General features: G+C 48.4%; 2 protein-coding genes across 2 annotated transcripts; both read right to left on the bottom strand.

Annotated features, from left to right (window-relative positions):
- Positions 1 to 2176: 2176 nt before the first annotated feature.
- Positions 2177 to 66728, bottom strand: P3H2 (prolyl 3-hydroxylase 2). The gene is made up of 15 exons (XM_059855492.1): positions 66258 to 66728; positions 18772 to 18918; positions 17623 to 17812; positions 14725 to 14856; positions 13494 to 13636; positions 11973 to 12062; positions 11580 to 11620; positions 11010 to 11104; positions 8236 to 8363; positions 7628 to 7723; positions 7385 to 7535; positions 6765 to 6882; positions 6528 to 6603; positions 5470 to 5610; positions 2177 to 4415 (listed from the first exon to the last, which is right to left on the bottom strand). The coding sequence occupies exons 1-15, from the start codon at positions 66711 to 66713 to the stop codon at positions 4323 to 4325; spliced, it is 2097 nt and encodes a 698-aa protein (XP_059711475.1). The 5' UTR covers positions 66714 to 66728; the 3' UTR covers positions 2177 to 4322.
- Positions 66729 to 106018: 39290 nt separating this feature from the next.
- CLDN1 (claudin 1) lies at positions 106019 to 117411 on the bottom strand. The gene is made up of 4 exons (XM_059855491.1): positions 117111 to 117411; positions 108961 to 109125; positions 108444 to 108528; positions 106019 to 107959 (listed from the first exon to the last, which is right to left on the bottom strand). The coding sequence occupies exons 1-4, from the start codon at positions 117331 to 117333 to the stop codon at positions 107797 to 107799; spliced, it is 636 nt and encodes a 211-aa protein (XP_059711474.1). The 5' UTR covers positions 117334 to 117411; the 3' UTR covers positions 106019 to 107796.
- Positions 117412 to 121896: the final 4485 nt, after the last annotated feature.

The following is a 121896-nucleotide window of genomic DNA, read 5'->3' as shown; positions in this document are numbered from 1 at the left end:
CACAAGAACATTGGCAAGCTTCAGCTGCTTTAAATTTAAGCCTCAGAAAGTGTCTCAGGCTAATGCCTATGGAATGTCCAGGTTCCTTCAGACTGCAGCCATTAGACATAAAGAGCTTTAGGTATTTCAGCCTTGATTATAGATTCAGACATTTCTAAGTAGCCACAAGTTTTATTTTCAGGTGAGGTTTCAGGGGTGAGCTTTTGGCCAGAGAGAAGCTTTCAGCAGCCACTTGTAATAAGGCATTTACAGCCCAAGGGGGCTCAGCCTTAGGCTTTCTGCTGGCCTTTCTTGGAGGTTCTTTACTTACACAAGGTGTTTGCCATGCTCCTACCCTCTGCATGAGCCATCAGGCACCTTGCTGAGCTGTCATGACTCCTGTTAGCCACTGCTCCCCAAGCCTTGCTGCTTCTGCTGTGACTGGCTCTTCACACTCTGTTGCTGCATCCCTGACTGCAAAGTGCAATCTTGTCCTTAATGAAGGCATCATTTCATCTGTATTGTCCTGAAATATGATGGACTTCCCTTTGCTGGGACATGCCTGTGGCACAGAGCAGGCTCCCCCAGTGCCCCCACAACCTGCAGCAGCTTTGTGCAAGGGCTGAGTGAACTTGGCTTGGGCCCACTTGGACATGAAAGCAAAACAAATCTCCTTGGGAGTAAAGGTCCCCTGGCATGGATTAACAGCATGCAGGCTTCACTTTCAAAACCACAACCACACCCAAACACACACCCACACACACACACACACACACACACACACACACACACACACACAACCACCTCAGTTGTTGTTTTAAATACTTTTAAATTCCATTATGTTTCTTTTATGGGTAGGTTGTTTTTTATCTCAATGACTCTCATAAATCAACCCTGCTAATCCCACTCTACCTATATTATTATTATTATTATTATTATTATTATTATTATTATTAGGGAGGGCACAGCTAAGTGAACAAGGAACTAAGGCATGGTTCAACCACCTCCATCTCCCAAAGGCTCCTGTTGCTGGTGGTAGAACTGGGGAATGTACAACACATGGCCAACACCTAAATGGGTTGTGCTTCCCTTTGGTGGGCAAGCCTTGGAGCTGGCCTGGGAGACATGTGGTGTTCTCTTTAGTGCACATCAGCTTTGAGCTCAGTGCTGTGACTGCAGGCACTGCCTCCCTGGGGAGCTGCTTCATGATGGGGCTTTAGGAAGCAGCAATTACCAGACTGGCAGGTCAGGAGAGGAGTAGCAGCATGAACTCAAGTAGGAGGAAACAAAAATAGGAGTGCACTAGGTTGTCCCTGGGGCATATTTGACCAAGGAGGAGTGTATACATTCAGTATTGTTGTCAGCTTTCTTTTAGCAGGGATGCAGGTGCCCTGCAGGCACTCTGGATGTGACCTTGACAGCTCTGGCAGATGCCAGGCCCCTACCTCAAATCCAAAAGTTAAAACCACTTCTCAGTCCAAGCCATCTTGGTGGCAACCCATCCCACTTGGACACCACAGATGCAAAAACCTACCCTGTATTTTGATGCATACCCTAAAGAGCTCTGCAACTTGCTCCTATGAGGCTACAGAGTGCCACTGAACTTGGCACCCACCTCTGCTGTTGCAGCAGAATACAAATCCACTTCTGAGCTAGACTTTGCCAGAGCAGAGAGCTGGAAAAACAAACAAACAGGAAAAGTGCCTTTGACTCACTGCATTCCCGTTTCCTGGCTTCAGCATGGCCCAGGCTGCCAGCAGGTCTCATTGCCAGAGCAGCATGGTGAAAGGCATGGCCCAGGCAGCCCAGAGTCCTCTCCCTTCCTGGGGCATGTTTGCAGTGACTCCTGCAATGCTGCATCCCCCCGGGGCTGCTCCCTGGCCCTGAAGCAGAGCTGTTTCACCAAGGTGGCCGTGGCCCTGAACGCCCAGCAGGGCACAGGGACTGTCCCTCCTGCTCACCAAACTGCCTGGAGCATGTCCATGGCATGGGAGCTACTGCACAGCTGGATACATAGCAAGGCACAGGGACAGGCAGCCAAAAGCACATACACCCAGTCCACACTGCTCCAGCATGGAGAGGGGCTGTGCTCTCAGGTCTAAGGCAGGAAACCCCAAAACCACAGATACCATCATGAGACAGACCCCAAACTCCCCGGTCTCTCCTTCTAATGTTTGACTGAAGAAAGACAAAGACAGACCCAGATGTGTTTAGTTTATTTTCCCTGGATTTAGACACAGCTCTGGCTAACCAGCACATGAACAAACAAACCATGACCTGTGCCAGCCCCTGCAGCTCCTTGCAGCAGAAGCAGCTGGTGGCACCCCTGGGAGGGCTGGGGCTGCACCAAGGGGCAGCTCTGCAGGATGAACTTGGGCAATGGTTGTTGGGGGATGGCAGCACAGGCCCACATGGAAGGTGCAGCTTTCAGAGTCAAGCCTTGGATGCAGCAGCATGGTGCATGTGGAGGGACCATGAAATTAGAGTCAGCTCTCCAAAGTGAACAGCTGCCCTCCCCTTCTTCTCCCCAGCTTCTCCTCTGGCTGTTTTCAAAAGGGGGATGGAGTTAAGTAGTTACAGAAGAGGCACTTAAGCAGGGAAGGCTCTTCAAAGGCAGAAACCCGTGGGCAGTTCTTTGGGGAGCCAACTTGATGAATCTTTTCAACAATCTATGAGGGAAGGGAGATAACAAAGGAATAAGCAATGCCAGTGGCTTAAGAATGCCCAGAGCCTTTTCCTCTGCAGATACAGCATTGGAGGAGATGCAGCAAATAACTCTTCCAGCATTTTCTGGGTAGTAATAGTTCCCTCTTCACAGTCTGGGCATTTATTTTTCCAGATGCAGAGTTTCCCTCTATCTTGCCCAGGACCAGCTTTTGAGAAGGTCTCTACAGAAAGACAATCCTTGTCTACAGCCTTTGCAGCCAAAGACTGGATGGGAAGAGGGGGCTTCTGAGCCTGGGAGGTTTGAACAGACACAATCTACAGGAGCAAAGAGAAAAGACAATTCTCTATTGCAGATTTTAAATCCTGGGAATGCCAAAACTGCAGAGAAGAGCAGAAAACGGCTGAGGAAAGAGCCAATGCAGGGAGCTGAGCAAAGCAGCTCAAGGATGTGAGCTGCAGCAAAGGTCCCTGTAGTGTTTTCTGGATAGATTGCAGCCTTGCAGTAATTTCAAGTGAAGATTGCTGAAACTTGGCTTTTAGGAACTGCATTCCAGCAGTAGAAGCAGCTGTTGGGTCAAAATAAAAGCTGTCCTTATGTCTGGGGCAGAAATTCCGTGATCAGTGCCTGTTCTGACTGAGATAGGGGCTGCTCTGATCCCACACACAGGACTAAATTTAATGGTTTGGGAGCAATATTTACTGGCTTAGCAGCAGTTACTTGACTATTTGCTTTCACTGCAACATCCTCAGGCTGGGTCAGAACTCCTCCAAGCAAAGAGATACTACCACACCATGAACATCTGCTGCTTTCTGCACTGCCAGGATGGAAGGATGCAGCCAGGACATCCAGAGTGCAGAGCTACACCATGACCGTCCAACACCATGGCACTGTAACTTCCTAAGCTGCTTTCCAACAGGAACCCAGAAATTATGGCTACAAACTCTGGGTTCTACCAGCAGCAGACTGGGCTGGAAGCTCAAAGGATGCAGTGTGAAGCAGCATCCTTCATGTCCCCAGGCCATCAACAAGAGAAGGGACTGAACATGAGTGACAGACCCTGTTTCACCAGAGTCAGCTGCAAATCACATCCCTTCGTGCCTGTGCACAGCTCATGGCCCTGTGCAGCAGCTGATTTCCAGAAGCTCTGCTCAGAATTAATGCCCGAACACCAGCTTCACATGGCTACAGAGAAATCTCCATTTTGCTAGGACTTGGGTTTTCCTTTGTTTTTTCCCCTAAAAGGCATATTTCAAATGGTGAGAGACAGTCATAACTCCAGTTTTTGTGCTCCAGTTTCCCCCAGCAGGAAGACTGATGCATTAGGACACCTGAGAATTTTCTCCAGGAGATGCTAAAGAGAAGCAGCTACTTTTGGTTGAGGAAAAAAAAAAAAAAAAAAGGGTTCTCCAAGGGGGTAGAGTGGGCCTGAATGAGTCCTGAGAAGCACTAGAGAAAATCAGGTAATGCTGGAAGCAGAGGCAGCCCCACCAGGAGATGCTGGCAGAGGGATGAGGGTTCCAGCAAAAGCTGTGCTAAACACAGAAGAGGCATTCCTGAAACTCCACAATCATATTAACCTGTTAATTTATACAGCATCTCTGTACAAAAATAGAAGGGTTCTAATAAGATTAACAATATTAAATAAATATTTAATAGAAAAAGTCTTTGGCCTAGTTCATAGCTCATCCTTTGGGTTGATGTTCATTTCACTGGGTCCTAGATGCTCCTGGTCCAACATTGCAATCACTTCGTCTGCCTGGATTCGTTCCTGCAAGAGGGGAAGGGAAGAAATGGTAACAGCAGAGCTTCAGGGCCTGCTCCAGCTAATTCAGTGAGGCTCAGGCTGCTGGGAGGACACACAGCAAGGATTTTACCCCAGAACTAGCAGTGTATATGAGAGGATGGGGGAGAACCTGGGACTCAAGTGGGGATTTGCTGGGCAAAATTAATCAAATCCCTTTCCACCTCAATGCCTGATTCCCTCCTCCCTGCAGGGCTGCAGTGGTTGAGGCAGAGCTGATGTTCCCTTATCACACTCCACTAGCAGCCACTGTCACAGCACACCTTCCTCCTGCCCCCTCTGCTTGTTATTGATTTCCAGATCCCCAGGCAGGGCTGATCTCCCACCATACAGGCACCAAGCCTGGAGGAATTTCTGCTAGTGCAAAAAAACTGGGAGACACTGAAGTACATGTCTGAAAATAAGCTTTTCCCCAAACCTTGCAGCCCACCTCCATCACAAGGCAAAGGAATGAGGGTTTTGCATTTTCCCTACATTTAGTTTTGCTCGGTCTTGTATCTTTTATTTTCACAGAGCAGAATTGCTATCAAAGGGAGGCAGGGGCTGGTACAGCAGCCTTTTAAAACAGAATGTGGAGGGTGCCTGGTCAAAGGCATCGCAGCCCAGATCTTCCAAGGCATCTTGGGTGCCCAGAGCCATGGACTTCAAATTGCTAAAATGTCTGTGGGAGGACTTAGCAGCAGGACTCACAGAGCACTCTGAGCTGTGGATGGCTCTGCAGGAGTTCCCCATCCATCAGGCTGCTGCCACTAGGTGTCAGAAATGGCCAGCCCAGCCCTGCACGGAGCCCTTCCACACCCCAGTCAGCACCCCAGCCCAGCCCTGCACCCCACCGGCCAAGGGACCAGGACTGGCAGGAAAAACCTGCCCTGGGACCAGCTCCTATCATGGGAGTGCTGCTGTGGGGGCTGTAATGGGAGGAAAACAGATCTACTGGGAATAGAGAAAATAAGATGGTCCTGGCTCCTATGGGATGCTGGGTATGCCCCAACTGCCCTCACACCACGATGGAGGGACTCACCAGCTCTCTGTAGAGAGGGTCCAAGGTGAACCAGAGAGCCACAGCGCAGCGCTGGCCCTTGGTGACCGCCTTCACCCCGTGGGGGTTCTCGCCGCCCGACGAGAAGCTGATCATCCTCCCACACTTGGGCTTGATGGAGGCCTGCAGGGAAACAGCACAACGGGCTGGCAAGGGACTGCACATGCTGGCTTGGCTGGGCACACCATGCTCCAGGGCTTGGGACCTTACTGGGCATCCCTCTGCATCGCCCCAGGACCTGGTGAGCTGCTCAGGGGGACATGCAGAGCTCTGGGCATGGCTGGCAAAATGTGTGGGGTAAATAGGGAGGTGAGAAGCTTGCTCCTGCTGTGCAGATATCGTGCAGAAAGGACATAATGGCATGGAGTCTCTGCAAATCCTACAGGTGATTGCCTAGAGCAAAATGGGGCCATGGCATAACTCCAGGGAGATCCAGGGTAAGCCTGGCATGGCTGTCAAACACCTCTTTCTTTCTTCTCTTGGCAGAATCCACAAGAGTCCTGCAGGACCTCAGGAGCAGAATTGCCAACCAAACCAACCCTCAGGCACTTAAGTAGTCACAATCTACCCTCCACCTTCCCCAGAGACCCCAGCATGGTGCCCAGGCCTCTGCCCAATCCCAGAGTGGGTGCCCAGCTTCCTTAATGGCCCCAAACAGAGGTGAGGGCTCATGCCTGAGCCACATCCCTCTCAGGGTCCGATATCCACCACTGTGACCCACTCTGGAACAAGAGACCTGCATCTGTGTGGAGACACCAGTTCATGTTTGACCACGAGATGGGGTGGCAGCTCAGCAGTGCTCCAGGCCAGGGACAGCTACCAGCCATCCCTCTGTCTGCACTGGGGATGGGGAGAATCCCTAATCCACAGGTTTACTGCTTGGCACTGCCTCTAAGGAGGGAGCAGATGGTCTGTGCACCTCTGCAGCAGGATTTTGTATGGGCTGTTTGCAAGGTAGGAGCCACCGGCTGTCTGGGGAAGCCCAGAGCCCTGAGCATGGACTGCTGAGGAACAGCTTCTGGCCCACAGCACCAACTCACTGTCACAGTTTTGGCGTCCATCTCGGTGAAAATGAACTCGCCACCTTCAAAATCTGCGTTCATGTACAGGAGGGCACTGGGGAAGGAAGGGGGAAACCCCTGTTAGGGGAGAACTGGGGAGGTCTCAAGGCTGACCCCCACCTCCTGGACAGATCCCACATTGCTCCACTAAGACACAGGTGGGGGACAGCCAGAGGGAGAGAAGTCCTTGGGGAGATTCCTTTCCTTCCTTCCTACCTGTAATCCCGAAAGGTGTAGGCAGGAGGTTCCTTCCAGCACTCGTTGGCCTCAGGGTCCAAGAGGCAGTTGTCAGCATGGATGGGATGGCTCAGATCATTCCTGCGCTCCTGCTGGCCTAGGCAGGGCCATGTGGAGGAAGGGGGGAGGAGAAGGGATGGATGAGATGGGAATGTCATGCTCTGTGAGGTCCCATCACGGGGTGGGAGCCTACCCTGACCCCACTCCAGGTGGTGTTCACAGGTGAGAGGTGGAAAGGAATGGCTGGAGAGAAAAGACAACATCTGAATGGGTGGGGAGAAAGGGCAAGATCTGCAGAGCTCTGCCTTTTTCTGACTGAGTGAAATGGAGAGCTGGGGCTGGGGTGGAAAGGAGAAGAGACAGACAAGAGGAGGCAAGAGAAAAGGGAGAGGAAATTGGAAGAGTTGCAGGTATGAAAACCAAGAGACATCCCTGAAATTATTTTTTTTGGGGACAGCAGTGCCCACTTTTTGCTGCTGTGGGATGCTGACTTTGCCCAGCCTTGGCCACCAATTTAAGCACTAAGCAAAACAGAGCTGCTCTGAGCTCATGAACTCCCCGTGGAGGGCTGAACCCTTCCCAAGCTCCCTGCTCCTCACCGGAGAGGGCGGTGCGGCACACCAGGTGTGTGTAGGAGAAGTAGAGCGTGGAGTTGAGCTGGAAGTAGGACTGGACGATCCTGCGAGCCTTCTCACTGATGTCGTAGAACAGCCGGGCACTCTTCAGAGGGACACGGCCCTCGTAGCCATACTGGGCAAGGAGAGGGCCAAAGGGAGGTCAGTGTCATGTGCAGACTGGGAGGGAGGGCATGGGAGAGCAGGAAAAGGAGGAGGGAGCTGTACCTTGAGGGCTTTGAGGACAGTGGCTCCTTCAAATCTCTCATTCGGGGTGTGGGGGGAGGTTTTGCCTCTGTAACCATCTCCAGCCAACATGATCCCCTGGAAAATAGGAATACAGATGAGGGGTGAACTGGTGTGTCAGGAGAGAGGGATCTGCAATGGAAGTACATGGCATCCTCATACCAAATCCCCCAGGGCTGCATTTGCTGGGCCAGGTGAGCTGGGGTGGAAAGGAGCTGCAGCCCTCTGTGAGCACAGATGCAGGGTATCAACCACCCACCTCCTAACTGGGGATATTCGGCCACCCTCAGACCCTTGCCAAGCTCCGTTAATGGCAGATGAGAAGGCTCACCCAGACTTGTGGGTGAGCATCCTTTGGGTTGTTATAACATAGGGAAAGAGCTCTTTCTGCACAGGCTCTGTCCTGCAGCCCAGGATGGAGCAGCAGCTCCCGTGAGCAGCTATGGGTTGCCCTGGGGACAAGGATCCACCTGCTCTCCACAGGCACCCTGCCATCAGCTGTAACACTCAGCAAGGCATGAACCCATGGTCTCCTGGGGCTGATCACACATCCAGCTGTCACACTCAGCCCAGGAACACTGCCCACTCACGCTGGCCACCCTGTGCAGCTCCCGGCACTGCTCCTCCGAGATGACATTATCCAGCAGCACTCGCTGGGTGCCATTCAGCTGCTGAGAGTTGTAGACAAACTTCACATCGCTGTAGAGAAGAGGGCCCCCTGAGGAGAGACACAAAACCATCCTGCTGAACGTGCCCTGATCTTTTTTACATCTTGTACAGAGGCTGGAGGCCAGCTGAAGTCACCCAGGTGTGCTGACAGGCAAAGAGCTCCACAGCAGAGAGCAGTAACAAAAGAAACAGAAGCAATGGGAACACAAGGAGATTAAATCAATTTACTGCAGGAGCATCAGCATTTTCTACCTTCTCAACAGCTGCCTTGCAAATGCAGGGACCACAGCCTGGAAACACCAAACACCAGTGGGACACAGGGAGAGACAGGGACAGTGGCTAACTTGGTTCTCCAGCCCAGCTGTCAACACCAGTGCAGGTTCCCATTGCATTTGTGCTGTGTGGATGCTGCTGGCTTGGCATGCAAAGCCACCCTCTGCAACTGTCATCAGTGCTTCTGGTCTGTCATACACAGAGAAAACCTCACGTGGTGCTGAGCTTGCAGCAAGCATTGCTCTCCTCCAAGGAGGGCAGGGAGTGGGTGAGGCAGAGGACTCACAGGGTAAGTGAGGCAAAGGAGCTGCCATGGCTGTCTCTGCCATCCCTCACATCCTGCCTCTGAGCTGCCTCCCTCTGCCTGCAAGCTTTTCATGAGAGGTTTCAATCCATCCCCATCAAATCTGACTGATACAAAAACCAGAGCAAGGCCCCTAAACCACCATCTTTTGAAGCCTCTTCCATGCATCTTCTCAAAGAAAGAAAAGGAAAGAAATGGTAAGAATAAAAGCCTAAACAAGATGTCTCTCCAGGAAAAAAATGAAATACATCTAAACTGTGAAGAAAATTATTTGTTGTCACAGGCAAGCAACAAAATAGAGGAAACAGAGCTACAGAGTTCCTCCCCCCATGTGGCACAGGGAAACCTCTCTGTGACAATGATTTTGTAACTTTTACTTTTCCTGTCTATTGAGTCAAAACTGTTCTTGGCAGGTCTCCTTGGCCTACGGAGGACACGTAAACCCCACAAGCCCTGTCATTAGCTCACAGCTTTATTTCTGAAGAGTTAGGTTTCTTGGAAATGGAAAATATGGGATGTTTCTGGTGTTCATTGTGCTGATTTTGTTGCTTGATAACCACACTTATTGCAAATGCAGCTGGATCAGAATTCTCAAATCCAAACTCCTGGCATGCTCCAACACAGGGCTGAGTTTTCCAGCTCAGCTGTTCTTCCCCAGCCATCAGCACATGAGGGATGAACATGGAAGGCATTGCTCAACATTTCCAACATTTCTCCTTGTTCCTCCCAGGGAAAAAGTGGGGTAGCTCTGTGCCATGGACACTGAACCCTTGTCCCACACTGACAGTGTGCTCCCACCTGCTTTCCTTGCCTCTGCCTGCTCTAAGCACCAGCAGAGAGACAGACCTGTTTCCTGTGTCTGTGCTCTGTGAAAAACACCCCAGAGAAACTGAGGAATTCTTTGGGCTTTTGGGAGAGAAGGAATTGGCAGAAAGGAGGAAGGGGGGAAGGGTAGAAGTACAGGAGAGTACAAAATTAAAATAGACTTTTCTCGTTCAGCCTTTTCTTTTTCCAAGTAAAAAGACAGAAAGAAAAAAAGACAACAGAAAAAGGCAGCAGCTGGATGGACAAAAAACCCAGTTTCTTTTCGATGGATTCAGTTTTCTTTGTAAACAAAAACATTCTGCAAGTAAACCAGAATAAGAGCATAGAAAGAAATAAAAACAAAAAGAAGGACTCTGAAATTACGGGGTTATAAACAGCAAACAGGCCAACAAATATAATTCAATCAGCTCTTGGCTTAAGCAAGATCTTTGGTGTCTTCCTGCGGTATTTGTCTATTTTATGTACAGCTAGAGAAGGGATAACAACACTCTGAACACAACACTGAGCAACTGGACACAGTGTGGGCTGGGGAAAGCTGTGAAATTCCCCAAAAAGAGCTACCACCCATTGCATTACAGGGAGGTTTAATTGCCTGCTGCTGTGGAACTGGCTCACTAGAGACACAAAGACACCTCCTGGCTTTGAGATCCTGTTGTTTTGCAGCAAGGATTCTGTTTTGGTGCTTGGCTACAATATTGTTTTTCAAAATTGTTAAGGGGAAAAATCCTGTATTTAGTAGATGTTATAGTATTTTCTGTGGCTGCTGAAAATGTGTTGAAATCAGATGAAATGTCTGCTGACAGGCTTATAAACAAGTGATTTCATGTGATCTAAGACATGAAATCGTAAGCTTAGTCTGCAAAGAGAAGTGGTTGCTAGTTTGGTGTGATCCAGCACATTTAGCAAAGCTTCAGGACAGTCTGCTTCCAGCATCCATCCTTCTGCAGCCTGGACAACAGGGAACACACTGACCTTAAAAGCACCTGGACAGCAGACTGGTTTGCTTTCCCCACGGTGAGGAAGACCCAGCCCTGCAGCTCCACATCTCAGGGCTCTGTACTAGTAGCCCAGCAGGTGGGAAAAACAAGTCCAAGGGCACAGCAGCTCCTTGGGACCCACAGATCCAGAAATGCTGTGGCAGCACTGAAGACCTGTCTGTGTCTTAAACAAAATTTGAACTCCTTAAAATAGGAGTGGCCCTCATTGCTCAGTGGCCAGCCTTTGCAGTCTGTAGTCTCCAGCAACAGGAAAAAAAAAATCCCAATTTTTTTGAGACATGTTTATCAGCCTTACCCTCCTTCAGCTCTCGATCTGGCTTTGGCATGGGTTTCTTTGTCAGGGACAGCCGGGGCCCATCCTCAGGTTCACTGCTGATGCTTGATGGGACACTGAGGAGCAAAAGAGAAGAGAAACATCGTGACTTTGGCCACAAGTTCTTCAGCTTGCACTTTTGCTCCCTTTGGAAACTAACACACAAAAGCCCCAGGCAAATCAGTACTTTGTACAAATGTCACAGCCATACAAGTTGAAGCCCTTACTCTGTGCTGTAGCAAAAATTGCTTTTCTGGTAATGAGAGCAACAGTTTCCACCAACAAAGCACAGACACCAACAAATCTGACCAGCACCACTTGCCTCAGCAATCAAGTTCCCTCTAGACCATTGCTGGTTTTGAGGCACTCAGCTAAAATAAGGTTCTTGTGGGAATGATTGCAATGGCAAGGGGCAAAGGGCCCTAATTCAACCAGGACAGTGTGCTGGGTGGGTGGGCAGTACCCCTGAGTGGCAGCCTGGTACCCCACCATGAGCACATGCCCTTGATCCCACCATGGGGATTGCTGAAGCTGCAGTCAGCTGTGGCTCACCTGTGCTCGTCCTGGCGGGCGCCGTACCTGTTCCAGTAGTTCTGTGGGAAAGAGAGAACAGACTTCTTAATTTAAGGCTCCAGCCAAAGCCAGGGCATTACCTGCTCTGCCTGATTCCCAGGGACATCAACCAGCCTCTCTGGCTCCATCCCACATAACTTTGGGCAGTGGCCTGAGCTCACCAGATTGAAAATGTGGATGAGGCTGTATGTGCCTCTCCTTCACCCCAGGAATGCCTCCTTTGCTTTGCCATCCCTGTTTTCCTATAGGGAACAAACCAGGCCAAGACCCAGCTCCTGAGTCAGCGGCACAGGGCTGGATTTACAGGAGAGGGGCAGGGGGGAGCTGGTGCTAGAGCTGAGAAGGTGCTGGCCCAGCACACGCGGGCGTTACCGGCTCCGTGTAGGCGAATCCCAGGCCGGCCGCAGCCACCCGCAAGAGGTGAGACTCCAGCTTGTGGCGCCGCAGCAGCGTTCTGGCTTCCTGCAAAGAGAACAGCAGCAGCTGCACATGGCCAGCTTCTGCAAGACACTGGCAATGCACCTCTGCTTCAGAGGGGTTTGGTTTTCATGCAATGCTGCAGGTTTCTTTAGGTTGAGGGGTGCTTGGAGCAACCCCAGGCACAAGGCTGAGCCACTTAATACACAGCAGAACGTGTTCAGAAACTCATTTAGGAAGCCTGAATCCCCAAAACACATGTCCAAAGCTGGCAGAAATTCCTGCACACCTTGGAGAGCCTCAAAATATCTGGGCAAAAGGCTGGCCAGAGAAACCCCAGCTACAGAATGAGGGCAAGTTCAGGCTGGTGGGGCAGGAACCCTGGCTGGGCTGTGCCTCAGTTCCCCCCATGGAGCCCATGGCCTGGCCCTGGGATGCACTCAGAGTGCTTGGATGGGGGCCAAAGCTAGCCAGCTGGAAATTGTCCATCACAGGGCTTTATTTTGAATGAAAAATCTGCAAACAAAACACTGGTATTTCTCCTAGAAAACTATTGTGCAAAGCAAAAATAAATTCTTTTTTTTTTTACAGAAAACTTCAAAACCCTGTAAACAACTAAATGTTTTTGTCAATTTCAGGGTTTTTTTCCTAGATTCATTTTGTGAGGGAAAACAACTTTTTTTCTTGTTTTCCTTTTTATAATTTTGCTTTTATTTTTTTAGTACTTTATCAAATTCACCTTGATTTGCCTGGAAGTCAAGGAATTCCCAAAGGAATGGAAAAACCAGTTCCTGCCAACACTCTATTTATGGTGTGAGTGAAATGACATGATGGGATGGGATGGGATGGGATGGGATGGGATGGGATGGGATGAAGGAACTTATGTATGGTGAGGAAGGCAGCCCCAGGGCCACAAATAAGGGCTGCCCAGACTGGAGAGGAAGCCTGTCCTGCTGGGTGATGGAACACACACTGTTTGGTTATTTGACCCCAGCCTACCCCTGTGATAGCAGAGCTACTGTCTGCAGAACAGGCTGAGCCCTGAACTCCAAGCTAAGAGACTTGAAAGTAATGCTGAGATCCCAGTCTCCCTGGGACAGTATTTCTCAGCCCTGTCTGAAGAGATGCTGCCCTTTGCCCGATGTTTCACTGCATTCCTGCTCCGTGTGTCCCCCAGAGCACTGGGCAAAAGGAGGGTTTGCACTGTTGGTCACTGCCCTCCCTGCCCTTGCTCAGGCTTTACAGGCTGAAGTCCCCATTTAAAGCAGATCCTGTCCACCAGCTTCTCCCCCACACCAGTGACTCTGAACTTGCACCCTGGAAATCACCTCCTCAGCATCACCAATGAGCACAGCACTTCTGCCTCTGTTTTTAAAGTGGTCCCACTGGGGGAAAGCTGCCAGGCTTCTTTTATTTCCACCAGGTTGTTTTGTTAAAGCCTCCCACCAAGAGCTCTGAGGTGTCACTCACTCTCACCTTTCTGGGTTTGATGGTGGCTGGATCCACTGCACCTTCCAAGAGACCCTCGTAATAACCTGCATTCTCCAGGACATCTTCATCGTCCGGGTGGAAGAGCAGGTAGGACTTGGCACACTCCAGGGCTTTTACGTAGTCACCAACTGGGGGGAACACAGCAGTGGTCAGGGGGGCACAGGGGGCTCACACAGAGCCCAGGAGGGGACTCTGCAGGGAGGGAAGCACAGCCTGAGCTCCCCATCAGCTGAAACGACAGCCCAGGACTTCACGGGGCTCTTTTGATGCCTCTTTGTCTTAACCACTCCACCTCCCCAGCAAGGAAACTGAGGCACAGAAACAAGAGTTTGCTGCCATCATGCACAGACCAGATGGTATCCAAATTGCATCCAGATAGATGGGCAGGACATAGATATGGTCTGGCATCAAGCTGCTTCTCATCTGTGCAGCATCTCTCAGGGCCCAGGGGTTTTCACCCACCACAGCAAACCTCGAACTGGGCAGAGGAATGAAGAAGCCTGAAAACCATACATGAACTGACTCCTCCTGCTTTCTTCCCTTTGTGTTGATGAATGAAGAATCTTCATGTTTTAATAGAAATTTTGACACTTGCAGAGTATTTGCAAAAGCCTGAGAGAGCAGATTTCTATTTTCTTTTATGTAACAAAACATAATAAAATAGCACACAGATGTGTGCTACACAACTGGCATGATTTTTTAGCACTGCCAACCCCTGACATTTTGCCATGCTGCCAACTCCTGCAGCTTTACTGTGAAACCTAAAATATTTGGTAATGGGCAAAAACTGCCATCTTGGCATAAGCTTGAGCTAAGTCATCTGTCTGCTATAGATTAATTTAGAAAATGTATCAGTTCGTTTCAGAAAATGTGAAACATATGAACCCCAATGATTTTAATATTAAAAGGCAAATGAAAGGACCCTAAAAAAGCACGATTTATTTAAAGAATAGTAATGTTTAAGCTAAAGGTTTGGCTTTTAAAACCTGACTGATGATCTAAAACACCTTCATAAAACATACTTCATTGTATTTCAGTCATCCTGACTTTTGAAGAGATCATTTCCAACGTCCTTTGCTTCTCTTTCAGACCATGCCTCTGCATCAGTGTAGTGTGGGCATTGGGGGAAACAGCCTTACTGCCACATGGAACAACCTGAACTTGCACAAAATGAAGAGAAGGCAGCAGTGCTGTGAGGAACAGGACAGAGCTTTACCTCTGTAATAGGCAAACTGCAGGTAGTCGTAGTGGAGGGGAAGGAAGTTCTCGATGGGCGAGATGCGGCCCGAGCGCGTGGCCAGCTCCCGGACACAGTCGTGCTTGCAGGCCAGGACCTGCATGTAGTGATCTGCCAGGAAAAGAGGAGAGCTGGTCTGAGCTGAGGGGATGGTGATGGTGCCCAGACAAGGACAGACAGAGGTTCCAACTCGTGAGCTGAAGGACGTGCAACTCGCAATGCTTTAGCCTGGCAGGTGAGTGTGCATCGAGGGAAAGAGCTCAAGCTCCTCCCTGTGAGACCTCTTGAGTAGTCACATGCTGCTACACCTCCCCAAAGCCAATTTGACAGAATTGTAGTTACATTTTTTCCCCCTTTAAGAAACGCCTTCCTCCTTCTCTCAACTGTAGAGGGAGCTTGAGCATCTCTCTAGTGTGGCAGGAGCTGCTGCTTCTGCCCAGGGAAGCTGGTGGCGTGCAGGGACTGCAGGTGGCAGGTAGCGCTTCAACCCCAAGAGACAAGCCCACAAAGCAAGCAGAGAGATATAGACAAGGTGGCCACATGTGCTGCCACATGTAATCCAGCTCCAAACTCCCTTCCTGCAGCTCATCCATCTCCAGACTCCCTTCCTGCAGCTCATCTTTAATCCTCTCCTTTCCTGCAGCAAGAAAGCTCCACAGGAGGTTTAGCTAAGAGGGGCTGGTGCAGGTTCTCAGCTCGGCCAAGCAAGGCCAGTCTGAAAGGTCCGAGGTGCAAATCTGGGCAGCAGAAATGCCCATGTTTGCTGCTTCTCAAAGATGAGGCACCCTCAGAGAATCACAAGCACATGGTAGACGTTTGCCATTAACAAAGTTTCTTAATTAGTGGGACTCCACAGTATAGGCATTGTACCAGCTGTACAACTTCAAGCCAACACTGACATCTGATTCCATTTTGCAGCAATTGCTGCAATGTACTAAATCTAATTTGCTTGCTCTGTCTCTGCACACCATTAAAAACCTTAAGAAACAAACACAGGCTTGAAAACAATCATGTCCTCAGCTACCAAAGCATTTCTTAGAGCTGCCATAAAAACCACCTGAGGGATTTGCAATGAAACCAAGTGGAAACTCAGAACAGTGCCTATGTGCTCTTGGCTCTTGACAGGTAGTCTGAGTAGTTATCTGACTTACCATGCATAGCCAGGGTACTGCATTAGGAAAAGCAAGAAGGGAAAGGACATAAATAATATTGTTGTAATTTAAACCTGTTTAAGCATCCTAGATCTGAAATAATCAATCCATCACTGAGAAGCACTGCTTTTTCTTGGTACTGTAATCAATTCACTGAAATGTATCTGTCCTTGGGGGGAAAAGGTGAGAGTGTTTCAACCCCAAGCAGCAGCAGAGCAAATCAGTTTGGGATTAAAAAGAGAAATGAGTTTTGAAGAAACCTAAACTCTCTTTTCTTGGTATATTACCTGTTCCCACTCCCTGCTGAAATGTCTGGGCCTGAGTGCCTTGGACCAGGGGTGAACTTTGGATTATGCTGTCCTGGAAGGAGCCATCTAGTTTCCTACCAAAAAGCAGCTGCACCAAGGATTTAACTTCCCTCCCTCAACTCCACGTTCCTTTGGGTGCCTGAGTGGTCCTGGGGATTGGGGTAGTTATGGCCAGGCACACATGGCCAAGCCTCAGCACTTGCAGGGACCCTCTGGCTGTTGTCCCCTCCCAGGTGACATCCTGCTCTGAGCACCACCACAACATGAGCCTGTCAGTGCTCAGGAAGGGCCAGCACAGAAACACCTCAGCTCTCTGGGGCTGCACTCGACGTGCACAGCACAGAACAGTTTGTCCTGTCTGAAGAGCAGCAGCTTTCAGTGAGAAGGGTGCTGGGTTTGCCTTGCCACTGAAGGCTGCTCTCTTGATGGGTGTTGGGGTCAAGGCTCTAAAAGCAGACCTGATCAGCTGACAGCCACACTGGTACCAAGGCAGCCTTTCCAACACTTCTATTTTTTGCCTGGGTAAACAAACCCCACTGGGGCAGCTTCCCATCCGGTATGCTGGTGGTTTCTCCTCTTGGTTGTTTCAATTAGATTTCCTGTCTCGACACAAACAGAATTATGCAAACCCAAAAAACATTCTGCATCTGAGTGAAGTATTTTCCACATAAGAAGCAAGATTTCAGGGCTTGATACAACTCCAAGACCATAAGCAGATAAATAAGATTTCTGTCACCAAACAAACCTTAATTTATTGCTCTTCCTTCCCTTACAACTAATTAAATGTAATCTCATTTCCACTGAGAATGAACTGTTTTAATCCTCTCTGGCTCAGAGCCACACATGCAAATCTGAAGATTACACAGCAACGTTCAATTCTCTCCAGAGATTTCAGTCAAGATCATAATTAGGTGGACCTCCACTAATGACAAATCCATCCTTTTGGATGGGGAGAAAATCCAGTTACGAGCCTTTTTGGCAACTTTCCTGGCCACCTGGAGCATGGCCAAGAGAACTCTGCTGCTCTCTTCATTGCTCTCAGAAACAGAAAACATAAACAAAGGCCAGCAATGTCTAGATTCCAGGGAGGTGTGTGAGACTGTGTACAGGGGAAATGGAAGCAGTTTAGATAAAGCACCTCAACTTCCAGCTCTAACAGAAAGCTGCAAATGCTCCACGCATCTGGAAATGCAATTCTTCTAGCCCAGCTTTTGTTCAGGACCAAAATGAGATGTTCTAGCTCACTGTGCTCTGAGTTTGCACTTTCTGGGCTTCCAGGTGCCTCCTGCAGCGTTACTCACCAGCAGCAGAGGTGGGAGGGAAGACACTTCAACAAATCCAGCCAAAGGCCCAAACTCAATAATTATAAACATTTCATGACCAAGGGTGAGAACTCTGAAAATGCAAAAAGATCTCACCTGCAATAGCTTCGTAGAGACCAGCCTTGTAATCCAGGTGCTCGTGCTCCTCAAACCGCTGCGGTCCCTCGCACATGAGCTGGCAATCCTCATCCTCAGAGTAGTATCCTTGCAGGGCACGCTCCAGGAACTCAATGGCCAGCTCGTACTCCTCCCTGTCATAGTGCCTCACCCCAGCACTGTAGTCCTCCTGCAAAGCAGGCAGGCAGAACACAAACCATGAGCAGGCCATGCTGCGGGCAGCACAGCATCCTGCAGATCCTTCTCAAAGAAGGTACGAGGGGACTGGGACAGGGACAGGACCCTCTCCTCAGATACCTATCAGATATAACCACTTGTACCAAACCATGTTTAAGCCACTGATGGACTTTTGGAGCAGTGGAACCTAATAAACCTGCCTAACTGCTCTTCTGAACTCCTCCATACTTAAGGATTCCTCAGTGCCACTCTTAGATTATGCATTATATTTTAAAAAGTTTTTGTAGGTTGTTTTTTTTTGTTTGTTTTTTTTTTTTGTTTTGTTTTTACCCTCCCACCAAACAACAACACTGAATGCCAAGAGAACAGACTGCTCATTTCTTAGAATGGCCACTAATGAGCACCTCCATTAATTACACCAAACAGCCACTCCTTCTCCCCTGGTCTTGTGAAATTGGGAAGTTGGGGGTGGCCCTGGCATTTGACTTGGGCTTTTGTTTTGTGGAGCTAGAAGCAGCTGACACTCTCCTGCCTGCCACTCTGCACCCTCACCACCACAGCCACCCATGTGCATGTACCCTGCCCAGGTGGGAGAGCTCAGGTCAAAAGAAACACACAGGAGCCAAGATCTTTCATGGAGGAAACACACAGGAGCTGAGATGTCATGGAAGCTTCCATCGAAGCTGTCTGCTGGTGTGTCTTCACAGCCATGGATGACCCCAGAGTTCTCTGAATAGAGGGACCAGGCTGGGGATGTAGCAATCAAAGAGCAGAGTGCCTAGAGAAGGCAGAAGCAGGCTTGCCTTAAGGGAAAATGCTGAAAGGGAGAGTTTGTTTAGCTGTATTGGTAAGAATTTCCCCATTCATAGATTAATCTCTTTTGGCTTCCTAATCTCTTCTCTCCAGACTTCCTGATACTTAAGCTGGGCACCTCTTCAGCCTCAGACTCACCATATGCTGCCTGGCCTCCTGGTCAATCAAGCTGACCTTCCCTGACGTGGTCTTGTAGTTCTCCAGGTCCTGCTGTATCTCCATGTGCTCAGGGTTTGCCATGAAGAAGGTGTGAGCTGCGTTTGCTGCCTCCTCCAGCTTGTTCAGCTGTAACAAGGTGAGAAAGACCAAGTGAGGCTGGTGATGTTGAAGGTGAACACAGCAGTTTATGCTGCATCCTCTGACATCCTTTTGACACCTCTGGATTGGGAAATAATGGGATACCCAAGGAAAACCTGAATGCAGAGGCTAAAGAAAAAAGCTGAATTGAGAGGAAAGCCCCATATAAGTGAAATGGAAAGAGGTGGAGCTCCTGAGAGCCAGACAAGTCACTGCAACAGGGTCTGTTGGTGATGGGATCCAGCCTGTGTCCCAGCAGCACATCCTCTCAACTCAGCTACTCCAAACCCCTGCACGGTTCCAGGTGGAAAGATGTTCTCATGAGATCTGAGATGGAGAGAGGAGGGGAAAGCAGCTGCAAGGATTGCTCTCTCTACAAGCCTTGGAGGCTGAGCTATGTCCAGGCTGAGGGCTTCTGCTGGGAGACAGGGACTGAGGACCATTTATTAAGCTCAGCTGTGTATTGCTGCAGAAGGCCAGACTCTGCTGATGGTGGCAGAGGTATAAAGAAGATTTATTTTGATATACCAAATTATTTTGGGTTTAGAGATTCAGAACTGAGACCAGACATCAGTTTCACCCTGGAGAAAGCCTCATAAACAAACAGAACTGCTTGTGCCAAACACATCCATGGCAGCTGCTGGGAGTATCAGGAGCAGAACAGATGTTCAGGTGAGACCTCTGCACAAGCTAGCAAAAGAGAAGTCACTAAAACACTTGCTTCTGAAAGAAAGCCAACACCACTGGGTACCAGCAAGCTGCAGTCAGGTCCCTGGGATACATCAGCAGTCCAACCCAAACCTGTCAGCCAGGGCCAGGCTAATGCTAGCCCAGGCTAGGCTGTGTCCAAGTGTCCTTAACAGCAAAACCCACAGCAAGCCCTGTGCCACTGCTGCAAGGCTGCTCCTGAGGACCAGAGCCAGCAAGCTCAGGCACATCCATGGGACATGGTACAGCAGCTCACCTGCACAGCACCCAGCAGACAAACCCCACCAGCAGAATGGGAACAGAGACCTGCAGGGAAGCATGAGCTTCACACCCTGTCACATCCTGTCACATTCACACCCTGTCACCCTGCAGCAGGGCAGAGTGGCTCCAGGGCAGACCCAGCCCAGGAAGCACACAGGAATGTCCCCAAAAGGAAGGTGAGAGCCACGGCATCCCAGCCCACCCCCCTACACACCAAAGCACAGCTGTGCTGCAGTGCCCGCAGAAATGCAAAAAATGTGCCTTGTGTAAACTTCAGAAGTTTTTAAGTATTATCTCTGTACTGACAACATGTGCAGGGAAGCCAGATTTTACTGCAAAAACAACATCTATTCCAGTCCTTCATTTGGAGTTTTCCAAAGGACACCACTCTCCATAATAATCCCTTGGCTTTCCAGCAGGCATGAAAAATGACTATAAGAAATTTTTAACCAGGACAGCACATAAAACACCAAAACCCCTTCAGAATAGAAGTTTGGGGTTTTTTTTTTAAAAAAAAGAGACATTGCTATTCAGAAACATACATTCCATTTTGAAATAGATAATTTCAACATAATCCCACTCTGGAAAAATTCATTGCAGCTGGGCACCATCAGATGTGGGATAAAGGACTGACCAGAGCATCTCACAAAGAGAATTTTCAGGTCCTGCTGAGTGTCCGTGGGAATGTCACTGCAGCTGGTAATTAGAGACAGTGAGGATCAAACAAAAGGTTTGCTGCAGATGTGAGCTGCTGACCTGGTCCAGAGGACTGCTAAGAAGCCACTATTTGAGCTGCCTGGGGGAATTGCATCCTTCCACACCACAGATTGCTATTCACAAACAGCACCCTGCCTGTGCAGATTTAAAAGGGACTAAAGACTTCTCAGAAAGGGAAGTGGTCCCTCAAGACACAACCTGTAATAGTCTGCTGTGGGATGTTCTTTTTCCCCTTAGCTCTAGATCCTTTTCAGCAAACTGTCAAAAACTGTCAGAGATCCCAGGATGGGCTTAGTTCTGGATAACATCCTCCCCTGTGAAATAGGACAAGCTTGATTTCTAGACAACAGAAAATCCCTTTCAAACAAGGCTCACTCTATGTCTAGTCCTGCTGGCTCTACACAGCAGAGATGACCTTTGAAGTTTGCTAAGTGTACTCAAAGCAGAACACTTCAACTCAATGCTTTTCAATTTATCATGTTCCATATTTGCCTTAGAAACATACAAGTAACACCAAGAAGCCAACAGCTGGGGGGAGTTTGGGGGAGTGTGGGGGGAGATTTTAAGTCAGTGAGTGTGTATAAAAGCAAAATTCCTAACTGGTAAGACATGTTCAGTGTCTAGCTCTGACATTAGTTATGAAACACTCTGGGGAAGCTTTTGCCAAAACGCTCTGAATTCACAAGGAGCAGGATATTTTGGTGCTTAAAGGTCTGGGCTGGGACTCAGGACACCTGGACTCAGTTCCTGGCCCTGTCACAACCTCACTGTGCAGCCATTGGAAAAAAATAATTTTGTTTTCTTCGTGCCTGATTTTCCATTGTTTTTAACTAATAACAATAAAAATAACAGCTTTTCTCCCACAGAGTAGTAATTTTATTTATTTGGATGGCAAGCAACTTGGGGGCCATAAGCATGTGCAAGCACGTAACACAAGGAAATTTTGATCTTTGCACAACAACTGCTGAATGAAAATCAGCAAGGAAAGAATGACAAATGTGGACTCACAACCTCAGTATGTGCTCTAAGCCCTGCTTGCTCACCCCACTGGAATGACATTGCTGGACTGTTGCTGCAGCTTTGCACCAAACCCTCTGTATTTCAGCCAGAGAAGACACGAGAAATCAGAGCATCAGCACTGAGAGAGCCCTGGGAACACCCTGCCCTGTCCATTTTGATCTTAACATACCAACACCTAGAGCTGAGAAGGGGAAAACACAACACATAAGTGCTGCAGGGTTCTGATGCTGGAAGTTGTTTATTTTCCTCAACGAGATTTAGGAGTGGTTTATAAAAAAAATATTTTAAGCAGCAGAACCTCAGATGAAAGAATTTCAGCAAACTGCAAATGCTCAGTTTCACTCCCAGCTGGGACAGTGCTGGCCTGGGCTTCAGTGGGATTGTGGCTTCCAGCCTGCAGAGGTGGCTTGGACTAGGAAGGCTGCTGTACCTGGAGCATTGTGCAGGAACAAACACAGGCTGGAGACAGGACCTGGAGTGAGCATCTTGATCATCACTAGGCAACTGAACCCAATTCTCACTGATAACCATTGAGAAAATCCTTTATGGAGCCTCCATGGGCTGCATGGTGACACATAACACAACGCTAACAGACTCTTACTATTCATTGTCATTCTGGTACCTGTTAAGGGATGTTTAACTCCAGCAAAATCCATGCTGAGCAACCTGATTTGTACCTCTGATGCCACAGTCACCAACCTACTGGGCTTAAGAAGCAAGCTGTCTCACTGCAACATGTCTAACTTGCTGCTTGATCTTACCCCCACTTTGGCTGCTGGGCGCCCTAAAGTGAAACCTGGAGGATTCACCTCATCACTGACAGCTGCCCCAGACACCTCAGACTGGCTCAGCTCCACGTGCAGGCACATGTTCTGAATTCACACTTGCCTTCACCCCTTGCAGACAAATGAATTCTGACCAAAGCCCCTCTGGTGCCAGATGCTCAGCAGGCTGGCACAAACTCCTGTCCCCTTCCCGAGGGAAAAGGCCTCACAGCAGCACCATGGCTTCAGCTACAATGACCCAAAACTCACAGTCCTTTAAGTTTGCTCTCTGGAGCTTGGCAGTGGGGATAAGGAAGTGGAACAGGCAGGGTGCCAGGTCTGTGAGACAAGCACTGCACAGCTTTACAGTCAGCTCATGCAGCCAGGGCTGCTGTCCCACCGCCCCTCTGCTTGTGCTGAACACTGACACTCTGCAGCTCATGGGGGGAAGCAGCTGTAGTCAGAGCAACTACAGGTATTCAGCTGCTCCCAGCTCATCCTGAGCTTTTCAGGGCAAAAAACAAGGATAAAAGAGGTGCAAAAGTCAGAGGATTTTAGAGAGAAGGTAGCCAAAGCAATACAGATTCTGACTAATTGAGAAAAGAGGCCACAGGTATGATATAACCAAGACCTCAGACTGTTCTTCATACTGAATTCCCATTGCACTGAACTGAATATCAGATATTGGCAGCTGTCACACATTCTGTGTCTAACTGTCCTAACCCAATCTGCTTCTATATTAGGTTTCTTCATCACATAAAATATAGTTTCAATTAAAACTTTTTTTTTTTTTTGAGGGGAACAGAAGTAAGGTTTATATATTGGAAAACATGTCAGATCCCTGAGCATTTCTTGCCATTCCAGGAATGGACCTACCTGCACATAACCTCAGTTAATTGCAGAGTGTATGAACCTGGCATGGAGATTGTGATTAAAGATTTCAAACCATTCAGCTGGCCTAGAAACCAAAGTTTCCAACCTCGCAGACAATCCCTGGTTTGCTGAACAGATAATGTTTTTCTAAACTTTTCCACAGCTCCACTGCTGCTGTGTTGTATTGAAGGCTTAGTGCACTGGGCTCTGCAGAGGAAGGAGGCTCTGGAGCCTGCAGCAAACAAGGGAAATAAAAGGTTCAGTGCCATGAAGGATTAATCTGGTTGTGTCAGTGCAGAGCTTACTGCCCAGGAGAGAAGGAGCAAGGAGCGGTGAGATGGTTATAAATAGCATCTGACCTTATCTCAACTATTTTATTATTGCAAATAAGAAGAATGAAATTCTCCAGAGAAGTTAATCAGGAAATTTTCCTTCTGCTGAGGGGTCACACATTTGTAGAATGATGCTTGAAGTGTTTGCAGCCTACTATGGCACCAACTGGCCCCACAGAACGAGCAAAATCAGAGAGCAAGGCAAGCACACAGCAGGAAAGGACCTTAATCAAGTGCAGGGAAGAGGTACCAGGAGCCAAAGGTGCGAGGCCATCTCTAAGTTCAGTACCACACCATCCCCTGCTTGCCAAACCTTTTACCAGTTTCTTCTCTTCCAACTCAAGATAAACAGGGCTGCCTCCTATCCCTGCTACTGCTGTGATGGAGGGCAATAATGATGCATTCCTAGAGGCTCCACATGTATCTTTTCAGAGGTTTTTCATTTTCAAAATGAAGACAACCTCCAGCCTGCTTTGGACAGTTCCTCTTAGACCCCAGCATGTGTGCTGCTGCCTACCAATCACTCTGGTAGACCCAAATCCAAACCAGAACAAATTTGCAGAACTGGCACGGGGAAAATCTCTCATGAGAAAGGAAATTTAGAAATGGCTCGGGGGTTTTTGGTATTCCCACAAGCAATTTTCAGGACACAAACATGTGTGGATTGGTAGCTGCACGGTCAAATGAGCTAACTAGATGATGAATTAGTATTCAGAAAGTGGGAGATACTTGGAAATCTAAAAGCAAACACCACTTCAATATTCTTTATGGAAAAAAATTCTTTCAATTAATGAAGACAGAAATAATATTTCTTAATGAATCTCTCACTTGAGCCATGCTGGCATTATTTTATATGTGCATGAGTCCATGCTGAGCAGACTGACTGGATAACCCTGACTGAAAGGGCCATTTGGCATAAAAAAACTAATTAGATTGACCCTCACATTCTCCCTTTCTTCCCTCTCTGGCATGCTCTTCTTGAACTGTTCCCAGGCATGTAAGAATGAAGATTTCCACACGTTTCTGGCTGTGCATTACATGCTTCAGTGCACACTTGTGTAACAAATCCTGCACAAGGAGCAGGGCATTGACTCACAGCAAAACCACTTCCCAGCAGGAAGGACCCTTCCCATATAAATCTCCAACACACTGAAGCATTGCAGGATTCATCTGCAGAGCAAGCAGTGGGAAATGTGTTTGTGTTTACTGAACCTTCGATCTGACTGATTGTGAAACACACTCTGAGCCACACTTTGTCCTGTGTAGACACTCAGTTCTGCCTAACAAACTCTGAGAGCAGCTACATTGTGTGTGAAACAGTACTTTCAATGAGGAAAAGGTGGGATGTATTCAGCCCTCAGGAATCTGTGCAGATGGTTACCCATGAAGTTCCTACACCCCAGAGTTTTCCCTGGCCAGATAATTAACCAGTTCCCTTGGAGATGGGTAGCATGGGAGAAGCAATACACTCACACACTAATGGCAAGAAGCAGTGCTTGGTACTAAAAGGTGGACAGTGTAAAACAAGACAGGCTTTCCACAGCAGAATTTTTCCTTGCATGTCCTTCCTCCTGTTATAACATCCCTGTGGCAGCCAGAGCTAACCTGGTTGCCTGGTTCCAGGTTGCTCACCTGGAAAAGTATCAAAGATTAGCCCAGGCATTTTAAGCTAATGAAATCGAGCAGCTAGGAACAAGCAGGATGTGACTATCCCCTCCCCAGGGATCACCAGCACTCCTGTAGGCCACTGCCTGTTAGACAAATAATGAGCTTTCATCTGATATTATGACTGATAACTGAGAGGCAGGTGGTCCCCAGAGTCCTGGAAATACTTGGGAGAAGAAAGGTGAATCTTACTGAACACGCTGGCGAGGAGTGAGGGAAGACGTTGCTACCAAGGGAGGAGGGTGTCATGCTTTTAGGGGAAAACCAGAACAAAACAAACTTGGCAGGCAGTTAAAAGCAGCTTTGCAGTTTAGATGTGGATTTTCTCCAGCATCCTGCCTCCCTGGACACTGCAGCTAATCAAGCTGCACTGGCTGATAACTGGGTCAGACTCCTAACCCAGCTGTCTCCACACTGGTATCTCTATGGAAGTAATTACTAAAACACTTAAGAAAAACACAACAGAAAAATCTGAGACAAGCAGAAAAATTCCTACAGCAGAAACTTTCCTCCCTTTCTAAGGTTTAGCAATGGCTCAGCACCTCTTAGAAGAGTCAGACATGATGAGCTGTTGAATGCCCTTTGGGAGCCAAAGTTTCCTGTGCAGATGTATATGCTTGTCTGCTGCTACCTAACAACATCCAAACAGCTCTGTGTCCCCAGAACACGCCCTTCTCAGAACACACATGGTTTTCCACCTCCATCCCAGAGCCAGGAAGCCACAGCGACCTGGTGATAAATGATACTTGTTTTTTGCAGCCCTTTTATGCTGTAAATGGAATTTTGTCAACAGGCTTAAGGCCTGTGCCAGACTGAGGACTGCCTCCCTACCTTTCCCTTGAGCAACAGAAAGGTCTTCTCCTGGAGAAGGTGCTGACTGACTCAGTCACCATGGTCAGTTTATGGTACTAGCACCAGAGCTTTAGTTTGAAAAGCAGAGTGTAGAGCCCTGAGGGTGGGCTGCAAACAGGGCTGTGCTGTCTGAGGAAGAGGTTATCTGTCCCTGCCCTGATCTGTGATGGGGCAGCAAAGGGAAAAGCAAACAAACCATAAATTTCAATAAGAAAGCAGACTCACAGCATATCAGTGCAATGTTCCCTCACCCAAAGCCTTGACAGCCTTCAAGGAAGAGGTTTAATTCACATTTCTTCCAGACACAGTATTTCTTTAATACTGGGCTCAAGTCATAAACCAGCAAATAATGACTGACCACTGCTGAATTCATGGAAGCCATCATGATGGTGATGGACATTAGGGCACTGCAGATCTGATTAAATAAACCATCGGATTCCAGTGAAGCATTTTGCAAAGTAGAAGATCTGCAGACTGGGGGTGGGCTGTGCTCACCATGAGGGGAACTGACTGACACCAAGGGGGAAGCAAACTGAGCTTATGCCTCAGGTAGGTTTGAAGAAAACTGCCATATTTGAAAAGAGATTTCTGTGCTGATTCTCCACTTTTGGGCCAGCATGAAGGCACTGCACTGGAAACAAAGTTTGCAGATAAAGAGAGCAGGAAAATATATCCACAGTTCTGCAATTTAATCTTGGTTGGTCTGAAGGGCAAAGGAGAGGTCCTGCCAGGAACACTGCCTGCATGGGCTGCCAAGTCCAATCCAAAGGTTTGATTATCCCAGGAATCTTCCCCCAGCAGTGGCCAGGGGTGGACACTTGTGGGCAAGCCATAAATACATGGTGGGTACACAGTGACCCTCACACACAGGGCATTGTCAGCAATGCCTTACAGGCTTCCTGAAGCAGGATTTGCCTCTGGACCGCTGTGCTTAAAAGCCACTGATGGTCCTGTCCTGGGAGTTGTGTAATCCCTTCTGGAACTCATTTATACAGGCTGCAATAAATAAGGGATTTGGGAGATTTTAAGACATCAGTATATTATTTTCACCAGAGTACACGTGTGGTAGAGAAAGACCAACCACTAGGCTATGGTAGAGTTTTCAGAAAACATGGAACTGCAAAGTACAGGCTGACTCATCTGGGAGGCAAGAGGAATTGCAGCAGTGCTGCAAAACTCCTCAGTGCCTCCAATGCTCAGTGTTCATAAAACTCAAACCCATCTGAATACAACAGGGAGAGGGTTTCCCAAAAATGCATCTTCTGAAATGAAGGGACACAAAACAGGGCAGGGGAAGGGGTCCATAAGGCACCTTCTCATCCAGAACACTGAGAGCACATCAGGTCTCAAGAGTTGTTGACAGGATGAGTATGCTGGCATGGGATGGGTTGTGTTGACTTCAAGCAGAGCAACCTCCAGACATGTTTCCTGCAAAATCTGACCCTAAAATTTCAGGGGAGAAGTGCTCTTTCATAAGGGTTGACACACAGCACGCTGAAGAACCCACCTTGGTGCACTGAAACATTCAGTTTACCCAGCACCACTGATGAAAGGTGCATTTCATTTGGAGAGGATGTAACTCTACCCTTGCAAATGTGCTTCCTACCCTCCTCCAGCTCCCCCAGCTTTGATGAGCACTGTTGCTAATTTGAGAGAGGAATTGCTGGCTTTGAGAGCAGAGTGACACCAGCCTGGGTGAATGACACCTCTGACAGCCCAGGGGCACTGTAGATGTGTGCTCTGCTGCTCGGGCTCTTGGTGCAGCTCCAGAGGCTCCTGTGCACTTACACCAGGGCAGATTTGGCTTGGGCTGCAGCAAGCGAGGCCACGTACCACTGGGACAATTGTCTCCATATATGACACACAGCAAATCTCAGCTGGATTTGCTGCCTCTGAAATGAAAACACTTTGCTTGCTTTCCCCAGCCTTGGCTTGGTAATCATTACTAAACACTTATCAGCTAGACAGCCTTCATTTCCTGAGAGCCTGGACCTAATTACACCAGGAAACGTGCTGCCTTTCCTTCAGACACTGAGAAATGCTGGTTTCTGAGCCCTTCTACTACAAAGTTTAACTTTGTTCTGATTAGTAGAGGGTAGGGGAGGGCAGAAACACAGCCAGATCTCAAGAGGCAAATGCAGTGATCATTCACAGAGATGCCCTGGCTTCACTCCACATCATTAATAGTAACAACAAAATGCCACAGATATTTCATCTCCCCTCCCGCCCCTATTAATCTTAGCTGAACCCTGCGAGGCCCCTGCACTGAGGTATCATTTTCCCTGAATTGCAGGTAAGGAGTCTGATGTCTCACAGCAAATCAGAACCAGACCTCGGGGCTGCCTCCTAATGCCATTCCTCGAAGGAGTGAAACAAGCCCTGCAGCTCCATCCCCTTATCAGGACATTCCATCCCTGGTGGGATGAAGGAGCCTTTGCCAAAAGCAGTGCTTTCAAACCCCTCCTTTGTGCTACGGAGCCCCACTGGGATGCTGAGTTACAATTGCCCACTTGTAATAGAGCCCAGAGTATCGCCATCAAATCAAACTGTTGGTTAATTAGTGTATAAAAAATCCCCCTACAAATGCACAGTAATGGAGTTGTAGAGCCATTAGCACCAAATCACAAAATCTGCTGCTGCAGCAGCATCACTTTTACCCTGTGAGCTGCCCAGGAGCTGCTGCCCATCCTGGAGGGCTGCCAAACATCCACATCCAATGGGAGAAACCTATGCCAAACCTGCTTGGAGAACAAAGGCAAGGAGACTTGAGCTAAGGGGTTGACCTTCCACTGACTGAGGCTTACAGGCACTCTCATTAATTCTATTATCCTGGCTTGGTAAAGAACCTACAGAAATGCACTTCACTGGGTCCTCCCAGTGGTGCAGTTTTCCCTTCTCAAGAATTAGTAGAATGACATGGATGGGATGTGTCAGCTCCCAGTTTGACCAGTTCACATGTGGCCAAAGGAGTGAGTGACCCAAGGGGAAGTGGGCCCATGTCTGTCCCTGAGGGCAGCCAAGAGATGTGCCCTCTGCCAAGGGCTGATCCATGGCACATCCCACATTTCTGACTCTGGGTGCTCTCCTACAGGTGCATACCTTCACCCTTCTTCCTTGCAAGCTGGAAATAAGACACAGACCACTACCCTGGGCAAGAGCAGTGCACGGGCTGGGCACTTGGTCTGCACACATTCCTGTACTGGGGGCAGATGTGGGTAGAGCCAGGCGGGATGCCAGCCACAGCCTGGATGAAGTTAATGACAGTATAAAGCTTCATCTTCTGACACCCTTGTGGCCCGGCTCGCAGACACACCCTGTAAAGACACACCCCTCCACAACCTTCTTCACATCAAGGGCTGAAAAGCATCTGTGGTGATGGATGACCTTCCCTGGGCTCCTACCCAAGCACCGGCTCCTCAGTTCCTCAATTCTCAACTGGCACCAGGAAGCAACATCCTAAAGGATGCACGTGTCACTTGAGGCAGGACACAGGTGTTTATTCCATCTCTGCTTGCACTGCTCTGCCTGCCTGAGATGGAGAAAGCAGCTGCTTGGTGCAGCTCCAGGGAAGGATGGCTCCCTCTGCACAGGGAGCCCTGCCAGCCGCTGCAGGATGATCCAGAGCCTGTGGGGAGCTGCACAGGAATGCAGCAGGATACCCAGGGAGTGGTGGGTCCCACAGGGATGCTGTGGGGCCCCTCTGAGCACAGGCTGTGATCACTCACAGCACTGCAGCTCTGCGCCCCTGCTGCAGCCCCAGCACTGACACCACCCCGAGAGACAGGACCTGCTGTCTGGGGCAGAGCTGTGCTCCACTATGCAAAATATGAGGAGCTGTCTGCCCTTGCTGAGGACACAATAAGTCATGCTCCTGTGAGAAGGCAGTGTTTTCCAAGCACTGGGGTTCTGCTTTCAGTTGCTGGCTCTGTTCTGATTTACTGGGAATTCTTCTGCCAGGTACTAAGCACCCCCATGACTCAGTTTCCCTGTTACACAGGAGCACAAACCTTTTGGCCCTGACTGCTGGGAGCAGAATGACAGCATTTAAAAAACACAGATGACACGTCAGGGCTTAAGACATTGCAAGATTTTTCTGTTGATCTGAAAATTATGCAGTGGACTCCTGTAAGAGCTCACTCAGTCCTTATAAGTGGCTCTTTGTCACTGTTCCCATCCACACCCTGGTTCCTCTTTGAAAGGCAAATACCATAAAAAGCTGTTTATAGAGACTGAGATCTAGAAAAGAGAAGTCAAATAGGGTCAGGCTCTCGATGGCTTTGCTGCCCTGAGCTGTGGCCAGGGGCTGGCTTCCTGCTCCCACCCGTGATTGCAGGGAACACTGATCCATTTGTCTGAGGAGCCTCCGACATGGGTGGGTGGGTGGCTCCTGCCCCTCCGCAAAGAAACATTTCATCTCCACTGGAAACAGCTAAGACGGAAAACGCAGATGATGCCAAGATGAAGAAAGAGAATTAGGGAAACAGCAAGTGTCCCTAATCAATCATGCTTGGACAGTGAGGGTTTTATGTGCACAAAGACTTCACTTGAATTCTTTTTCGCATTTATCCACAAGAAAGAACAAAAAATATAGAGGCTGAGGAAGCCGCCAGATGTTGATTCACCCTTTTGCTTTCTGCAAATGTTTCCATTTTGTTGAAAACCTGATCAGCAAACTCAGGAAACCTTAAAAATTATTTATTTAGAAAATAAAACCTGCAAGCAGCTCCAATGGCAGCACATGACATGGATGAAGGCAGAGGAACTCTGCCATCTAGCCCACCTCATGCCACTGACTCTTTTCTGGCCTGGAGCAGCAGAATCGAACCAGCCTCTCTCTCACTGGTACCAAGTGTGGCTTTCCTTGGCACAGAAAAGATAAAGCTGAAAGAAACAGATATGTCAGAAGAAAAGAAAATACAGCTGAGTATTTTAACCAAACTTCTGGTAAGGATGCTAATGATCATCTGGCTCACAAAGATCCTTTAACTTGGTTAAACACAATCCAGGGTGACAACACAGACAGGCAGAGACAGAAAGTCACAGAAGGCAGCGAATGACATCGTATGGGACTCGCCCCAAACCCCTGAGGGGAAACTACAAAACCTGAGAAATCCCATCACAGCCAGTGAGAAGCATCTGCCACCACGCACCTCTAACAACAGCTCAGAGCATCCCAGGCTGGAGAGTGCAGGAACTGCAGCACTTGCCAACATTTCTGTTCTAAACAGAGCTTTACAGCCAACTATTGATGGATTAAATAGGATGAAGACTAAGTCACAAGTCTGTCTTTACATTTACTCAGCCTCTGGCATGTGCACCTAACCATAATACCACATCTAATTTTGGTTTTGTTTTTTAAGAGAATCAGTTTGGACTTTCCACAAAACTCTTCTGTTTGACTTAGTGAACAACAGCTGTTCATTTCAAGAAGCTCTTGGAGAAACATTCATCTGCTCCCAGATCAGGCTACCGTTAAAAATGCAGAGCATCCTTCTATCACTACAAAAAAAAAAAAATTAAAAAAAAAAAAAAAAAAATTTGTACTTTAAAAAGTACAAATATGAAGAACTTTTGAAAAATGTGTTTTGGTCATTTCTGAAGCTAATTCAAAACATAAATTCCTGCAGGTGTAACTTCATTGGAAACATGGAAACACGTGGCTTTCCATCCAAAATAAATCTGGGGCACAGGATAAAATCTGCATGACCTAAATGGTAACTTGGCAAACGGAGGCATGGGCAGACTTGCAGAGTTAGCATCAGTGCTGCATTCAGCTTTCTGGGTTATTATTTACAGATGCTGTCCATGACAGCAGCATCCCTCTCCTCTGGCTCTCCAGGAGCACTTCCCTGGAGCTCACGGTGCCGGGCTGTGGCACAGGCACTCACAGCAGAAACAATCCAGGAACGACGTAAATGTAAAAAAGAACACTGGTTCCCAGTGACAGCAGCAGAAACTTCTCTGACTGCCAGACCACAAACAAGCTGGAGGCGTTTTCCTCCCTCATCCTACTTGACAGGAGACCTGAGCCAAGCTCCTTCAGCAGCTCTCCGAAGGATTTGCCATGAGACCGCCCGTATGTCCGACTGCAGCTGCACAGAACTGCCCCTGTCCTGGTGAAGGGAAAAGGTTCTGCTGTGCAGGACAGCAGCAGCAGCAAAAGCTCTGTCTTGTGATGGGGCAGGAGAGACAACCACCTCCAATCTTCCATCAGTTCTGGTCTGGATTTTACGCCAGACCAACATCAACAGTAGCAGCTTTTGACTGCTGGAAAAAAGAGTTGCTGTGAGTGAAGCTCCAGGGAGGACCAAAGCCTCAGGAGCTGCACCCCTTGGTTTGCCCGGGACAGAGTGGGCTTCCACTGCAGCCAGAGATTCAAACTCCCCTTCAGGTATGGGCTGAGGGCTTCCCACCATGTCCAGATGCTCAAACCAGGGCTGCAAAGCAACTGATGTTTCCCAAGTACCATACTACACTTTTTTGTCTCATGCTCAACAGTTGGTCAGCTGGCCTGCTGGCATTTTTGATCCCAGGCTGTTCAGGCAAAGGGGTCAGACTTAGGTACCCATGAACTGCACAGAATGGTCCTCTTTGTCAGCAGATGAGAGCAGTCCAAAGAGATGGCTCAGAGCAGGGCCAGTGCAGCCCCAAACATGTATGAAAGGTGGGTAACTCCTTCTCTCACCTCACCCCAGAGAGCTCATGAGTGACATTCAGGAAAGGCACCAGAGGCCAAGTCTGGAAGAGGAGGACAATGAAAGCAAGAGAAATACAATAAAGTTTCTCTTTTGGAAAACAGATGGCACCAAACCATGCAAAAAGGCTTTATGATCCCTCAAGCAGGAAATAAGTGATGACATACTGTCATGTTGCTGTGTCAACAGCTGACACATCGCAGCAGGGTAATTTCACAGACTCCCATATTAGTTTAAAAGCTCTCTTTGAAACCACAGAGCTGGGGCAGAGGCACTTCAAGTCTTGCACAGCAATGGCTCTGCAGCAGACCTGCTGCTGCAGATTCAGTGCCTCAGGAGCCAGCCCTGCCATCCACTGAAATCATCTGTGGCTCACCACAGACGGCTGCTGATACGAGACCAAAGCACCAGCCTCCCTTCCCTTTCCCCCTCCAAGAAAACAGTACCCTGACCCAAAGTGTGTTCAAAGGGTTCATTGTTGTCTGGCCAACACACACGATGCTTGAAGCTGGCCTGCAAGTCCTCAAGGTTGTGGACAAAGTTCTGCACGTCTCAAGCAGGCTACAGCACTTCTGAGAGCCTCCTTTATCCCTAAGAGGGCTTTTGTTTGTTTTAGCATTATACACCAGAAACAAAATCTAGCTCCCTCCTTCCCTGTCTTTCTTATTAGAAGCAGGCACTAGCATTTTTACCAACGAAATTGCCAGGCAGTTTTTCTAAGGGTATGCATATTCACTTTCTCTGCTTTTTTTCAGCAGTGGGGTGCAAGAGATGAATCCTTGAGGACTGGCAAACATGATCCTGCCATTACAGACACCAGGAGGGATATCTCCAGGAAACTCTGTGTTTCACTGTGCTGCCAATGGGAACTGCTTCTCTTTTCCAGCAGTGGGTCCAGCACAAGTTACATAGTCAGATACCAGCAGAGAACAAAATCTGTGTTCCCTACAATCCTCATGGGAAGGTTATCCCTAGTCATCACAAATTCTGCAAAGCCCATTCAATCTCTAGGGAATATCTCCTTTTAGAATCCATTTTCATTTCCCAGCCCATGATATTAGAGACAGCTTGTGTGTAGATGCATCTCCCACTGGCTTTTTATTTTGAGAGTGATTTTGCCTTTAGGAGAAGTTTGCTGAAGTTACCAAGTAAGTGTACACAACCCTCTCCTTGGAAAGCAACACATTAGAAAACAGACTGGGCTCAGACTGTTTTCTAAGTGTTTCTGCTCATTAATCTGTGAATTACCCTCTCCCCTGCTCCAGGTGAGTGCCTCCATGGCCTGCAGCAAGCAGGCACACTGGAGCATCAGCAGCAGATCTGCTGCAGTGCTGCTGGCCAAAGCAGGAGGCAGGATCCTGGGCCATGGCTGTGACTCACACTCCTGACCTGCCAAATAAGTAGTTTGGAGCAAGGAAGTGACAGGCAGACTCAAACTAGAAAGCTGGTGAAACAAAATGGAAGAAAATCCTCCTCAGCTCTCTTTGCTTGCATCCAGTAGGGAAAGGTGTGCAAAGGATGAGAGGTGTCAGGGTACAGGGGAGACACATTGACACACAGATGGGCTCTGGCCCTTCTTCTACCAGAGGGAAATGCCCTTTCCAGCACTCCACCATCTGCTCTAGTGGAATGATGGCCATGTCCACATGTTTGGCACACAGCAGGCAGGCCAGTGCCCTGCTCAGGTGAGCACCATACTTCACAGGGTTCTGCCAGCCACACTGGTGCTGGGTGGGTCTCCCTGCCTACCCTCTGCTGTAGAACACCAGAAGAGGTAACACATGCCCCAAGGATTCCCCCAACTATTGCATATCATGCTGGGTGGTTCTGAGCTCACACACAGGTACAAGAAAACATCAAAACTTAGAGCCATGACAGTCAATGGCAAATCTCCTACTGCTAAGAGGAGTCCAAACTACAACCCCAGGTAAACTGGCCCAAAAAACAGATGCTCCAGGTTTGCCTGTTTGTAAACAACTTAATTCACAGCTTTCTTGGATGGTAATATCCAATCTGCAGATGGGGAGAGGGGCACTCGTGAAGTCTCCCAGGGAGAAATCCCTATTTCTATGACTGCACTTTGACCACTGTAATGGATGACCCTAACAAGACTCAATTATGTGTCCAGCTGGCAAGAAGGGGTTAGAGGCACAACAGATGAGCATGAACTACAGCCCACAAATACCAGTGAAAGAAATCTGAACCAGGATGAGTGCCCTGCCCATAAATCACACTGCTGTGAAGAAATCTGAAGGCATGATCATGATGACCCCTCTTATGTTCCTGACCCAAGTGGCTTCCTACAGGAAAGTACCCTATATCCTGTTCCACACACACACACTTTGCCCCAAAACATTCTTTGCCAAGTTTCAGCCCACGGCTGAGATTTGATAGTCAAGTTAATGACTTCAGTATGTGTCAGTGCAGAAGGAGAAGGATGACAAAGTCAGCCTGACTCTTTCCCACAGCCCTCTGTGCCTGGTAAATAGGAAAAACACCAAGAAAGGGAGGAGGATGCTGTGCCACAGCCCTTGGGAAATCCTGCTGCATGACTGGCTGGGCAGGGTGGATCAGCTCTCAGGCAGGCAGGGCAGATATTGTCAAGGAGAGAAAAGGGCTGATTAGGCTTTCTAGCACTAATAATATCAAAACAGAATATTGCTTTCATTGGCAGTGAAGCAGAAAATGAAATGGTGCAAAAAGGAGAAGCCTCAGGTGAAGTGGACTGGAATAATGTCAGGTCTGGAGCAACAACAGCCCTCAAGGGCCCTTTATACTTGAGTTTTTCTTGTGCACATCGGGAGGTCTGAGAGGTACAAGCCATCAACTCCTACTCACCACCCCATGGGAACCCTCCCACACTCCTGCCTTTGCACTGCTGGTAAACTGGCAAGTGTCTGCAGGCTAAAGCAAGCCCCTGGGAAACATGATCCAGATGGTCCCACTGCCCACTCTGATGGCTGGGGGAAGAACATCCTCGCTTGCTGGCTCTGAGAACAATTTAAGTTCACTTTCTTCAGCACAGAGGGGAGCAAAGATGCTTTTGCTGGCATTTAACTTCAATAAGGAATTTTGGTTCACGAGTCTGACCCATGGGCTCTCAGCTGTTAAATCAAAACCTGCAGAGGACACCTCCTTGCTGCTACACAGAAAGAGAGCTTAGACCTTGCCAGATTCTGGTGCCACGGCTCTTCCACGCTGGGTCCCTCACACTCCACCACCCCACAGCCCAGACAGAGTCAGAGCTCTCTGGGGCAGAGAGGCTTTGCTAACATGCCTGTACACTGATTAATAAACTAAAGCACTGATTTTTTGTGACTACCTACTGCTATAGCATTATAAACAAAGAAAGAAAATAAAAAGCAAGAGTACCAAAGAACAATTGGAGCAACTAACTGAAACTCTCTACAGAGTTCCTAAATATCTAATGAGCTTTTTTTTTTATTATTTTTCATGCAGATCCTGTGCAAAATCCAGAGCACATACCTAGCAGGTCCACCCCACAGTGGGGAATAAAGGCACTGTCAATCTTCAGGATGTTCCCAGGCCAAAGCTTCCTCAAGCATAACAGCTCTTATCATCTAAACACACAGGCATGCTCACACACAGCAGCAGCATGTTGTGACAGCATGCCAACTGTCTGCACACCTGCAGTATATATTATATTATATATTATAAGTTATTATATTATACTAAATATGAAATATGAAATTATGTATTATCTATTATATATTATCTCAAGGGCAAACTGTATGCCTGGAGTCAAAGCTAGGTGGAAAGGATCAGTTATCAGTTTAGAAGTGGTGTGAGATACCTCAGCTCCAGAATTCAAGCAGCTGGACAGAGTTCAAAGGTATTTTTCCTTTTTTATCTGTGTGCTGTCTTCTCCCCAACCACCCTTTGTTCAGGAGAAGCTGAATACAAATTGTTAATTGACAGAAATAACTGAACAAACTGGGCAGCAGCAGGGCTTAGCACACCTCCCAGCTCAGCTGTGCTTGGACCCAGAAGTGCCCAGCAGAGCTCCAGAGAATGCCTGCAGACACCAGGGTGTGAGGCTCCTACTGGCCCTGCAGCCCAGCACTGACTCAGAGCCACAGGAACCTGCCAACCTCTGCAGGAAGGGCCACAAAGGGTCCAAGGCAGGGACACTGGTGGCTGTGTGTGAGCAGGGCCATGGAGCTGCCAAACCTCTGTGCCCTCCCCTTCTCTGGGATGCTCAGACCCTGTGGCTTTTGCTGCTTTCAGTAGTCTGTGCAGAGAACAGATGCCTTTTCCACACACAAAATGAATTATTTCCATGCTCTCAAGGGGGAGATGCTTCCCTCCTACACATCCATCAGGTTAATGCACATTTACAGCTCCTCCAGGGGAGGGAAAGGCCGGGGTCCCCACTGCACCTCAGATGTTCAGCACTTTGCTCCCAATAAGCAAGAAACCCCTGTGCAGCTGGAGGGCAGCCTGGCAGAGCAGGGTCCCTGAGAGTGGGAGGGCACTGATGGGGGCCAGGATTTGGGTCTATCTGGCTGCTGGAAGCACTTCAGCTGGCTGTGCCAGAGAGAAAAAAATAAATTAAATCAGCAATAAAACTAGGAGGCTGGGGAGTTAATGTCATTAAATATCTGACAGCTGGAAAATGTGAGCAGCCATTGTCTGCAAGCCCCCACAACTCCTCCAGCCAAACCAGTTTGCTGAAAGCAGCAGCAATAAAGCATAAAAGCCAAGACTGGAAACACTGACCCTCCCTCCCTGCCCTGCTGCCCCCACTGAGGGAACAGGACAGCTCAGAGGTCACCCTGCCCCAGCTCCTGGGCCCTTGGCATCCCTGCACCCCTCCCCAATCCCGTCCCCCCATCCCCCCTGGCAGCTTTGAGGCAGCAGCTCTGGGGCTTGAGGAGGCCATGGCAGGAGCTCTGTCATCTGTCACCCACCCCACAGCCCTGCTGCCGTGCTGTCACTGTCACCACGAGGGGAGCAAGCTGCTTCAAGCACAGCCCCTGTCCCCACTCAGCTGCCATGGGGAGGGAAGGAGCAGGCCAGCTGCAGCCCAAAACCCCAAACCACCAAAACATTGCTCCTGCCACTTCTCCCAGTCCCACTGATGGGAGATGCTACACACCTCAGCACCTTGCAGCTGAAACAAAACTGGTCCTCTGCAGCCTGAGAGATCTTTGCACTGTTTCCTCAGTGTGCATGAATGTCTTAGCATTGTCGGCATGAAAAGAGAAAGAAATCCAGAGCTTCAGGCACATGCAGCATCTTCCACCAGCCAGCAGTGGCCAACAGCTCTAGGGTATCAACAGCTTAGCTATTCCTTAACCTTCAGGCTACCTTCCCTTCCAGCAGCTGAGCCTGAGCCAATGCCACCTTCCCCAGGCACAGGCTGGCCACTGGTCTGCTCCCAGCAGCACCCTGAGCCCCCTCCAGTGTCAAACTGATCTGGTGCCAGCATGAGAGGGAGCATTCTCAGAGCACTGCTGGGAGGAACCTTGTCGTGCAGATTTGATGGTAATTTGTAGATTTTTTCCCTTTAAAGCTCGCAGAGAAATTTAATCAAAAAATCTTCACAGTCTAGTTCTGAAAGTACTGAACTCGGGCACTGAAATTACACCCCACTTCACCTCCCAGAATAATGGGCAAACAAACCAAAGATTCAGCTCCAGGAGGTCCTTTTAAGCAATTCCAACTTATGGACAAATTAGTGGGACTCCTTTTGGTCAGTCCATGCAGCAAGCTTCAGGTTTTATCTGATCTCAGGCAGGCATTGAACTCTGCTGTCCCACCAGTCAAAGGTAATCTCCAGTGGTCCAGATCAATTGACTCCACACTTGAACAAGGAATGAAGAATTGCCTTCATTGCAGTGTGAGAAATAAATCTGACCTGAGCTCATACCCAGATGCTCCCTTTCACACACACACACTCTGAGGTCTCTCCTAAGTTACTCTGGTGCACCAAATCCTGTGAAGCACTGAAAGGCACCAATACCCCTTGGCCTGAAGAGCTCTTTTCTCAGCACCTCATCAGAGGACACATCTGCAACAGATCCACAGCAACAGCACAGCATGTTCACACTCCTACAGAGCAATAACCAAGGTCCCAAAGACATTCATTTCCTCACCACTTCCCCTGACGAGTCCCACGCACTTCTGCAACGAACAGGAGGATTCTAATCAAGGCAATTCACATGGGTGTAAGCCACGTTTCCCCTGGCATCTCCCTCACTGGATGCTCATGAACTCCAAAAACCACATAAGAGCACCTCACAGCAGCTTGTTCCAAAGTCTTTGTGCTCCCTTCCAGGCCATCTGCCTTCATCCAACTGGGAAACACACATTTAATTACATTCATTTATGTTCAAAAAGGCCTATTGAAAAGTAAGTGGATTAAAAACTGGTCTGGAAAAAAAATCAAACTCTATTGCAGCACAGCACAGCCTGTGTATTTGGGCTGTCATGTAATGCAATTCTCCTCTGCAAGAGGCATTGGGAATCTAATGTTGCAGCACAGCCAGTTGCAATGCACTTAGCAGATGTCCGAGACCTACAGCCTTATCCATCTACCTTTGATCTTATGTTCCACTCCTTCCTTCCAAGTCTGAACAGCCATTTAACCACGGCAGAGGCCCAGTGCACGCCTGCAGATGGATCTAAACCCCTCTCTGAACTCCAAGGGCAGGAGCTGCACATACTCATCTGCAGGCAGCAGCAGAACACCTACTCATTCATACCTTCAGCCATGCCACAGTCATACAACACCCACAGAGGGATATTCTGCTTGAATGTGGCCCTTCCATTGCAGCAGACAGTTAATGCTAAAACCAGGCTGGCTGGGAGCTGGTGACTGAGTCTGCACATCAGCACCTTCCTGTTGGCAATTCCCACCAGAAGGGCAGCCAGGCCAATGCTGCTCAGCCTCCAGCTCGCCAGGAGAGAACCCCTGCACAGGCAGTGAAGAGGAAGAGATTATGCAAGCCTTTCCTACCTCTGTAAGCCCACGTCCAGCAGTGCAAGATAGCAAAATACTAAAAATAAAAATAAAATTTAAAAAAATGTGACATTAGAGCTGAAGAGTGAGACGGGAAAAGCACCAGGCTTGTCCGTCCCTTGGGTGCAGAGAGCCCTGAGTGCACAGCAGTAATACAACCCTGTGCTCCCAGCCCCTTCTGGAAACTCTGCTGGGGCTGCACCGCTCCACACTGACTGCACTGCCACCGCAGATGTGGGCAACCACGGGACACCCACGCTCCACACACTCACAGCAAACATGGGGGTAGCAAAAACAAACCTCCAGGACACACCATTCACATTGGAGTTGGACTCAATGACCCCTGTGAGCCCCTTCCAACTCAGAATATTCTGTGATTCTGTGACTTGTTAAGCCTGACACCTTCCCTTCCAACCTATACCGTACCGAGCTGCTGCCTCTCAGACTTGGCTCCATGTGGGGAAGAAGGAACAAGAGAAAGAAAAATTTGTAACAGTTTTTTGCAGGCCAGAGAAAAAGTTCAGCAGTGTTTGGCAGATCATTAAGACCTGCACAAACTTACTGTGCTCCAGGCTTCCTCTGAGCTTCCCCCTCCCAGTTCTGCTTGCCTCCCTTCCCTGGCACAGCCAAGAGCAGAGCTGGCATGCTCCTACCGTTAATTAAGCAACAGCAATTAGGCAACACATTTTTAAGCGGTTCTCTCACAGCCGAGCTTGGGAAAGGGCTGGCTTCAGCATTAAACCGGCAGCTGAGTACAAAGAGCCAAATCAGTGCATCACAACGAGGGAACTTGATCTGTAAACAGCCTTGTCAGTAATTACCCCAATGCTTTCCAGTGAATTGCTGCAGCTCACTTCCCCAGAGCCCCGGCTTCCTCGGGGGCTGAGCGAGCACACAGGGTGCTGCAGCAAGCAGGGTCAGTCTGATGCTTAAAGGGTTTAGTCTGATGCTTAAACCAAAGCCCAGGACACTTGACGGGAACAACCTCGCTGAATAGTCGCTGTTGTACTGACAGAGCCATGGTGACCTGGAGTGGTCCCTCAGCACAGTCCTGGAGGGTTTATCCATCTGTCCCACGGGCTCTGGGCTGATGTTTATTACAGCAGACTGCACAGGAGAGAGGCTGGTTTTCCACAGCCCGTTGGGGCTGAATTCAGATATTGCTGCTCCCTTCTCTCCCTCTAGTAGATAATAGGGATGGGCAGGTTTCTGTCCCTGGGACAGGGAACTGGACCTGGCTTCATGTGATCCACGTGGCGCTGCCAACACGTTCCAAGATCCCTGAGAAAAAAAGCTGAACAGCTGCAGAGTGAGCAGAGCCAGGAATAAGGCTGGGATCCACTGGGAAGCACCACGGGACCAGCACTGCTCTGCTCTCTGCCTCCTCTCCATGCCTGCAGCATTCCCTGCGACTTAAGAGCACCACATCTGTGTGCTCAGGCAAGTCTCAAGCAAAATTTAAAAATATTTCCTGGGTTTTTTTTTTTTGTTAACTTGTTGGGTTTTTTTAAATTTAAAAAAGTGGCTAAATTTTTTAGCCATTATTTTTGATAATGGCTATTCCTGCTCTGCTCCAATAAACAGGCGAAGGCTGCCAAGCACACCCAGTAAATCACACACATGCTCCGCTCCTCTCAGCTGAATATTTACAAATTTCCCAAGTGCTGAACCTCTTCAAGCCATTCAGCTTCTGCTTTCATCTGAAATATCTCAGTGCTTCTGAGATTTTCCTGCAGTTATCCTAAATTAACAAGGATAGGAAACCAGGCTTCATCTGTAACCCTAAAGGTCAATCACATCATTTTGCTTCAACATGCCAAACAGACAAGACGAAAACAAACATATGAAGCTCCTCCAAGGAATATGAGTGAGAGAGTGAAGAGCCCTCTCCCAAAGGAAAGCAAAAGCCCTAAGTAAGAAGGATGAATTAAAGTAGTTATTTCTATCTGTCTAGATAGTTGTAACACATGCAATGCCTGGGGTTAAGACACCCCAAGCTATGTGGGTTTTCCTTCTATTTCCAAGAGATGATAAAAACATCCCTTGCTACTTTATGAGAATGACACCACAAAAATTCTGCATTCAAATTTAAGTGCAGTTTCACATATCTGAGGGGAGTTTAGCAGCCCCAGGTCAGGCACAAACAGTTTGTCCCTGCCCCAGCTCACAGCACCTGTGCTATGCTGCAAGTATGCAGGAATCCCATCCCAGAGAATAGGGAGATCCTTACAGCCTGAATCCCCTGGGACCAAATTGCAAGTTCCAGATTAAAAGCCATGGCACAGGACAGCCCTGATTTCACCAACAGGGGCACTGCATGTCCTGGGCTCCACGGGCTGCCCCATCTGCTACCACTCCTTGGGTTCAGCTCCCAAGGAGGCAATGGGCACTGGGATTATGGGGGACCTGTCTTAGCTCTGAGAAGATGGCTTGCAGACTCCCAGCTATCCAGGGATGGTGGGATGTGCCCCACAATCTGCATGTCAAGGATCCAGAACCAGAAAAGTGAAGGCAAAGCCACATCTCCAGCTGATGGGAGTGGCTGGTTCTGCCCCTGCTACTTGTGCTGCCCAACTGGCTTACACATTCCAAGGGAGCTGTCAAAAGGTCAGGTGAAGAGAATCATTAACAGTTCTGAGCTATAGGGCTGGAGGTCCAAGCATGTCAAAATGATTGACAGTGGTCTGAAGGGACTGCATCCAGCTAGAAATCTGAGTTTTCTTGCTCCTGCGAAGGCAGAAGAAAATCCAGCATCCCAAAGTAGCTTCCAAAATAGTTTCTTTCCCTAACAGCCCCATCTCCATCTACATGTGACTAGTGGGGAGAAGTGGCTGTGTCACCACTCATGGCCTTTTCCTGAGCTCCAGACCCTGTGCAGGGGTCCACAATTCCCACCAGCACTGCTCTGGCTCTCAGTGCAAGAGAGGAAATCATACTCCAGGTAAACATGGACTATGGATTTAAACTCCATGTTTGCAGGCTTTCTCAGCAGTTAAAAATAACCAAATATAAAGAAGTATCATGAAAGCTTTTCCAGGGACCTCCCTTTCTAGCCAGTATTCAACTCTCAAAGTAACACCCCTAATTCCTAATTAATGCTTCATTGCCTTTAATAGCACTTTACTCCAAATCTGTACTTTTTCTTCTGCCTAAAGCACTAATTTCCATTACCTCAAGAGGTATCAAATTCCAAATTTTTGTTGCAGCTTCAGGTTTTCACACTCAGGTTACAGACACCTCATTAGCCTCCCCACATCTGGTTCAGGCTACAAGGTGCTCGTTCTGTGACACGCCAGAATCAGTCAACACAACTGTCTGGTTACGTACAGGCTCCAAAATGTCTCATGTGAAAGAAAAAAAAAAAATTAAATTAAGCAGATGGCCCACAGAGCACAGAGATTTGCAATTTTATTCCTGGAAATCTTCTGGTAACCCCAGTTCCAAAAATAATACCGGGAATAGCCCTCCGTGTGGGAAGGAAGAATTTCTAAAAACCTTTGATCTCTGTGTTCCAGAGAAGGGAACTGACACATTAATCAGAATATATTGCTGAATGGGGTTACTCTCTCACACCACAGGGCAAAACCAAAGAGGGTATTTAAACAGTGGTGTCCAGCTCCTGAAAGAAATTTACTGTGTTGGGGTTTTTTTCTCCCTGGGATATTTTGTCAATTAACAAAGCAGAAATTTATCAGTTCAACTCTTCCAAAATCCCTACTATCATCTCTCCCCTAAATCACTGCTCATCTCCTACAAAACTTTCTTTCTAACAGTTCTCACCCAGAATTTTATGCAGGTTTGTATCTGGTCTTTTTTATTATGTAAGTATGATGAAAATTTCCAAATATAATGAATTTATTCATGGCTACAAGCCTCATTTCACAGGTGTGCACGTGGTGAGAACTTTGGTGGTTACACTGAAGCAACAAATCCAGGTAGTCAACACTCCAAAATAACCTTGGAGCACCCCAAAATTCTGCAGGATAAATGTCACGCACACACACCTCCCCTCCCACCTAGGTTTCATTGCAATCCAGAATCTACAGGAAAAACTCTTTCCAGATGGGACCCCCAGCACACACCCTCCTTTCCATAACTCATCACCACTCACAGGGGTCACCTAAGGAGAACACCCACACCTGTCCATCTCCTCCACCTGATCAGTGTGAGGGGCCCTTGTCATCTAACTACACCTTTCAAGGAGGCTTCCTCATTTTGGGAACAGCATCCTCCAGCTCCCACTGGCCCTTCTCCCCACCCTGCAGCAGCAGCAGAGTCCCTGGACACAGGAGAACAGTGCTGAGCTCACGTTCCCTTCCCAAATTGCCTCTGTCTGCAGAGGCCACAAGCTGACACCATTTGTTTGGATTCCATTCCTGGACAAGACCTTGCTTGAAGCATTTGATTTTCTCCACTTCTTCCACTTCCTTTCTGTAACATGAAGCAATACTTTTTCCCCTATAAAATCTGAAATTTGGAACATGCAACCTAAATTTCAAGGTATTTATAATTTTTGGTCCGTGCACTCTCAGCATTACCCTGCCAAGCACTACTTGCTGCTGGGAAGGCTGACAAAAAATGTGATCAGCCATAAACAAGAGAACTTTCACTTCACCAGAGGATGGAAAATGGAAAAGGGAAAAAGGAAAAAACAAATGGTATCAAACACTTGTCACTTTTGCAGTGGTGTGGGATGATAAGCCTGCTCTATGACAGCTCATCACAGACTGGTCTGCTATTGTCTATCAGCAGGTTAAGGCAAGTAAAAAGCCAGGAGGAAGGGAAGACAGGTTATCAGCTCTCTTTGGAGATAACAGAGTGAGGGAGAGGGGTGGAAAACACATCTCCAGCTTTCCAAAGACAACTTTAGCCCAAGGAGCACACATTCTGTGTGGCTTTATCCCCTGACATGATAGGAATAGACACACGTGTCGAGCTGCTTATTGGTGCTTACATCATATAGGATGTGAAGGGCTATAGGAAAGCAGAAAGTCTGCTCCCCAGTTTGGATAGCTGGGATTTGGCACAGCTGTCTGACCTACATTAACTTTCCATCCACTGGAGTACTACTTGGAGGAGATTCTTAACCACTGTTTTTGTATCCTGTGCTTCTAGTTTGTAAAACAAGTTAATTCACAAAGAATCTGAGTTACCTCAGAGGAAGAGAATTATAAGAGACTTCCTCTGTCTGGATCTGATAATTCATAATCCAGTGCAGGGGAATTTGCTTATAAGTAAAACACTAGGGAACTGTTGTCCTCACCAGTAGTTGCAGCTTCAGGGGCTATGGAGCTGCTGTGGAGCTGGCTCTGACCCCCTGCTATGACCTTATCCTGTTCACCAGCTCCCAGCAGGGCAGGAGGATCCCTGAATGCCAGCTGCTTCCAGAGCAATAGCCTGCAGTTCTGCCCCTGCCCTCCAGACCCCTCTCATGAATCTGGCAGTGTTTTCCAGCCTGACATGCAGCAGCACCCAGCATCTCCCACAGCTGCTGGTGTGGGGAGCACGTGTGGCCATTGCACTGCTCACCAATACACAAGGGCTCAGCACCATGAACTCTCCTGCCCTGGGAACTGCAGAATCCCACTGAACAACAGGAAGTATTAAATCAGCATCTCCTCTGGAAAAACACTGCAAGAAACCACCCACGGGACTCTTCTGCTCTTGCTCTTTTGGCCCTGGGACCACCTTCCTCAGCAAATGAACCTTCTCTGACAGGAAATGCTGCCTTTGTCCATCCCATTGTCTCCAAAACAGCTGCACATGCTGTCAGTGTGCTCGGGTGGGCACATCCCCCCAGCCTGTGCCTGTGCCAAGGAAGAGCCTCCCTCAGCAGGAAGGGCCCTTTCACAAACACTCTTCCCTTTAACTCAGCCTTGGACCTACAAACACCAAGGCCACACCTGCCCTGCCAGTGATCTGATTTCTGCAGAGATGTAAGGGCTAGAATAGCCTGAAGAATGTGGGCTGCCCGTGCAAACAGCCTATCTCACAGTAACATCAGTCCTGGCATTCCCACTGCAGGACACCAGCAGCTAGAAATGCCAAGTCTGTGCTTTGGGGAAAGTGGAACCAAGCTAAACACACATCCAGCAGAGGTGGGGCAGGGACAGGAGGCGAGAGAAAATTAGTCTGGAAGGTCTGGTCCAGGACTGAAAGCAGTTGGCTTTCTCAAGCTAGAATCTAAAACACAGAGGGGAGCTGAAAACACACTTCAGATGCAGGCTGACATAGAAAAAGAAAGGTGGTGAGGAACCAGAGTGTAGCCACTGGCTTAGTTTGTACCATGTAAAAATGTTTATCTAGGTATCAGGAAAAAGAATACCCAACTTCAAGGTCATTTTCCTTTGGGAATTCAGGATTCTCCTCAGGAGGATTTTAAAAACACATATAATAGTCTGGCATGTACCCATCTCAAGCAGATGGCTGAACTTCACACGAATCTGTTCTCTTTGAGAATTAATTACAATTCCTAAAAGATCTTGAGCACTTTGAATTCAGAAAATTTGCCAGGCCAGATCATTTGCCCCAGTTCTTAATGAACCACTGCAATTGCTAACTGCCTTGTATATTGAAAACAAGAATCCTGTTTGTGCTCTGAAGATGTTTTTCTGTCCTTCCTTGAGTGCCCAGTGCTGGCCACTCTTGGGGACCTTTATTGTAACTGGATACAGCTGCTCTCTCTGTCAGTTGCATAAAAATAAAAACCAAAAGCAAACCTCCTCCTCCCCCAATACCATTAATCATGTATTTTCTAGTGCACACAAATGTTACTAAGAGTAACAACAGCAATAACAAAAAGCCTGGGACAAACAGGTTTTCTCACTAGAAAATCCAAATGTAGTTTCTGCACTGCACTGCATGTCCATAGTCTGTGATGGCAAGGAGCTGCAAAGGAGCAGAAAGGCAGGCAATAGTTGGTGACACATCTGGTACTGGGCTCAAGTTTAGCTGGGAGGGATCTTAATTGAAACAGAAAATTCATAATTAAGATTGGAATCCCTAACAACCTTCCCAGCACCCAAACAGGAAATTCCAGGTAGGAAACTTTCTGATCCAACTCTGCCTCCTCCTGACCCCAGAAGTCAAAGGAGCCCAGTGTTGGCCAGGCATCTCTGATACTGTGCTGCCCCTTGGCACCCAGTCTAACCCAATGGTATAGACATGGGAAAAGAGACGAAAAAGAGCTGGGGGACTGATATTATGGACATCTTTGAAAACAGAGAAGAAAATCCATGTGTAGAGCAAGATCAGTGTGCCAGGGCCAGGCAGGCAGCCACTGGTGCATCACAGCCTCCATCAGCATTCTCCTCAGCTGGCACCTCCAGCTTCTGCCTGATCCACTGCTCCCACCCAGGGTACTCAGGAGCCTCTGACTGTTTCCTCCTGCTGGGAAAAATGCCTCCATTCAGCTGAGGCATCTATTGCTTGAGAAACATCAACAAGTCACTTGATGAAATGTACATAAGCACTTGACACCTTTTAGGATAAAAATAGCCAAAGGAAGCTGGGATTCATCCCAAAACACACTGGACAATCCACATTATTCAGATGGTGATATACCTGTCTCATTCCCAGTCCTTCATCTCCTCAAGCAAGATAAATGGCAAAGGAAACAAACCAACACCCTCAAAACTTTCCTCCCCCAAGGATCCAGTTTCCATGAGACTAGTCTGCCTTGGCTGTGAGCTGGAAAATAATAAACCAGAGTTCTGTTCTGTCTCAAGGGCCAAGATGAAGAGGCTGTGCACAACTGAGAATGAAAAAGCCCATGACTCTCTACATTTTCCAGGCTCTGCTCCAGGCTGGCTGCTTATCACTGAAGTTGTGAAAGAAGCACAGCAGCTCTCTTCTGTGACAGACTGGTCACATGTCACAACACAGGCATCTTCCAGCATCTTCCCCATCTGCCTTCCTGAATCAGCACCACAGCAAATTCCCAGCCCAGCAAGGTTTCCCATCTCTAAGTGCCACAGGAGCCAGCACACAGCCCAAAACGTGACAGTCAGAAAGTGTCCCGAGTCCCCAGGAAAGAAGCAGGAAGCCAATCATCTCTCCAGGAGCCAACACCAGTGTTTGCCTTTGGAACTTCAACTCCTGCATGGAAAAGACATGAAAATCCAGGTCATTCCTCTGCTTTTTTCCTGAAGGATAAATCAAGCCCCTCAATTCTATTTTTAGCTGAAACCACAATGGGAGGTCTGCAAGGGTGGAAAATCCAGGGAAGTCTGAGATGCAGCCTACATCATGTCTGGGCTGCATGGGCGTGACTCAGCAAGCTGGGAGGGGTAAGATCAGCATCTGGGCTAAACAAGAGCCTCCCCCTCTCCTTGCAAAAATGTGCAGTTGTGGCACAGCCAGACTCTGAGCAAGCAGAGTATTTGGAGGTGAAATAAAAATACTTTCCTTATCTAGCAGCTTACAGCAAGGCTTTCTCAGCAAGGAGGATGAAATGTCAGCTGCCTCAGGGAAGCAGCTCCAGCACCACAGCTTTTATGGTAAAATGGTTTCCTGCATATCAGCCAGAGAGGGACCCAGGGGCAATGCCAGCATCCATCCAACAACATGGCAAACCTCTGTCTTGGAAACATTAAAAAAAGACCAAGATTGTGTCTCTTGATGTCACCCATTCACAAGTGTGTATGCACCAAGAGCTGTTTCCCCTCACACCCCACTTGTGGGTTTGGTTAGGTCTAACCAGAATTACAGGGTGGCCAGGAATGGCTTTACTGATGAGCCTGACAGCATCTGGCATGGGGAGGACATGACTTGCAGGAGTTGATTCACAATAACAGTTTAGAGCAAACATTTACAGCTTGCTAATGAAGAGATAATTCTTGTCCTCCTGCCAACACACAGAGCTCAGCCCCCCTTGTGGTCTGGTGAAGCCTCTTTCCTTCTGCAGTTACTTGCAATGAAAATGTGCAGAGCAAACCCTCCCACCTGCACAGGAGTTTCAATAGCTACACCACTGAAATTAATTAACAAATCAAGAAAGGGATGGATTTCTGGAGAAGCTCATGCTCTCCAGAGCAGGGCAGAGAAGCCCTGTTGGTCCATTTCCCATTGCCACCCTTCTAGCATACATTGCATTTTTGGTTTCTTTTTCTTAACTTTTTCTGTGGAAGGCCACTTACTGGGCTCTTTCACTCTTCTAAACTGAATAATTCTAACAAGACATGGTGTGATCTGTGGCAAAGCACATGATCACACATTGGTGCTTTCATACCTTTTCATCTTACCTGGGTGGTGGGTGCCTGATGCCCAGCAAATTCTGACCATGGGCACAAAGAAAGAGCAGGAACTCTCCTTCCTGCTTTCCTTGCTGAATATGTACACTCTCAGGAATTCATTTACCACATCAGTGCAAACACTCCAGGCTCTATGAGATAAAGAACTCCAAAAGCTTGTACACCTGTTACTGGCTCTGAGCATCCCATCCTCCAGCACAGAGCAGAATCACACTGGCTCTGTGCAGATTACACAGGGAAAAATCATTAGTTAGAGGGAAAAAAAAAAAGAAAGCCATAACCACCATGAAAGAGGAAAGCTGTTAGATGGGGGTTTTGTGCTTATTCACTCAGCTAAGGTAAACTTCTTGCCTTGGATCTCCCAGAGCACAGCCAGAAGCAACAGCTTTTCGTTCTCAGGACTGAGAAGTTTTCTCATCTTCTTTCCTTGCTTCAACAACTTTGGATTTTATATGAGCAAATAACTTCAATCATTTCTGCCTGATTGCTACCTTGCTGCTTAAGCAACAAATAATGTGATTAATGAAATTTTGAGGGAGAAAACAAAGGCTTTACTAAAAACAAAACATCAGCTAAGCACTGTGAACTTTTCTGAAATTCCCTAGAAATGAAAAGCAGCTGCCTGGCACCAGTTCCCCCAGCAGCAGTAACTGCAGCATTTGGAGCAGCTCTGGGTGCTTCTGAAAATAGACAGGATCTTGTGCCAAACAAAATAATCCCTTAATTTTATAGGTGTCTGAATATTAAAAAAGGCTGAAAATTAGAGTGTCTGGGGAGGCACATATAATGCATTGCCTGGTGTCTGAAAAGGTCTTTCCTTTTCCTCTCCAAGCATCAGCAAGTGGAACTTGACTTGATTTAAACTGGTAGATGTGGGGTTCAAATAAAAAACCTTTTCACTTGATGTTCACTTTGCCATCAATTTAAGTTGTTTGGTCATAGGCCACTCAAAAAAAAAAAAAAAGGCAAAAATTAAAATCTTTCCCAAATTCTAGCAGTATTCCATGGCAAGGAAAAGTCCTCAGCAGCTCCATGTAGCGGCTGCTGGCAGAGGTTTTAACAATTTTTTAACAGGATATTTTAGCTTCTCTACATAGCAGTGGCATACACTGTGGTTGTCTCCTTGTGTGACACCAGATGAGATGAAAAATTGGCAAAAAAAAAAATTTTTTTATTCCTGGGTGATTCTTCTGATCTATGTTACAAATAGCAGGAGGAGTCAGGCTAGAAGCAACCTGGATGGGGCTCAGTAGTGAATGTGGGAAGGGGATATGTGTGCTGAGGAGGATTTGTACCATTCTGGGCAGGGCTGAAGCTCCTCTGCCAGGAATACTGCCCCTAAGAGAAGGAGCAATAGAGAAATCTTCTGAGTGCTCAGAACCACAATGCCCTGCTAAACCAATGGTGAATCACTGACTCACTACACAAGGCTCTGGAACAAATTTAGAGAGAAAGTAGGGTAAAGTCTCACCAGGGCACATCACAAAACTCTGGAGTTATTTAAAGCACAGAAAATACCAAGAATGGCCCATGAAACAGCAGCTGCTTGGGACTGGTCTGTTATAAGCTACTCTAAAGAAAGTACTGAATATCCTAATTATGTTGAAAATTATACAGGTCACTTTCCATATTTAGTACAGAGTGGCACAGAGATAGCCCAAGGACAGGACACATTCTTACTTCTTTAGCACAGTGCCACCCAGATCCGTATGCAGTCTTGGCCTTCTTCCCTGTTATTTAAACTACAATAAGCTGTGCTCTGCATTCAAGGAAAAAGGGGGTGAGGGAATGAATCCAGACCTTTGTGGGGAAGGTTTCAGTGAAAAGGCTGGCTGCTTTTCTGTGGTTACTGAGGTAATGAAACTTCAACAGGGGCTTACACAATGTCAGAGTGGAAGAAATTCAAAGCATCTACGAGAAGGGTTTCGAGTTACTCAAAAGCCTTACTGATAGGATTTCAGAGCCAGCTACTCTGTTTGGACACCAACGTGCAAGTGAACACATCTTTCCAAACCACACGCAGCCAGGCTGTTCATACTCCCAGTCTTGTCCCAGCCATTCATAAGCAGGAGTGTGAAGCAGCAGGGCAAATCAAATAAATGACTTCATTCCTCTGGAGATATGAGCAAATGAGAACAAAGAGAGCAGTTACAAATTCAGGGTGCCATAATTTTGGCAAGTTTTCTTCTACTGAGGAACTTGGAAAGATTCAAGGAATACAGCTGTTGTACTCGTTCCTAAAGCTCTGCACTCATGAGTGAACGAGTGTGTATGCACAAGCAAGCTCCCAGATCTCCCAAATTAAAAAACCTCCCTCCCCAGCCCTGAGGAAGAGATCACACAGCTGTTCAACACACTAACACTTGTGCAATTGGATACAAAGATGTGTGTCTGGGGTAAAGCAGGGTTTGGGGTACTGCATCCCATGCCAGGGAAGTGTATCCGTTTTGCTAAGGCAAAGGCCAAAAGCTCTTGGAAAGCCTCACTTGACAGTAGAAAAGGTGTTTATGGACAGGCTATGACACTCCCAGTTGCTAACCTGGGGCCCATCAAAACACCAATCATTGCGAATTTTCTTCTGCAGCAATCCATGTCTCTGCAGTTCAGAAAAGAAATGTGTCTATGCTTGTTGCTGAAGACATATTTACAATAGGACAGTGGCCTATTGTAAATATGAAATCTTCTACTATGAACTAGGAGAAAAAGTGATAACAATTTTTGGACATGTTTCAGCGATGTGAAAACCCAATGCACACTACCTGAGAATAACCCTGGTTAAACATCTCTGCCTTCCTGGCCTGGAGAATGAGTCCCTCCTGAGAAAGGACCAAATCCCCTGTGGAACAGTGCTGGCTCTTCCATACACCTGGCACAGAGGCTCTAGGAAGTGAAAGCAGAGCTACATGGCCTTCAAAACCTTCCAAAGTGACAAGCTGAGAGACATGAGCAGCAGCTGTGTGCTTTGTGCAGGGTTGAGACCCTGTGAGGTATGGCCACCAGCTCCCTCTCTCCCAGGCACAGTGAGCCTGCCTGGCTGCTTCAGCCCCAGCAGGAACTCTTGCTCTGGTTTTCTACAGGAGGAAGTTCAAATCCAACCTTTTAGCAAGTTCCTCCTTTCAAAACAAACAAAAAAAACAAACCCATCACTACCCATCCTCCTCAAACCTGGCACGGGCAAGTGCCCCTCAATAAAGCAGCATCCCCATGACCTCCTCCTCCAGGTAGGCACAGGAGTCTGCCAAACACATCTGATGCTGTGACTCCTTTCCCCAATTCCTTTGCCACTTCTCTTTCCTGCCCCACTTTTCTTGCTTACATTTCACTTTCAGCTCTCCCATGGGTGGAAGACAAAGTGAAACATGCTCCAGAGCTGAAATTTCAGTTCACCTCGTGAATTTGAAATCAAGCAGAGTATCAGCTTTCCAAAACAAATCTCAGTGGATGTTGAAATAATTATTTTTCCAGAATTTTTTTTTTGTTTGTTTAAAGTAAAGCAATATGAAAAATAGATAAAGCCTTGCTGGAAAGAGAGAATCCCTCTAAGCAACTCTCCTCAAGCAGTGCAGCTGAGACAGAATGAGCTGTCAGCCCTGCTCAGCCCCATGGCTGATGGGTCTGACTCTCCTTGCAGTAGCTCATGCTGATTGTAGGAGTCTTTCTGGTGAAGTTCACCAGAAAGAAGTAGGGATGTGTGTAGAAAAGATTCAGAAGGTAATTTATGGTGAGCTACAGAATGGGATTTATGGCCATAAACGGCCCATTGGGCCATAAAGTCGTGGGACAGAGGGATGGGATTGGGTTTAGGACATTAGGACATTTAGGACACTTCACCCTTCATGCTCAGCCAGATGAGTCCTGTGAAATGAAAGCTGCTGCCCCTGGACAAGGCAGCTGGCTTTCCACATTCAGTCCAGGTCCCAACCAGAAAATGTTTGTAAATCAGGAACCACTCCAAAGAAAACCCTTGAGTCACATTTTTTACCATGATCCTATCAGGCTTTGAAGGCCTAAAACAAGGACAACCATTATTCTGCGGCCTGATGATGATTTTGGACTCCCACTCATCTGAAATGCTCAATTTCCCCAGGTCCCAGGGATGTTATCAGGTTTTGAGGGCCCTTTAAACAGCAGCAGCAGCAGCTCAAGGAGAAACATCTGGAATAAACATACCAAAGGTACTGAAGTCAATGAGATCTCTGCAAAGGTAGTAAGGAACGCCTGGCTGCAAATGTCTGCTGTATGGAGCACAGACCCTGCTCTGCTGCCTGTGGAGCAGCTTTAACAAAGGGCTGGAAGCTGACCTGCCCTGGACCTGCATGGCTGACAGCCACACCTCCTCTTTCATGTGCAGGACAGTTGTGACAGTGCATTGTCACAGCTGGGTGACTGCTCTCCTCTGAGGGGACAGTTAGCTTGTGCCCTGTTAATAGGCCAGGCAGCACTACTGACTCTGAGCAAACTGCTCCATAATTGGCCTTTTGCAGAGCAGGACATCTTTAATTAATCTGCTACTGTTTGTGTGTTCTGTTCCTGCTGGAACTCCCTCAGAGAGCACGGACACCAAGCAGCGCATCTGACATTCCCCAAATTTGTGATGTCAGCCCTGCCTCACACACTGAGTGCCTGGTGTGCAATTACTGCACATCAAACTCATTCTACAGATGGGCACATCAGGGCTGGGAGTGCTGGGCTGGAGCAGACCCAGCCACTGCTGTCCTGCCCCCCGGACTGTGCTGGTGTCTGGGTCACAGGCTCCCAAATCAAGCACACTTGGGGCGATCAGGCGGCTGCTGCGCCTGAGCCCGAGGTCTGCCAGATCTCATCTGGGCTCTGTGCAGAACAAAAACCCAGCAGGCTGCATCCAACACACACACTTCAATGCACAGTGCAGCTGTGCCTTAGTAAGTCATCAGGCATTAACCTGAGTCATTAGAACAGATGTGAGTCCACAGCAAGTACAGGCACCACTTCAGCTCTTTTTCTTTCTGAATAAGCTGTGTCACACTCCCTTCTGTTTATCCTTACAACCTCCATCCCAGTGCTTTCACATGAAAGGACAGATACAGCATTAGACACTGTACACAGTTTTACTGCTAATATCAGCAGGTCTCAAATCCAGACACCTGTGAGGACTCTGCTAAATCCATCACCAACTTAAAGTGCAGTCCATCAGTCAGAGCAGTTGTCCTCAGCATGGACCAAGATCAAAGTGTGCAGCTCAGAAGGCTTCAAACCCTGCTATTTTCAGCAGCCTTTGGTACATATCTCTGCCTGAAATTTCCTAGCACTGACATCCTTCTGTTGTCACCCATCACTGGTTGGACAAAGTCTCTGATTGCACTCAGCAGCACCCTGGCTCTGAAACAAGAGATAGCTGAGTGTTGCTTTTTGGCTTATAATGCTAAGCAAAAGCAGATCTAGTGTTCCGTGCTCAGGACTGCTAAAGCACTAAGTGTAGATAACAGCAGAGAGCCAAGCTTGCTGGCACTTAAAAGGGACAATACAGCACAGCCAAAATTCTACTGCAGTTTTGCAATAGGGGAATCTACAAGGATAACCTCCAAAATGCCTGATGATCCTCCTGACAGAGAGGAAACACTATGAAAAGAAAAGCAGATTCTCCCTTCCTTGTCTTCCTACAATTTTTACAAACAGCAAAATTAAAACAGTTGAACTCTCAACTGTCTGGACTTAGGTCTCCTCCCTCAATAGCAGAGAATAACTTCCAAAGCTGCCATTAAGTGGCTTAAATAAGATGGACAGTAAAGTGGTTGACATAATGCACTACTGACCCAGCTGTGCCATTGACCAAGTGGCACTTAAAAGCACTGATAACATTCACTTGGCACAGTAAACCTGATCACTTCCCAAACCAGGCCTTTCTAGGCTTGAGTACATTCTTAGCCCAATGAAATAATCCCTCACTCAGGGGCTAAGCACTGCTGGCTCTTACACCTGAGCACTCCTTCCCATCTCAGGTAGACAAACACCTAGAGGGTTTTCCTGTCCATCTCCCCAGCTCCATGCACATCTGTGCACACACCTAGAGCATGCAAGAGCTCAGCTGGCAATCCTACTTAGCAGGACTTTGTTTTTCAGCACAGGCTGGCTGCAATACCAAAGCAACCCCAAAGAGCAGCACAGAAGGTCCCAAGGGACCTGGAACCCTTTCTGAGCAGGGCTCCACCACTTAGGAGCTGGGCTGTAACATCCACCATGTAAAACAGCAGCAGAGAGACAGGAATGTAAACAATAAGCCTGAAACATGCAAACCTTCACTATCTAATACTTCTCAAAAGCATCACGAAGGACACTATGGCTTCTACACTGTGCTTTTCAAGACAGCTGAGTGTATCAATTGCTGGCAACTCAGTGACAACTTTAAGAGCTCTAACTTTCAAAGAGAAAGTCCAGATGAATGGTTATCAGGTCTCTCTACCTGGTTTGGTTTGATTCAAAAAGGATTAGTGGCTAAAAATGGTTTATTTACAAGTCTGTCATCTAGCCAGACTTCCCAGCAAGGATCCACAAATATATTTGGAAAACAGAAGCACAGTGATTAAAGAAACAGTGATTTGGAGTTAAAAACATCACCGTGGGAAGCCTTGTGCTACAGTGCAAAAGTCATTTTCTAGGGACTGTTTTGCTGAACAACCCAAACAGTAATCAGGTTGGAATGAGTCCCCCAAGATGGGAAAATCTCTTTTGTTAAGCCCAGATCTCAGTTTGGCAACATTCAAAGAATCATAGCCTACTCCAACTCCCAGAGCTTCAACTATCACATGGAGGAGTCCAGCTGCCAAAACTGAAACTGCCCTGCACATCCCAGGCCATCAGGGAGCTACAAGCCTTGTCCTCTACAAAGCAGTGCCTTGCAGAGCTGCCTTCTCTCACACTGCTTGCACAAACAGGCACTGATGGCCCGTGCTGTGCTTTTGTTACACCCAAGTCACTGAGGCTACAGGAATGAGACCTGAGTCCAGCATAAAGCACTGAGTGTGGGTAGGATCTGCCCCCTTGAAGGGTGGTGAGTCTGGGCAAGGAGTGCTCAGGGTACAGTGAGAAAGATTCTGCAGTTTGGGTGGAGGAGAGCAAACTCCAGCAGCAGGAAGGGCAGCTGAGAGAGCACACAAAGGTCATGCTGATGGCAGAGAATGCAACAGCTTCTGCTCCCCCATGCAGGCAAAAGTGCTGCATGAAGCCAGTTTGAGCCTGGCTTCAGCTGGGACTCAGCTGGAGACACAGCCCAGACACGGACATGACCTGGGGAAACAGCTCTGGGGAAGCCTGGGGATGTCCTCTGCATCTTCACATACACACATGCCTGCAGTGAGCTGCCACAACCATGCAGCTCAGCCTAGGATGCTCAGAAGGGATGTGCAATTGACAGCTGAGTGGACAAGCTGCTTCCTAAAGTGGCACATCACTGTTTTAGTTGGTACTTGCCTGCCTTGTAGCAGGATCCAAGCTAAAACCAAGTTTTACTGAGCAGCACCCCAGTGAGCCAAGGAAGCTGGCTGCAGGAGTCTGTGACTGACCCTGGAGTGGCAACTCCAGAGAAGCAGCAGAGCCACCAGGGTGCAACACTTGTGTTAAAGAAAATGGAGTAGGGCTGCCAAGCAAAGAACCACCACCTGCCAAAAGACATTTAAAAGATCTTAAAAGATATTTAAAGCAAAGGGAACAGTGGTGACCAGCAGCCCACAATGGGATCTGCAGTTAGAGCAGCACCCTGCAGTGCCTACACACAGTGTGCTGAGTGCACCAGGGTAATTAAGAGCACAAGATGCACCAGCACCACTCACTCAGCAAACCCTGCCCCAACCACCTGCTCTCAGCAGCACAGATCAGGATCTGCATCACCATGCAATAAAAGCCTCTCCCAAAGCACCATGAGTTCCCTCTACAACAACAGCCTTTCCTCAGCCACCTCTGGAGCTCAGGGCACCTCACAACTCTTGGTTAACAGCCTGCAAACACATCCCCAGGATCAGTGCTGCCCACAGGTAAGAAAACTGCTGTCCATTCTCATTCCCTGCAACAGAGAGGCCAGCAGCTCCATAGATAGGAAAAATGCAGATAAGACACATTTTCCTCTCTTTCACTAAAATATTTCACTAAAATCTTCCTTTCAGACTATCTCAATGAAACTTTGCCGTTTCTCATCTGCTTCCAAAGACACAGAGTAACTCAGGTCACAGATGCCCCAGAATATATATAAACCTTAGAACAGGCAGTGCCTTGGCAAAAACCACTTTAAAAGCAGCTTTCTAAGCAAGGGAACCAACAGACTGTGCTTCAGTCCCTGGGCAGACACAGCAACACCTTCAGCAAATATTCTGAAGGATATTTTCCAAGCTCTTTCTCTCTGTACCCCACTGATCTTTCCTGGGAAGGAATATGGCTGGCTCCATCTTCAAAAGAAGCTGCACTCATAGCCCTGGGCAATGAACTTCAGCACATCTCCCCACTGCACCCTCGGGAGTCCAGCCCTGACCTCAAAGAGCTGTGGATGTAGGCAGTGCCCTGCTTGCAACACTTTGGGGCAGGATTTACCCACCCTTTTTTTTTCAGGCAGAAGGCACTGTGGATTCATGTGCTCCCACCTCTAACTTTGACAGGACACAGCACAGTCTCAGGCTCATCTTCCTGCAGGGATATGATGTGAGATCAAGGCCACCATTGCAGTTGCTTTAGAAAACCCATGGTGAAAAGCAGCATGTTGGTGTCTAACAAATATTTTTGGGATGTTTCTGATTTTTTTTTTAGTTTGGGTACACCAGGTACATTCTGCTGGTGCAGTCAATTTCTGACAATGAGTCTTCATTTTCCTCTTTTTCACAAATTTTCTGCGCCTTCCCAGATGTTCCCATGACCCTTAATAAAACCTTCAGTGCTGCAAAGACAGAATTTTCTCCTGTCTGTGACTAACCCATATGTAAAACCTGCTGACTGCTCTGCACCCCTGGTGCTGGTGACCTTCTCCTGAGCTGACTGCCTGCAAACTTTGCCTGACATGAGAAACAGCATTAGGGCAGGGAGCAGGGGACAGTGGCACTGCCACCAGGCCACCTCTCAATGGCTGCAAGGGGACACGTTCCCTGTCACACCAGCACAGTCAACGTGCTGTCCTACACCCTATCTGCTTCCCATCCCAGCACCAGCACAGACTCAGCCTTTCATCCAATACTGAAAGAACGTGTTTTTCTCCGCTTTTTTTTTTTTTTTTTTTTTTTTTTTAAGTGAACAAGAAGCTACAAGTGAATATTTGGCCTTCACAACTTATGGGCTGCAGCCAAACCCTGCCATATGTTCCAGCTAATACATGTGGGCTTTGCTTCTCATCCAAGAAAGAAAAAAAGGACATTTATGAGTTGGGATTCAGCAGGATCATGTGGGAAGGAAGGGGTGGGGAAGTGATGCTATTTTGGTTGCTGTAATTATTTGGTGGCCAAATCCCTGACCCTTGACGTCAGCCCTGGAGGGTCTGTTTAAGTGACCAGTTGTCATGGAAAGGAGAAGGACTGGTTGGGAGGTACAGGCTGATGAGGAACAGTTCTTTGCTGCCTGAACCCACCCACAGGCAGACCCCCTGCCTTCATTAGTCACCACCAGCTCATGGCCAAGAAATAAAAATGTCAATACCTTCTTGCTGATACATTGGCTGGAAACACAAGCATGCAGGGAAGTTCGTGCCCTCCTTCCTGCCATCCCTTACTGCTGAGACACACGGGCCAAGTCCTGAGCTCAGCTTCCCCAGTGCTACAGCACAGAAACTCCAGGGCCCTCAGCTGGGTCACCCCGGGTTCACATCCATTTATCCAAACTCAGCCTGGCCTCACTCCAGGCTACACACATGGAAATATGCCCTGTGCAGAGTACAGGGGTTCCTACTCCTTGGGAACAAACCCAATCACAATGACTAATTCATACCACCTCCAAAGGAAAAAAACTAAGATAAATAACCCCTCAATTCCTCGCTCCAGACGTCCAGCAGTGCTTTGAGCCCAGAATCCTGCTAGCAAGGATTCTGGGCTCAAAGCAGTGCTCAGGAGGTTGGCAAAAAAGCAACAGCTACTGCTGGTGCCATCCACGATGAAATCACCAGTTGTACAAGAAATTGGAATAATCCTTGCTGAAACCTCAGCCACAACTCAAGAGTGCTGGGCACAAGTTTGCTTAGCAGGGCTAAGCTGCATTGCTCATTCACATGCAGTCCATCATCAGCTGCCGTTTGTTATCCCTGTGGCCAAGGACAACAAAAGGGCTCTGCAGAAGCCAGAGCCGAGCTCTCAGACGTATGGATGAGATTTAACAGGCAGCTCACAGAGCCACTTAACAAATCCCAGCACACCACGGCACATGGACAGGGCAGTTCAGCAGCAGGGCTCTGGCAAGGAGCAGCCAGCAGGGGAAAGCGCAATAACCACAAGGAACTAAGGAGATGCAAGAGCAGGGAAGGGGCAGGTTCCTGGGTCCCATCCCAGCAGCAGGAGTCTGGGCTCTGTTGGTGCCCAGTTTTGTTCCACTTGGGATATTAACCTGCACTGGGAGGCCTTTAGATCAAGGTCCCAAAAAATCCACTCAAACCATGTGAGTCATACCTGCCTCATCCATCATCCAAGCCACATCACCAGAAATAAGGAGGAATTCAGGGTTACCTTGTCTTCTCCAAAACACTGCAAAATATTGCAGGCTGGGACCCACTGCACTGGGTCTATAATTAGTATGTTTTTCTATATGGTATATTTTGAAGCCCTGGCACGACTGCATAGCCATGAAATGAGAAAGAGGAATTGGGCAAGACAAAAGGAGCAGCCCTGGCTATTAAATGGATGATTACTAGGCTGTATGAAATGAGCTTAGTGGGTCTCAGACCAGTAGGTGTTTACTGGTTGTGTCCTGATTTGCTGGGCAGTGCTGAAAGAAAACAACCAAACCCAAACACTCAAAAAACAAAAGAAACCAGCAGAAAATCACTACAACCAGCTAGTCTAATTTTTAGTACATCACAAGCCCATACTCAAGTCCAAAAAGTCGAGACTGGGACTCCTGTGAAGACACTGAGACACCTTCATGACAAAGATGTACCTAGTCTGCATTTGCTGGCAGCAGAATTGAACCACTGGGTCACCTTCTTCCCTCTTTGACAACACTTTCAACTCTAAACACTTTAGAAGCATTTCATTTGAAATGGTCAGCAAGAACAGGAGCAGGGGCAGTTGGGTCAATGTCCCAGGCTTAGGGCAGGACTAAATATCCTACTCTAAACCCAGGACACTGACCCAACCATCCAGACTCAAAGTTTTCCATCCCCATAAACTGAGTTTATTTTTGTCCTAAATAATTTTAACTTTCTGAGCACTAACATTTACCCTCTGCTGAGGAGTAGGAATGCTTTCTCAGAAAATCTAAATAAAGAGACGTTCCAAGAGATTAAGTCTCAGATCTGTTTATTTATCCAGTATCTGAGTAATACCAATTCTCAAGATTGAAGATAAATAAACACCACTAATAGTAAAAATCCAAATAATAATGATTATCTGACAGTTTTACTATAGGTCTTCATCTGAGATGTCACATAAATCCTGCAAAAACAAGACCAACTGCACAGACAGACTTTGCAGGACAGGTGGTGCCTGTGGTGAGAAACAGCTGCTCCCCCAAAGACTTTAAAGTAAGAAGTTTTACACATTATTCTGTGTCACTGCCCACGAGATGCTGCGCATGAAACCACGTTTCCCCAAAGGCTGTGGCTCACCCCAGGACAGGACCCCATTATCTGCTTAGGTCCATGCAGCACTGTGGCTCAAAAGAAAACTGAGCAAAACATTAATGGAAAACTGCCGTCCTTGAGTGAAACAAACCAAATTCCCTAAGCAACTACATTGGTGTGAATGCAGAATTGCTCCACAGCCCCTAGGTAGGTGATCCACATATCCCTCACAGAGACAAAAATCTCTGGCCCTGTGAAACACACAGAGGTGGGCAGTGAGTAGTTACTGGAGGTGGGAAGGATTTGGTTGAAGTGTCTCAACCACTGTCCTGAGGGTTGGTACACTCAGACACCCAAAGGTGGCTGGTGGAGAGATCACATAAGCACTGGCAGAGGACAGAACCACCAGACTGGAGCGCTTAAAGGCCAAGGTTTACATACACAACTCCCCTCCCTTGGGTCTGGATTGTCATAATTACGGAGTTTTCAAAGGCAGAACTGGAGTCGGGCAATAATCTGTATCACAAGTGTTTCTAAAGTTTGGCCTCACACTTGTCCCTTTTGTTTCTCTCCTGTGGTCTTTTATCAAGTGATTATTGTGCCTGTTGCAGACATCTTGGTAGTGTGGGTGGGCAGGACAGCCCAGAGTGACCCAAGGACAAGCTCCCAGTGGTGCCTCCAGCACTGCCCCATCTGCTGCAGTGTGGAAAACCCAGCACTGAAGATAAAAGTGGGAGTTCTCCCCAAACAAGACCTTGTTTTTTTAAAAAAAGAAATAGCTTTAAAGAACAAATAAACAGTCTCTCCTACAACTCAGAAAACCTAAACATTATTGTTTTATGCTTGCAACACATGAAGTCATGATGGTAACAGAACTGAAAAACATCTCAGACATGGCAAGGGGGAGCTCAAGCCAAAGACAGGATAAGCCAGACATAGTCAGGCTCTTGCCCCTTTTGCTCCACCTACAATCTGGCATTACTAAGACAGAAGCAACGTCCAACATGCTGGAGAGTTGTTTTATTTATTGTTTTAAACCCAAGCACAGGCTAAAAGGCTTTTTCTCATCTAGATCCAAGGCTGGTGGTTACAGACTATGCACGTACAATTCCTGCCATGCTTCACCGATGTGCAACGGGGCATCCAGCAAAGTGGGGAGACAAGACCACTGCAATTCAGTATTTACAAACTGGGAGGAAGTGCTCAGCAACAGCACACCACTATCCACAGAAAATTAAAGCAGGCTATAGCCATCAACCCAGCAAGCAGGCCAGGGAATGCTGTGGCTGGTAACAGGATGAGACAAAGGAAACAGACCTCAAGGGGAGGGTCAGTAAGCAGAAGAGAAATAAGATTTGGTTTTGCAATTGACACAGTTATCAACTTTTCCAGGTTACTCCTTGTTTTTGGACCAAACTGACTTGTAGAAGTTAGACTAGGGACTGGAAGTAGTGCTCTGTCACAGGGTTCATGGCAGACCATCCAGAGCAAGCTCCAACACGGCTCCTGAGTCAGCAGCTCGCAGCAGCAAACACTGTCACAGCGCACATTGTGTACATTTCCTCCTCCTCTCACTCTCAGAGCTAGAAAAACTCCAAAAAGCAGGGTTAGGAACATCATGGCCTGCAGGCTAGGTTTTTACAGAAACAAGATGACTACAGCAGCAAAACAAGAAGGACATGACTAATAAAATATTTAAGAGGGCAAAGTGATGCTGCCACACCCACCTGCCAAGCCCAGAGGTTATTGCTTTGACAAAGACCAAGCAGACAGCACAGAACTGAGACTCACCAGCATTTGGCAAACTGTCCAGCCCATGGGACACGACAGCAGAAACCCACTGAAGAACCTTTTCACTGTGGCTGGAGAACCCACTACATGCATTGCATGTTTTCATCTCCTCTGTTTCCACTCCTTCTCAAACCCACCCCACCCTAACTGCCTCCAGCAGATGCACCTACTATTTCCAAATTACCTGAAAACACCAGCTATCCTAGGAAAAGGAGGAGTCTTCCTACTTAAATACATATTGAGAAGCCACAAAGTAGTCTTGCAAACACATGTGGATTTGGGCTGCTTGTTCAATGCAATCTGTCTACAGTCTGTAGAGTCTGCAGTCAACTTCAGCAGCCTGATCCCGAGCCCAAAGCTGACAGAGACCCTTAGCTGAATCCACAAACTGTCCCATTCCTGCAATGCACCACAGCCTCTCCCCACATCATGCCAGAGTCACCAGAAACACTCAGATCATGTCCGTGAAATAGAAAGGTGGTCTTCAGAAGACCACTGTTTCTTTTTCAGAAAAGTATGGATAAATTAGGAAATAATTGATAGGATGATGGGGATGATCACATCAAAGGCTGATAGAACATGTTTTTTTAGAGGGACAGAACTGGTATTTCACCTACACACATCAGCACCTCCCTGCCCCTTTACAATGCTCTATGCAGAAATATCTTCAGCATCTGCTCAGAAGCAGGAGCAATGCAGCCCAGTGCTGCTGCTGCTACTGTCGAGTTTAAAAATTCCCAAAAAACCGAAAGAAAAGGAGGAAAAGAAGTCCAAAACTTCCAAATCTAGCACCAGTTTTCCAGCAATTCACTGCAGAGTCTCATTCACATTCACATCATCACAACTGGGTCAGGCTGTGCTGGTGCTTGCTCTGCAATGAGAGACCAGAGGCAGTGGGACAACCCCACCTGTTCCCAGGCCACCAAAAGGCAGTGGGGAGCCCTGCCTGCTCCCAGGGCATCTGGGTGGCTCTGCTGCTCCCAAAACAGCAGAGGCACACACAGTGCTGGCCAATGTTAGGCTGTGCATCTGTCCAGCAGGACCGAAAGCCTTTGCTTTTCCTACCCCACAGGAGTGTTGCAAGGATTCGTTCATGTATATTCAGCACCGGCTCTCAAAGCGCTGCACAAGAGCCAAACCCTTCCATTTTTTTCATCTGTTCCTTGCTCTGTCACTCCCTCCTGACGGGATGTTTCTCCCCTCCTGAGAAACAAACAAGCACGAGGTCAGCAAGAGTGGGAGGTGGGAAGCACATTCCAGGCTGCTCCTCTTCTCTCAAACCACAAATGGCACCAAACTCTGCCATCCTCCCAGTGCTCAGCATCCTGGCCTCGTGATGCAGCCCAGGGAGGAGCTGGACAGGGTACACAGCAGGGTGTTTAACCTCATCTCATTTCCTCTTTGGTTTCAAGAAGCAAAACAGGAGGGTGGAGTGGCCACCCCCAGAGCTGTGCAGCCTGTCTGTGCACCCACAGCAAGGCAGGGGGCTCTGCACAAGCCCCACTTGGAAGCTCCCCTTTTCAGACAAAATGCTGAGCAGTTGCTGCAGCCAAAGTCAACCCAGAGGATGTGGAGCTGATGCATCCCAACCCCCAGGGAACATGCCAAAGCCTTGGCACTCAGCCTTGGCATGAGGGGATGGTTCACATCCAAGCGTACAACAGCAGACCTCGTGTTTGGTGCAAGTGCAGGCAAATCCCATCTGGGGTATTTTCTCCTGTGCACAGACTTGTTGAGCCAGAACAAAAGGGCAGTCCTGGGAGCAGAGCTCAGGTACAGGCAGCAGCCAGGTGAGGACGTGGACAAATCACTGCAGGGTGCTGTGAGGGACCAGGTTGGTCAGAGTGCTGCTTACAAAACCCAAGAGAATTGGAAAGGGTGAAAGAAAGAGGTATTAAAAACGTGAACAAATCTAATCAGAGAGTAGCATCCCTTGGCTCCAATGCCTGACACCCAGACAGCCAGGTAAATAACAAGAACATCTACTACTCCATCTGAGAACAGTGAAATCAGTGCTAGCATGAACATAAAATCCCCAGATGTTGCAAAAGCAAATTGAGTCACACATAAAATAAATTTTAAAAGGGCTGTTTTCAACACATTGCTTTGATAAGCTTAGAATGCCATTTTAAATGAGGAAAACAACCTCAGTCTCAGTAGAAGCATATATGCAAGAACAGCCCATACCCCAAAATTTTCTGGGGTTTTATATATCAATTTTACTGAAGTGGGAGACAAAACCCCTATTATTTAATTTAGAGGAAAGTTCTTCAGTGAGATTTGACATCAGGGAGTCTGAAAGAGGCTTTGAAATCAGATTAAGAAATCACTTAATTTTTTAGCATGACAAATTTTGCGTCACTTCCCACAGATGCTGACACTACATAGAATATCTTTTATAGTAAGGACCATCAGCTGCACTGGCACTGCACACAAGCCAAATTACAGTTCCAGTTCACCCCCAGGATTTCTTTCAGGAACTCTATGCATCACACGGCCACTAGAGTTTAAACCAATGCAGTTCTAGTCCCTGACTTGTAAAACTGACATTAAGGCAATGACAGAAAAGGAAGCATAGAAAAAGCAATGTTGCTGTGATTTTCCACTAGGTTTGAATGCTGATGGTTTGCCTCCTTGATGTTGCTGCACCACAGGCACCAGCACTGCCTAGGAAAGATGTTTGCTTCTCCACCTAGAAATGGATTTCAGCAGAATCACTCTCCCTGTGCACCACTAGGCAGGTCTTCACCTATTAAGTTGCCTAGAGCAACTTAAAAGTTATGAATGTAAAATAAAGCAGAAATCCACAGGGAGATGTTCCAGAAATGCTTTAAACATTCTGCTTGGCATGAAATGAAATTCCCAGAGTTTCTGTCCTTACTAGTCATGAACAGAAAGACTTACTACAGGTAGCTGGCTTGACAGAGCACAAGTCTCGAATGAATAAGAAAAATACCATTATCATGGTGTGGGCTGCTGGGAGGGAGTTGGGTTTTGGTTTTTTTCTCTGTGTTTTTTTCTTCTTTTTGGCAAGGAAGTTCAAAGAGTAACATCATTTTTCTCAGGGAAGGCACCAGTTATAAGGCAGAAGTTACTGGGATAAGAGGATGATACTCAGGATGTCAGCAGCTGCTAAATACTGACTGCACACCGTTACTTTGCAGAAATACTGCAAAGTATTTCACTTCACATCAGGACAATGACCATCAGGTCCCTGGAACACAGGTTATGTACCTTCCAGCTTCACCTACAGCCCAAGCTCCAGAAATAATGGAATCAGTTCAGGCTGTCCGAAAAGGAAACACCTCTGGCAGAGGGTGTTGGGGGGGTACTGAGGGGTTTCTGGGGGTTTTTCTCTGCAAACTGAAGGCAGACAATTTTCAGAATTACACTGTGTCACATTAAACCAAAAACATCCTTTCCCAAAAGCAAATAGAAAAAACACCCAAAACAAGTCAGGAAAAGCACAGGTGAACCAAAGCTGGAGGGAATCTACGTTGCCATCCAAGACTCTCTCTCTCTCTCTCTCGGGAACTGGCCATGACCACTGACCGCACACACCAGAGAGAACGTCGTGCGGATCACACCTGTACAGCTTGGGAGAGATGGCAGAGGGGGAACACCTGGGATGCTCGGGTGTATGGAAGCGCGGGTAACTCTTTGGAGAGGGCGGTGAGGAGGGCCGGGCGGTGCCTACCTGGATGTAAGCGCGCTGCAGGTAGCTGTAGGGCACCCTGCGCTGGAAGTCGGCGCGCACCTCCTCGGCGGCGCGGTGCCGGGACACGGCCCCCAGGCGCGGCTCCTCGCAGCGCCGCACGCACTCTGCGCGCCGCAGCACCGAGCCGAAGAACGGCAGATCCCCGCCGGCGCCCGGGCCCGGCTCGGCCAGCCGCACCTGCGCTCGGCACAGCCGCCGGCACCGCAGCCGCGCCGCCCGCAGCTCCCGCCGGCTGCGCAGCGCCCGCTCCAGGCACCGCGCCGCGCCCGCGAAGTCCCCGCCGTAGTACGCCTCCACCCCGCTGGCGTAGAGCGCATCGAAGGGCTCCAGCGGGCCGCCCTCCGCCGCGCACCCGCCGCCCGCCGCCGGCAGCAGCAGCAGCGGCAGCAGCAGCGGCAGCAGCCGGGCCCCCCCGCGCCGGCTCCCGGGGGCCATGCCCGCCGCGCCGCCGGGACGCGCCGTGGGCAGCGCGGTGCGGGCGCGCTCGGGGCGATGGAGCTCGGCGGCGGGATGCCGGAGGGTCCGGGGTACGCGGTCCGCCCGGCGGGCTCCGCGCAGGGTGCAGTGCGGTCCGTGCAGCGGCGCCGTGCAGCGGATTCCGGCGCGGTGGGATGCGGGGGTCCGCGCCGTGCAGTCCGCCCGGCGGGCTTCGGGGATCCGTGCGATGGATCTCGCTATAATGGGACGCGGGGGTCCGTCAGCGGGAGCGGGGCTCGGTGCGGCGGGCCGGGGCGCCGCGGGCCGGGCGCGGGGCTCGGCTGCGGTGGCGGCGGGGCCGCGGCTCCATGCACGCCCGGCCTGTGCCGCCTCCCGCGCCGCCGGCACCTCTTAAAGGGCCCTGCGCCGCCGGCCCGGCCCGCCCCGCCCGGCCCCGGCCCGGCCCCGGCCCCCCCGCAGCGAGCCGGGGGCGCGCAGGGGGCGCGGCGGCAGCCAGGGCTGCTCCGAGCATCCCCGTCCCCCGCGGCCGCAGGGGTTCGTGAGTGACGTCGGGAAATGTAAATCGTCCCGGGGAGATGTCAGTGGCCGCAGAGGCAGCAGACTTTCCTCCCGCTTCTCCCTGCCTTGCTCCGCACCTCCTCCTGCCGCTCCGCATCCCCGCGCTGGCGGCCTTATTCAAAGGATGCTTGGTTTTGTCTCCCTGCGAGGCTGCTGCTTGGAGCCGTTTTTCGCTGGGCTCTCCACCCCACTCGCCTTTCTTACCCCGGCACCCTCCTGCCTTCGGGAATTCTGCAAATAAATAATCTTGGATGGGCACAGTGAGTGGCTGGCGAAGCTTTTTCAGCTCCCAGCTGTGTGTTTGTCTCAATTCCTCCAAGATTTCTCTCTTCCAATGCTGCAATGCCCTGCCCTGCCAAAAATGTTACTTTTTTTTTTTTTTTTGCATGAATTTTAATGCTTTCTTGTGACGAGACACTTGGCAATGCAGACTGGTGACACATGAAAAAAATATCTTAGTTGGCATTTTAAATAATCTCGGTGTTGAACACCTGTCACCAAGAAGTTTTTCATATTAACACAGTTAATTTGGTTGAAATCAGCTGTTCCTGAGTGAGAGGGAATGACCAAACCCTGAATTTGATTAGGTGCTTTACTGTAAGATGTTCTGGGCTCTGCTACTCCAAAGTCTGTGCGAACAGCACTGTTCTCAGTAGGGTGTCTCACCACACAGGTATCGTGGCCTTATTTCTTTCAGACATTTCAGGAACATCTCTACAGATATTGCCTATCTTCTCATAGACTAAAACAGCTGAAAATGGGAAATGCTTGAAATCCACTTGGTCCAGACTTTGTTACTGCAATAAGCCAGATGTTCCTCTCGGTCATGCTGTGCATCCCCCTCTGCTGCTCCAGTGACTTTGATCAAATCATGCCTTGTTTATACTGCTGTGTCCCAGATCAGAAACAGGGCTCAACAGCCTCTTATTGGGCAAGTGATCAGATTATGGAGTCAGTTTACCACAGTTTCACATAAAGGAAGTTTTTTTCCACATGACTAGAGATTACTAGAGTTCTTGGTGAAGATCTTTCCCATCTGGCAAAGATTTCATAATAATTTTCCTTGTTGAGTTCTTGCAAATCGGCACAAAATGTTTTAAAGGTTTGGGTGTCCCTCCACCCTTCTGCCTGCCAGGTTGGCATGCAGGGGAGGGTATCACAACAGGAGAACCCAACCCTGAAAAGGTATCTGCAGTGGGAGGGGTACATGCTGTAACCATTTGCCTGTGCAAAACAAAGGTCTCAGGTCCAGAAAAAGCCTTTTGCAAAGAAAAGTTTATCAGCATTCCACTGGGAGCACAGGCAGCATTATGAGAGGGCTACTTAAACCTTCTCAAGGGTTCCAGAGGTGCCACTGATGACTGCAGAAAATTTAGAGCTGGAGAGAGCTCTGCCCCAAATCACAGGGATAAAGGCTCCCTGGGTAAATGTTCTGAACAGTACATCTCAGATAATCTGTTTGTAGAAGTGCTGTACCCAATTCCACATTGCTTCCAAGTCAGCAACATCTCTGCGCTTGCAGTGGTAACTGAGGCCCTGCATGGGAAGTAGTGCAGAAAGCACATGAGTGACTGGAAAGAGAAAGAAGTCAAACAAAATGTTTTGCTTCACACTGCTGCATGTTCTGGTCCAGATCTTTATTTTCATTAAAAGTCCTTTTTGAAACAGTGAAGAAAAAGTTGTTTGTTCTGACCCATTCTGCTGCCCTTCTTGCAAGGTTTTCTCTGTAGGCATCCACTTACTTTAGGACCAGACTGCCACCACCCCAGTCTCCCTGCCTGGAGTCACACTTTCTTTGTTCACAGACATTTGGCTTTCCCTCACTTTGGTGGTCTGTTGTTAGCTAATTGCAGCAAAGAGCTCAACAAGGCTTGGCACAAACAAGGCTCTTAATCCAGTGTATCTCTCCAACATTCAGTGCAGTTGCTTGAACAACCGCTTTCAGTTTTATGAGCCTGCTCACTGCCAGAGCAGCAAGCAGATGGAAAGAAGTTTGCTGGTCCCTTTATTGTCTTGTTCTTGCAGAAGATCTGCACCATAACATCCAGCAGTGCTGCTGCTACAGCCATCAGCATCATAGGCAAGGTAGGCTCTCCTGCATGGAGCTGGAAAGGAACAGGGTTTGGAAGCTTCGCTTCTAAAACAAACATAAAGAGAGGATTTCACCCAGCACAGCAATTACTGGTTTAGGATGTTACAACTCTGAATCAGGCCCTAAGATGCGTGAGATATCCCTCATGCCTTTAATGAAAGGAATAATTCTAAAAATGTAACAACTCAGCCCGTGTTCAGATGTTGATCCTGGCCCCTGTGCAGTTGTTTTGAAAAACCTTTCCTATGTAAATAGGTTCATCTGAAGCTTTTTTTTTTTTTTTGCTTGAAAGTTCTGATATATGAGTCAAACCACTGATGATTTGGCAAGAAGATAAGAGCAAAACTTAAAATGCCTTTCAAAATGGCTTTCCAACGTGCACTGCACAAGCAGACCTAGGTTTCAAGCCCTCTCTGTTTCATTTGTAGACTTGCTTTCATATTTAATCATGGACGAACTTTATAATTCCAAATCAAACACAGGTGACCCCTTCAGCCATGTACCTTAGTGGGACAGAGAGCTTTGAATCAGATGGAAAAGTACAACATGCCCTTAATTAGAGGGCGTTGGGTTTTGCCTCATGTACAAAAGTGCAAGTTAATTGAATATATCACATCCATTAGTTAAGTACTTCATGATTTAGACCCAAATCCATACTGGAATCCCATAGAATGCCTCCATCTACCCAAACACCCTTCCTATTCAAGAAGGTGTGAGAATGGTTGTGAATGTCAGTAAATGTCAGTAAATTAATACCAAATGAAAAGATGTGCTGCAATATTAATCATACACCATATTTTGAGACTCTCCTTCCAGGAAAAATCCATCAACAGAGTTGTATAAAATGAGTCTGGGTTTGGGCAGAGTGAAAAGATGAGTGACCAAGGAGGAATTGTCTCTGTAAATTTTTAATCTTGGTACAGCAAGATGTAGCACATTGCAACAGTGTAGAACATGGATGGAGAGAGCACAAGGTGCCTGCTGGGGATGCCTCTGCATCTGCTCCAGGTTTTACCTGTTGTTTCTCTTCTGGTGGCTTACAAATCTGCTTCCCCACAGGTGTCCCCCTGTATGTTTGGGCCTGTCTCTGATGCATTGCTCTGCATGGGTTGCTGATAACTTGAGGTCAGCACAGGTGAACAGGTCTTTAATTTTTCTTTCAAAGCATTTTAACTTTTACTTCCTTCTAGCAATATTTCTGTTGGCTCAAGACCTGGGAGCAGCTATCACTTTCTCCCAGACATCTGACCTGTGATCAAATGCCAGCTGTTGTTATTTCATGAACTACTACCTCAAGAACCTGGAATGTCCTCTGTCCTAGCAGCCCTCTCTCCTGACATTGCTCCAATGCATGTCCGCCTCATATCTTGCTGATGACAGCCTTGTTTTCCTTAATGACTTCCTCTTGACATTACCTCTGCAGAAGCACAGAATGATTGCCAGCAAAGCTTTGCTTGCAGTGTTGCTCTAAGTGCCTGACCTGCTCTTGTATCCTCACACAGACCTGTCAAGGCCATCTCATACCTTCCTTTGCAAGGCCATTTCATATCTTCCTTTGCAGCATCCAGCAAAGTTGCTTTGGCACAGGCTTGTCCACTTCTCTCTCTGCTGCATACCATTATTAATACCAGCCTTGACAGCTCTTTCTTTTCTTTGTCCTTGCCTGTCCTGTCTCTCTGCTTCATTTTATGGGATTTGCTGTACCTCTGCCTGTTTGGGACAGGGTCTTGTGTTCTAGAATTTGCCATTGCTTCTCCACTGCAGCACAAACCGAAACTAACTCCCCAAAGCCATCTCTGCAATCATCCCTCCACTGTGCCTCCTGAAGCTTTGGACATGTCTGCTTTAGTTTGCAAGTGCTATGTGATACACAGAAACCCCTGTGCTGCATCTGTTATAAAAACCTTAACACTAGAGCACAGACAAATACAACATAAGGCTTGCTGTTGGCACTCGGCAGAGAAATACAATCCTATAAATCACATAAGCAGAAGATCCTTGTGTCTTCCCATGTGTAGGCAATGGTATGAGCCTTATTGAATTCCAAGTGCCTTCACACTTTTCTTACTTGGAAACTCAAACTTGACTGCTGTTGTAAATTAAAAAACAATAAAAACAAGTTCAAGAAGTTTAAAATACAGAACCAAAGGCACACTGGTGTCTTGAAGGAGTTGGCTCCTTGCCTGTCACGTGCGAGCTTGGATTTAAAATACTTGTATGGCCTATATTATTTGGGATGACAACAATTAATAACACTAAAGAATTATTCTATTGTGCTCTACATACCACTTTTCCTCCACTGACAGACAAAAGATTTTACATAACTAGAGTTGCTGTTATGAACAGGAAGGTACCTATAAATGATATAAACTGGGAAAATTGAATCGGAGACTCATATGACACAGTTATTTTCAATGCATAGTCCGGAGTTAATGAGACGTGTGAATGGCTCCATTGTGTGACTGTCTGAACTTCAGCTGGGAGCTGTGGCAGTTTCAGAGTGTGAACAGGGTCCAATTCATGACTGCTGTAATGGGACCGAAGTGGGTGACATTGCCAAAATGATGGGTCAAGTGCAGAGCGTGCGCTCGCACAGCCGGAGCCTGGCTGAGCCCTAGGAGCTCACATGCCTGGGTGGCTGGGGGTGACACAGCCTGCCTGAGGTGGCCTTTCAGTGGGGTTTGAGGGACACAGAATGTACAGACACCGGTGGCACTTCTGCCTGATAAACTGCAGCCCTCTGTGGTGGTGTGTGAGTGGAGAAGAAAGACGGGATGGCAGCGAGGCCACACAGAGCAAACCTCCTCTTCGCCCAACATGAGGTTGATGGAGATGTGTGTGTGCAGATGGCCCAGGCTCCCGTGCAGCTGGTGTGGATGTTTGCAGACTCACCACTTCCCCAGGGAAGAGCTTCCCATGAAAATCCTGCCCTTGAAAGCCTTTGGGGTAAACATCAGGTGGATTTGATTCCCAGGTTTCCTTGTGCTGGCTGTAGTGGGGCTGCCCTGAGCTGCCTCACCTCAGCTGAGTGAGGACTTGAGTGACATGGAAGAATCAGAGTTTGTGAAAGTCAGATGTGGGCATTGAAGTGGGACAACAGGGAAACAGTCAAGGGCCTCTCAAAAGCTATCTGAGGCAGTCTGTGTCTTTTTAGTTGAAATGGTAAATAAGCCCTCATTAAAATCAATAGAACTACCCTTAATCCAGTATGGCCATATATTTCTTCTGTATGAACTCATGCTTAATTTTTGTATGCATTAATTTATATCTGAGCACTTTAATGCTTTTATTTTATTTTTATTTTATTTTTGTTTGTTTGTTTGTTTGGGGTTTTTTGGCTTGGCTTGGTTTGGTTTTGTCATTCCACTTATCAGTTCTTTTCTGGTTTCAAAATATCATTCAGGACTCAGAAGACATTTTAAAATAAGGTTATGCAGAAGCCATGGGGAAGCTGAGCCAGCTCAGGTAGATGCTGCATCCCATCCAAGGTTTTATCCAGAGACCTTTCTTCCTGCATTGCCCAGCTGTGAGAGACTGTGACTCCAAGAGTAAATATTTGTCTTCCCCACAGAGCCCTCCACATGAGCCAGACCCCAACTTTTTGAAGGAAGAAGGAAATGTCAGGCAGGGGGAAGAGGCCCACAAGGAGGGCAGCCCAACAGGAGAGAATGGAGAGCTGTCACGGGGGAAACTCAACATCCTGCCTGTGAAACCTGAGGGGTGAAGAGAGCAGCAGGGGAAGCCCAGAAGGCGAAGTCCACTGAGGAAATGAAAACACAATCTGGCAATGGCAGGACACGCTCAGCAGGTGTGTCCTGCCATTGCCAGATTGTGGCACAATCTGGCAATGGCAGGACATGCATACCACAGAGTTATCCCTCCTGGAGCTCCCTGGTGAAGCACCAGCAGGGATAACTGTGATCCATCCCCCTCTGGGGCCATGCCCCACCAGGCCCACAGCAAACACCAGCAGCTCTCACCAGCAGTGGCATGGCAGAGGTCTAGAGGGGACTCCTGTGTTGTCAGCCTTTCCCAATTTTAATTTTATGATTCAGTGAAAAAGGGGGGAGCTGAGAGACCATGAAAGACATTCAGCTGACTTCTTGCACGAGCACTGGGTTCCCTGTGGCTCTCTTTTCACAGTCCATCTTTCCTGTACATTAATGCAGTTCTGACTGAGCTGACCATGAGATGCAAATAACATCTACAGCCCTATCAGCTGCAGCACAAGGGAAAACAGAAGAAATTATGTACATTTAAGTATAAATTTGAATAGCTTTTGATCTCCTTAAAGACCTGCCCTGGTTAAAAATCAAAGACCTTCATGAGGGTGAAGTGCTGTTGGGGCAGATCACAGACACTGCATGCAGAGAGAGGCCCAGAGGTGATTAAAACTACACTCCAGAGCACATTTGGCTGAATCGTTTTTACTGCAAGGTGTTAGGTTTATATGGCCATAGTTTTCATCCTAGAGAATCCTAAAACGTTCTGCTAATGCTATACACATAAAACTCACTTCACTACAGCTGCTAGGCAGACAGATTGCTGGCACACTGCTTCCCACCCAGATGTGGGAAGGGAATAGCCAACCCAGGACATCTCAGCAAAATCCTGTCTTAAGGGAAATTACTCCTGGGAAAGGAAGCAGAACTGGAATTCTTAACATTTTGTGTAATGCAGAGTCCTCTGGGGGGTCTTGGTCAGTCTTTACAAATGTAATCCTGGAGTCAAAGTGCTGGAGCCAACTGTGTGGCCCTGGGGCAAATGAGAGCAAACACAAAGGTTTCAGAATTCTGCTGGGAGCCTGCAATGGACCATGCCCAGATTCCCCTGGCAGTGGGTCCATAACACCTGCACTGCCATGCCTGGCACCAGCCTGGCAACACAGAGCAGCAGGAGTACCCCCCCAATCCACGAGAAACCTCCTTTCACTCAGTCAGCTCCAGATGAAAGGAATGAGGCAGCTGAGGTTCTGTGGCCAGCTAAGGTGTGCAGGAGATTGCAGCATCATCCCATCCCTTGTACCTGTGCCAATTACTGGGGAGAGGTGGATGCTGCACAGATACTCTGTAGGCCATTGCTGCTGGAGAAAGGGCTGGAAGGGGTGAATGGAGGAAGGAGACTTGGAAGGAGTGGATTAATGTCATTATTTGTTGAACTACTGCAGGCCAGTGGAAAACATTCAGTTTGGAAAAGATTCTGCCAATCCAAGCAATGACATAGTCCCTCATTCTCTCTCTTTCCTCCTCTTCCCCCATGAATAACATTTAGGCTTCATTAAAGTTGAAGTAAAGCTGGACAAACTCCCTAGCAGCAGCAAACTCACTCTGGTTTCACAGTGGTGTAAATTACAGAAAGACTGGATATGGAAACCATGGGATGTGGTGGAGCAGCAGTGTAAGGATATGGACTGACTCCAGTTTGCTCAAGAACAGCACTGTGAGATCAGTGTCTGCCTCAAGCCCCCCTGTGCCACCCTCTCCTACCCTTCTAAGGGATGCCAGGCTCCAGGGCAAACAACTGCCCACCAGGCAGCAGTGAGGCACAGAGGGTGGCTGTAACATCAGCTGTGGGACTTATGGCAAGAGCAGCAAATCCAGATGGTGATAATGAAGTGGAGAGGAGCAAATACCCTGTCTTGTTGAAGTGTTCCTTGTAATTATAGAAGTGGCAGGGTAGAAACACTCTTGAAGAATGGGAAGGGAAATGGCCTCTGTGTTCCCTGTGGTGCAGCACTGTGTGAAAGCTGATGTTTCTCTGGTTAGTGGCTGCTTCTCTGAGGGGAGCAGCAGAAGGCTGTGGAGGGAGCAGATTCCCAGCACACCACATGTTGTGCACCCAGGCAGGGAAGCAAGCAGCCTGAAATCACCCAGGACAGAGGAACCAGCTCTCCTGACTCCTTGCAGGGGACACCCATTGCTGGTAGGTGAGCAGCCCAGCAGAGAGCACAGCCTGTTCAGTACAGCTTCAGCAGTTTCTCTGGGGCCTTTTTCTGGCTGAGGATGGACTGGGAGGAGGGAACGGATTTCAGCCTTACTGTAATCACTAAAAATAGAACCTGGTGTGCATTTGCTCCCTCTCTCCTACATTGCATTACCTCTGGGACTTGTCCAAAAAAAGATTCTAGAGGGTAGCCAAGAAGAGATGATATCTAAACACAGTAGCAAGGACTCAGTTTTCCTTAATTTTCTGGTTTGTGTTCCAGCTTTTAATGGAAAAGAAGTAAGTCACAGACAGTGCTGCTTTTGTATCAGCTCCTTGCATCGAAGGTCTCAGCTGTTAGAAATTAGACTGTGGTTACTTCTTTGACCCCTGTCATTTCTGCAGAGAGCAGTGATCTGGTCTCACAAGCATCCCCCTGGCCAAGCCTTCAGGACTAGGAGTGAAATTTGCTCTGTATGCCAGGTCAAGAGTGGTTTTTGAAGTATATGTCCAGAGAAGCTAAAAGCCTCAGCAACCTTTTGCTGCATTAATCCATCATACTTTGACAAGCTGATGGCTCAAATGAGCTGGATCCTTTATGGAAGGAGAAAAGATGTTTCTCATGAGAAGTGGGATTTTAATGGCAGAAGAGATATGGGAAAGCTTTAATCTTAGTACCAGGGTTTGTTTCTATTTAAGGAGATTCTGACCTTTTTTTGTCAGGAGGGATTGCTGTGAACCTGGCTTTGCAATGGGCCAGATTGAGTATTTATTTCTTTAAACAGCCTCCATTGTTGTAAGCCAGGAAGGTCACTCAGAGCAGCAGCTGCTGCAGGGGCTGGCGGGCACCCCAAAGCAAAGGTCGCCTTGCAGAGCACTTGCAGAGGATTAGCACTTGGCTGAGTGAAGATGCAGGCTTAAAAAGCATCTCAGAAGGTCCTTGGCCACAGCTGGGAGGCACTCTTGGGGGGGCTCGTGCCAGTAGGGATAATGCTGCTGTGATTGACTCCCAGCTTTTCACCAGCACATGCTTGGATTTGCTGGGCTGGCTGGGTTTAGAGCAGGGCATTCACTGGGCAGTGTGGGGAGTGTGCTCCTTGCTGGCTCCAGCTGCAATCTAGGGCAGTATTACTGCCCCAGAGTGAGTGTCCACCATCCTTTTTGCCATCCTGTGCTTCAGGGCCTCAGTTTGGTTGGCATCTCCAAAGGCAAAATTGAGCCTTTATTTATAGGTGGTGCCCTGCTGCACTACCAACAACAACACTTACAGCTTACAGTACAAATTGCTGCATAGAGGAAAACTCAAAGCTCAGTTTTGTTGTGGCATTTCCCACTGGAAGAACCAGCAGAAATCCTTTTCTGCTGAAGAGTAAAGTGCTGTGTGAGAATAAGAAGGGGGTTCTACACCACTTTGGGCTCAGACCTCTTCTTGCTACTTTAGTCACCACAGAGGTTGAAATCTCTCCTCTATGGCAGTCCCTGAACAGGCAGGCCAGAGCATCCTTGTGGCCAGGAGTTCTTTCAGATGGAGCTCAGGCAGGCTTTTGAAGCTCAAGACTCAAACTGAGGTAAGACACATGGCAAGACACTTCTGAGGGAACAGGGCTCTTCCCTGCTACAATCTCCATGGGATTCCAAAATTCTCCTTTGCCACTACAGAAGAAACAGGCAAAGCAACAAGAGCCCACCCTGAGGGCTCAGGGATGCTCTCAGCCCTTGAATATAGATGCCAGAGCTGTTCAGAGGGCAAAAGGTCAGCACAGCCTTCAGAATTTTCTGAATGCTGGTGTGGAAAATGCCCTTGAATGTCTGAGCCCTGCAGCAGAGTGGGTAAAGAGGCAATTCCTTACATCAGGGGGGGTTCTGCAGCATTCCACACAACCAGGCTGGGCTCAAAGGGTGACAGAGACCAGAGAGAAAAGAAAGAAGGGATTGGTGGGGTATGTGATCAAACCTGTGCCCCTTTGGAAGCCTTAGTGAGTAATCAGTCTGTTGTTTCAGACAGCAGCATGACTTGGGACAAATTCTGCTGATACATTATAGGATTTTCAAACACATCTTGTGTTGATTTTCCAAATTTCTGGGAAGAGGAGAGTGTATGGGGGATTTTGTACCCAGTTAATTTTATGGAGTGCATTGAGTAAGGGTGGATTTATTTTCTGAGCTAGACATGGTTTCAAACATGGCTTTGTGTTTCTTCATTGAGGAGGCAGGGTACTGTTTTACGGCCTTGTGTAAATTGCTTGTTGTTTTATTGAGGCATAAAAACACTTGGCAAGGCCACAGCGTCCCATTATCTTTCAATTGGGTGGGCAATAATTCCTTGAACAAACACAAGACCTTATTAAACCCTCAAATACCTAGAAATCAAAACAACATACGAACAGAGACACCCAATATGCTGCAGGTATCAAAGAAATAAATGTGCTTTTTAACTACTGAACACAATTAGATCTGGAAAACCTTGAAAGCTGAAATAAAAGCATGTCTGATGTTAGCACTGCCTGCACTGTTTCCTTGTGTTTCTTTCTGCTTCTGTGTCTGCCTCTAGGCCTGCTACACTGCTGGTTATGAGCACTGACCAAATCCCAAGGAACTGCTGATATTCTGCTTCCAGATGAGTTTGCAGATACTAATGCAGTAGGGAGAGGTGGCAAAGGAGAGGCTGGCAGAGATCCTTGTATTTGCTCAGCAGCTGGAGAGGGATGTGTGCCAGAACTGGACTCTGTACCAGGGCTGTTGTGGTGTCTCTTTGAACACACACAGGATGGAGATCAAGCCACCAGCTCACCCCCTTCTGCAGCAGTCCTGCTTCTGTGAGAGCTGACCTCATCTCAGAAAAACCTCTGCACATTCAGGAATTTGTGAGTCATCCCTGGGAAACTTTTCTCCCTCTGCACTAACATCTGAGCAGAATAGCTCACTCTGCACTGGCCAGAGCTTCCCTGCCTGGTAGGGCTTCAGGGGATTTCCCCAACTCCATGAAAGCAGCTTGCAATCAGGGTCCTGTGGTATATCAGTGGCACCTGGAGTGGCTGTGCCCACAGCTTTTTCCTTCAACTCCTCCCTCCACAAAGAGCAGCATCCTGGTGGAGAGGGAAGGGACAGCCCTGGGCTAGGGGGTGGCTCATGGACAGCACAGCAGCCAGAGACAGAACCTGAGGAGAGAAGACAGCAAAATCCAGCTGTGATGACAGCACTGAGGGTTAATATTGACATCAGGGCCAGCACAGGTAGCAGCAACCAAGGGCACCTGCCAGGGCTGTGGTTTTGGTGACCCACCCTCAAGCCCCAGCTGCTTTAACACTGTCATTCCTTTTGGCTCCTATCCTCAGCATGGCACAGCTCCAGCCAGGGGTCACCTGGGAGCAAAAGAGCCAGCTTCAAGCATTGCTCCCCAGACAGAGGGATCAGCAGGACCTGTTAGGAGCACTGTGCTCCAGTGGAAGTGAGATTTTCAAGCTCATGATGGTCAGGGTGACAGGAACACCAAAAGTCTGTGGCTTTCTTCCTCCCTCAGCAGTCATGGCAGGTCTCTGCAGGACATTAAACGTGGCTCTGCAGAGGCCCCAGAGGACCCTGCCCTCACACCTGAAGATGTAGGTGAAGGCTGGAGAAGGACACACCTAAAGCATTCTCCAGCTCTGGGAAAAAATAACAAGCAAGTAGAGAACCCAAAGTAAAACAACTCTGTCCTTTTTACACTGGGGAGGTACCAAACTGCCCATCAGCTGGTGCTGGATGTCCCCTAATTGATGCTGTATCCATCCCACACAGACTTTCCACAGGGGTAACAATGCTTGCAAAAGGAGCCCAAGGGAGGTATTTGGTTTTCCAGGGAGCTGGAGCCCAAGAGAGCTGTTTGGTTTTCCAGGGAGCTGGAGCCAGCATGTTTATGTTAAGGAAACCCCTCAATATCTGAAACCATTCCCATCTGCAGAGAGAGCCTGCTCAGTCAGATCTCTTCCCCAAATGTAGCATTTAGGAAAAAGGTGGCTAATTCCTGCTCTCCAGTGGGAGAATGGTGTGGAAGGAGCTCGGACAGCTGGAGGAAATGGCAGTAAAGGCATGAGGAATTCTCATAAATCATCTGTGACCATCTGGATGCTTCATTTTATGCTTATGCCAACATGCTCACTCTCTGGGCCAAACATCACTGATTTTGTTGGAGTTTCCCCAATGAGGCTTGGCTGGGATAAAATGGGACCTTTTTTCTTTAACTGTGTGTCCACTTTTTCATCACAAAACATCACAGGAACTCATTCTTTCCCATGCTGCACCCCCAGCTTTGCAAGCACACAAACATTCCTGTGCGAATAGAATGAGCTTCTGTGCTCAAAAAAGCAATATTTGAGGTTTTCCTGTGTCCAGCCCAAAAGCTATGTCAAGGCTGGATTTCTTCTGCCCTGAACAATGAGCAGGGTCAACACAGAAGTGGCCAGAGTTAGCCCCAAATACAAGAGAAAGCATCTGCCAGCTGATGCCAAAGCACTTCATCTCTGCAGTGGCTTGGCCATGGAGATTTCTTCTGCACCTAGCACAGAAAACCTGAAGTCTGGGACACTTAAGTGGCATTCAGCAATGTGACACCCAGACAATAAATTCTTGCATTTGTGAGCTGCCTCTCAGCATGTCAGGCAGAAAGAGCCAGGCAGGCACCCATGAATGCAGCCCAGCCTCTTCTCCCCCAAGCCTCTATCCATCCTGATTGTCTTATTTTTGTCTTAGCAATATTTTCACTCCTTTATCCAAACAGCTAGGAGAGAAAAGACCAAGCTATCCCTCCCTTAAACATGTTCTGAGCTGTATTTTTGTCATATATCAGTGCTATCCTTTTATTTCAAAAAGGTTCTGCTGATTTCCAGCACAGCCTGTAAGGTCAGCAAAACACAGATCCAGGATCAGCCCCCTTGAACAACTATTTCCTTCTCAAGGGCTGAGAAAATTAACACTGCTCTGCACCAAAATGATCCTCACAGTGACATGTGCATGTGAGAAAATCACACAGAAGTCTCTCCACACATGGAATATTTCAGTGGCTGTCAGGTTAAACTCTGCTACCACAGGGCAAGAAACAGGCAACTGTGTTGGTTCACACCAGTTATGGAGCTGGTCCAAGCAGTAGATGCAGGGTTAATTAGGCACCTCATCATGAGGCCAGGAAACAACATAACCTATTATATACACAAGAATTTTTACTTAATTTATCTGTTATGACAGCACTAAGGATTTGGGCAAAGTGCTGTAAAAATCCAGAATAATAAAACTTCAGTCCCCCTCTCTCAGGATCTCACAATATAAAACCAGAAAGCAGGTAGACACAGAGAAAAATTAATAAATGGAAACTTATGAGGCCTAATTTCATTACAAAAAAGAACCCTAGGGAAGCTCCCCCTTCCCTCATCCCATCCAGCCCCCAGTTCTAGAGAAGGGTCCCAGGCTCCTGCTGCCTTCCCTGCCCTCAGCCCCAGCCTGGCACCCTGCAGGTGGGAGAAGAAATGCACCCCCACTGTGAGTTACAGGGTTGGGTGGGTTTGACATTCATCCAGTAGTCCAGGAAGATGAAAAGACATCCATGTTGAGCCTGGCCAGGTTTCTGAAAGAGGCATAGGACCCAGAGATGCACAGGAGTGATGCACGCCCAGGAGAGGCTGAAGAGCCAGGGACACCGAAGGCAAACCACAAATAAATGGCTTTATCACGTCATGCAAGGAAGTTCTCTGTTCCTAAACTGGCCAAGGAAAATGAAGGATAATGTGAAGCTCTCTGAAATCAGAGGGTGTCAGAGCTGAGGGTGCTTTATTTTGCTTCCTTCTTTTCCTGTGAGCTGAGTGCTCTTCAGGAGATCTCCAGGGCATATTGTCCATTATTCACTCTTCCTTCCTCCTTCCCCCTCAGCATTGAGGTTTGCTCACACCACAGGGTAGATGTTCATGTCATATGAAACAATTTCATCCTTTGTTTTCTCCTCTTCAGCTCGTAGCTTCAGTGCAAGTGTTTAAATGCTGCTCTGAGGACACCACTTTCAGCTTTTCTCAGACTGTTTCCTGCTGTCTCTAAATGCTGGTCTGACATTCATGAATTTCTTTGTGCAAGAAATAAATACTATTATCTCAGTAACTGTATAAAATCAATCCACACAAAATGAAAATGAAATATACAACAAATTTTGGTGTGCCTACTGGGGCATGACTGTGCTGATTTTTCAGAGTATGGCATATTTGTTCTATCTAAGGCACAATTTAATATTAACATCAGCCGTATCAGTGAGCATCTACAAGCCCCATCACACTGAGCAAGTGCTACAAGAAATTTTTCAGACACCTGTGACTTGTCCAGTCTGGACAAAGTAGAAAACCTCCCACTCAAAGTGGGCACTCCCTGCCAAACCTCCAGGCTTGGGCAGCACTTTGTTTTCACAACAAACCAGAGGCAGGAATGCACAGAACTACATATCTGTCCCAAATCTTGGCCACAGAGAACAGGACAATTACAGCTGGCACATTCCAAACCCAGGGAAATGCCTGAGGTGGACAGAGCACAGGGGCACCTTTAGCTCACAGTGCTTCCCAGAGTGACAGGACAAGGTCTGGGAGCCACAAGTACAGGTGGGGCCCCAGCCCATGCTCAGTGCCTGTAGGGGCAGCTCTGCAGCAGCCACCAGGGCTCACCCTGCTGATGGACAGGGTCCTGCATGGTGGCCAAGCCCTGGCACCTTTCCCAAGCCAGATGTCCCTGTTCTGCTGGGACAGAGCCCTGAGGAGCATGGCCAGGCCTCATTAAAAGCAGCATGAGCAGGAGATGGAGGCTGGGTGCAGCCTCTGCAGTCTCCTCCTCTGAGGCTGAACAGAAGCCCAGATGGATTATTTTCAATATCAACAATTATTTACTGGTCTGGGAGGGACTCTGCAGGGTCGTGGCACAAGCTTTGCTGCCACAGCATCCAGCCCTTGCTCCAGTGAATAATTAGAGAGTAACTGCTGGAAATAGGGAGAAAACCATGCAGAGTGGCAGAAGGTGGTGAGCAGCACACTGAGCTGGGGCCAAGCTCCTGGCAGGGGCTGTGTGAGGGTGGCTCTGTGCCCAGACAGGGCTCGATAGGAGATGCACAAACAACTGAGCTGCTCTGAGGCCTTGGCATGGATGTAGAGGGACTGTAGGACTGGACATGCCGTTTTCCCCTGAACTGTAAAACCACTTCTGGCCACTCTCACTCATTTGAAATAGCAAGTGTTTGAGTGCTGGGCAAATTCCAGTGTGGATATCTTCATTATGCCTGGTTAAATGGTCATGGTGGGTTTTAATTAAGCTCATAATTCTTTTTGATTGCCTGCTCTAGGCATTTGTGCAACATCACCAGACACTAATAGACAAGTGTGAGATGGAATGTAGGGAGCTCTGAGCTCCCTATGGCCATGCTGTAATTGTCATTGTTACCTTTCACAGCCAGGTAAACTGTCACTAAATCACCTGCACAGCAGATGTTTGCTATTCTGACTGCAAGCAGGTGCATCTGCCAGGATGGCTGACCTTCTCCAAGGAAATCTGAAGGATGATGGCCCCAAAGCAAGCTGTTAGGAATCCTGCTTGGACTGTCCTTGCTCTGCCTCGAAGTAGGGAGAAAAGACAGCAAAAATTAAAGTATTGGGCAGGTCAGTGTTTGACCCTCAGGTCCTTTGGTGGCACTTGAGTCCAGCAAGACAGAGGTTCAGCAGTTTCCTGCACAGTCTGTGTCCTCCTTGCCCAGTGTCAGTGCTGAGCTGGGTGGGCTGATCTCCTGAGTCACTGGTTGGTTTTTCTGCTGGGACTGCCTGAACCAGCCAAGTTGGGCACTCCCTGGGCAGGGGGAGCTGCTGTGTGGCACCAGGCTCACTTTGCAGAGCAAGCACGACTCCTTCCTGATGGTCTTGGTTCCCATGGAGATCCTAAGGACATCAACACAACAAGGGCTTGAGATAACCCTTCCTCCTCCCCATCCTGTACAGATGACAAACAATACAAGTAATGCCCAGCCAGTGTGGGGGTCATAGCCCCACTTTCTAAGAGCAGCCTGTTTGTTGCATGGTACATTTGGGGTTGTGGAAAAATTTATGAAGTGTGCTTGTACTTGACAGCTTTTTCCAGGAGGGCTTTGAGTTGTTTTTCTTCCAAGAGTCTGCATCCAGTTACAGCCCGGAATATGTGATCTCACAGTGTTTGTATTTATGCCTCTCACAAAACCATTTTTACAGCACCAGTATCTATAGGTTACTGTGAGGCACCCAGTGAAGTCATTGCAGGGTCACCTCTGGGTCACCTGCCTCCTACGTGCAGCACATCAGTTTGGCTGCAGCACAGCTACAGCTGAAGCTGCTTTCTGTAGCTGGGAACTGAAGAAATACAAGCAGGGGATTTAAACTCATGAAATAACACAATGTGAAGGGAAAATACACTATAGGGAAAACACTCTCCTGGCTGGGATCAGTCATGAGCTTTTGATAATGGATGGGGGCTTTTCCATCACCTGTTTCCAAATTAGGAAAATGTGCAGTTCCCTGAGCAACAAGCTGTGTGAGTCTGGGGAGTGGGACTTGGACCTTGTTGTGTCATGGAATTGGGATAAACATGGGACTTGGACCTTGTTGTGTCATGGAAATGGGATAAACATGGGCCTTTTTGGGTAATTTGGTTCATTTGCCAGATAAGATCTTTGCTCAGAACAGAAATACCAGGCTGCATATTCCCACAATGAGCTGGGGTTAAGAAACACCTTCATTTTCAAGCTGATTCCTCTACTGAGATGGTTCCCAGTGCTCCAAATTCCCAGAGCTTTTAAGAAAAAAATGTTTCCTTTCTCCCTCATTCAGGACTTTGCTGCTGTTGTTGGGTTTGATCTGTTTTTATGAGAGACTTAAGTGATAACACAGCCATTTCCAGAGCTCACTGCTGCTGAATGTTTTATCCTGTGGAAAACCTAAGCCCTCCTCTACTCATTAAGGCAATCAAATTTATTCTGCCAAATAGCTCAGAGGCATTCCAGCACCCACTGGAAGTGGTGGTAGCTTTCCCTGACTTCAGTGTGCACAAAATATTCCCAAGACTGGAAATCCCAAATAACCTGCATCTGTTCTGCACATTTCTGAAGCCTTCCAGCCACTAACAAGACCGTCGTGTTGGAAGAAAAAGTACAGCAATATGAAACATTAGTGAGAATGTGTGTCTCAGTCTAAGTCCTGGTCTACTCCAGTTGATTGGAAAACTGCCATAAATAAATCAGGATTTGGTCTCCAAAGTGTGCTGGAAATCAAGGCCAGCTTCAGCATGCTGCATGTGCAAGGAGCAGCCCTTGGCTTGGGCTTCATGGGAGGGTTTTATTCAATGTTATGGTTTCTGTGGCTGCCCCAGGAGTTTGGATGTTTGTCCACAGCCCCTTGTCCTCATCTGCTTGGCTAGGATGAGTGCAGGGGGGAGAATGAGGATACAGTGCCCTGTAAACTGGACAGTGAGAGTGGTTTCCCTTATCTTCTTGGAATGGGAGGCAGGGCAAAAAGGAGAGCATGGGAGTGCTAAAGTACAGGACTGTACAGGCTGCATTTTGGGAGCTGGGGGTAGCCAGCAAGCAAGGGGTTTGTATTGCAGAAGTAGTTTGGGATGCAGTGAGATTCAGTGAGATTGTGGGGGGCATATGAGGAGAATGAACCACTGGAAAGAAGTTATTGCCACCCTGGTCTTTCTCTAACTCCTCCCCCAGCTCCTTGTCTCGTTCTGCTGCCCTCCTCCCAGCTCTTCCTTTGGGAATGCAGGGAGGATAGCTGAAAACTGAAGCAAGAGCAGAGAAGAGACAAAGATGGCCAAGAGGAAGGTCTGAGGGTCATGCTGGGTGCAGACAAGCCCGAGGAGACAGAAAACCTGCAGGAGACGACCACGAGGGAGTCCTCCCTGCTCCTGGGCATGGGGATGCTTGCCCTGGCTCCCATCCTGGAAGAGTTTATGCTCTAAAATATAAGATGGGAAAATATCAGCCCATGATGGAAGGTCCCTCTGTTTCCCTTCCCACACACTGCCCTGTCCCTCCAGAGGGCTGATAATCTGTCCAGGTGAGATGCTGCTCCCCCTCACATCCCCCTGCTCTCTGGTATCCCATCCACTCCCACCAAAACACAGCAGTGCCTCAGCCCTCAATTCATCCCCTCTTGGAGGAGTGAGTCCTTGCCACCTGAGAAGCAGCTCCCTTTACTAGGGAAAGGTAAAAAGGAATTTTCATTTGGCAGAAGTATAAGGATTGAGTTCACACAGTTCTTGCTAAGAGAGTGAAGATGTACAAGGCAAAGAAGAGAGAAGTGACAGAACAGGTGAGGCACAGAGCAGTTCTGCCATCCCATTTTGGTGTCTGGAGTTATGCCTGGCGGCCTCTTGAAAGGGACAGAGCATTTCAGGGACAAAGTCGCCTGGCTGTGCTGGGAAGGCAGAAAACAGCTTTGGGAACAAAGTCACACATTTTAGTGACAAGTGTGGGCTCGAGGAGATTAGCAGGGCATAACGCCTTCCTTCTGATCCACCCCTTGGCCCTTCATTCCCTGTGAGGGGGCAAGCAGCCACCCTTGCATTCCAGCGGGGAAGAAAGGGGCAATGGAAGGAAGGTGAGAACCAGGCGGCTCCTGGGCGAATTCCTGCCTCCATCCTGGGCGAGCTCCTTCCTCCATCCTGGGCGAATTCCTGCCTCCATCCTGAACGAGCTCCTTCCTCCATCCTGAGCAAGCTCCTTCCTCCATCCTCCGCGCCGTCCCTGGGCCGAGCCCGGCTAACAAAGGCCGCTATCCAGCCGCACAAATGAGCAGCACACGGGGGGCTGGGTGCGATGCGGTGCAGTTTCGGGGCGTTGGGCTCCCAGTAGCCGCAGGCACGGTGCCCTGCAGGGCAGGATTTGGGGGAATCCCGGGATCTCGGGATGGGATCCCGGCATCGCTCCGCTCCCGCAGCCCGCAGCGCGCCGGGCCCGCAGCGCCGCCTGCCGGCCGCTCCCCGCCACCGCCGCCTGGAGCGGCCGCGGCTCCGCGGGACCCCGGGCGTGCGGCTGAGCCCGCGCTGCCGGGCAGATCCGCAGGGATCCCCCACGCTTCGCCACCTTCCCTTGCTCTCTGCAACAGCTGCTTCCTCATTGCCCGCTCCTGATGCCTTAGGTTTTAGCTTTCGTGTTTTCCAGATCCTGTATTGCATTATTATTGGATTCTGTCTTGCGTTCTGTACTGCATTAGTATATGACTTTGAACTTCATATTAAGTGCTAGCACTTTATATGCTAACATATAAAGCATGTATGTTTTTATACATATAAAACATAGATGTATAAATATACATATATGTATATGTAAATATGTATATATGTACATATATGTGTCTCCTCACAGTTTGGTTAGACAAAACAATCCTTTCCCAGCCTGAGAACCAAGGACACTGTTGCAGCTTCAGGCTCAAAAGGTACAAACAACAGCAAATTGAGGAGAGCAAACTGGGAGGATGGGACTTCATAACCTGAAGCTGTAGTTGGACAATTAACCCCAATATGTAAATGGACCAGAACTTAGTGCAAAAACTCATGACTTGGAGTTCATCTTGGGTGGAGCCACAACTGGGCTCTTTACTGCCCAAGGTGTATCCTTTGAAGGCCTTTATCATAAATACCTGCTTTATTCCTTTAACTCTGCCTAGCCTCTGTTCTAGGCAGCTCCACAAGGCATGACTCCTACTTCTGAAATGCTCGAGGCAGGCTCTGCTCCTGACAGGGCTGCCAGGATTTACCATGTGAAAATGTGTAAGTGATGCTCTTTATGTGTTTCCTGCCAGCTTACTCAGGATGGAGAGCTTGCAAACCTGCAGGTGAAGCCAGTCCAACACCAGCCTGGCTGTGCCAAAAAAGGCACCAGACTTGGTCCAGGGACCTGAAATCCCAGGCGTTGGTCTCTGCATCAGACCAGTGAGCTGATGAAAGAAGTGCTCTTGCCTGCTAGAAAAATGAATGGGATCACAAGAGCTTATTTCTCACAGACTTGGCATGTCAGTCCTGACAAGGTCACATACACAAGAAGTTGCAAAAATGCTTCTATCAAATCTGCTCTCTAATGAGAGCAGTCTGCTTTAAATTCTCAGGTGAAGTGAACACTGCTTGCCTGTGTGAAAAGCAGTAATATAACCATCACACTTGAGATACCTACAGCATTTTGCAGGATTAACTAGTTAACCCCCGTAGCCAATCTAAGCAAGGCATCATTTTGCTAAGGCATCATTACCCCCCATTTTACATATCACAAGTAGTAGAATTTCTCCAAGCCCGAAATTCAGAGCCAGCAGTTCCCAGACTCTAGGCCAGTGGTCAACCTAACTGCCCTTGCTGCCATCTTCTCCAGACAGGTGGATGAGCAAGGCCCATGCACGTAGGCACAAGAGATAGGCTGCAAACTACTCATCTGGCTGACAGGAGGGACTCTGTTCATGATTTCTGAGGTTAAAGGAACAACACACATCCCATGAGCAGGCTGAACACTTTGCCTTAAACAGAGTTGGAAACCTGATGGACTGACCACCTCCAGCTCATTTTGTTTTCATGTATCAAGGAAAATTGCCAAGTTAAAAGCCTTGTAGGCTGGTGATGCTCTTTATTTTATCATCTTGTACAACAGCCTCCTGAAATCCTACTCGACAGTGAGTCAGCCCTGGGCAGAGGATCCTTTTTCTTCCTGGAAAGTAAACCCAAAGTCTGCTCCAATATCTCAACATTCCCACATGTGTAGAGTTTGCCAAGCTCTGCCCACAAACATCTCAGAGCAGGTCTTTCACAAAGCACAGCCAACAGGATATGGATTGCCTGTGTACACCCCACACTAGGTTTTGTAGGATTTATGCTATTAGTAATGTGAGACCAAAAGCCCCACCTCAGTCAGGACTGCTCCTGAGGTATCAGTTTGATCTGGAGATGTTTTTTGTGTTTAAGGCCTTCTCAGCCCTCATATCCTCTCCTAGTAGATCCTAACCTGACTGTCCACCACCTGGATTGATGCAGAAACTCTGTGACTGTGGTTTCAAAGCTGTGCCAGAGCCCCCATCACAAAAGCTGCAGCCAAAGGAGCAGCAAGAGGCTGCCCAAAGCTGTGACAGGCTGCCACAGTGCCCTGTGTGCCCTGAGGAGCCCTGAGTGAAGAGGGACACTGGGATGATGAAATGTTGTTACAGGCTCTGCTTTAACTGCAGCTGGACTTTGCACTGAGGCCAAACAGCCCTTCCTGCCTTGCCCAGGGACAGCTGCCTGTGACACAGGGGAACAGGGGCAGATGGGTACAGCAGCCTTGCACACTGCCTGGACCATCTTCCCAGGACTTGCTGCTGTGGCTTTGTGATCCTGTTCTCACGCAGCATGAGCAGAACAACTGCTGGACAGGTTGAAAATAGGGTTTTCAGCAAATGGGTCACATCACATCGGGAGCCAATGTCCCAGCAGGGATGGGAGATAAAGATTCCTCCCACACCCTTACTCTCCTCATAGCTAGACAATGAATTTCTCATCATTGTCCTAGAGAAATCATCTCAGGGAAGATCTGGAGGAGGATAAGAAGGATCTTACAGACTGGTTCAAGGAGTTTGGAGGCAATGCATGAGAACACACCACGTGGAGAGGCAGACAGTGGGGCAGCCAGCAGGAGTGGCACCCCGGTGTTGCAATGGAGGGCAGGAGCCCGATGGAAAGGGACAGACAGCAACAGACTGTGCAAGCCCAGCGTGAGCAAAGTAGTCTGGTTGGAAATCCAGGCTCTGGGGAGCGGCTCAGTGCAGGCACAGCCTGTGTGAGCACCTGCAGATGGAGCTGCAAGAGCAGGTCCCGAGGAGCAGCAGCAGCAGCATCCCCTGCCTGCAAAGCCCCGTGCATGGTGGGTGAGGCAGGCGGTCAGGCAGGGCTGGAGAGGGACACAGAGTCTCTCACCCGGTCAGACTTTGTCTCAGGAAGGTGGAGGCTCACCACGCTGAGAAATAATCGTGTTTAGAGGAATCTATGGTGCTCTGCAACTGGTTTCCTAACTAGGGTGAGAAATCTTAGAGATGGGGATTAGACAAAAGTGCCCTGCCAACAGCAGAAGCACCTAAACCTTGTCAGGGCATTTGGTGGGAAAATAAGTTGAAAATGGTGTTTAGCACAGTTTAAGACAGGGAGTGGGACTACCATACCACGAATCTGCAGAGCCAGCCTTCACCTTGCCAGGCTTTTCAATTAGCATAAATATTCAATACTCACTGACCCAGAAAGACTGACCCTGTCCCCAGGGCCTGACTATAGGAAATCCTGCTAGACCTTACTCAGATCTCTGCCTTTTCCTGCAAGAACTCCTCTCAGAGGAGAAGGCTACATGTCACCTATTGTCACTCAAAACACTCAATGACCTCCTCCACTTTTGTGGAAAACTCTTCCTACGAGCCCTCCTCACACACAGCCTCCCCTGGAGCAGTGGCCAGAACAATGTCCCCGTGTCCCCCAGCTGTATCTTGCCCAGGGGGGACCCGGGGCTCCCTGCACATCTCCCTTTGGTGCCCCAGGGCCGTTCCCTGTGCAAGGCAGCTGCTCCGGGCTCTGCTCTCAGTGCCTCTGCCAGGTGCCTCCCTGGCGCTGCAGTTCTCCGGCAGCTCGGCTGGCTGCACTCTCTGCTCCGCTTGGGAAGTGGCAGGGCTAAAAGGGAAACTCAGCTCAGAGCCATCCAGGAGCAGCAGGTTCCTGCATTCTTGGTAACAAAGGAAAAAAGCCCCAACAACGCAGCAAGTGAGCAGAGCTGGGGGAGTTCAGCTGTAGCTACGTTTGTGGTAGTCCACGGGGGGAGGAACATTGGGGTGCTACAACTCCTGGGGAATGCTCTGCTAGCTGGTAAAGCAAGTCTCTCTAAGCCATTGCACTTTGAAAAGAAACTCCATCCCAGTGCACCCCTCCTGGGTGAGGCATTGACCCCCTTTTACCCCTTTTATTTTTTTGCTGTTATTTGGTGTCAGGGCAGTCCGGAAGGGTGGGGATGTACAAAGAGATGGTCAGCTGGCAAAAGAGAAAATAAATGCTCAGCAATACAGAACAATGTCTGCAGCCCAGCTGATGTCTCTGCCGAGCTCCCCACAGCCCTCAGAGCCATCTCCTGGTGCCTGCAGCAGGATGCTGCTCCTGATGGGATGGAGCCCTACCCACAGCTTCATTTCCCAGGCTCAGCTGCTCCAAAGTGACCCCCCTCCCCTGGAAGGGGCTGCTCGATCCAACTATCTGGGAGGCCAAGCAAGGAAAGTCGTTCTTGGCAAGAGAGAAGGACCTGGGAGGCCCCCTCGGCTCAGGTGACCCCCTTGGCAAACGGCTATAAATCCTCCCACTTCCCTGTGCAGCATTCCCGGGCACTCCCCCTCTCACTGGAGCTGGGCCTGGCTCTGCAAAGCATGTCAGTGCTGGCCAGCCTTGGAAGGTAAATATGCAGCTGGCTGCCTGACTACTTATCAGAGGGTTTTTCTGGCTGAGAATGGAGCTGACTTTAACCAGTGCACGGCAGAGCTGGGCACAGGATGTCAGGTGGGCTTTGCCCAGCTCCCTGCAGGACCAGCTCTCCCAGATCCCTTAATCCAGCTTCATCAAAGGCTCAGTGTGGCCCTGCCAGCGAGCCGGGGATGTGAGGCTGGCACAGGGCACACTCAGCCCCCAGCTGGGACTCATTCAGGCTCTGCATATGCTGCATTAGTGGTGAGCAGTGTATTTCCATGGGCACAGGGGCATAAGGATCAGGACTGGCACAGGTATCCCCCACGGATGCACTGCCTGCTCAGCAAGTCTTTAAAGAATGGTTAATTTGATAGAGATTAGCTGAATCTCCCTATCTATCCTCAGAGCCTCTCTCACCTCTGTTCATTTGCAACAGAAAGCTGGAAGACAATCTGCCTCATTGCCCTTCCTCCACTGGTTTTCTCCCAGCTCCATCCCATCACTCCAGCAAGGCTGCTCTCAGAGTCTCCACATTCCACTGTCACCTTCTCACCTTACACCCCCACCAGCCTCCCCTCCTCAGCCAAGCCTCCATGCACTTCCCCTTCTCCAAACCAACCCTCCCTTCCAGGATCACCCCGCTCTACCTCCTCCCCACCCCAGCCTCTCTCTTGCTGGCTTCTTCTCCCTCCATGTAAGCCTGCCAGGGAGGTTTGGGTATCTGTTCCCCGTGCTGGGGAAAGCCCTCTGGCAGAGCTGTTGCCTTGGCTCCCTGCCACGCAGCATCACAATTTCGGCTAGCCTGGGGCAGGGGGGAGCCCATGGATGCTCCTGCCAAAGACCAGAAAGGTCCAGAAGCTTCCCGAGCGCTCTGCCGGCGATTTAACATCGTTCACAGGTGCTCGGTACCCTGGAAACCCGGTTTATATAAGTGATTGCTAATCGCCACCACGGGGCTTACCCATGGTAATGGCACATGAATCACACCCGGTGCAGGTTTCAGCACACGGGAAAATGAAATGCACAGCTGAGATCTGGCAGATAAGGGTGACACAAACTTGCTCCTGTTCCCAAGTGCCAGCAAGGGATCACCGCTGCAGGAGGCGGGGTGCTGCTTTGGGGGATGCTGCTCCGGGGGGGCCGCTTTGGGGATGCTGCTCGACACCGTGGCTCTCAGCACAAGCTGCCGGCAGGGCGATGGCAGCGCTGTGCCCGGGCCAGCAGCAGAGGACAGGTGGCGGTGGCAGGCGGGGCAGTGCGGGGCAGCGGAGCACAGCACAGCCCGGGCAGGAGGGCTGCGAGCCGCGGCAGCCGGGCGGAGCGCCGGCAGGTGGGATGAATCACGCTTTCCTCCCAGTTTCTCCCCATCGATTATGGAAGGAGCCGAGATGGCTGCTACAGATACCGGGGTGCGGGTCCTGTCCCCCTGTTCCTCGGCTGCGCTGAGACCCAGGACCCAGCCACTGAGGATTTGTAGCCCCTGACACAGAGACCCAGGATTTCTAAGATGTTTTTAAGATGTTTCTGGTACTTTGGTTAGGCAACGTCACTGCCTGCTCAGCGTAGTTTGCAATGCAAACGTCACACAGGGACCACTTCCTCTGGAGCTGCTCAGGACCTGCTAAAATTCACCATCGCTTTGTTTTTCCCCAGCTCAAGTCTTTAAGGCTTGACTTCCCATGATTAATTCCCACCCCGCAATTTCCGAGATTCAGCAATTTTATCCCTGGGAGTTTTAAACTCAAATACATAAAAAAGTCACGTGCAGTTAACCTAAATAACAAGCTTAAGGTTTCCAAGAGACAGACCTGCCCAGCTCAGCCCGGCTACCCAAGGTGTGTGTGCCTCTGAGTGATCACACCTGGTAGCATCTGGATATTTGCCATCAGCACCAAACCTTTCTCTTAAACCATTTTCTGCATTTTCTGGAGCTGCAATGTTTCATCATGGTCCTTTGCTTTAAATGGACGGAAGGAGTCATGGCTCCTGTACAGGGGAGTGTTCCAGCCAGGGACACATCCCTCACCTCTTTACCCTTGTGCAGTGCCTGCATTGGAGAAGAGCACCCCTGTGTTCAGACATCCTCACTCTCTCTGATTTTTTTTTCCTGCTTCAAAAACCATCAGTTTCGAGTGGCAGAATATCCCCCTGCTTTTAGGCAAGACCTGTGCTGAGACCTATTGCTTAGAGGGTGCAGGCTCTCAGTTGCTCCACACTTCAGCCAGGAATGCCCTTCTTTCTTGGGTTTTTGTTTTGTTTGGGTTTTTTTTCTTTTTTTTTTTTTTCTTTTTTTTTTTTCCAGGAATGTTGTAAGTAAATTCACAGCTGAATAACAGTGGGAATAGAAGCCCTCAGAGCTGAGGGCTGCCTACGTTACAGGTATGGTAATTCCAAACTGATCCTCCTTTGTGCTGATAACAGGGCTGGCTATTGTTTTCCTGAAGTCCACATGTCTGAAAACACCGCAGGCGTAGATAATTGCAGTGAGCATGTGCTTTTGAATCTGTTTCTAAAACATGCCTGGGATTTAAGCTTTTTAAAAATCATGACCCTAATTCTGCTTTTTTCAAACTCAAAAGCAAAAATTCCCTTGGCTCGAAATGAAGAAGGGTCTAGCTCTTAAATACGACTTACAAAGGGGAAAACGTGCCCCTCTTTTTATTTTTTGTGATGAAAGAACAAAGTCTGAAAGCTTTCAGCACTTCTCCAGCTTCTTTCTCACCCCCACTCCCTTTAATTTTACTTCCATTTTTACATGTAGAAAGTCAGATCTTATCTGAAGTAACAGGACAATTTGAAACTCTCCTGCTTTCATATTTTTCTCTGTTGATGATGCTCATTAGGTTAAGCTTTGTCTTTGGCTGTAACTGGTTTCTTTCAGCTTCTGTTTGGGCACTTGGCTCCCAAGGGCCACCCTTTCACCCTTTCATGTTGTGAAAGGTGACTCACACCATTGGACAACTGAGACTGGAAACCTCATACAGCTAAAGAAAGGAAACGAGTTAGGGATAGCTGAATGAGCAGGATGTTCCCACAGGCTATTTTCTGGTGATAACCAAGGTACCTTTTGGTTTCTTTATTATCTAACAGGGTAATAGAGGTTTGGAGAGCATTTGCTTGGGCTCTGAACTTTCATTTTACTGTTGTTGGATGTGAGCTATTGCTCTGCAGTTCCTCCATCACTGACACACCAGCAAAACACATGACACACAGTAGAAAACAGGGGGAAAATCCTGAGTAAATTGTTCTTCAGTTAAATATTTCTAGGATATGACACATGAAAGGAAAAAAGAAAATTTGACCTAAGTACCTGTGTGCCTCTTCCCTATCTCCTCTTACACCCCAAATAATTTTGTCCTGGCCAAGGTATAAGGTGCTCAGAGTTACATCATTGTGGGGCTGGCTGAGCCAGGATGAAGCTGTAAACAAGTTGTTACTCAGGCCCAGTTCCCCCTGGTGAAGCAGGGCTGCATGGCTGATGTTTGTGTCCTGGGTGCTTCGGCTCCTCCTAGTGTCCCAGCTCACAGGGATTATAATTACATCTCACCTTACAGATCTTTTTGGCTTGCCTGAATTGCTTCCACAGACCTGCTCGACTCGTTTGGCTGCTGCTTATTATTCAGCACAAGCCCCCACCCACTGCCCTTTCATGTACATTCATGTTTGTGTCTAAAAGCCACAGAGGGACATTTTTTGAGAGGGAAGGTGATGAGTGTTTGCTGCTGCCTGGACCCCCAACTCCCCAGAATTCTGGGGCCGGTCATGGGGCAGGGGTGAGTCCTGTGCTTGTCTCAGTGCCCAAAGCAAGGACAAAACAGTGACTGGTTTGGTGAGAGTGATTCACTCCATTTCAAAATACGGAAAATTTAATGAGACGCTTCCTGAAACCTGAGATTTGCTCCCACAAGGCACAAGCCAAAACACAAACCAGGATACAGCAAGAAGCTCAGGTGAGGGTGTAAATACAGACTTCATCAGGGACAGAGTGGGTCCCTTCCTGCTCCACCACTTAAAATTTCAGAGTAGGTATCACACAGGCAGATGCAGGTGGAAACACCCTCTCCAGGTAAAACTTTGCTCTCTCCAATGATTCCAGGTCCCAACTTCACACTGGCCCTTTGAGCAACATGGCTTGGACATAACCAGTGAGAATCCCTCACTGAACATGGGCTGCTTTTTCACTTTAGCCTTGATCCTACCTGTTGCAATTGTGTGTAGAGGAACATGATAAGGGTTAAGGATGACACAGGAGATTTCAGACTGCTCTGATTCTGTGCGAAGAAATGGCTGCACAGCTCCATGAGCAGCAATGAAATGGAGGGGGGTTCTTGCAGCAGGCATCTGACTGACTTTGTATTTTGACATTGCCCTTCAGACAATGACCTCGGCATATGGCTGCAGTTAAGCTTGCACTCAAATCCATAATTTCCAGAGTGACTCTTGATCAAGTGTCTGATTCACCTGACTCTGAAGTTACACCATGATTTAGAAGCTGCTCCTCAGTAAGGTTGAATGGGAGAGCTGGGCTGAATCAGGCACCAAGACTGCTGATCCACTGGTGTCAGCTGGGAACGGGACAGGCTCCTAGCCTGTAGTCCCTCACTCAGGAATGTCCTTGTACCCATCAGGATCCCAAGCTTTCACCAAGCTGTGCCAAGGTGTCAGGAGCTGAGCTCCTTAAAGGGAGCAGTTTGGGCTGGACTCCCTGAAGAGCTGATGTGCATTTCCCCATCCTCTCCCTAGATAGGCTCAAAGCCAAAACCAGGGCCACCTTGAACAAAGGCAGCCTTGCTGGTGCTGACCTTTGGCATATCCATGTGAAAGAGGGAAGATTTCATTCATGTTCCTGCTCTGGTCAGTTTGGAGGCTGCAACTGTCTCCCAAGGCAGTGCCCTAACCTTGAGGTGGTGGCTTCTCTGAGTGGCTTCCTGTCCTCCACTCCAGCTGAGGAGTGTCTGGGTGTGAAAACACTCATCAGGGACTCAGGACAACCTCACATGCTCCTGGTGAGTCAACCACCACTCTGGACATCTGAGTGACTCAGTATCTGAACCCAAAGGCTGGGTTCCAGCAGGTGACATCCCTCCATTCCTGCTCTTCAAGCACTGCTGTTGGGCCAACACTGTTGCAGGAAAGGGCTTCCTGGCTTCTATTTGGATGGCTGGACACAGGCATAGGGGGGAGAAGGGATCCTTCAGGTTTCATTCTGAGACACTGTTGGCATTGGAGCAAGCCTGAGCATGACTGGAGTGAGGCAGTTGGGACAGCAAATTCCAGCGGAGGAGAAACTGCACCAGAACAAAAGAAGTTTGTTTGGGGACAGAAACACAAAGAAAAGTCCTCATTGTTGCAGCTCTAAGAGAGAGATTAAACTGTTTCTAAAGTTAGGTTACTGCTCCCTGCCCCTAAGCCATTCCTCATTTGTCACCCAAATTAGGTTTAGGCCTGGGGCAGCACCTACCTGTATTAAACTGAATTATTTGCATCCAAAAAGAGTTGTTAAAAACAGAAGGTTCAGGCAATGCAACTTATCTTGCTTATCTGACCTCCTCTGACATTATGATGCTGTATCTGTGGCAGAGGCATGCAGAAAATCTTCCTCCACCCGGACACTGCTGCTGGTGCTGCCAGCTCAGCCTGGATCTATGACCAGGCATCTACTCCCTGCTAAAGCTTCTGCTGACCTTAATGGAAAAGGGGAGAGCCTTTTTTGGTGACTCACAGCATTGAATATCATGCTGGGAAAAGAGCAGTTGAGATCAGTAAATTAGCTTGCTTTCATTTACAAGAGTGAGTGTTCTGTTGGATGGGAGCAGGGAGGCAAAGGGTGGATTGTTTATCCAAAAGAAGAAAGGACTCTGTTTAAGTTTCGGTGGCTGCTGGAAGTCCAGAGTCAATAGCCGAGCATTGCCTCAGGGCACTTCCAGGTTGGAAAATCTGATGGCATTTTCAAAGAGTACAAGTCTGCAGAGATTGTGGTCATTTCTGGATTTGAGCTGATGTGAGCACCCAATTGAAGCAGGGGTTCACCGCTGGTTTTGTCAGAGGCTTGTCAACCACATTTAGGATATTTTATTGTAACTCAAGGCCTTCCTATTCAATCAGCTGCAGTCACAAGCTTCAGAATCAAGGGAGGCCCTCTCCCAGTGGGGTCCAATCCCTCCCTTTCCAGCAAAAGGAAAGGTGAACATGTTACATCTCCAAGCTGCTGCCTGCTTAATTCAATCTAGATAAAAGCTGGCTGTAGCTTGTTACTGTTTACTGAATGGTAGCTATGGACGAGCTCTGTTGGTTTGAATATGGATCTCCACCAGATGAGAAAAGGGATATGATGCCAAAGGGAGCTGTTCTAGCAGGATAAAAGGAAAACCTCTTCCCTTCCTGTGTTGTTACAACAAACAAATGGACTTAACCTTTTCCCAGTGGGATCCCCACACAAAAATAACAGAAATTGCCCCACAAATGGCAGCAGTTCCAAGCTTTCATTACTCTCATGATACTGCTAGAAGTCTTTTTCAAGCAGATGATGGAATCACGTCTAAGGTTCTGGCACTGGCCTTTGCAAACAGTCCAGCGTGTGTATGTGCCACCTACACACATGCATGCTTGCATAAACACACTTTTTTTCCTGTTGGTCCTAGTCAGAACAGATCCCCATTCTCCCGTCTGGTTAAACTTGGCCCTGCTGGAAGGCTCCCTGTGCTGGGCTGGGCTCTGTTACACTGACCTACACACACACAACGTTTCCAAAAGACAGAATTACCCTGGGAGCCTAACTTCACCAGTCAGCTTCAAATTTGACTGCTCATCTGTAACAGAATCTCACTAGTTGGTTTTCACAAATGAACAAGCCCAGCTACTGCTGCTTTTTTTAATTGCTTCCATCAAGCTTAATGGGATGTTGGAGCTGAATGAGTGTAAATATACAGAGGCGGTGTGGGAATGTGTCCCAGGTTGCACCCACCACATTCTTCTGGTCTTCTCTGCAAGAAGATATCATCACTACAGTAACAATCCTGAGCCATCCCACAGGTTTTGGGACGGATGGAGCCCACATCCTCTCTTCCCCACCTGCCCCAATCAACCAGAGATAAGTTGTGGGAAGCTGACTCTGCGCCCAGCCCATTCCTCTGATCTGTGCATGCAGCTGCCTCCACAAACAGAATTAAAGCCACATGAGAAACATCCAGCAGGAAAAAATAAATCTCTGACATGGAAGAGATTTCACTGCCAACGGGAGCCCCAAGGATCATGGGGATGCAGAGTAACTGGTGTTAGGAGCAGACCCATGCTTGTGGGGAGGGACATCTTTGCCATCCTAGGCTGGATGTTATGGCACATCCAGCAGCAAGTGCACAGGTAGTCTCCACGAATATGTGCAGCCACCTATCCTGGGAAGAAAAACACTGCTACTGGCACTGGGCAGAAACAGGCTTTCATAGGAAATCGCCTCAATTGCTCTTGAGAGGAAAAGCTATGACTCTGAGAAGAAACTTTCCATTTTTATTAGCTACATTCTAAATTGTTTTGCAGTTGAATTCCATGGAAAGAAGGAAGAGTGTGTGTTTAGGTTTTATCAGCATTTTTTTTCTGAACTTCTATTAGTTCTGCAAAAAGATAAAAACTCAAATGTCCTGAAAGAATCTCCTGTGGGAAGTCATGGATGTTGTAATCACTCTTTTAGCTCCCATTTGTCCAAGAGATGTGAATCAAAATTACCCATGTCACAGGGGAGTCCCAAACAAGCCTTTATCTAAATCTCATCATGGAAGAGATTAGCAGATCCACTGCTTTACTTGCACATCTCTGCTGTAGCAGGAAGGGAGCAGAGCTTGCCCTGCAGTTAATGTGCCATCTGTTCTGTGAGAAATGCTTAAGTGAACTAAACAGGGACAAGACTATGGTGAGTTCTGAGACTCTGTGCTGTATTTGTCCTATCATTTCCATAGGTATACCTTCTTTAAAATCAGTAGGAACAGCCAAGTTATGGCCCAGAAGGGAGTCCAGGTGCTGCAGGCTCAGGGACACCGAGCTCAACACTGGCTGCTTCATGGAGCTGTTACTGCACTCTAGTCATGCATGAACAAGTTGATTTAAGTGTATATATTTGGATCTGTCCCACCCTTAATATGGTATGTATTTTTCCAAGCCCTGAGCTGTTTGTATGGCACCTGGCACAGCTTAGCTGAAGCCACTGCTCAGAGGGGCTGAGGGCCGACACCATTTATGTAACACTGAAATAATTTGGGTAAAAGTGCACCAATGGAAACCTCTGCAAGTTCGTTTGCACTGTGTGTCACTGCCCCTTTTGCACAGCACAGATTTCATTACCCAGGTGAATAATAGGAGGAAAGGGAGGGCTAAATTCTGAACACCAGGACACAGATAAGCAAGTTTGTCCATATTAGAAGGGGGTAAGCTGGCTTAGAGTAGGTACTTTACAAAACAGTTTGAATCCCCTCCAAAGCCCTTGTATTTTTGGGTCCAAGCAGATAAAGCAATGCAATCCTTCAAGTGTTCTTGGTGTTGACACAAACTGCTGAGCTCTGTGTATGCCAAGATAAAGAGGCAGCCTCCAGTAGTCCATTATTCAGTGCTAGACAACTTGATTATGATGGAAACAAACTACTCTTTTGCAATATTGACATTGTGATCTATGGCAACAAGTTCTAAAAGGCCTGTCACATTTTGAACTACTGGTACGGCTGTAATTAATGTTTTTAACTTATTTCAAAACACCTGATATGTCTTCCTTGGAAAAAGGTTCATGCCGAGTGCAATTCTGTAAGAGCAATTTTCATCTGCTCTGAACTTTGGTCTTGATATCATCATCTTTCAAAGCTGGCCTGAGCCTGGTTTTGGGAACAAATTGTAAGGAAATTCCTATTAAAACATTGTCTTGCAGTGATAAGAGCTGCTCTGAATCAGGACTCTTGCCTTCAGTAGGAATGGGTGTGTGCAAGGAAAATTTCATCATTCCTCTGAAACATAGGACTTCAGGAAGACTCTTACTTAATGTTCCAGTTTCTGAGGAATTCTGTGGCAAGCCTGGGAACTTTGCTGACCTGCCTTGCCCAGGGAGTCAATGGTGCCAGAAGTGTGGTCCTACCCTACCACTCTGCTTTTCTCCCTTGCCTCTGAGCTGCAGGGTCTCAGCCCAGCTCCCTGCCTTCTGCTGGCCTGAGCACCCACTGGCAAACCCAGCAGAGAGCTCTTCACTCAGTGTGAGTGAAGAGAATCCAGAGATGGCAAAAAGAAGGGCTCAAGAACACATGGCTGGTAAGGATGGGGCAAGGGAGACTTCTCCCTTTCCAGGGCAGCTTGAGGGCTGAGTGCTCCATCTGTATCCTGTGCCTGCAGACAGGGTTAACAACTCCTCATGTCTGGGTAGCCCCACACCAGCACACACAGAGCTCTCTGTGTGTGGTGCATTTGTGGAGGAGGAGAAGCACCAGCACAGATGACAGAAGACCCAAGTCCAAAGCCTCCTGGATCTGCAGGCACTTCACTTGGTTTCAGTCATTTAGGGTTCAGGGCTATGGTTTGCCTGCTGCCCATCTGTAAGCAGTGTGAAGACACTGTCCTGACTCACTTGGCTGCTCTTAGAATGGTGAAGAATTTAGGTGTAAAGAGCCATGTAAGCCTTGTGGAGAGAAATACTTGCTCTGGAGTTAGCTTGAATTTCAAACAAGTGTTTTCTATATCTGCAGGGCTCAGTCCTGCAGTGTTACCCTGAAAGATGCAGCAGACAGCCTGGAGCAGTCCCATGAGCTCAAGCACTGCACAGGTGTAAGCAATTACTACTAACAAATCTACCAGGCAAAGAGAGAGGCGTGTTTGAGCCATGACAATGTTGTATCCCAAAGCAGGACCTGATCAGAGCAGTAATTATTTTCTGGCTGTCTGTCTAGTATCACCCTGGCACCCCAGTCTGTGTGTTGAGATAATTTTTATTGTTTCTGCTATCACTGTTGGTACTGACAATATTCTCACCTTCATTGCCTGGACTCAAAAAAAGCACCAGCTAGAGGAAAAGTCATAGATAGGGGGATGGAGCTATGTTTTCTGACTCTGCAGCCAGTGATTTGGGGCCAGTTCAAAAGCATTAGGGAGATCCTGCCTGGTCCTGTGCTGACACCTGAAGTCTATTTAACCTTGGCAGTAGTTCTTAAGGAAGAGTGAGTGTCACTGCAGCAGGTGCTGGGCTGTCACATCCTACCTGGGTCTGGACGGTTCAGGGGGCTGCTCCCACCCACAAAAGCCCCAACAGCTCAGCCCCAGCTGAGCTACTGCCCGTTATTTTCACGGGGATGACCCAGCTCCAGCCCTGTGTGGAATTGTTTTCCATGTGGATGGAACACATCACAGCTCCAATGTGAGTGAACACGGTAACATCAACACAGCCTTCTCCCCAAGCTAAACATATTACAGCATCAGCAAATTACAGGGCACTGTAAATTAGACTCCCTCTTGTGCAGACTCTGCTCGCTGGGCCAAGGCCACATCCCTCCCTGAAGGAAGGCAGCAGCCGAGGGTTTCATTACTCCTCATGTCCCCTGCTCTGTGCACAGGGCTGCCTGGGCATGGTCACATTGCTGCTCATGCTCCCAGAGCATCCATCCCACGCATACTTCCCAAAGGATGCTCTTGTCATGCTACAATATGACAGTGACCAGTAAATCTCAACAAAAGCGACTACCTGTCAGTCTGGGTCAGTTCTGAGGCATTTTTACTCATTAGTGGGGAAAAAAGCACACAGGAAGGGACTGGCTTCCCCTTTCTGTCCCAAGTTTCTGAGGACCTGAAGTCAGGAAAGGTTCAGAGAAGACTTCAGAGCACCTGTGTTGAAATCCAGGAGTCAGGTAAACAAGCAGACCTGGCTCTCTGACAGATGTGTTTTGGCCAATGTGTTTTTACCAGACCTTTTCTAGAGAATGCAGAGTGGAGAAATGTTATTGTGGGTCTGGGAAAACAATAATTAAAAGGAACTGTTGAGCTCTTTTCCCTGAAAAAACAACAAATGCAGCCCACACTCTCCCATCCCCCTCAGCGTAGCTGGCAGCCTTGCTCGCAGGGGCAGCATCAGCTCCCAGCTCGGGCTGGTGGGACACAGCTCTGCCAGCTCCGGGCTCAGGCTGTGCCATGCCTACCTCAGGGCAGCCACCCCTCCGGGAGCTGCACTGGATGACAAAAGCCGCGAAAGAGGAGCAGACACAGGTAAATGATTATTTACAGCTGCTGCCTGGGGAGTGTTACACAAGGGGAGGGTGGAGCGCGTTCCACCGCCCTTCCACGGCTGTGGGCAGAAAAGCTGATCACCGCCGCGGTGTTCCTACTCCCCCAAGACGGAGTTAATACTGTTTACCTTGTAATAAGAATGCTATTTCTTGCTTTTTTTCCCTTGGCTGAGCTTGTTTTCAGTCTCCCCGGCTGCTGTCCTGCTGGGGCAGCTGGCTCCAAGGGCAGCCAGGAGTGCTGGGCTGGGAACAGCAGCATCCCATGCCTCCCACCTGCTGAACCTTGCTGGGTGGTTCGAAACTAAAAGTCAAAGCCCTCAGCTGGAGTGGGAGGTGAATCCGTGGCAGGGGAGAACACTGGTGCAGCACTGAGCAGCTTTCACATAGCCGGGACTTTTCCAGGAGCTTAGGAAGTAAGAAAGCTTGGCACTAGCTAGTTCATGTTGCTCTTCCCTCACTTTCTCCTTTTTTTTTTTTTTTTTTTCCATTAAAGCACACCTGCAAGCTATGGGACATTGGCAAAGGCTGTCCTTGTACCCCTCAGTCCTGGGGATCCTCTGCTCTGATGTGAAAATGCAGTTTTTCATGTCAGTCACATCCTTCACCTTCCTGGACAAAAGGCAGGTGTGGAATTTTATGATGTAGTAGGTGAAGTACAAAAACACCATGGTATGAATGCAGACTTGTGCAATGTCCCAGAATGTGCCACCCAGCCTGGCTGTACCAGCCAGCAACAACCTGGAATGGTCAGATGGACCTACCTGGTCATGAAAACACTTTTCCAAACAATTCTTCTCCTAGCAGGAGGAGGATGACCAGGACAACTAGAGTGAATCAGGACACAATGGAAGCAGAACCATTCTAGAGCAAGGCAAAAATATGGGAAACTTAACATGAAAATTTGTGTTTCTGACATGAAACCTGCTCCTGGGCCTGGCTAATGAACCAGATCAGAGTGGAGGGCAGCTTTTGTGCCTCAAGGCAAACCCAGCAGATGTGTTATCCAGGTGGGTTGCCCAGGGCTTGGCCCCCAGCCCAGGCAGGACCCACCAGCTGATGTTTCTTGTGGCCCCTGTGGCAGCAAAGCAGGAGCACCCACAGGCTCCATAGCTCAAGGGGCTCCTAGTATCCACAGCAGGTCCCTGTAGGAAATGTAGACCCTAGGAACACCACATCCCTGATGCAGTATGCTAGGAATCCAGGCAGGGCTTTTCTGGAAAAGCTGTAGGAGTTGGGATGTTTTCCAATCAAGCACATGAGGCTCAACAAAGGAGTGTTTTTCCCTTTCTGCTCAGTGATGCAGATGCCTGAGCACAGGACTTCAGGAGCTGCAGAAAGGGTCAAAAGCAATATGCTATAGAAGAACAAGCTCCTTGTCGCAGGCTGGACTTCTAGAAGCAGGGAAACAGCTACAAGGCAAATTGAAGAAGCAGTGGGAGTGGAGGAATGAAGAGTGTAATGAAGGGGGACGGGGAGGACACCCTTGCAATACTGTTTCTGTTGCAATCCAAAGGCCCCTTTGGAAAGCTCAGCTCAGTTGGATGAAAAGCCCTGGATGAAACACATGGTTGTTGTGAGCCTGCGGCTCCTCAGCTCCGTATGACACCAGCCATCTCCTCTGCCAGCTGGTGGCTGCTAAGGTGGTGGGCAAACATTGTGGGCGAGTAATCCTGATGGGACACAAACTAGCTGCCAGGCTTTGGCCACTTGCGAGGTCTGACATTACAGGATTTATTGAAGATGTCCCCACTCATTGCAGGGGCATGGACAAGGTGACAAGGAAGGGTCCCTTCCAACCCAGGCTGTTCTGGGATTTGACTGCAGCGCTGACACTGTGCAAAGAGCTGAGCACAAAGTAACTTTTCAGGTAGATTTAGGTGTAAGACCCTGGAAGATGCTGCTACCATTGGCAGCTTTTAGCTGTCCTTTGTGAAAACACTGAGACAATTTCACATCGCTGTCACTTCACTGGCTTTCCCAAAGTTACTCCAAATGTCTCCATGCTCAGGACAAAGACTCAAGCTCTGTCAATCCGGTTACTCATCTAGATTTGTAAATCTGCTGCCTTTGAGCAACTTCAGAAGGTTAGTGACGTTTCTGGGCTTTTCCCCTTTGAGAAGAAGTCCTTCATTAACTTCTTTCCCTCAGTAATGCCATTATTTCTGCTTCTGCCTTATATTAAAAAGATTCTGAGCTTGTATAAGTGTTTCACAAACAGCTGTCAACAGCTGTCACTAGGTCTCGGCTATTTCTGTGATCTTAATTGTCAGTTTTCAGAGCTTTAATACTCTTTAGCTATGTGTTCAGAGCAATACAGAAAACAAAGCCAAATTTATTACAAGCAGCTCATGTACAAATCAAAAACTGAATCTGAAAAAGGCATTGGGCATGGATGATTTCTTAAAATTATTGAGTTGGAGAAGCCAAGAAATCCAATAGGCTGATGCTATTCCAAAACCATCTTGAGGTCTCTTACTCCTTCGAAATATCTAAGCAATATCAATGAGCATGTAATTCCCACTGACAGTGAAGTTCCCTGCACAGTATACAGAGCTCTGGCACCATGTGAATAATAAATATGATATGGAAGAAGGTGCCAAGAAGCAGTCAAAGTTCCCATTGTCTGCAGAGACAAATGCCATCATTTCATTGCAAGATGGCTTTAGCAGCAGGAATGTCAGTCACGTGCAAAGACTGAAATCCAGTGAGAAACTCCCCCAACCTTCCACCCATGCAACTCCTTTTCTATGCAAACTACAGCAGAGATGGCCAAAGGGCTATAGGAAACATGGCCAAGTAGAATTGCATGATCATGGCAGAAAGGGAAAGGAAATGAAAGTTTGGCTTTGAATTTTGTCCAGTTAAAATATAGCAAACAAACAAACAAGGTAGTCTCTGGCTCCTGCCTCTGTGCCAGCCTCACACACAGATCTGCATGTCCTGCAGTGGTCTATTTTTGCCAGCTGCTGAGAAGTCTTACTGACCATTTTAGAGGTAGAATTGCTTTCCTCTTTCCTTCTGCCCAGGAAAACTCAGAGCAGAAGTTGCAAGAGTCCTTGGAGAGAGAGAGAGCATGAAAACATGGGAAAAAAATTAATCTCAATGGAAATCCTTGACTAATTGACAGGTTGGAATAAGAATGACCATAGACCCCAAACTATGCCAGGCAACCACCCTGCTCCAGGCACTGCAAGCTCACTCAGCCAGCCACATGCCTGGCTATTTTGCTCTGCCAGCTTTACAAGGCCTAATTAGCTTTGTTCCTATTGTTTGTAATCACAAAAGCAAACAGCCCTTGGAGAGTGAGGGACTAGAGGAGGCAGCTCCTTGACTGAGCTTAAGAAAATGTTTTAAATACAGTTTGCCCCTCATCACAAGTACTTAAAAATGTGAAAGGGATGAACTCAAAATCCTGATGAAGAGAAAAAGGTTTCCAGGGCAGGCAGAACCAGGGGGATAGAGCCTTGTTATTCTGGGGAGGTATCAGTGCAGGCTGTAAGACCCCATGCCCAACAGGAACCCAACCTAGCCTGCAAAAAAGGTTGTGTTGTCTCAACAGAAGCACAGTACTCTATGGCCCTTCAGGGAGTGTAAGATGAAGGAGTCACACATGGATCAGCAGAACTCTCCCTCCTCTGAAGGTAGAGCACCTCTCCTGGGAACACCTTGGCTCTGTGCCCCATCCCTTCCCCATTCCTGTAGCTCCCACTCCCCTCCCAGGGACAGTCTGCCTTCCCCTTGCCCCTTCCTGCTCCACCCAGGGTGCAGCCTGCCTTGCCGAGGAGCAGAGCAGACCTTCTGGTTCCTGGGCTGCAATCAGAGCAATCACTGGGTGAGTTTCTGCCAGAGGCCACAACTGCCTGACTCACTGCAGAAGATCTGTCCCCACCTATGTCTGCTGTAGATACACACAGCTAAACAAGCTCCATCCTGGCAGGCAGGCTCCCAAAAGCCCAAGTCCCACTCTTCACTTCCATGTGCACTGTTCCAAGTTCTTCTCAAAAACAAGAAATGAAGTAATAGTCTGATTTTCCTTAAAAAAGTCCATTTATTGAAATTGTTTAAACACTTTGTACAAGTTCCCAGTACAAGCATCTGCTCCCTGGCTCAGGGTTAATGCAAATACAAAAGCACAGACTTCTGCAGCTCTTTAATGTGACCTAAACTGCCACCTCCCAAGACAAAAGGTCTCCCAAGGCAGCTGCTGTGCACAGGCAATTCCCCATGGAGAAGGGGAAGCCACATGGCCCAGCTCCAAGTATAGGCCAACAGCAACTCAAGCCTGAAGCAAATGCTCTGGTTGGTTTCTTTTAGTAACTTTATGCTGCAGGAGTCAGGTACAGAGGTACAAGGCTTGTACAGACCACCAACGTGGTACACAGCTCAGCCAAAGGCTCTCCCTGTCTACAGAAGGAAATCAAGAGATCTGATGCCCCTGAACATATACACAATTAAAAAGCCTGGTCAGAAGCACCAGTTTCCTTCTGGAGCTTTGGAGAAGTGGCACCATCCCTCTAGGAATCACAAGGTTAAACTCCCAGTGTCAGCCAACACCAAGTGACTGAGTGGGTGTTTCAGGGGAAGGGGTGGGAACCTTTGATGAACAGCATTATTATTTTTTAAGATATGATTTAATATGTAAGGATGGCTTTATCTTTAAAATGTTTGTTTCTTCCTCTTTGGTGAGCTTGATTACAAGCAAATGCCATAACCTTTGGGTCAGTTTTCTTGGAATTTGCCTTCATATCATCACTGAAAGTGTTTACAAGAAATAGATAGGATGGAATGGCAGTGTGTGAGGTATCCTTGGGGAAACATCAGGGAGTGGCAGTGCATTCAGTTTGGTTTACCACAGCTAGCTGCATCAGGCAAACAGAGATTGGGAAACTAAGCCCAAATGAGAAAGCCTCGAGGAAAAGAGGAGAGTGTAAAAGGTGACCTGTAACATACACAGGGATAAAGCTTCAAGCTCAGCTGCCAGGGTGGGAAAATGGAGAAACAATCACTGGCAGCACTCAGTGTCTAAGGAACAGCTACAGGCTCACCAGAGACACACAGTGAAAACAGAAGGCAATCCTTTTCCTGGAGCTCTTCCCTGGCACCAGGGAAACCTGCGGATGCTTTGGAAGTCTGGTAACTTCTGTGGTCTCTACCTTATACTGCATCTTCCATTAGCCAACAGCATGTGCACAGACAGTGAGGATTTCCACTTAAGCCACAGCAATTAGTTTCTGACCCTTTGTCTGCATGGAAAGGAGGGTGCTGAATATGATGCCAATAAGACAGTACAAGAGCATTTTACATCTCTTCAAACATTCTTACATGTAAAGCCTTTTCCCCAAAATTATGTTTCCCCTTAAGCTATTGGTTTCATCATTCTGTATATATGTTCCTTTAATTTCTACACACACCACACTGGGCTCTAACTTAATGGGATATGGGACTGAATTGTTACCATCTATTTAAGAAAAAAAATAAAAACAACCAACTAAAAAAAGCACCAACATCCGTCTATAAAAACAGTATCATTTTCCCTTTTACTCCCAAATACTAAACTTAAGCCAAGCTTGGAGGTTTCATCTTTCAAGTGGCAATACCTATGAATCTAGGCTAGCCTTCCTCCATGGGCTGGGAGAGAAAGGAGAAGTTACGTCCAGTAGCAAAGAGGATTACAAAAATATACACATTTTTGGGAGAAGAGGAAGGCAGAACCTAGAGCCTGGACTCTGCTCAGGACAGTGGCATTGTAGTGTCCTCTCCAAAATGCTTTCACTACCAGTGCTGGTGGCTCCTCTTCTTTGTTTCATTATACATAATCCTTCCCTGTGGAGGAGGCATTTTTTGGGTAGCCTCGGGTGGGGGGATATGAAGTTTCTCTCCGTGGACAGGAGCAGCAGAGGAAGGATCCCCCCAATATGGCCAGAGATGAAGCTGCCCAGCCAATAAAGAGAGCTGACCCAAACTCAAATCTGGAGAAGAAAGAAGGGAGAAAGTGAGAATCACTATAATCCAGAGGTATTACTTGTAGTTATACATTCACACATAGCAGGAGGAAGCAGAAACTGGGATGGATGTGGCTGCCAACAAGGCAGCAGCTTGGAGTAGTCAGGTTTTGTTGACCCTCAAAGCTCCGAGCTGGATTTCTCCAGTATTTTGGGTATCCCCCAACAGCTGCAGGCCAAGCTCTGTGCAAACCAGCCCTTTAGCATGTAGTGGGACAAAAATCACAGAAGTCCCACCCATGAGGTCTCTGGCAGTGACGTTACCTTAAAGCCAAGACCTAAGATCCACATAGATAATGAGATCCAGTCCCAGCTCTTTCTGCACAGCCTGAAGCCAGCCCAGCTAGTTCAGAAAATTCCTTTCTTTGTTTTGAGTGACTGCAACCCAAGCCTAAGCCCTGTGAGTACTTTCATGCTGAACTATAGTGTGTTACACCAAACGGGTCAGTACCTGGTGTTGACAGGGGTGAAAGGGTCATAAAAGGCCCGAGCCACTCTGTTGCCATACCACGATGTGGCCACCAGCGCTGCCAGACCTGCAAAGAGAACATAATGTCATGGCTTAAATAAAAACAATCAGCAAAAATATCAGTGCAGTACAATCAGCATCTGGAGTAAAGCTGAGCTGCTGCTACCCTGGAAGTTTCGAGCTGTTCCATTTAGTGCTGGTTGGGAGAGAACTTAAGAACAGAGTTGAAGCTTCCCACAGTTACACTGCTGACTGCCTTTTCTCGCTGAAGCGGGGTCAAACTCAGCTCTGCCAACAGAGATGCAAAGCATGTAGTCCATACGGAGATTGTAATGCCAGTGCCAAGGTGCCTCAGGTAGCCTGAACCAAAGTCTTTTAAGGAGTTTCCAGACCAAAATGCTCTTGGAGCAACAAACCAAGCCCTCCCACATCCTGCACAGGATATATGCCACCTAGGAAAGAGCACATTCAACACTCAGCACATCTGTATGTTACCAACCTGAAATGATGAAGATCACCCCACCGAAGACAGCCATCCTCATCTTCTTCACCTGGTCATCTTCCATGCACTTCATGCATTTCATGCCTGTCACAGCAACAAACATTCCAACGAGCCCCAGGAGTATTGAAGCCACCATCAAAGCCCTTGTGGCCTGCAGACTGCCTGGAAGACAACAGGATTTGAGTTACCCACAAAGTAAACTCAAGATACAAATTAAAATTCAAATTACTGGGCTCAACAATCTTCTGTCTAAATATTCCTGCTCCCTAATACACAGGATACAGCCAAGCAAGACATTCCTTCTCAGCTTTAGTCTCAAGGCTGCCATGCATCAGGATCAGAGGACTCTCTGCCTCTTCTAAAATTCATGGCAAACAAGGGCATGCAGTGGCCTTTGGCAGGAAATGACCTGGGAATTGCCCCCAGACATCTTTTGTTCCTTGATCATTTGAATCCCAATTGGAAGGACATATCTGTTTATCAAAAGAAGTATTCAGATTTAGGCTCTACCTTGACAAAGTACTTAAGCACATGTTTTAATATGAATAGCGACATACATATGAATAGTGCCACAGCAGACAGTGAGGCCCATTTACTGCTCAACATTTCCAAAACCTGTCTTTTATACAAATAACTCAGTGCTGATTTAGATGTTTTTGGGCTACATTCTCAGTTTGAGCCCCAGAGGGTACAAAAATACGATTGCAAAAGAAATAGGACTTTCCCAGACAATTGAAAAATACCTTGTTTTCTTTTCTATAAAATATTTAGCTTAATTGACTCAAAGATACTTAAATGCTTTAAGAGCTTCTTGTGCTTTTGAAGAGTTGGAACATGGGGTGATGCCTCCCATAGTGAGTTCTCAGCAAACGGACTTGATGTACCTCAGGATTTGGTTTTTATATGGAGTCATCTGAAGGCATGAAGACACACATCCTATGAATGTGAGCTACTGAACATAGATTTTCTTGATACCAAAGACAAGTAGTAATGTAAATTAAGTCATTACTAAAAAAAACTCTCAGGTGACAAAACACCTGACTAGCAGTGAAATAAGAGCCTGAGCTTCATTGTCTGGCAAATCAGGTTTGTTTGAACAAAATGAATTTTCATACACAGCCCTGTAAAGCCCTGAGAACAAACAGGGCTGGTTAATAAAATGAATAAGCTCCAAGGAGCATGCTGTTACCAAGGCACAGGTGTCCCCTGACACAATCTCAGATCAGAAGCTCACCCCTCAAAACACGTTGACTGCCTCCTGGTAGAGCTCTGCAAAGCTCAGGCCTGAACTGCAAGATTTAAGCCTTCAACAGAGCACCCGCACACTCAGTCAGGGCTGGCATGACGAGCCCATCTGAGCTCCTGCCCCAACAATGGGCTCTGTGGCCCAATCTGAAACTCAGAGCTCTGACCTGGCACTGGCCAGGAGGAGAGCAAAGCTACACAGCCATCTTCTACAGCTTCTTTACTACACTTTGTCCCACAGAACCACTTGTGCAGGAAAACCCCTGTGAACCATACCAACACCAGGCTCTAATTCAGCTCTAAAACAGATCTGGATCTGCCCCTTCGCACACAACCTTATTGTTCTGTAAACACATTATGAAACCAGTTACAAACAACACAACAAAAAGACCATCGGAGCAACAGGAAGGAACACACTTTCCTAAGATGAGGGTTGGCTTTCTTGGGAAAAATTCCTCAATCAGCTTGGCTAATATAATCTTCTCACTTCCTTCAAAGGGGAAGGTGACACACCTCTGCACCACCCATGTGTTAATCAAAGCCCATCTGCTGCATGTACAGAAACCCATTAACAAAGCCAGTTGTCACTTTAGCATAAATCACCACTGCACTATCCAAACTCGTTTTTAATTGATTTATCTCCAGTGTCAGAGATTACACTCCAAAAGTAATTTCTACCTTACAAAAGCAATGCCAGTGTTCAGAAAGGCTTCAGCTGTCAGGTTGCCACCCAGGCAACCAATTCAGCTGCCATACATTTAAGGCTAAATTGTGCCCTACAGCAGAAGCTCTGGAGAGGCACATGGCTGAGTACCAGTTTGTACTAGGCATGGGAAACCATTATGTTCTGCAGATACCAAACTGTTTTTTCAAGACTACAGTAAGTTTGGCTCAGTCTTGCTGCAGAAGAAATTACTTTATAGGAGAGGGTTTTGAAAGAGTTCTTTCATGAAGCTCAAAATAGGCAATGCTATCTCTAAAAACTAGAAAAACAGTTATAATAGTGGAAAAAAAAACATTTAACCTTCACACACAGTGCCAAGGGACAAACACAGGAAAATGCTGGAAAAGGTTTCTATGACCTCTAAAAACCCCACTATGAAACGCACCAAAATCTCAATATGTATAAGTATTAACTGGATGCATGCCATGACAGCTTTGCAGAAGCAGCTGAACAAAATACAGCATTGTGAGCATTCCCCAGGGCTGCCCACTCTCAGCAGACGCTGCTGGGACAACTCCTGGTGCCCTCGCCCCCTCCTCATGCATGGCTCACAAAGGGACAGAAACATGGAGGAAACTTACAGTGGGACAGCAGAACAGGTTCTGCCTTTGCAGAACATTCTGTTCCTTTGTCCCAAGAAGCTGAAATGTGACATGGCTATGCTAGCCAACCATCCTCCACCTGCCCTGTGCTCCCAGCACAGCCTGAGAGGCAGTGCTTTTGTCCTCCTACCACTTTTGCAATGTGTGCAGTGCACTGGCCACAGTTAATCATCATACAAGCTACCAGTTAGTAACTACACATTAACAGACACGCTGTCAATGGAAGCTGCACATGCAGGAGCTGGGAAAGCTACTTTAATAATAGTTCTGTTGTTCACACGGGCCTTTTCAGATGATTTAAAAATCCAAAATGATACAATATTGTCTCAACCTGCTAAACAGGACAGGCTGCCGACAGCAAGTAGAAGTAATCCACAGCAATTAAACTTTACAACTTCTACCATATTAGAGGGAAAACAGGATTTCCCCCACTCCTTGCTGCTGCAACTGTCTCACCAACAGGAACAGGAAAACCCAGGCAGTCTTGGGAGCCCTTGGGGAAAAAACAGTCCTACACAAGGTGAGACAAAGTGGCCTGGCACCAAACAAGAGCTGCCAGATGGCAACAGTATTTTGTCAATACAAACCAGTATTCACTCTGAATCCAAGCCTTTTGATTGCTGGTTAGCAATGAGAGACGTGGTCTGAAAACCCTGTAGCAACAAAGCAGTAAGAACTGAAAAACAGAGGCTTAAAACTCCTGATGACAATTAATAACAAATGTGCATTCTACAGGACATAAAAAACCCCAAAGTCCACAAACATGCAGCTGCAGCTCACACCTGTTTCACAGAATAAACCCCATATCTGTTAAAAAAATACTAACAAACTATTCAGAATTATTGTTAGTGGTTTTGGACACAAACAACCTTATTCAGTTTATCTGAGGCCTAAGTAATACACTTTCCTTCCCACAACTATCATTAACTGTGACAGAAGTAATTGCTGGTAACTGCTTAGTTATATTAAAAAATACTTCAGTACTTCACCTGCAGATGTTTGAAGATTTTCTCTATCATCCCATTTCCTTATTCAAACTGTTTATGTCATTTATATTACAGAAAAGCTGTTGGGAAAGTGCCATGGGATTTTTGTAATGCCTGTCTGTAAGGCAAAATTGCTGTAATGGCTTTGTGTGCAGATTATTCTCTGATATGGATGCTCATCAACTGCCTTAATTTAATATAAGGACTTTTCCTTCCCTTCCCATGGGCCTTCATCCAACTAACTGATGACAAAATACATGTGAAACAGATGCTGTGCAGTTCCCTCTAATCCTTATGAGGGAAGTTCCCCAGGAGTTACAAGCACCCCTGCAGTACAGGAAGCATCTTCCACTGTCCACCTCTGAGAGAAGCCAGCAACTTTCAAAGCCTTCCCACAGGGGTTTCATGAAAGCTGGATTCCTTGTAAGGAGCAGGATCTGAGATTCTGCAGGTCTGCCCTGCCAGCATGTGAATGTTACTTTTCTGCAGTAGTCGGAACTGAAGATCTGAGCAAGCTTCAGAGGTGGCCAGCAAACATCTCTCACACTTTGAAGTTGTTCTCAAAAGCTGCTAATGGCTTGGAGGCTTTCAACCCCCTTACCAGACCCTGCAAAGGCCCACCTTGCATACCCGGCAGCAGACTCCAGTCTGGACACTTTCAAAGCAGCTCCCTACAAGTCTGAAAGACCATACCGAGGTATCCAGGCAGGACAGGGACTCTGGGTCCTGGTTTTGTCTTTTTTTTTTTTAATGGGAAGGTTGGGAACTCCCTACTGCATGAGCAGTGCACAAGAGGCAAGTTCAGTAGGTAACAGTGGCCTTGTACTCTGCATATCTGAAAGCAAGTAAGGTTCGATGCCCTCCTACCCTCACTGGCAAATAAAGATTGGTAGTAAGACAAGCATGATACCACTATTTCCAGATTCCTGGTCAGAGGAGACCTGGGCAGCCTGTTTTCCCACAAAGCCTGGAAATTCCCTTACCAAGGGATTTAGTAACACATAGGAACTAACACCAGCTACTAAAAGCTGCTTAGAAGCTGCCTGTAGAGCAATAAAGCCAGTGTATTGCGACAGACTCCCATCCATCCCCTCCTGCAGACAACCAGGCCCTGCACAGGAACAGCCTCGGTGGCATTCCAAGTAACCCTCTACCTTCTCAAAGCCAGCACAAGAGACTGTTTTATCACTCAATCAAAATTTTTCATCAGGAAGGAACAAGGATTGAGAAACACAGTAGAAAATTAACCCTTAACTCATTTGAAAGCACAGATACCAGCAGGTTTTACCTGCTCAATCAAGATCTGAAGATGAAGAATTGGACACATGTCCCCCACCCTGGGCCACCATCCCAACTCTCCTACTACCAGAACTGAGCAGCAGTAACCTGAGCATGAACTGTTCCTTCCCCCCCCACCCATTCTGTTCCCCAGCTCCTGGAACAGGCTCAGCCAGGGTGGTAAAGGTGTAGGAGGGAAGATTTCACATTTCAGCCATGTTGCTTGACCCAGAGGGCATTCAAAACCTTGTTTATTTTCTGGGCTAGGGCACAAAGGCTTATTGTGGATGTACTAGGTTTGGTGATGAAGTGATAGATGTGTCTCAGCTTGTCTCAAGCACAGAACCTCTCCCAGCAAAATCAAACAGGTCAATGAGTATCTTCAGCTAAAACAGCCTAGACAGGATCCAGAACAACATCTGTCCTGAACAGGAGAATGTGGTTAGGTGGGGCCAGAAACTTTCAGAGATAGGTACCAGGAGCCCTACTCCCTCATGTCTGGGACCATCCCCCTGAGACCCTGAGGAGCACAAAGCTGAGCTAAGCTCCATGGACCATGCTGGAGGGCCACAAGAACAATGCTGAGGCTGTGCAACAAAGCCTCATTGCAAGGGTGGCATTTGTTGCCTCTATGTCTGCGTGTGGCCACGCACTGCTTTTCACGTAAGCCAGCAAAGCGCAGCCTTTCTGTTGCCTGAATAGGAGCAGTGACATAAGCCCTCAGCTGAACACAGCTGCGGGAGAAGTGCCAGCACGGGTGCACTCCAGCAGTGTGCCCACACGGGAAGCTGCAGGCCCCTCGGTTGGCTAATGGTGCTCATCAGCTTGTGCCAACCTCATCTCTGCCTTGCAGCCAAGCACTGACACATCCAGAGGAATGGCAACAGCTACCTGGTGTTCCAAAACTTGCTGGCAAAGCCTTCCAGCATTCCCACAAACACGAGTTATTGCAGGGGCAAGAAGGTTCAATCCTTTCCACAGGGACAAAGTAATTACAGATCTGAGCCTCTCCCATCAGTGCATGCGGCTCTGACATGTGGCTCAGAGCACCTGGGGCAGATGAAGCCCTGGCAGGAAAGTGTGGCCAGGTAGAAGTTCTGCCCACACAGCAGTGCCACCTTCACCAGGACACAGATGAATGCAGTAAGGGAGCTCTCCACTGCACCTGTCCCGGGTGTGGCCGTTGAGTTGGGTATACACGGTTTAGGGGTTTTGTTTGGTTTTTTTTTTTTTTTTTGGCACCTCCACCCAAACCAGAACTGCTGGTCCCGACCCAGGCCTATGTGACCTTGAAGGGACACCAGGAGGGAAAACGAAAGATAAGGTGTATGTCCCGAGGCATGATCTGCCTAAAAGTGGGAAAGGCACAGCCTAAGCAAGCTGAGGGAGCACAAGAACGAGGAGCCCTTTTGCCGTCTCTCACTGATTTTCCCTGTGAGGATAACACACCCTGTGATCTTCCTGTTATTTGAGAATTCTCAGGCATACCGTCCCGTCCTACAGAGCTCGTCGAGAACAGAAAAGGCCACCACAAGCTTAGCCTCGGTCCCTGTCACTCCCTCCCCGGGAAGAGAAGAGCCCGCATTGTTCGCCTCACAGAGGTGAGCAGCTGGTTTCGGCGCTCGGCCATGAATGGCCAGGTCAGGAGGGCCTGGGGCAGGTTTTGGGGAGCCTGTTCAAGGCGGGCTCTATTTACAGCACAATGGGCTGCACAGCCCCCGAGGCAAGGTTACCTTTCGCAAGCCATCCAGGGGGTGGATGGAGATTCCTCAGCCACTGCTGGCATCTTCGCCCCCCACCCCAAGTAAGAGATAAGAGGATTGAAGCTGAGCTGACACAATTAGCACCTCGAGCAGCGCGGACCGTGCACTCAGCCCTGCCCCGATTAGCACAGCCCCGCACCCTACGAGTGCCAAGTGGGTGCGCAGCGCTCCCGATGGGCGCGACCCACACCTCCTGCGGGGCCCACGGGGGTTTGGGGCAGGGAGCAGCCGGGACAGATGTGGGCTGGGCGCGAAGGTGGGTCCGGCTTCACCGCGTGTCACAGGGGAAGGGCTGGTGGCAATCGGACTTGGGGACACTCCCCGCCGACCTCGGTTTAGGTGAAACTGCCTGCTCATTCTTTTGGGAAAGAGAAGGTGACCAAGGTGGCAATTATTATTTTATTAATTAAGGAGGGATGAGGGTGTATCAGGACTCGAGATGAGACAAGGAGTATTGAGAAAGTAGTACATTTGTTTTAACCCCTTTTGGTATCAGCCTAAGTTATCTGTCCCAGCGCTCTAGAAAAAGCCCTCTCTGAGGCTCCAGCCAGGCTGATACCCCAGTGCCACCCCAGCCAGCCAGGCTGCAGCTCCTGCCTGCACGACATGGCTTCGCCGTTCCAGGACGAGATAAGAGACCCAAAGATTATCTTGGCATACTGGCCTGCCTAAAAACTCCAGGCAGTGCTACCTGGGCAGGAGGCCAGCTCACCTGCCAGCCCTCAGCTTAAAAGCTCTACGGGAGCAGCAGCGACTTTCCCTGAGAACAAAAGAGCAAAGCAGCCAAACGCAAAAAGGACCCGTGGTCCAAGAGCCCACTCCGGCCACGCTGCTGAGCTCTGCTGCCCCTCAGCCGTGCCCAGCGAAGGCAGCCCAGTCCCTGGCTGGACCTCCACAGCCAAAAACTCCTGTTCGCAAACACGGCGCTTTCCGGAACGCACGTAGAGAATCGCACCCTTCCTCCCCCGGGACATTTTTGGGGGATGCGGGGCAGCTTCAGCTCCTGCCCGAGCACTGCCCCTGGAGCGCCCCCGCTCCTCTCCCGGGGAGGCGGCACTGCCGGGGGTGCCCCGAAGGACAATCACCGGGGAGTGACCCTCAACTCCGGCGGGGAGAGCTAGAGGGGAGCCCCAAGAGACACGTATCCGATCCCCGACAGGGTGAGGAGTCATGAAAGAGATGGAGGACCCCGAGCCCTGCACCTTCAACCTTGAAGGGACAGGCTGAGTAAATTCAACGGGACAGAGACCGTGAGACTCGACAGCAGCGGCATCCTCAACGCGACAGGCACCCGGGCGGGGGCGAGGGGACGACGACGGATCTAGGACATTGGACGTGCAATAGGAGGGGCAAACCCAGTCCAAATAGCTTAGCCTGAACTTCGACGCGACCAACACCGACGTAATGGGTAATGGCCCTGCGGGACTGGTCCCCTCAGCCCCGACAGAAGCATGAGGCGCGGTCGGGGCGGAGGGCACGGTCCCGGAGGGCACGGTCCCGGAGGGACGGACACTCCGACACCCTCACCACCTTCCCGGCCCCAACTTACCCTCCAGCTTGAGCAGCGAGTCGTACACCTTGCACTGGATCTGCCCCGTGCTCTGCATGGCGCACGACATCCACAGCCCCTCGTAGAGCGCCTGGGCTGTGACAATGTTGTCCCCCGCGTAGGATGCCATCTTCCACTGGGGCATGGCGGTGCTGATGACGATGCCGACCCAGCCGAGGAAGGCCATGACGAAGCCCAGGAGCTGCAGCCCTCCGCTGGCCATGTCTGCGGGCTGAGGGGACGGACGGAGGGCGCCCGCCGCTCTGCCCCGCGCGCTGCTCTGCCGCCCGCGCGCCGCCCCGCGCGCCTCTTGAACCCGCGCCCAGCGCGCCCCCTGCCGGCCGCGCCCCGGCCCCGCCCCGCCCCGCGGGGGCCGCACAGCCCCGGGCGCGGCCGGGAGTGACCCTCCCTCAGGGGAGTGACCCTCCCTCAGGGCCTGTGACACCCCTGCACCGCACCGGGCGCGGTCGGGAGTGACCCTCCCTCAGGGCCTGTGACCCCCCTGCACCGCCCCGCAGCGCGCAGCCCCGGGCGCGGCCGGGAGTGACCCCTCCCTTAGCGCTGCTGACCCCCGCGCACCGCTCCGCACTGCCCTGCCCCGCGCTGCCACTCCCCACGGAGGAATGATCCCTTTTGTCCCCCACGCGGGGGCTGCGTTGGCACCCCTGGATGTTTTGGCACCTCGAAAGGTGCACTGGTTGTGCCCGTGGGTCTGCCCCCTCCTCGAGCTGGGGGTGCTGAGAGCGCGAACCCCCATTCGCCTTCCTTGGGACTGGCAGCCCGCTGCTGTCCTTCACCCGCGGGAGCTGTAAACTTGGCTCTCCAGCTCTCCCTCCGTCCCTCCCGGAGCCAGCACAGCTGGCAGGGGAGTGGGGACAGGGCTATGCCAGTTCCGCCTGTCCTGTGTGTGTGACCCCCGTCCCCAGCCCCCCTCAGTGCCGCCAGGCAAGGCAGGGGGACATTTCCCCCGATAGATTCGCTGCCTGGCTCCTGGACATGCAGCACGCGTGGGATAACCAGCCACAGAGGAGGTGGTAGAGCAGCCATGGGAATTATGAGCACTCTGATTTTTAAGGGCTTTCAGAGAGGCAGCTGTGCAAACACTCATCATCCACGAACAAATCCAAACTTTTGAACCCACCGTTTTAATAGGGACACTACACCTCTGCATTACTGGGAGAAATTTCACTCCAGCGATTTGCTAAGGTGTATTGAACCAGGGGATTACAGACCAGGAAGGAGTGTCCTCTGTCTTGGGTGTGTGTTTGTCTGGTTACTCTAGTTTCCCTTTCTCCTGCACGAATATTTGAATATTGATGCATCATAGCAGGCAAAGTGAGGAAATGATGTCCCCTTCAGAGGGCACAGCATGGGCTGGGTGGTGCTGCCCGCCCTCACCACAGGCTGGATGGAGGGGTCCTTCACCCTGTACCTGCTGTAATCCCAAACTCTGAGATAAACAGGTGATAATTCCTGATAAAGGTCCTGCTGGAGGTAGGGATGGGGTTGCATTGTTTTGACACCGTGTTTTGCTGCATTCTGATGACTTAGGAGATTTTGCTGGAGCTGCTTCCTGAGATTTGCAAACAGATAAACAAACAGACTCGTGATTACCTGACCAGTCCTGTGCAATGCCAGGGGGGTCAAAGGGGAGAAAAGCCACTGCAATCTTGCTCTGCCGGCCAGAGACAAAGCAAGGCTGGTTTGCTCTGAAAACACTTGTGGCTGCGGGTCTCCAGTGTCCAGGCAGCAGTGCTGCTGTGATGAAATCCACCCCAGTTGCCTGGTAGCAATCGTTTCCAGTTATGTCTTTTTTCACTTTTGAAGGATTAGGGAATTGTGATTCTGCATGTGAATAAATGGTGTTTTCCTGTGTTGCTGTGGACCATAGTTTTATACTTCTGGGAGTGAAGAAGAAGAAAGCAGCAAAGTTTTCTTTGGCAACGCAGAGATAACAAAGTAGCTGCATTTATCTGTGTATTCATGAAGAACTCTGATATGGGGAGCAGGGAAACCAGCATGATGCTGGCTGTTGGAGCTGATTCCTGTGAGGAACAATTCCTTGCCTGGTAAAGAGGCAGGACAGAAACTCATGTGGACCTGAGGAGAGCAGAGTTAGAAGTGTCTGGATTTGATCATTGACATCTGCGGAGTCATTTCAGTCCAACAGTGTCCATCTGCAAAGGAATGTCCAGGGTTCCTGGTGTTTCTCAGCACTGAACTGACTCACCCCTTTCCTGTCCCTCCTGCCAGCCCCTACCCCAACAGATTGGGCAGCTCCTCACTGATTGCTGCAGTGCAAGGTCAGCTCTGGACAGGGTTAAAAGTTACCAAGACACTTAGAGAAGGTTTAGATCCTTTTTCTACAGGCTTTGAGCAGCCAGGAGGGGGAACAGAAGGAGGGATGGGAAGGTTTTGGACTTTATACTGAACCTTCTAGGAAAGTACAGGGAGGAGTCCTGGGTACCAATGATCTGATTGCACTGGTACTGGGAGGCACATCAAGACTGATCTTGGGGAAATGCATGCACCAGCATGTGATGCAAGTTGTAGCATCCTGACCATGCTGCTAGCTCTTGGATGGACCAAAATTCATGGCCACTGTGTCCTTGGGAATTTTTGGCTTAGGATTTATCTTAGAATTTATCCTGGTGGCACTCTGGGGACAGTTTGTGCCAAAACTGTCTGTAGCGTGAGTCTGACTGCTTGCTCATACTGTCGGACAGCATTCGTGCTCAGTGTCTTCCCCTTCCAGAAGGATATGGGACTTAGACTGGAAACAGCAATATTCTGTGAGGGTTACTGTGGGATTGCAGCCTACACCTGCCTGGAGATGGATGCTGTGCTCCTGAGGGGCTCTGCAGCCATCCCATTGCTGCCCCCTCCTTGATGGTGCTGCACTGGGCAGTGCTGCTGGGTGACAGAATGGCCTTGGGTCAAAAAAAGCCAATGGAAGGCAATAAGGACACACATCCATGTGCTCTCAGACCTCCTGCAGCCCTAAGAGGCTGCACCACAAGTTGCCAATGTTTCTTTGACCACTGAACATCCCTGACAATCTGTACACAGAGTTTACAGAGTCCCCTCATGCTCAGTGCCAGCCTCATAAACACCCAATTTGTATTTTGCTTTCTAGGGACAATTTGAGGTTGATACTTTTTATTCATGTTTCATGAAAGATTCCAAAACCCAGGAACTATTTCTGTGGAATCATCACAAGGAATTTACATAGCAAGATAAACACTGAAACTCCACTTTTCCCCTTCATCACTCATCAATGTTCTCAGTGCTCTGGAATTTGCAGTGGATTTTACACTATCCCTAAGAGCACCTAGTCTCCTCTTCTGAACTTCCTTCCTTTCTTTGAGTCATGAAATATCTGATTTCTTCTCTTGGATGATTTTCTGCTCTGGCTCAATGGGCAAAATAAAACCTCTTTTTACTCATAATCACCGTCTTTCCTCCTCTGCCTGAGGTTCTTTTGTTGTTTTTTTTTTTTTTTTTTTTTTTTCCATTGGAACTCACAAAGATTTTTCACTCTATTTTCCCCTAGTTTTTATACCTGACTTTTGGGAAATACCATTCCTTCAGATCATTAATCTCAGCTGAAAGACCTAGGTTTATCCAAGATGTTGCAATCTCCTCTGTATTCTTTAGGCTAAAGGTACTCCCCTAGTGACAGTCCTCAGTGATTGGCCTGCTCTTAAGTAAACAGGCAACTTGAATTTTTGTCCTTTACAACAGCATGACCAAGTGAGAAGAGGCATGTGTACAGACAGTCCCTGAAATCAAACTGGGATGTTTCTGTCTGCCGGTAGAGAGACTCCTCTTATTGTTCAGAGAGATTGCCCTCGTGTGCCACAGCCCTGGCTGCACCGGCCAAATGCTCAACACCTTGGTCATGTCACTCCCTTGGGGGGTGTGAGTCAGAGAGCAGCCTCAGCGCTGTACTCAGCACAGATCTCAGCTCTGTGGGTAGTAAATGATACCTGTTTCCTTTTCTGGCAAAAACAAGCTTCAACACTTGCCAGGACTTGCAGGTGAGCAGCCTGGTTTCCTCTTCTCTCAGACAATTTTCGGGGAAGGTCTCACTGTGCATGCCTGTGTTTGGGAAGCTCATATGTGGTTCTCTGTCCTTGCATACACTAAAGCTTGTCCCCAAACTCCCCTGAGCTCATCCTTGAGCTAAAACACATGCATAAGGGTAAACGTCTGATTGTGTGTTGTTATAAGTATGGGCAGGTGCGCAGAGCAGCAGGTGTGCAGAGCAGGCACAGCTGCATTACTCTGGTTTCAGAGTGAAGGCACAAGCTTCACAACTAGACCAGAAAATGGGAATGGCCAGACAACAGTGCTTCAGCCCATGTTGCTGGTGGCAGCTGGTTGTAGAGCCAGGAAATAATGCAAGAACAGTGACCCTTCCCCAAAATGCATTATAGCCTGCCCTGATCCATGTCTGAATAAACCTTGAGCTGGTGCCAGGACTTTTAACTTTAATTTTGTTCCCTCGATTTTCCCTCCATAAATTCAGCTGTTGTTTTTTTTTTAACTTCTGGCACTTGCAGCATTCTACAGGAAGGAGTTTTGCAGATTTACTCTGTATTTCACAGAAAAGAGCAACATCTTGTTTCTTTTGAACCCTGTGACTTGCTGTTTCATTTGAAGTCCCCAAGGTTCTGGAGGAAAAGGGCAGACTTGTAGGACCACATGTGTTTAGCTCAGGTTTACATTGTCCAGAAAAACCTTGAAAAGACTTTGTTGTTTATCTGCAGGCTGCTTTTTCTTC

The sequence above is a fragment of the Haemorhous mexicanus genome, chromosome 10 (assembly GCF_027477595.1).
Source record: "Haemorhous mexicanus isolate bHaeMex1 chromosome 10, bHaeMex1.pri, whole genome shotgun sequence".
NCBI classification, from domain to species: Eukaryota; Metazoa; Chordata; class Aves; order Passeriformes; family Fringillidae; genus Haemorhous; species Haemorhous mexicanus.
This window is presented reverse-complemented; position numbering and strand designations above follow the sequence as displayed.

What these genes read in the sequence shown, in the direction of transcription:
- P3H2 (XM_059855492.1), bottom strand. Translation starts at nt 66,713, where the DNA reads ATGGCCCCCGGGAGCCGGCGCGGGGGGGCCCGGCTGCTGCCGCTGCTG. An exon ending in GATTCGCCTACACGGAGCCG is followed by an intron (nt 11,621 to 11,972) that starts GTAACGCCCGCG and finishes TCTTTCCCACAG; the next exon opens with AACTACTGGAACAGGTACGG. An exon ending in AGCTGCACAGGGTGGCCAGC is followed by an intron (nt 7,724 to 8,235) that starts GTGAGTGGGCAG and finishes CCTATTTTCCAG; the next exon opens with GGGATCATGTTGGCTGGAGA.
- CLDN1 (XM_059855491.1), bottom strand. Translation starts at nt 117,333, where the DNA reads ATGGCCAGCGGAGGGCTGCAGCTCCTGGGCTTCGTCATGGCCTTCCTC. An exon ending in CTCGCTGCTCAAGCTGGAGG is followed by an intron (nt 109,126 to 117,110) that starts GTAAGTTGGGGC and finishes GTTGTCTTCCAG; the next exon opens with GCAGTCTGCAGGCCACAAGG. An exon ending in TTCACCCCTGTCAACACCAG is followed by an intron (nt 107,960 to 108,443) that starts GTACTGACCCGT and finishes TTTCTTCTCCAG; the next exon opens with ATTTGAGTTTGGGTCAGCTC.